The sequence below is a fragment of the Onychomys torridus genome, chromosome 1 (assembly GCF_903995425.1).
Source record: "Onychomys torridus chromosome 1, mOncTor1.1, whole genome shotgun sequence".
In the NCBI taxonomy this organism is placed as follows: Eukaryota; Metazoa; Chordata; class Mammalia; order Rodentia; family Cricetidae; genus Onychomys; species Onychomys torridus.
Window position 1 is genome coordinate 77,651,892 of NC_050443.1, and position 144,179 is coordinate 77,796,070.

The following is a 144,179-nucleotide window of genomic DNA, read 5'->3' on the forward strand; positions in this document are numbered from 1 at the left end:
GGCCTCAGGACTATGAGAGGACATTGTTGTTTATGAGCTCTTCCAGTTCTGACATGGTGTTACAGCATGGCCACACATCTGCCATGTCAGAGCTAGCAGAAGCCAGAGGCTCGGAGAGGAGAGAGCCTTGCTCAAGGTAGCTCAGCTCCTAGATACTGGCTGGGCTGAGCCTGGGTAAATCGTACACTCACAGTGAGGCACTGCTGCCAAGCCAGGGAAGATCTGCTAGTTCCATTTGGTCACTGGTGGAGTCCATGTGCTCCTCCTCATCCCAGACCCAAGAGGCTTAGCAGGGGAGAAGGGAGGGGCTGTGCTGTGTCAATCTAAGACCCATGCCCAGGGGTGATGAGACCTTAGGAGAGAAGCAGCCCCTGCCCAGGTCATTTACCTCTGCTGGCTTAGGGGGAGCTCCCTCCCTGTTTGCCCCTGAGAGTTTCTTGGCACCCCCTCCTGAGTGAACTGCCTGCACCCATGCCCTTGGCTCGGGGTCTTCTTTGAGAGAGCGGGCTCAAGCCAAGAGCTATGGATTTCCTTCTTTCTTTCTGTTTTTTGAGATAGAGTCTCACTATGTAGCTGAGGTTGGCCTTGAACTCATGGCAATCTCCTTTACCTCAGCCTCTTGAATGCTGGGAATTTTAGGCATAAAAGCCACCATGCCTGCCTGGACATACACACACACACACACACACACACACACACACACACACACACACACACATTTTAAGGCTCAAGACTTCACTGATCTATTAGACCCGTTTCTTCCTGGAGCCCTCTTAGTGTTGGCAGTAGAGAGAACACAGGCTCTGGGGATGGAAATCAACCCCTGTTGGAGGCTCTGGCCTCCAACCAGTCACTTCTCCCAAAGGCACCTCAATGTCCCCATCTGAAAAGGGCCATCAAGCTACAAGAAGGCCATGCACAGCCCGAGGCCTGAAAGAGAGCTGCAAGTCAACCTGGCCTGTGCACCCCGAATCTGCTTCTCCTCCAAGACTGACTGACAACAGCCAGAGCCAACAAGGTCTTCCAACCACTGTCTTCTGCAGAGACTGTGCAGAGGGCCACACCTCCACAACATCACTTTATCCCCCTGGACTCTGACATAAGCCAGATGAGGATGATGCCAGATTTACAGGGGAGAGAATCGTGATGCCACCGGGTGGGGCTTCCCTGGCCTCATGGTAGTGTGAGGTTGAGTCTCCATCTACAGTGCTGAGCCTAGATCCTACCCTGCATTTCTGATGCTCATGTCTATGGCCTGCCTGTCACCCGGACCCTCCTGAGAGAGGATTCCTTACAACTGACTCAGACCCTGGGGCCAGGAAGCCACATCCCTTGGGGTGGTTGGGGAGGGAGAAAGTGAGACCAGGGACATTCCCACACAGCTCTGAGATCCCCACCAGCTGGGAGCTGGTTTTATCCTCATCTTGGGGGAGGGCAACTCCCCAACTCTGGCCTGAATCTGAGGCTCTGAGAGAGTGAGAGTGGGGGATAGGGAGGGAAGGAAGCCACAGGGAGCAGATGCCCAGGCTGCTGCAAGCCCCAAAGGCACTTTTCCTGGGACAGGAGGCAAGGTACCCTAAAGATGACCTCTCCAAGTTCAAGTACTGTTCAGCCGAAGTTCACACTCACGTCTTGTTTTTCAGTAGCCACAGTCTGAAAATAAGAAAAAGATGAACTTAATTAATTTAAATCTATTTTATTTAGCTCAATACATAAAGACATCATTCCAGTGCGTGGTCAGTATTAAAAGTGACGCATGACAAATTCCATTCTTCTTCTGCATTGTGTAGTCATCCCGTGTGCATCTTATAATTTCAGGGCTTCCCCTTCAGACTGGCTATTTTTCAAATACACACCAGCCACTCACGGCCCCTGCACTGGATGACAGGATTATGACAACCCAGGTCGATCTGAGGATTCTGGCTTCCCAGGAAGATAGATACGGGATCTATGGAACTCTGTGCCAGAAGTTTCCTGGGCTGGACACCCGAAGGCAGCAGGCCTCCCAACAAGCCTGTGAGGCAACCATTATCTTATTTGGGAAGAAGGCAAGTGAGTCAGCTCTGAGAAGACAAACTCTCACAAAGTCACACAACAAGATGGGACTTTGTTACACGGCTCCCAGCTTGGAGATGGAGCCCGTTCCACCTGGTGTGGCTGAATTGACTGACCTCATGGATGCCCAGGCTTGCCAAGCCAGGCAGGGCCCACACAGGGAGAGGCCTTCGTCCACTTATCCTTCACAGAGAAATGGGAGACTGAGAAGTGGTGGGCTCAGAGGGCTCGGAGGCAATTCTGCCCTTCACCTTCCCCCATCAAAGGCTGCTATAGGTGTTGTCTGCCAGGTGCCACCCGCCCCGCCCCCACCCCAGGGTCAGGTGCCACCAGCCTCAGCCTGGCAGCTGCTGGGATGAGGCTTTTCTTACCTCTGCTAGACAAGAGGGTAGTAACAGTGAGACTAAAGAGCGTTCCGTTTAGATTCTCCTCATCCCCACCAAGACTCCAGTGTCCCAAAGCCACCACACTGACTCTGGCAGACCCACCCCTCTGCAGCTCAGCTAGTAGAATGGAAGGGCTGCACGGCCTGTGTGACTTCCTGAGAGGCCTCCGAGGTGTCGGCCAGAACCTGCCCCCAAGGCACACGTAAGTCTACATGTTGTGTTTATCTTCCCAGGGCCAAAGGCACTCTCCTGTGGTGCCCACTTCATTCATTGGGCCACCACCCCCACCAGCCCAACCCTTCACCTGTGGTCCCATTCCACCTATCCATGGAGTCAGCCAAGAAAACTGAGGCTAGCCTGCAGGCCTTTATGTCCATGTTTCGGATGGGGCACTAGGGTCCAGGAGGGAATGGGACTTGGTACTCAGGTCGCTGTCTGGGTGTTGGTCCTGGAAATGTGTAGCTTTTTCTTCGCTCTCAGAGACAAGTCAGGGCAAGGCACCTGGAGGGCCACAGCACTTGTGGGGCACAGAAGAGGTGGATCCACAAAGCTCATGGCCCAGCCATGTCCCTGGAGCTGGGGCAGTGACAGCAGGGTCCACACCATTGTTTAGAAATGTTCCTGGGTTCACAGTCACCAGGTGCCTGGGCATCTTCCAGACCTGAGAGAGAACGAGCTGGTGCAGGGAAGATGGAGTGGAAGCGTGGGTGGGGGAGGGGAGGACTAGTGAACGTTTGGCTTTTTCTGGGGTTTGAGTGACTGTGGGGCAGGATGGGGGTGCCATTTGCTGAGCAGGACTGGTAGAGTACCAGGAAAGGCAATGTGGCCAGGCAGGGTGAACCCAAGTTGAGAAGTGTGTAAGGTGGGTGCCACCACTACCTGGCTAAGGTTTATTACTTTTTCATTTGTGTGAATGTGTATAACCCTTTGTGAGTTTTATATGTACCATGCTCATGCAGGAGCCCCAGGAGGCCAGAAAAGGGAGTCAGATCCCCCAGAACTGGAGTTCATGGTGGTTGTGAGCTGCAGTGTGGGTGCTGGGAACTGAACCCCAGCTGTCTACAAGAACAGTAAGTTCTCTTCACTGCTGAGCTGTCTCTGCAGCCCCAGCCCTGTGGTCCTAAGGCACATGTGGAAGAATAAGGTGTCAGATGGAAGGAGGACAGGACAGGTAGGTAGAGGAGAGCAGGGTTATGAGTCAAGGAAGTGTGATGGCAGCCCCTGTCACCTGCTCCGGGAGCCGACTCCCAACCAGCCACCTATTAGCCATGTGATCTTAGGCAAGTGACCTCACTTTCCACATTTGTGAAATGGGAATTGTATTCTAACACCAGGGTCATCCTTGTGCCTGTGCATATCTATGTATGTGGGGTGTAGTGGGGTGACCAGTGAGAAGCAGCATCAGGGCTGGACAGCATGGCATCATCCTTCAGCTTCCATCCATCATCCACGAGATGAGTCCACCTGCTCCCTGTCTCCTTCAGCTCTGCTGGGGCTATACACAATACACTCCTGCCCCAGACTAGCCTGCTCAGAGCCTTGCACCTGCCTTCTGTCCCCTAGATAGAGGACCTGAGGGAGGGACCTGGCCTCCAGGGTTTGCACAGACTCCAGCTGTAGGCCCTTTCCGAGAAGCACCGCCAGGCAAAGATAAGCATCTCAGGGGTTCTCAAGAAGTCCCTCACACAGCCGAGCTGCTGAGGCACGCTTAGTTCCAACAGGTGCTAGGAAGTGCGTGGCTGAGGGACAGACAGGCTCCCAGTGCAGCACGTCCACAGTGGTCCACTCACCAACATCATGAGGTGTTCACCGTCAACCCACCGTTTCCTTAAGGACTAAGCTCAGCTCTTCCCCATAGGCCGCACTGCACCTCACAGGCCAGCTCCTCTCCATCACTCATCTCACAGAAGGAGAGAAAGCTTGTTGCATGCCTTCACCACAGCCACCCCCAACACACACACACACACACACGCGCACACGCACACGCACACATACTTTCTCCAGGGCTGAGGACAATGGGACATCATCTCATCCTTGTTTTCATGCCTGTGTCTGGCTTTGATCTCCCACAGACTGGGAAACCATGGCAGGTAGGCACCAAGTCCCATGCATCTCTGTGACCTTCTACCCAGCCCAGCACAAAGCCTGGCACAGACAATGGTTAATTAAGCGTACGAGTGAGTGGGTGAACACATGACTGAAAGAATACCTGAGTGTGTGAAGGCAAACCAGAATCCCAGCCCTCAAGAGACATATGCTGGCAGATAAGTACACAATAGCACTTAAGGGGCAGCAGGCCCCGGGGGGCGGGGGACCAGGATCCCTCATCCATCCACACCCAGCCTCTCTGCCCAGGTGAGTTCAGGAGGCCAGTCAGTGACAGAGACTGCCTTAGAGCTCTGGGAAGAAGTCCCCTTTGGATACTTTCTATACACCAGAAAGAAGTGGCCCGGGAGAAACAGAGAAGGGGCTGGCCAAAGCCACACAGTACTTAGTGACGTGACATGGTGGCCTGGTGCTCAAGTCTCTTGCTCTCTGGCCACTAGGGACCTGCCTTCACAGCAAGCTTGTTCTGGCTTCTGAGGAAAGGAAGCAGAGGGTTCTGGGAACAGTAACCAGGGAGGATGGTTGGGGAGCTGGGATACAGAGTGTTGATCTGGAGAAAACACCAGAGGGTCTATGTATGTCCTCCTTCCTTAATTCATCTATTGGGTAAACTCTAAGAAGTCTTCCCAGGTTACACCTGGGGCAGGGCACCAGGGGTGCAGTGCTGAACCTGACCTGCCTGCACCTGCCTTGGAGAAGGACCCAGAAATAGAGGGCAGAACTGTTGCCAGGCCATTCTGCTGTGAGTGGAACCTGAGGTAGAGCTGGGTGGGCAGAGCAAAGAGTCTGGGCAGTTGCGGAGACATGCCTTATTATGACAGATCTTCTGGGCACCTAGAACCCACACAGAGAGCTGTCGGCTCTAGGAGCATAGACAAGGCAATACCAGGGTTCCTTTGGAGGCCTGGGGATAGAGCTCAGTTCACAGAGTACCTGCCTAGCGTGCATGAAGCATGGGCTCCAGCTTCAGCACCCCAAGAACCATGTGTGGTGTTAAACAACTGCAGTGCTTGCCCTCAGAAGGCAGAGGAAGTTCAGAGTCATCCTTGGCTACACAGCCAGTCTGAGGTGGGCCTAGGCTACACAAGGCCCTGTTTCTAATGAATCAATCAATCAATCCAACATAATATAATTTAATGAAAAGAAAGTCCATCTAGGACCAAAGGGGCCTGAAGTTCTGGTCAGAAATTCAGGAGACTCCAGGTCAGGGACAGAGCCTGGAAGGTGTCTGGGTAGAGAGTGGTAATGTCTCAGTGCCACTGTGACTGCTGGGAAGTGGTAGATAGGACAGATAGGACAGTAAGGGCTGACAACTCTGATGGAGAGGAAGTTCCTCCCCAGGGGAGCCCAGGCCACTTCCGCCCTCCACTTGTAGCTGGGCAGTGGATAACAGCTGGCCTCGGGCCTTGAAGCCATGGGGTCTTCCTGCTCAGTCACACAGCACACGAAGGAAATAACTTTATTGGTTAGTGGGTGAAAAACAGGAAATGTACACTGTGACTCGGGCACCAGCCCGGTTTCACTCACATCTAGTTTCTAGGAAACAGACATGTGCCTCAGACAAGGTTGGTTTTTCTCAGCCAGATCTTTCTGGAAACATCAGGCTTTTCTCGGGGGAAAAAACATGTCTTGTAGGTCCACCAGACAGTGGGGGGATAATGTAGATCCTCCAGACAGTGGGGTGATAATGTAGGTCCTCCAGACAGTGGGGTGGTAATGTAGGTCCTCCAGACAGTGGGGTAGTAATGTAGGTCCTCCAGACAGTGGGGTGACAATGACACACATTCTGCACCCCAACAGGACTTAGACTCCCTCACAGCGCACCCTGGCAGAACTCTGTGGGGCACAGGGTTAACAGTGGCTCTTTGCCTGAGCCCCTTCTATGTGCTGTATGGTAGAAACAAATTGGGATCCATCACTCACCACAATAATGGAGTAAGACTGTCAAAGTAGCCCCCCCAACCCCAACCCTGCAAAAAAAAAAAATCAACTTGAAGAACCTAGGACAGTTCAAAGAATAAAACAAAGTGCTCTAGATAGATACTAACTGGAAGATTATTATTAGGTAAACAGGTGGAAACATGGCTACAATGTCTATATAAAGTGACCCCATTAAGTTAAAAGCATGAACAGCAAGCACATGCTTTGAACAGCTGAGCAGTATCACCAGCCCCTAGGTAGCCCAATTTATATAAAACACACACAGGCCCCCTCAGCACACCGATAATGAACTAAGCTGTACAGCAAACCTAAGAGACCCCAAAGACCCAGTGTCAAGTGAATCATGAGAATATTTAAAATTCTGAGAGTTGTTTGTATTTGTTTCTTTGATTTGTTTATTGTATATAGCTCAAGCAGGCCTTGAACATGAGATCCTCCTGCTTTATAAAGTCCTCTGGGTGACGGGATTGCAAATGTGAATCACAGTGTCTGGTTAGTAGTATTGCTATCAAAAACAGGAATAAGTTCTGTCAAGATACCACAGGGGCCAGAGGTGCTTGAATCCCAGGACCCACAAGGTAGAGGAGAGAACCAGTTCTTGATGTAGTTCTCTGATGGCCACATACACATGGATGGATGATGGATGGATGGATGGATGGATGGATGGATGATGGATGAATAGATGTAATTAAATTTAGTAATGAGAGAAGTTAGTATGACTGGTATTACCATTTCTATTCAACATCATATATCAGAAGCTCCAGGGAATTATTAAGGAGAGAGAAGAAAATGGTAAAGATTGAAAACCAACAGAAAGCTAGCAGTCATTTTCCAGATTATATGTTTTTCTACATAGAAAAGCAAAATGATTTTAAGTCAGACTTAATAAGAGTTTAACAATCTGCCTGGTGTAAAGTCAACATACAAAAGTCAATTTGCTCCTTTACAATACAGTTTTTACTAAAGAGGATATTTTAAGAAGGACATATGATTCCCACTGTCAATATAAGTATATATCTTGGAATAAATCCAATAAAAAGTCTAAGACCCTGATCAAAACTTCACTGGAGACTCTGAAGTTATCCTAAATAAACTGTGACATATACCATGTTTAAAAATAGTTTGCCTTTTGCTACGAAGACATCCTTTCTCCCTGTAGAGACACACAGAGTCTATGCGATTCCTCATGAGATTCCCAGAGAATCTTGTATTGGGAGAAAAACTGACCGTGGGTTTATTCCTTCAGGATCTGTATAGGTGAGCAAGGGTCCAAAGCAGGTTTCCCTGGCCAAGGAGCAGGCAATCTGAACATCACAGGAATGATGGTAAACAGACTGGCCTGAAGGCAGTGTGTCATGGTGCTGAAGAGAAGCCCTTACCGGTCACCTTTGGAGAAGGCCAGAAACTACCCCATGACTACCAAAACTGATGAGTCAAGAGAAAGACGCAGTCATCCTGACTTGCTATTTAAAGTAAACCTCAAGGAAATGAACTCGTAGTTGTGGAAAGGAAGTTGTTGTTTTCTTTAATAAAGGAACTGTAGCTAATAAATACAGAACAATATAATCAGAAATCACCGTCTTTGCATTTCCTTAGAGAATGCCTGATTACAGGATGGGGACAGGAAAAGGGCAAAACTAGCTTGGAACAACTTGTGATGTCCAGAGTTAGGACATAATCAGAGAGTGATGAGGATTTCTTCCAGGGATGCAGAAGCCAGTTTGAAGCCCCCACCCCCACACCAGGCCAAAGTGGGGAGGCCCAGTGCATCCCAACAAATAACAGGGAGAGATGACAACCCCTGAGTAAGGCAGGAAGAGTCCATCCTCGAAAAACCAAGGGACGCTCCACAAACCTGAGGAGAAAAAGCTGTTGCTGCCCGGCTGAAGTTTTCGGCCTTCTGCCATCTCTCCAATCTTATTAACCGTATTTAAAAGGCGGACATTTGATATATTAGATGTGCAATTCTATTAGATAACCACTATTTCTCTATCTGGGGGTGTTGAAGAGCCTGGATCTTTTGGAAAGACTTGGTGAAGTAGTTACGTGTGAAATGAGACAAGATGGTTAATATCATTTGTCTCCAAATATTTCAGGCCTGGGGGGTCTAGCCCTGAGCATGACAGTCAATGTAATTGCTGACAGTATACCCTGGTTTGTTATCCCATTCATCCCAGTGTGTCGCTAAAGCACCCAGAGACCTCCTTGGCGGACTCATAATGAACTAAGCTGTAAAGCAAATCTGAACAAACTCCAGTGATGCAGTGTCATATCAACCATGCTCTCTGATAAAAGGATTCGACAGCAGGAAAGTCTGAAAATGAATTGTTTTCACTAGCAGACTAAGGGGCTAGCACAGTAGAGCTAACACAGTAAGGATGTGGGAAACATGCTTGCTTCACTCTTTGCTGGACCTTTAACTGCACATGTTCAGCTGCTTCGTTCAGGGCATCATGGTCTGCGCCTGTGTCTGCGTGGTCAGTGCAACACAATGCCAGTGGGCAGACATTGGTGGGGGGGCATCGGAAACAAAATTTATTTTTAAAATGGGCCATTAGAAATTCTACCAAAGCATCTCATCAGGAACTAGTTGAGTGTGAACGAGGATCTATCTAAGGTGTGGATCTTTGCAAATATCATTTTAAAAACTAAGCTGTTCTCTTTTTTCACCATGCAAACAGATATTGTTCTGTTTGCGATGTAGCCCAGGCTGGCTTTGAACTTGCTATGATCTTGAACTCCAGATCCTCTTGCCTCTACCTCCTGAGTGCTGGGTTCACAGGCACGCACAACTTAAGATGGATTCATAAGTGAAAAAGTTAAAATAGTATGTGAAGCAAGACATCATAATTAATTCTAAATACATTGTGTATACATTGCTGTCTACAGTGAATGAGAACTTCTCACAGAATACACGCCAAACTGGAATCTTCTCTTTGTTATGGTTTACAAATTTCAAAGTCAATCATTCAAGTTAATGGTGATATTAATGTTTTTTTTAGAGACCTTTTATGTAAGGAAACTGTTGAGAAATTGTAAGAAACTGGGATGTAGCTCAGTGAGTGGTAGAGCTCTTGCCTGGTGTGTGGGAGGCCCTGAGTGTGATCCTCAGAATGAAGGAAAGAAGTGGGGGGGGGGGGAATGACTGACTCTGTGTGTGTGTGTGTGTGTGTGTGTGTGTGTGTGTGTGTGTGTGTGTGTCCATATATGTGACATCCCAGAATAGCAGGATGAAGACAGGAGGGTTACGTTCTGCCAGCTTTCAAGATGTAACCTGGTAAAGTGACTGACGCTCCAGCAACACAGACTGCAAGGAAGCCATGTGCTTGTGCTCATCTGTGATCCCAGCTCTTGGGGTAAGGCAGGAGTACGGAAAATCCCAGGCCAGCCTGGGCCTTCCGAGACACCTTACTGCAGCAAACAAATAGAACCAAAACTACACAAAAATCAATTCCAGACGAATAAAAGATACTTGCAAAAACAGTATTAGATTTTTTTTTTAACAAAAAAGATAGGTGCCTTTTAGTGCTGGAATTGAAAAAAGATTTTTTTTTTAAACCAGAAGTTCGAAGCATGCATACATCCCAGGAAGTGCCCTGCACTCACTCAGGGGCAGAGCAGACAGACTGAGCTGAGAGTCTCCCAGCTTGGCCAGATTCCAGAGAGGCTGGGGGTAGCAGGAGGCACCCCACCCTGTGGGGTCCCTAGTGCTGTAGTAACAAAGTTCCACACAGTGGGATGCTCAAAGCAACAAAATGTGTGGTCTCTCTTCTTTATCTCTGTGATTTTGAGGTAGGATCTCACTGTAACAGCCCAGGCTGACCTGGGACTTACAGAGAGATCCATCCACCACAGCCTCCTTGAGTGAGTCCTGGGATCTCAGCCACATACTCATGCACCAGGCTTCCCTCTCATACAAGAGCATCAGTCACTGGGCCCGAGGTGAGTGGAGTGGGGTTGGGTGAGGGATAGGGATGATTCAGTTGGCCAAGTGTTTATCTTGACTTCAAGGATCTGAGTTGGTAAAGCTCTTGCCTTAAAACATAAGGATCCGAATTCAATTCCAGAACCAACATGGAAGTGCCAAGGCCACAGTGGACTGTGCTCATAATCCCCGAGCAGAGGAGGCAGAGACAGGCAGATGCCTGGAAGTCATTTACCAACTAGTCTAGGCTCCTTAATGAGCTCCAGGCCAGTGAGAGCCACTGTCTCCAAAAAACAAGATAGATGGGGCCAGAGGAGGAGCAACTGATGCTGGCCTCCACTCACACATACACGTGTGTACAAAAATAACACTAGTCATCTTGGGCTAGGGCCCTCTCTCATGACCTTAACTTGCTTACCTCTGCAAAGACTTTGTTTCCAGGTAAGATCACATTCATGAGTACCAGAGTGCATAAGACTCAGATATGTCTTTTGGGGAGACCCAGTTCAACCTATACCTCTAGTTTCGTCTTTATCTTATCAATACTGAGTTGCTGTACACAAGTAGCCCTGGGCTCATTTAATTTACCTATCAGTCTCCAAGTGGGCATTGGGAAGCCACCATGGCCTTTGAGCTAAGAATGGAAAATTGATCCTGATGGCAAACCCCTGAACAGATCATGTCCAGATACCTCAACAGCTTAGTTTGAGGGCCAAGGGGATGACAATCTGTGAAAGTGGCTGGTGTGTGCCCAGCTTTCTGTTAAGGGGACACCCCTCACTTCCCAGGGTTCCAGGAGTTTCTTGGGGATAGAGGAAGCCCAGTAGGTCTCCCTGTGCCTCCAAGGCAGAACTATGTTGTATTTTTCCTAACTTCCCCCATGCATGGTCCCTTCCATTGTCCCATCAGCGTCAAGATGTCTGAAGAACATGACCCTGAGGGAAAGGGCAGCCTGACCCCAAGAACAAGTCAATGGCCTCTGGGAAACCAGCGTGAGTTTCCATACTCACATCAGGAAGCAAAGTCTTGACCCCTAGAAAGGAACTAAGGATAAAACCTGGGCCTCTCAGTAGGCGGTCAGCCGTGCCCAGTACCTCTTCCCCCTCTCTAGAGTCTGGCCCCATTGAGATGTAGGGATGTTTATTTGTGTGTGTGCGTGCATGCAGGGAAAACAGAACGAGATGAAATATATCCTTGCATCTGGAAAGCTATTTTGAGCCAGGCTGGCTGGGCGGTGCTCCTGATAATGAACCCCGGCTGACCCAGGCTGGGCCCTGGCCTTATGGCTTTTCTCCCCACCAGGACCCAGAGTTCTAACAACTACACAGTTTATAGGATTGTGGGTTCCAGACCAAACCAGTGGCTCATTCAGGAGTGGTCTTGGGAAGCCTCTGATGCTCCCTAGACCTGATCTTCCAAAGGGGAGACTGAGGCTTCTGCTGCCCCCTCCTGGGGATCTTGACAGGGGATGTTGGCAGTATGAATGTTGTCAATATGTGAGACAAACAAGCCACATAGCCTAAGACCCAGAGGTGGAAGGAGGCTCTCTGGGACCCTCTGACTCCCACCAGTGTGCTCTCCCCTTTTCACTCAAGGAACACACTGCATTTCTGGACACAGCTAACCTGATTTGATTCCAAGCTCACCTGACCCTTTGCCTGCCTCCCACTGCTCTCAGAAATAACTCAAGCTCCACCTCCACTCCCCCAGTCGGTTGGCTGGCCCTTCTTAACTGGACCCCCACCCCAGCCTCCTTCTCTGTGTTCTGAAGCCAGGCCGGCCTCTATCCACTCCTCATACTGCTGATGAGTCAGTCACCCAGGAGTTGAACACACCCCATCTGCTTCATCCCCACCACATGGGGTGCTTCAAGGGCACCTCACAGAGCCCAGGCCTGGCTGAAAGTGATGTTTTCCAATGTGCATGTCACACAATGGACCCTTAATGCTAGTTTCTTCCTTCCTTATGCAAACACACCCTCTTTTCTTTACAAAACTCCAATGTCACACGCATAAATCTCACTCCAGCAGCTGCTGGGGACAGGCATGGTGGGAGGAGCAGGAAGCAAGAGAGAGCCAGGCTCTGAGATAGAGACACCAAAGTGAGCGGTACCACTCTCTCACGAGCCTATCTGCACATGAGGCAGGAAGCTGTATGCTGAGCTCCCATAAACTCAGTGGAGATGGGGACATGTCTCCTACCAGAAGCAGTTCGGGAAGGGGGTTGTTGGGGAATGGGGATGATTACTCAGTCAGTAAAGTGCAAACATAAAGACTTGAATTCAACCCCCAGAAGCCACATTTAAAAGCCAGGCATGGAGGAGAATGCTTATTATAATCCCAATGTCAGTGAGGAGGGGACAGGTGGATCCTTGGGACATGGTGGCCAGCCAGGCTAGTACTCCAGCCAATGAGAGACTGTCTCAAAAACCAAGGTTGATGGCTTCTGAGGAACAAGACCCAAAGGTTATCTCTGGCCTCCACATATGCAGGCTTACACACAGGTGCACCCACATGTGTATTCTCTCTCTCTCTCTCTCTCTCTCTCTCTCTCTCTCTCTCTCTCTCTCTCTCTCTCTCAGCAACAACAACAACAGCAAAAATAATTGAAGCAGAAGGTTGGCCCCTTTGAAGCAAGAAGTTCCCACAGACTTCTGGATCCTGAAAGTGAGACAGGAAGGGAGAGATTCCTGGAGAATAGAGGCCATGCTCCCAGTGAGTTTTGTGAACTTCAGAACAAAAATGGGGTCTGGGATGAGGAAGTGGGGAATTTACAGAGCCCCAAAGCCACCAAATGTTTGATCTGGTGGCTGGTTCAGGACCTGCACATCAGCAGTCTTGGAGCTTGTTGGAGACACAGGCTCAAGCCCCGCCCTAGCCTGCCCGGGAGAAGCTGCGCATTGACAGGATCTGTGAGTTCACAGTGCATTATCACAGTCAGAAGAGCTCCACTCTCAATGACTGCTCCGTCTTGGGAGAAAGGCTGAGAAAGGAGACTCCTCTGTCCTGTTTGCCACTGTGTTAGTGACAGCCCTGAGCCTGGATGCCTCATCCAGGGGTTCTTGAACTAGCATAGCCATATCCTGGCCTCCCCCATGCAGGAAGCCATCCTCCTACCCAGGGCGGTGCGTGCGTGCGTGTGTGTGTGTGTGTGTGTGTGTGTGTGTGTGTGTGTGTGTGTGTGTGTGTGTGTGTGTGTGTGTGTGTGTGTGTGTGTGTGTGTGTATGTGTGTGTGTGTATGTGTGTATGTGTGTATGTGTGTGTGTGTGTTCACTACAGAAAAGGGGCTGGAGCCTGGTAGTGGTGCTCTTGCCAACTTGAGGATACAGTGTGTTCCTGGAGCCTCAGATCCCCCTGAGACGGGGTGGGGTAGGCAATACAGTCCAGAAGTGCAATAATGGTTTTCTCATAGATGCCTGGTGATAATCTAAAGGGTGCAGGTGCTACGATTTGCCCCTCAACCCAGCCCTCCTTTTTAATGGTGTGTCAGCTTCTGTCAGCTATCAGGGGGCCCAGCTCAGCTGGCTGCTGGTGCTGGGAAGCCCACATTCCTGGGTTGTGATGGAGTGTACACTGGAGGCCCAGGCTGGGAGTACCCAGAGGGGTGTGCTTGGCTTTGAGCCCTGAGGCCTGGCTGCCTGAGGAACATCAGAAAGCTAAGAGCTTTCTCTCTTGGTTGATGGGGCCAGGAGGTATGACTAGAGGCTAATGTGGCAGAGTTCAGCAGGACAGAGATCCAGCCAGACCTGGAGACAGGGCCTATCGCTGGTATTGGGGAAGAGAGGGTCGGGGTGAACCGAGGTTCAGTGGCTGACCAGGGGACAGTTGTTGAGCAGAAATACTAAAAATTCTTGAGCTAAAGTCAGACTTGGCTGGGTTTTAATACAAGCTTTGTCACTTTTTAGGTATGTGGTGTGGGGACAAGTCACTGCTGTGTCTGGCCTCTGTGCTCCACAGGAAACTGGTGGTGTAACCCTCCTGAGGCCATGATGACACGCATAGACCTCATAACAGCAATGGACTTAAAAGTACACCCAAATGAAGCCATTAAAACAGGACATTCTTTCGAAAAGGAAAAAATGCACGCAAGCACACAGCCCATGAAACACTCCAAGAACCCCTTCTCCCACCCACTCCTGCTCTTTGCCTGGTTTGGTTTCTCTCTCAACCCCCTGGAAAATTCCACCCCTAAACTATCCAAACCCTTGCCACCCTCCTCTCCATAGTTCCCCTCTCCCATGGTGCTTTATGCTGTGACTTTCCTCTAGCAAAAAGGAAAGCAGAGAGAAAGCTGCAGAAAATCCTGTATGAGAAGCCACGTCGTATCCCAGCTGCTACTATTATTTAAAAGGCACAGTATTAAGATTTTATGTTTTGTGTGTGTGTGTGTGTGTGTGTGTGTGTGTGAGAGAGAGAGAGAGAGAGAGAGAGAGAGAGAGAGAGAGAGAGGAGAGAGGAGAGAAAGAGGAGAGAGACTGTGTACGTGTGTGTGTGTGTGTGTGTGTGTGTGTGTGTGTGTGTGTGTGTGTGCATGAGAGTGAGGGAGAGAGAGAGAAGAAAAGAGGAGAAGAGAGGGGGAAAGAGGGAGAGAAAGAGAGGAGAAAGAGGAGAGAGACTGTGTACATAGGTGGGTGGGTGGGGGTGTGTGTGCATGAGAGATAGAGGAGAGGAGAGGAGAGAGGAGAGGAGAGGAGAGGAGAGAGGGAAAGAGAGTGAGAGAGAATGAACATGGGTATCAAGAAGCCAAGAGGAAAGAGGGGAAGAGGGCACCAGGTCCCCTGGAGCTAGAGTAACTAGTGAGCCATCCAGCGTGGGTGCTGGGAGCCAAACCTGGGCCCTCTGGAAGAACAGTATTGCTCTTCACCACTGAGTCATCTCTCCACCCACTAAAGGACAAAATCTGACCCAACACAATTATCAAAATAGGAGGTGTCCTGGCCTCACACAACTCTTTCTTCTCCATTCCATCCTTTCCCTATGGCGGGCATTGCAATGGCAAGGGCATCTTTCCCTTTGAGGATGGAGAACTGAATTGGAGAGCGGGCAGAGAGGAGCCTACCAGAGGGAGGCAGAAGGGGAAGGACCTGGCAAAAGAGGGTAGATGGGTTTCTAAGAACACAGGAAGGGGTTAGCAACTGCTCAGGATGTCAATGCAGAAAGCTGCCCTTCTAACAAGAAGAGCCAGTACTACACCATGAAACTTAAATGTCTCCTCAGAACTCATGTGATCAGGAGTTGCCCCCTGGCTGATGGGCCACTCACTGGGAGGCAATGGACTAAAGGACATGGAGCCAAGTTGAAGGAGGTAGGCCACTGGAGGTACACCCTTCAGAGGTAAGTTCTCCCCTCCCTCCTCCACCCTCCCTTTTCCCTCCATCCTTCCTAGCCTCTAGGAGGTGAGCAGCTTTGTTCCACCTCACCATAGACCCAAGATGACAAGACCAGGTGACCATGGACTGAAACCTCTGAACCCATAAGTTAAAATAAGCCCTCCCAAGTTGATGTCAGTTATTGATTGATTGGGTTTTCTTTGTTTGTTTTTCAAGACAGGGTTTCTCTGTGTAGCCCTGTTCTGAACTTGCTCTGTAAACTAGGCAGACATTGAACTTGGAGATCCACCTGTCTCTGCTTCCAAGGGCTGGGAATAAAGGCGTGAGTCACCACCATGCAGCTGATGTCTGTTATTTTGTCACAGTCAGATAAACTCAAATTGTAGCCTGCCTTTTCTCTTTTTTTTTTTTTTTTTTTTTTTGTGTGTGTGTGTGTGTGTGTGTGTGTTTGTGTTCGTGTGTGCACATGCATGAGTGCATGCGTGTGTGTTGGGGATTAAACCCAGGGCCTTGTGCATGCTAAATACATACTCCACAGCTGAGCTACATACACCTTCAGCCCCTTGCAGAGGGTAGTGATGGCAGAAGCCTGACCAGGGATTACTGAGAACCCATTCCCAACATCATCATCCAGTTTGAATCTTAATAACAGATAGATAAAAATCTAACCCTCAAGAAATGGCAAGTCTGTGCTGCATTGAAGATGACCACAGTAACAGCAAAGCCAGCCCAACTCAACTCCTCACTGAACTGATTCCTCCACACCAAGGATCTGCCTGAACAGGAGACACATTTGCATCCCTATTTCAGGCTCTACTGTTCTATAGACAGTGTTTGACAACCAATCAAAAATAAAAGACAGTTGCCAGGGCTGGAGAGATGGCTCCACGGTTAAGAGTGCTTGCTGCTCTTCCAGAGGACCTGGGTTTGGTTCACAACTACAATTAGTAACCCCAATTCCAGGGGATCCCACACTCCCTCTGACCTCCACAGGCATATGGTACACACATGTACATGCAGGCAAAACACTCATATACATAAAATAAACATTTTTCAAAAAGACAATTGCCAATAGCTCCTCAGACAGAAGGGGCTTCAAGAGCCCTTCCCATTCTGGCTGGGATTTTGGTTGGCTTGGCCTTGTGGAGGTCTTGGGCACGCAATCACAGCCACTGTGAGTGTGTGTGTGCAACAACCCTGTCACTTCTGGTGAAACATTGTTTTGCTTCAGTCAGCCACTGTCATTGGCTCTCTTAACCCTTCTGCCCCCTCTTCCTTCATGATCCCTGAGCCTGGTGAGGAAGGGGTGTGATAGGTAGAACTGAGCACTCGGAATCTCTTATGACCAGTTGGGGGTCTCAGTATCAGTGACCATCTACACAAATAGAAGCTTCTCTGATGAGGTAAAGAATTGTAGTCATTTATAGGGATAAAGACAAGAACTTAAGGGGCAGTTCAATACTATGTCCGTTTAGCAGAGTAATAGTATTAGGTTCTCTCCTAGGATGGGCTCAGTGGCTAAAGTGAATTAGAAAAGACAAATGGGGGAAAAAAAATCTAACAAAATGGGTAGACTTAAATCCAACCACATCAATAACTACACTAAATAGGGTAGTTTAAATACATAATCAAAACAGATTGCCATATTGGATGAAAAAGCAAGATTCAACCCTGTGTTGTGTGCAAGAAACTCACTTAGACATAAAGATATAGACAGGGTTGAACACAAGAAACTCATTTAGACATAAAGATATAGATAGGTTAAAAGCAAAAGAATAGAAGGCAGGGGTTGTAGCTCAGTTGGTAGAATGTTTGCCTAGCATGCACGAAGCCCTGGGTTCCATTCCCAGCACCCCATAAACTAGGTGTGGTGGTGGTACATGCCTGTAATTCTGGCAATCAGGAGGTGCAGGGAAAAGGATAAGGAATTCAAAGTCATCCTTGGCTATATATCAAGTTCAAGGTCAACCTGAGCAACAGGAGACTGCCTCAAACTAACAAACAAAAAGTCAAAGAATAGAAACAATGTCATAAAATATTATCCAAAAGAAAATTCAAATGCTTTTAAGATTTTCTCTCTTTATCATTTGTCTTGAGCTGACCGACTATTAAGTATCTTGGTATAATTTACCAAATCCTTTATTTACTTAATATACCAATAACACACATTCCAGATTGTTTGATATTGTCTCCCAGTTAACTGATGCTCTATTCATTTAAAAGTATATTCTTCAGGCTAGAGAGATGGCTTGGTAGTTAAGAGGACTGACTGCTCTTCTAGAAGACCCAGGTTCAGTTCCCAGCACCCATGTGGCAGCTCACAACTGTCTAACTCCAGATCCGGGGAATCTGACACCCATGGCAAGACACCAATACTCATAAAATAAAAAATAAATATTCTTACACGGCCTCATTTCGGGTACTTCTTGTTATGCTGTCTGGACTAGAGCAGCAAAACTCTGGGCACTCTAGCCCTTGGCCCTGCGAAACAGGAAGCTTTCTAGGTGACTGGCAAGAACAGGCACCATCCTGATCAGCTGAGATTTCCTCTAATCCATCATGCTTCTTCTTTCCTGAGCCTTGGGACCTCCTTGTATGGATGCACAGGTCCCTGCTGACCTTTTAAGGAGTCCGCAGACCTCAGGAGCACAGGTCCTTGCATTTTCTTGCTCCCTTGAGTCTCTCTGCACTGTTTCCTGTTTCACTGATGGAGCCCACTAGGCTCTGCCTAGTTCTGCTCCCTGTGTTGTGCAGTGAAGCTTTCTCCTATGCTGATGCAATTATGGGTGTCAAGAATTCTGGCCTTTGGTGCTTGATGTTCAATGTCTTGAAAACCATTGTGCCACTCATTGTTGGCCCAGAAGAGAAAATCCATAACCTATTGTTCTGCACTGATCAGAATTAAATGGCAAAGGCCCAGGGGATTATATTATATTGTTTATAAGTCAGGATGATCAGGAAAGGAGATGGAGAAGAGTGGGACAGAGAGAGGGAAGAGGAGGAGAAAAAAAGAGGAAAGGGAGATCATACTGGATCTTTTGGTGCTGGAGAGATGGCTCAGTGGTTACAAGCATTTAGGGCTCTTGCAGAAGGCCTAGGCTCAGTTTCCAGCATCCAAATGGCAACTCATAAGTATCCTTAGTCCCTGGTGATTTGACAGCTTCTTCTGGCCTGTGTGGGTACTATCTGCACATGGTGCAGGGCACATATGCAGGCACACCACTCGTATACATGAACATAATATATCTGTGTTACAGAAAAGGAATGATTTCGGGAGGAAATCCTTGAGCAGGCTGGAGAGATGCGGTGGTAGAGTGTGACCTTAGAATGGACACTCTTCCACTGTGATGAACGTTAGGCACGAGAGTTCAGCTGTTCATAGGTCAGAGAAATGGCCCAATGGTTGGAAGTGGCTTTACTTGGTTTCCCCAGCAAAACTCCAGACAAGCTCAGGAAGCGCCCCCAGGAAACCCTGTTGTGAAAGTAGGCAGAGAGAAGGCAGTAAACAAGGACACATTTCCAGGAGTTACTGGCGGGCCTGAAGTACAGAAGAAGAACTCAGCATGAGCCCCAAGGGGACTTCCAACCAGCTTCAATAGCTCTTGGTTGAAGGAGGGCATGCCTGTCCCAGTGCATGGAATCCCAGCACTAGGGAGATGAAGACTGGTAGATCCCAGGGCTCTCAGACCAGCCAGTTAAGTCTAGTGGGTAAGCCCCAATTCCCACTAGGAAACCCTGACTCAAAACACAGAGGGAGGTAGATCGGTCAGTAGAGTGTCTGCCTCTCAAGTATAAGGACCGTGTTCATCCTCAGAACCCACAGAGCAATGCTGCCTGTGGTGGAGCACCCTGAAATCCAGCCCTGGGGAAAGACAGGACCTCTGGGGTTCGCTGGGCAGAGGAGTGCAGCCTAACTAGAGAGTTCCCGAGCCAATGAAGACCGGCCGAAGGAAGTGCATGGGGTAACACTCCAGGTTGCCCCGGGAGTCCACACACACATGTGTACCTCCCATATGAGCATGCAAGTGTGATCCACAGAAATACACACTCCTGTCCTCACACACCTGTTCTCACACTCCTCACACCTGTCCTCACACACCTGTCCTCACACTCCTGTCCTCACACACCTGTTCTCACACTCCTCACACCTGTCCTCACACACCTGTCCTCACACACCTGTCCTCACACTCCTGTCCTCACACTCCTGTCCTCACACACCTGTTCTCACACTCCTGTCCTCACACACCTGTTCTCACACACCTGTCCTCACACCCTGTCCTCACACTCCTGTCCTCACACTCCTGTCCTCACACACCTGTCTCCACACTCCTGTCCTCACACTCCTGTCCTCACACTCTTGACCTCACACTGAGCCCTAAGAAACCCTTCTTACTAGGTTCCTTTTGTCGGATGTTGTCACCGTGTGACTCCATGGTGGCCCATGCCTGTAATCCCAGCACCTGGGAGGCTGATGAAGCAGGAGGAATGTCTCCAGTTTGCGGCAAGCCTGGGCTAACTAGTGAGTCTGAAGCCAGCCTGAGTTACTGTATGATACCCTGTCTCAAAACACTGCAGCAGCAGCGCACTGAAGCAAGGGTTAGGCTCAACCTCCCCCTCATTCCTGCAATCTCTAGGGCAGGCCCGCTGTCTGCTTTAGGTTTGCGTTCTAGTCCGGATCTTCTCTGGACTCGGGGCCCTCTGAGTGACAGCGCTGAACCCCACTGCTTTATCCCTCCTCCCACAAGGCTGCCTTCTCAATGCCGAGCTGCGAGGTTGTTAGAACTATGCTCAGCAAACGGTCTCACCGCAGGAGATCACGAGAGTGCATTTCTGCAAGTTATGTGCCATGGTTCAAATGAACAATAACAACATCAACAGCGTCCTGTGACTTCAGTTATTTGTGCTGTAGTCACCGGAAAAGTCGTCAACCCCCAAATGACTCATTCCCTGAGGTTCTGAATATGATCCTAAAATCACCACCCATGGTCTTCCTGTCCTTTGAAGTGACAGAACAAATGACAGCAGAGATGGGCACTGTCCCCCGAGTCCAGAATGGATGCTACATAAACATCATCTCAACAATAACATCTCACAACAATAACATCCTCATCTAAAAACAACCCAAAGTAAGGATGTTGTTTCTGCCGTTTGCTTGTGCCCTTCAGTTAGGAAGCACTGCACCTGTGTGCAGAGACCAAAGACCAAGATGGTTTGTGGGGTTTGTAGTCAATGAACTTGCTGGTGCTTCCTTTATGCAGGCCCTGCTCTAAGGGCAGGAAAGTGAGTCGGAGTCTCAGAGTGAAAGTTGTGGTCCCAGACAGAAGAAGATGTGGATGAGAAGGCTAAGGGGTAGAACAGGAAGTGTCCTGGGAGGTGACTTGACATAGATTAAAGAGGGCTTCAAAAACAATTAGGAGTCAAGGGCTGGGACACGGCTCAGTGTGCCAAGTGCTGCCATGTAGGCATGCGAGCCTGTTGCATCTCCAGCACCCACGTGGAAAAACCCAAGCGTGGTGGCATGCATTTGTAATCCCAGCACTGGGGTGCAGAGAAAGGAGGATCCTTGGAGTTCACTGGCTGGCTAGCCTAGCCTCGTAAAAGAGCCCAGTCAGCTCCCAGTGAGAGATCCTGCCTGTAGAAACAAGGTGGGTGCACTGGATGAGGAAGAAGAAAGAGGGGAAAGGGCTTGTCAGATTCTTCCAGCAAGACAACGCCAGCACTGGGAAATTAACACCTGAAACAAGCAGCCCTTTCAACCACTTGCTAAGTCCAGAGATTCGGACAGTACTTTGCGGGAAGGTGGAGTGGGACAGCTTCTATCTAGGTGGCTTCTTGACTATTCTGAGGCCATTGCTTGCTGGTACCCCACATCTAAGCTCAGTTTCACATTCTACCTTTGGATGCTCTGGCTGTAGCACATCCCACACCTCTACCCACATAGGGAATATCAACCTCATCTGCTACCTCAGCCCCAGAGGGCCGCCTTCTTGTAGTCTCTCCTGACTCAAAATACTGCCCCTTCTTCCCAGCACAGACAAGATGCTATGGTCGGGGGTAGCAAGCAGGAGTCAGAAGGAATGGCAGGTGTTGATCTTGGTTGGGGCAGCTTAAGGCTGAAGTACTTTTAGGAAATCAACTGTGAATACCTGAGGCAGTGGGTTTGCTCACAGAGGAGCATACAGGTACACACTTGAGTCACTAGAAAACTGAAGCCAATGCATCGACTCAGCAATGTGCTAACCTGTACAGCTTCCTCTTTGGGAGCCCAATACCAGGCAGGCCCTTCTCCTGTCATCCAAGGCCAGTGCACTGGCAGTACTCCCCCATATTAGAAATCCTCCTTAGAGGGATCTCACCAGGAACAATTCCTTACACCGAAACAAAGCCAAGCAAAATTACAGAACCAGGTACAGTGCACAGCTGTAGTTCCAGCTGTCTGGGAAGGCTGAGGGAGGAGAATCAATTGAGCCCAAGAGTTCACAACTAGGCTGGGCAAGAGTGGGATCTCTCACCTCAAAATAAACAAGCAACACCCCGAAAGCAGCTATGTATGATGTGACATATGCCTTCAATCCCAGTCCTTGAGAGGCTGTGATGGGAGGACTATGGGTTTGAGACTAGCTTGGGCCAAATAGTTAAACTCCCAATACATTTGTTTTCTAAAATCTCTTGACTCCACTTACCCTTACAACAACTACCTACTTTGTTTATAGTGACGCAGGGGATTGTCTGTGTTCTCCAATTCTCTCCATTCTCCTATAGCCTTTTCCCCCAATTTCATCAATTTCCCAAGGTCACCAGTAACTTCCTTGGCGCCAACCTCAAGGACATTGTATTTGATGTAATTGCAAAAATTCTTTTTGGGGCTGGTGAGATGGCTTAGCCACTGTAAAAGGTCACCAAGCTTGATGGCCTGTTTGACACCAGAACCAACATGGTAGAGGAAGAGAACTGACTTCTGGAAGTTGTTCTCTCTCCGGCTCCCTCTAAATGTAAAAATAACCTGAAAATGAATTGCTTCTTTGTGTCTAGGACAGCAGTGTCCAGTTTCATGTCCCAGCCTTCTGGCCATCCCTTCCATCTTCTTTCTGACCCCATGTGCTGTACTGTCCTAGGGCTCAGCCATTCAACCTGTCCTCTGATCACTCGCCTTTCCACTTGATATCTAGTAAGCACCTTCAACTTACTGGGTGCCTAACTCAGTCCTGCTCTCACTCCCGATAGGAGAAGTCGCCAGGCTTTCCCATTTCAACGGCCATTCTACTCTTCCCAGGTGCCTGGTTCAAAAACATCATTAAAATGTTCTATGCTCCCTTCCCCCGACAGAAGCATCGGAAACCAAGCAGAAACTGTGAGAAGCAGCCTTGTCAGAGTTCTGGAAAACAGTTACAGCAATAGCCAAATACTCAGTAAAGAAAAAAGGTAACTTCAAAACGTCAGGGTACTTACCAGGAACTGGTGAAGGCAGGGAAGGGAAGCCACTGAGTAAAGGAGACCATTTCAGTTGGGCTGATGGAAAAATTCTAGTGACGGACAGTGATGATGGCTGAACATTGTGAATGCACTAAATGCCAACGAGTTATATTCTTAAAACAGTTAAAATGGTAATTTCAGGGAGAGGGGGGACAACTGATGGCACTTTGTGACAACACCCAGCTCATGTCCGCACTGTAGGAGCCTGGGTCCCCAGCTCTAGAAGCAGCAGAACAGAGGTGCCAGGCACACTCTCCTGTTTTGACCTACCTTTAGTTGACAGTGTCCTAAAGACTGTGGACAGCCCACAGATGCCAAGGGTAAGACTTGCTTGGGTCTAACACAGGTAGCTTACCCTGAGCCCTGGAGGAAAATGTGGGGGAGAGTTTGCTGGGGAAGGCAGACATTCAAAAGCACCTCTTGGGAGAGGGAACTTGAAAACACTCATTCCAGAAGACCTGAAACTGTCACCTCCACTGGGTCCCTAGGATCTGTGGAAGTCTGAGTAAAGCTGAAGCGCCAGATGAGAGAAGCAATTTACAAAGATGTTTGTCTGTTTGTTTAGCTCCTGGGATCCAAGAAAATCTGTCAACTATTAGTTGAACAACAGCCAGAAACAGACTTCAGTAACCATACGTGAGGAAGAAATCGATCCATGACAAGACAGGAAAAGCCACTAAACAAATGGATTGCTACAGCCTTCAACAGCTAGTCAGCATACAACAAAAACCTGGGCTGGGTGTGCATGCCTTTCATCCCAGCAGAGGCAGGCAGATCTCTTGTGAGTTTGAGGCCAACCTGGTCTACACAGTGAGTCCCAGGCCAGCAGAACTACATACAGAGACCCTGTCTCCAAAACGAACAAACACAACCACCCAGAGAAACCTGAGAAGATTTAAGAGATTGATTTACATGACTTAAAAGACAAATGTGTAAAAATAATTATAAGTCTGTTATTGGGCATATAAAAATATGCTTTGTGATAACATGAAGAGAGAGAAGCTATACAAGAACATGAGTTTTGAAGTTAAGTTGGTATTGATTCAAACTGGATTGCTACATATTTAGAACATTCAATATAATTCCCACAGTAGCCACAATGGAAACATTTAAATCTCCTAGAAAAATGTGGGTAAAGGTACTTCTCCCCAGGCCTTATGTGAGTTCAATCCATGGTTCTCATATGGTGAAAGGGGAGGAGTCTTTTTAAGTTGTCCTCTGAGCTCTACAGATGCACCATGGCACAGACACCCCCCCTCCTCCTTCCAAATAAGTGTCATTTTAAACGTTTAAAAAAATTCTTAACATGTACACCAAAAAATGAGTGAGGAATGGAGATAGTTCTCAGGAAACAAGTAAACAAAGGAGTCAGTACAAGAGGAAACCAGGGAGCAAAAGAGGACACAAGACAACTGGGAACCAAACCAAATGGTAGAAGCCATTCCTTATTTGTAATCCATTAGGCATAGTTAAAAACCTCCAGTTCTTAAGAAGAGCTGGGGTTGCAATGTAGCTTAGTGGTAGAGTGCTTGTTCAGCATGCCCAAGGGCCCTGGGTTGATCCTTATGGGGGAGGGGAGACAGGAACACCAGAACAGCTTTTAAAACCACGATCCAGTATGCAGTCAACAAAAGGTTCACTTGTGACCCAGCAGACTATAAGGGAAAAGATAGAAACAAACAGTACATATAAACTTTAACCAAAAGAGAATCAGGATAGCTACAATATAATATGAAACAAAATAGGCTAAGTCAAAAACTATTTCAGGGGACAAAGAACAATGTATACTGGTAAGTAGATTAATTCAGCAAGATATAACAATTATTAGTGGATATACACCATGTAACATTGTATGGTATTATTCACCAAAATGAGTCAATATTTATAGAATCAAAAGGAGAAAATATTCCACAATAATGGAGACTTGTGGAGATGTCAATAAACACTTTCAATAAGAAACAAGGAGCTGAGCACGGTAGCACATGTCTTTAATCCCAGCACTTGGGAGGCAGAGGCAGGCAGATTTCTATGAGTTTGAGACCAGCCTGGTCTCTACAGTGAGTTCCAGGACAGTCAGAGCTATTCAGAGAGATCCTGCCTTGAACCACGGCCCCCACATATACATACAAAAGGGACAAGACGTTTGAACAGAAGATCAATGAGGCAAGAGGACTTGTGCTCTACAAACCAATTAGCTCTAAAAACATGTGACAGGAAACACGATTTTCCTCAAATGCACATGGAAAATTATCCAGGTAAACTAGAAAACCGGCCTCAAAACAAGTATTAAAATAAGTTTGGAAAGGCTAAAATTACACAGATTTTTCTCCTCTAATTACAAAGTAATCAAGTTAGGTATTACTACCAGGAAAACTAGAAAATCCACAAACTTGAAACTGAAGCAGTACACTCAAATAAGCAACAGGCCAAAGAAATCACAAAGGATGCTAGAAAATACCTACAATGAAATCACAAAATACCACACTTTACGTGATAGAGCAAAACCATGCTTAAAGTAAAAACTAAAAGTGGAGACTACTGTAATTCTACACAAGTGGAAAGGTCAAAACAATGCTAGGAACAATTGCACATCAACAAACCTTCTACAGACGAAATGGGAAAATTCTAGAACACAACAAGCCACCTAAACTGATGGAGGCTTGAAGGGAACTATAAAATGACTTGAACTCACTAATCTAACCCCTTCAAAGATAAACTGAGGACTACAAGTCATCATTGGTGAGTTCTATGAAATACTATTTTTTTTTTTTTTTTTGGTTTTGGTTTTTCGAGACAGGGTTTCTCTGTGTAGCTTTGGTGCCTGTCCTGGAACTCATTCTGCAGACCAGGCTGGCCTTGAACTCACAGAAATCTGCCTGGCTCTGCCTCCCGAGTACTGGGATTAAAGGCATGTGCCACCACTGCCTGGTTTGAAATACTTCAAGAATCAACACTAATCCTTCTCAAAGCGTTCTAAAATCTAATTTCCTAACTCATTTGATGAAGCTCAGTTACCTATCAAAGACAGATAAAGACATCAAACAAAAAGTTACAGCCAGCCTTTAGGAATATAGATGCAAAATTCTTCAACAAAATGTTAGTAAATTCAGTGAATCAACACTATAACCAAGTGGGATTTAACCCAGGAATCCAAGCATAATATATTGTTAGAACCAAGGAAAGGAAATCACACAATCATTTCCATTTATAAAAAAAAGCAAACAATACCTTTTCAAGATGCAAACACTCAGAAACCAGGACCCAGTTCTCTTCTATGCTTCCCTTTCTCTTCATTCATCCTTTTCTCCTTACTAGTTTTGAATCCTTGGAGCACACACCTCAGGACTCTCAAACTCCTCCACCTGGGATACTCCATACAAACATCTGTCTGGCAACCCCTCACTCACTGTATCCATGTTTTTCAAGTCACTTTCTCAGTCTAAACTTTCTTTCACACACCCTAGGATTCCTTCCTCCCTATATTGCTGTTATTATCACCCAAATGCTATGTAATGTTAAATCTGTATTTATTCCTTGCCTGTTGAGAATGTAGTTTGTTTGTTTGTACACTGTATCCCTCCCTAATGCTTAAAACCTGAGACAGACACAGGGCTGGGCACAGTAGGGAGGTGAAGCTGCAGCTACAGTATAGAACTGTGCATGAGAAGGGCTGTGAGCAGAGCACAGATCCTAGTGAGCATCACCATGCAGAGAAGCCTGTGCTCCTCAGAAGATGGAGTGGTTAAGTGTTAAGAGTTGGTAATCAGTCGGGCGGTGGTGGCGCACGCCTTTAGTCCCAGCACTTGGGAGGCAGAGGCAGGCAGATCTTTGTTGAGTTAGAGGCCAGCCTGGTCTACAGAGCGAGAACCAGGAAAAGCGTAAAGCTACACAGAGAAACCCTGTCTCAAAAAACCAAGAGTTGGTAAGTCTGATGAAGATTATTAAGGATCTTTCTAATACCAATAATAGAGCATAGACACAAGACAAAAAAAATGGAGGAGGGGGAATTCAGCTGAATTCTGAGGCATGTGTGAGACTTCAAGGGCAGAGCACAGAAGTAGCAAAATGGGGGATGAATCTAGACATAGGTTGAGGATTTGGCTAAGAGCCTCTAGGCCAGATTTAAATGACTATTTTCGGGAACCACTGAAGAGGTTTTTAAAATGATGCAAGGAACTGAGAGTGACATCAAGAAATGCAGTTTTGTTCTTATGCACCCAACACAACTAAATATTGTGACCAAATGAGTTCACTATGCCTGCCAGCTCTGGTAGCTTAGGAGTCTTGACTTCCCATTCTCTCTCTCTCCCTCTCCCCTCCCCCCCCCCCCCCCCAACACCCCCCCCCCCCCCCCCCCCCCGGCCCCCCCCCCCCACACACACTGGTAGCTTAGGAGTCTTGACTTCCCATTCTCTCTCTCTCTCTCTCTCTCTCTCTCTCTCTCTCTCTCTCTCTCTCACACACACACACACACACACACACACTTTGCTGTAACACAATTCCACCTCCACTTTCTGTTCCCACCACACTGACTTTGAGTTTGGTTGTCCCTGGACAGCTAGCTTGCCTCCTCCTCTTTGCTTAAACCCTCGTTTTTCCTTTAGACTATAGCTCACAATTCTGAGAGACACTTTTTGTAGCAGCCCCATTTACAGCCTTCCTAAACACTCAGTATTTCCACCACCGTTCTTACTATTTACTGCTAAGTTGTAGTTCTTGGATTCAAACGTATCCTTACCAGCTTAAAACTCCCCCAGTATGGGACACCTCCACCCTCAACTGCTGTTTCCAAGTTCAACCTCTGCATATGTACTTCAAAGATGCATGGAAGAGAAGAAAACGAGGACCCTACAAAGAACCATGGTGGTTGGTTGTGGATTTGCATAGAGAGCAAAAGTCTTGAAACAATCAGGTAATGCAGGGCAAGAACGCCAACGTCTGTTATCTTCAGCCTTTTGGAACTTAAGTTCAAGAGGCATATTGGGGCTCAAGCCCAGACCCACCTGCCTTACAGAAAACCTTTGACTTGTAAGCATGGAAGACAGAGCGAGCCTTCTCACAAGTCCAAATCTGTGCCCGTTTCTTTTCTTGGTCTAGTATACAGGTTAACTCAGAAGCTCGCAAACCCACAATGCAGAGGCAGCCAACTTCTCACCAGCCTTTCTGGAAAAGGCCTTCCATATACTTCCTCTTACAGATTTGTGAAACACTAAAACAGAAACAAACAAACAACCTAAATCAAGGAGCTCTGTGAGACACTACCTAAGCTAAGGATCATGGATATTACACAGCCAAGGTCCTCTGCCCTTCCAGAGGCCAGTCCTCTTGCATGGCATAAACATGCCCTTCTAGAGAAAGCAGTAAGGCATGCCTCAGCAATTCATTTGCACTCTGTGAACTCTCTTTCCTTTAACTTCTCAAGCCCTTGCTATCTGTGTATAAAATGGAATGGCGTGACTACTCAAAACACACCCAATACCTAACTCCTTGCCTGGCATTTATTTACATTGCCGTTTGCCCAGCCTTTAGAGTCCCAAGGTTAGACTTTGTGTTATGGGAAGTGCAGAGAGAATGCAACTGACTCAAGTTCACATAAACAATAACCAAAGGAGCCAGGGACTCAAATCCAGGCCACTATTCCGTTGTACTCTGTCTCTTGCCACCCTCTGCGCAAGCAGCCTATTGTGGGAGCCTTAGAAAGCAATGCATTCACAGAATAAGCTTTCAATTCTAAGACAAAGTTTTAAAATGTTAAGTAATGCTACATCAGAGAGGAAGAACTAGAGCTGACTGAAAAGATTTTAATGGTGAAGAATTACCTTCCTCCTAATAGTAGTAATGCTTCTTATACATCACAAATTCTGGATTGTAGTAATACCACTGAAAAGAAGCAAAGGGACCAAAGAGATACTTCTCCAGAGATAAACCAATGGCTAAGACACACATGAAAAGTGTTCATCATTAGCTGTAAGGGAAAGTCACAACCACAAGGAGGTAGCACTATAGATACTAGGCTGGCTACATTAAAAGAGCCAATAGCAAGTGTTGACAAGAAGCCCTCTTGCATAGGTAGAGTGAATGCAAAAACACCTGGTCCCTGTGGAAGACAGTCTTGCCCGTTCCTTAACAGATCAAAGGCAGTTACTCAAGAGAATTGAAACCTAAAGACAATCTGTGCACAGGCGTTTGTAGCAACATTGCTCATAGTGGTCAGATGGTAAAACAACACACGTGCCCATCAGCTGATCACTTTTACAGTGTGACACATCCATGTACCGGAACAGCCATGAGCAAAAAAGCACTGATACATGCTTGTTGCAACATGGAAGTCTTGAGCTATGATACCACATGAAAGCCATCACAAAAGACCATTTATTGTATTCTATTCATATGAGGTATCCAAAGCATGAAGTCCATAGGGACAGAAAGATGAGCAGCCACCTAGGGCTAGAGAGCTGACTGGTGATGCTGTTTGGGGTACTTTCTTTTATTGATAGATGAAATTTTCTAAATTGACTTTGGTAATGGGTGTTCTATCTGAAAAATCTTAGAAACCATTGAGCCACAGACATTACACGTTTAAGTATATGGCATGAATACTCAATAAAACTGGATCTCTTTGAGTTCAAAGCCAGCATGGTCTACATATTGACTTCCAGGTCAGCCAGAGCTACATAGTGAGACTCATCTCAAAAATAATAAATAAAAATGAAAAATATAAAGTTTTCTAAATTCACCATAAGTTACTCCTGTAACAGTAGGTACTTTTTAAAGTTTACTTTAAACCAAATCTTTTGAAATTAATACGTTTGCCCTCAAACATATTGTGTGGCAGAGAATAACTGTGATTTCTCATTTTCCTGCCTCTACCTCCCAAGGACCGGTATTATAGGCATCCACTACTATGCCTAGTTTTTCTGCAGTGCTAAGGATTCACTCAGGGTTCTGTGCATTCTAGGCAAGCACTCTACCAACTGAGCTACATCTCTAACTCAAAACCAAATTAGATTTCTAATGGTTTTGTAGAAGTGCATCATTATCTCCAAATGTCCTTCAGAGACAGCTTACAATTACTTTTAATTTATGGACTTAAACATGAAACAAATAATGCTATCAATTTCAGCAACAGCATGTCTGGTGATGGATCCATACATGTTATCATCATTCCACTTAAGAAACGTAGAGAAAGTGGCTGAAGTGATGGCTCAGTGGTTAAGAACCATCTAGACCACGGTTGTTATTCTAAGAGAGCCTGGGTTTACTTCCTAGCACACATGTGGTGCATACAACTGTCTGTAACTCTAGTCCCAGGGGATCCACGGGCACTGCATGTACATGGTGCACGACACATACAGGTAAAACACATATATCAAATAAAGGGGGGTGGAGACCTGGGGAATATGGTCAAAGAACATTATTGCTTACATGCTGGGGCTGAGGAGATAGGTCAGTAAAGTGCTTGCCACACAAACATGAAACTGGCGCTCACATGGCCAGGCCATGACTTGTGCTTATAACCCCAGCACTGGGGAAGCGGAGACAGGCAGCCAGTCTAGACTAGTCAGCAAGCTCCAGATCCGTGTTTCAAAGAATAAGGTGGGGGCCAGATGTCTCAGTGGGCAAAGTCATCTGCTGCTGGGCCTGGCTACCTAAATCAGATTCCCAGGACCAAGATGGTAGGAGAGCCAACTCCCACAAGCTGTGTCCTCCAGCCTCCACATGTAATATACACAGACATAATAAATACACATACACACATAAATAAAATGTAATTAAAAAAAAAAAAGAACCAGGAACCAGGAAGATGGCTTCTGAGCAACAACCTCAAGGTTGATCTCTGCCCTCCACATACACAAGACAAAACCACAATTACATGCACTGAATATGTGCCAACTAAAGAAAGACAAAGAACCTCAGAATCATTCGAGGTTCCCTCTCCCTTCACAAGCAGGAATCCAGTCTTTGGGTTCCAGATGGGTAGGATTTGCCATTTGCTCACTGTAATATCCTTGGTGGACCTGGCACATAAAAAAAGGAATGAATAATAGCTGCTCATAAATTCATGCTCTAATTGGAATTAGAACTGTTAAAAGGAAAAACATTCAATCTTACTTGGTAATTCATGTGTGTATATGTGTGGGTGTGTATAACTTTTGAAATGTGAATTGAATGAGGCTCATTTGGCATTTTAGCTGCTGGACCACAGTAAGGCTGAATTCTGAGAGGGATGGCGGTATGCTATCCTGATAGAAGATATGAAACATAACTTACTCAAGTTTGTTCTTGTTTCCTGATCCATGTGTACTCAAAAGATATTTTATTTTATAAAAACTTACACCTGCAAGTAATGGATTGACCATACGGGGCTTACCCTGGAATACACGGATGCTCTTGGGAGCCCACAAGCCCCTAATATTGTATGCAAAATCTAACATGTGTACTGGCATGTGTATATTTTTGGTGATTGAGTTCATAGTTTAGTCAGATTCTTGAAGACATCTATGACCCAAGAGAGGTTAAATTATTTCTTAGCTAGGAACAGTCACAAAGTGGTTGAAACAAATCTGTACAATAAAATGCTATCCAACAGCTCCATCTACGGGTGAGTAATTATCACCTAGTAGAAATGGGGACAACCACCAGGAGCAAGCTTGTCTCAGGGATGCTCCTGCTGAGATGTTCCGTGTCACTCTAGTGTGAGTTTATTAACTACAGCATCACAGCTTCTTCCCAGGTGTAGATGCAAAAATTAGGAGGCGGGTGATAAATTCTACTTACAGTACTTCAGCACCAGAAAATTGGGCAGTAATGCTGATGAATGTATATACAGTTCAACATTTGTCAGTCTTAAAATGCTTATTTATAGTGAAATCCATATAAAACCGTTAAAAATTTTTCTATTTACACTTTTTAAAAATGAAAAGTATAGTTTCTTCTGCCACAGCTTGTCAAAATTCGTACCCTCCCATCCCTTACCCTTCACTCAACTTGTGATAGACAGCAATCACAAGACCAAAACAGCACGTAAACAAACTGCTCCTTAAAAAAGTAAAAACGTAAAAACATTACATTTAGAACTGTAAGTGAACTTTTTCATACATTTCTAAGGGGCTTAAAGAAAAGCAGTAAAAGTTGTTCTCAAAGTCTTATCAGTCCCACATAGGTGTGCAACTTCGGTATCAAGAGAGCATCAGTGAACAGAGTTCATTTTCCTTAACACAACTCAACATTTCCTTTGGGCTAGAAAGGTCTTTTCTTCTGCTTCCCACCAAACCTTCTCTAATCCATCTTCTTAAAGGGGGGGGGGGGGGGGGGGGGGAAGGCCAGGCAATCCAGCTTCCTAGGACATGTAGGAAAAGGGATTCAGCCTGCCTGGAAACATTTACATTAAATAAATAGGCAAGTGTGGAACACCACAATAAATTAGTATACAACCACAGAGCATATACAAGCCACCCCAAACATTTCCTGGTTAGTGATCTAATGTTTACCCTCCAGCAAGGACTCTCTAATGCCAGAACTTTCCTAGGTATTCATAAACTAACCATGAATTGAGCAAATGTAAAATGTTAACCAAATCAACACTTCCAGGGATATACAAAAACAAACACGATTAAAAAAAAATGTTCAGATACATCATTTCAAAAATACAAACTCTTCACATTCTCCTTTCTTTTCCTTTTAATATTCTCTGATGGCATTTGTGCAGTGAAAAGCAGCTGAGAACCACTCACAGGAAAGTCTCTTTCCACTGCCAGACAAACTTCGCACTGCCCAGCTCCAGCAAAGTGCCAGGTCTCCACCGGTGTGCATCTTTTCCTCGGCTTTCTTTCTTTTTCCTCTCCATTTTTTTTTTTTTTAAAGTATATTCCCCTGTGAGTTTTATCTTGTTAAAATGCTGCTCCTGCAGCAACATCTCATTGAAACATCGTGTTTCTAGCTAGGTCCACAGCCTAACTATGAGCAAAGTGCTTTTTTTTTTTGACAACAAATCATAGGTTTCCCTGGACACTTGGTAACCAAGCAGGCTTTAAAGTGCACTCTGGTGTCTGAACACTAGGACCGTTCAGCAGAGCTCTGAGAGGGGCTGGGCTCAGTTCCATCCTCCGTGCTACTGTCTACGTCCTGTTCCATTGCTGTCTCATCGTCATCCAGCTGCTGACTGGTGAAGTTGTTCAGTTCAAGAAGCCCACTGGGCTCCACCACCACATTGGAGCTGGAGTGACAAGGAATAGCGTACTGGGGAATGGCCTGGAAGAGAAGATGCAGCAGAGTATGTTTATAGTGAAAAAGGACACGGGAGAATACCCCCCCCCCCCACTAAGCATGGGAAACACAAAGTTGGCATGGACCAGACAACCTCCACAACAAGCGCTGAGCTAGCTCTCCCACGTGGCAGTCTACTGCATCCCGTGACAATGTTGTATGGAAACTATCACTCTCTTGTGACAAGTGAGCAAACGTGAGTTGAGAGACATCCGCAAGACTCAACTTCAACTTCTGTACAACTCAAAGTGGTCTTTATACTCCTGTATGGAGCCTCTTCCAACAAAGAAGGCTAATGGCCCCTGTAAATTTCGAAGGCAGGCTTAAAAGAATGCTTTCATCCTATTTGAATTTTACCAGTTTTGTATTCTTTTTTGAGACAAGATCTTACTATGAAGTCCTGGCTGGCTTAAAACCACTATATACCTAAGGCTGGCCTCAAATTCACAAAGATCCACCTGTCTCTTCCTGGGAATAAAAGCATGCTCCATCACACACAGCCTGAATTATACAATATTTTTGTTCTTCATCTTCAAGATGAATGACTGGTTGCTGACACACAATAAATTTTAAGCCTCTTTGGTGGTTCAAAGAGGAAACCAATTTGTTTAGTCATAGCACAAACACCTTTATTGCAGTTAAGTAGTGAAGGTATTCAAATACAAGAGAATGCCAAAAATCTGCCATTTAAACAGCTAAAAAAAGTTACTAGGTAAACACTGGCTGGGTCCCTTGCTAAGTACTTATTGGTGACTTATGGTCCTACCAGATTCTTTTTTCTTACTTTTTTTTTTGGGGGGGGGGTTCAGGGAGGGTCCTCATGTATCCCAAACTGGCCTTGAACAGATTATATAGCTGAGATGACCTTAAACTTCTGATTCTCCTGCCTCTACCTCCCAAGTGTGGAGATTGCAAGCATGCATTACCATGCCTGGCTATAGATACCTTTTAACAAGGAATATCAGTTATATCATACCTCTGCTCCTAATCCTGGACATAAATGAACTGCATTTTCATTCCTACTAATACAACACAGAAAAATAACTTGCAACTAAACCACCCAAATGAGTACAGCAATCTAAGCCCCCAACTGTCCCAATCCATTTTAGTAAAAGCAGGAGCAGTTACCATCTGTTGGACAAACACTGAGGCAGTCACTGTGCTAGATGCTTAGTTTTATTAACCCTTACACAGAGTCTATAAATTAGGCATTACTTATTCCCACTACTGATGGGAAACCGAGACACAAGTCACCTTAGCAGTCCAGCCCAGACTAGTAAATGGCAAAACCAGAAGCCCATCCCTTCCCAAACAGACTATCTTTTCAGGTAAAAAAAGAGCGACCCAACAAAACTTTTTGTTAAGAAATATGTAATTCACTAAGTTCATTGTTACAGCTGAAAAAATATTTGAATGATTTAATGGCTACTTTAACTCATCTTAATTTTCAAGTATTTAATTATGTCTCATTTGGTTTAACAATAGTCAATTTGTATTCTCTCATAGCTTAACATCATTGCAAATGGAAAGCCTACTGTATGAACTTTGAAGCACACGACAGTGGCTCTATGCCAATTCTACATTATCCAGTCTGTAAATATTCTCAATGAACTAAAATAGGCTGATCTGATACTTGGTAAACTATGTACCAATTTGGAGGAAATAAAAACTGCCAATATCAAGGGAAAACCCTAATATCTTGCACTGAGAGACAGAAGTCAAACACAGTCCTGAGGGCTCTAGTCTGGCCTGCTTTCATTATCAGTCTTAACCTGTACACAGAATGGCTGATGGCTTCGAGAACAAAGAGGATGAACGGAGACGGCAGCCCGCCAGTGAACTGTCCACTGTCGTGACAACACCTTAACAAGATGATCAAATAACAACTGACACAAGAAGCCAAGTTTACAGTTCATGCCAAGTTAGATGTAAAAGTAATCAGAAACACACACGGGGGATGTGTTTCTGCAGACATTCCAGTTGGCTCAAGTTGACTATTCTAGGAACCACAAATTCAGACGAAGAACAAGAAATGTTTACAAAGTGTCCCTGAAATTCAGCTGAACAGAAGTGTAAACAGTTATATTCCAGTTTGTCAGACCAAGCAGCCCAAAATGTGAGCCTAGGAAATCATTGAGCTTTTGAGTGAACTAAGTCAACACACTGCAAGCATGATGTGGACATACAATCAAGCTAACACACAGGCACGGTCCTTATGGCCACGCAGTCTGCTCTCTGACCACATCTACCAAGTTTCTATGATTATTTTCAAAATAACAACAACAACAACACCTAAATATAAATTTGTATTCTGTAATAGTTTCTAAACCAACTCAAAAATAATCTCTGCATTTTGTTACCACCTTGGAGTGACTAGTCCTGTGACACCCCAAAATGTATCAAACCCCAACCTCCCATCTACCCAAGACGTCTCATTTTCCTTCTGGGTCTTACCTGGATGATAATTTCTGTTGGGCTTTCTTCAGCTTTCTTTTGGCCTACATTCTGAATACGCATGAACTGGCCTGTCGCAGGCACTCCTGCTGCTTCGATCTTTCTGGTCGTTAGGGGAGGGCCAACAGCAGATGGACTTGAACAGGACTCTCTACATTTCGCCATCCCTGCCACCACCACGTGGGTGGAGGGTAAAGCTCCTGCCTCACCGGTGAGCACACTGGTGGCTAGAGCCTTCTTTGGGGGATCCACTACCATATGTTCTACATTTGTATCAATCTGAGCTTCCATCAAAGACATCTGCAAAATGTCTGACACTGCTGTCTTCTCAGAGGCCTGAATGGGAGATATGCTTGTAACTGGTGATGTCAGCTTAGGAACAGAACTGCCACCAGTTATCTTTGTAACTGTGGGAGGCTGGCGCCCCTCAAATGTTATCTTTGTAACAGAGGATCCTTGGGTTATAATTGGCTGCTCCACCTGAAAACAAATTGGGGTTGTGTGTATTATAGCTACATCTCTTTGAGGAAAAACTAATCAAACACTCCAGAAAATATGGTAAAAGAAACATTCGTGCGGTATACTAGGAAGACATTTTGAAGCTCGATGTTTTAGTAAGAGGGCTGGATGGGAAGGATCTGTTTTCTTTTAAGGAACCTAGGGAAAGAGGAGGGGTTGAAAGACCTTTGTTCAGCCAGCCAAGCTTTGAGGCAGTAAAGGAAAAAAAAAAGAAAAAAAGAAAAATCACAGCAGCCTAGTTTTCCTGAGATTTACATCCCGAGATACCTTCAATACGATCAAATGATTTCATATAATCTGCTTTTAAAATTAAAAGTGAGTTGGGTTTTTTTCAATCTTTTCCTTTGAAGTACAATTGTACAAACATATCCTGTATATGTATTTGCTATACACACACACACACACACACACACACACACACACACACACGTATCAGTCCCATTAATTACTGCTAATGAAAAATTTTTTTTGATTATCCATATATTTCCTCTGTTATCTAGATGATAAATCTAAAGGGTAAATTCAACATCTAGATGGTAATGATGTAAACTACAAAGGAAGACAGATGGTCAATTTCGTTCCTTAAAAGACTGCAGTTCACTTAGCATTACTGCCACAAAAGTAAGCGTTTATAAGCATGGAGGTACGGAGCTATCATTTCCATGCACTACTGATTACTACTGAAGTGATTTCTTTAGAAACTGCCTAGGAAAGCACACTCTGAGAGTTGTGTTTTCCTCTCTATCAGTAGGTGTGATTTTCTCCTAATACCAATACCAGCATAATGAGAATTTTGGGTTCCCCTTGTTTGGAGAAAGCACTGCTGGCTGTGATGACAACCTTAAAAAAACCTCACCTACCCCCAATTCCCGTGAACAGAGAAGTAACTTTACAAGCTATCAAAATTCTGTTACCTGGCTTGCCGGCTGTTTCTCTGATGAAGTGGGGAGAGCCATTTGGCTCTGGGGAGTTTGGGGTTGCACGTAGATTTTTGGTTGGTTTGGAGCTTGCTGCAGTTTAGGAAGCTGCTGCGTGGTTTTCACAGCAAGCACCTGTACTACAGTTTGCGGGGGCTGTGCCATTAAGGTAGGAAGCTGCCTGTCTTTGGCCACCACGGGATGCTGTGTGTGCTGTGCATCTGGCTTGGGCTGTGCTTGTTCCTGCTGGAGAGGAGTCAGTTTCTGATGCCTGATGGAGAGCTGGGGCATCTGCGTGAGTTGGTGCTGGAGTTGGTCTGCCTGCAGGTGGATGGTCTGCTTCTGTTTGGTCTGAAAGCACTGCAGAGTTTTCACTTGCAGCTGAGTCTGTTCCAGCTGGGGCTGGCTAAGTTTCTGCTGCTTAGTCGACTGTGACTGAGTCAGGGCAGACCGGTAAAACAGACCTGTCTGAGGATCCAATGTGTCCATCTCTTCAACCTCACCTTCCTCAGTTCCAAGTTCCTCACTATGTTTGGTAAAAGCAGTGTGACTGCTTAATGCCTAAGTAAAGAGACACAAAGTAAGAATGAAATAAGAAAAAAACTCATACAGAGTCACATTTTTCCTGAACTGGAAAATATTAGAGATTCATTCCAATACTTTTAGGAGCCTAAAAAGACCATAAAGCTTCAGACTTTTAATCAAAACTCGTAATTTGAACTCTCAGGCAGTAAGTACTTCAAAATCCAGTCTGCTCATAATTGTGGGGAAAGTCTTGGAGAATCCCAAACCTATAGATTAGAGGAATAAGGTGACCTTACACTCAGCTCATAGAGAACTGAAAGGCTCCCCAGCTCAGGAGCCATGTTGCAGCCTGTGCGTGAGGGACGCTCACCTGTCTAAAGACAGAAGGCAGCAACTGAGGAGTGAGGTATTCAGAGAAAAACCAAGGCTCGGGAAAGCCCACTTTGGTCACATGCATGCTTAGTACCAAAGGCCAGCTGTACTATCTAGAAGATGTGTCCACCCCGATCCCTACAGCAGGCCTCTCTGAGAAGAGGATGTACCACCAAGGTCTGTGAGTCTCCAGAGTCCAGACTCACTAGGCCACAGCTTCCTAGAGACCTGTTTCCTGGAAGGGAGTGAACCAGGGAACAAGTCATTCCTCTTCATGGGAAAAGAGACTGCCTACGGTCAGCTAGGATAGCACTGGGGGAGAAATCATTCTGAGTGACATGGTTAGAGCCAACCTATCTGACCTCTGTGTGTCCTAAGAAAGATCAATGTCAGGACCTACAAGTGAAGAACAGACTAAGATCTGCTACCCACTGAAATCTGAGACAAGTTGCTTTCCTTCGGGACACAACAAAATCCACCTTATCCCTAACTCTCCTGCTGCCTATACCACTATGCCACTAACAACTTCAAAACTGGAACTTGCCTTTGGATCAAGGCTGGATACACACACAGTTTTGATTCAACACTTCTTTACTGTCTTTCAGGTAGGCTGCAGACAGTCAGGTTGAACTGCTGGCAGCCAAGTGACAAAGATTTAAGGGCATACTATAGAGAGACATGGTTGAGCCTGATATCCACAATGAAGCTATGTGCATAAATGTCACTATGGGTTTAAATCATGGTTCTGCCACCTGGAGCAAGTTGAATGACTTTGGTTAGTAAGAGGCACGATATGATACACCCATCTTTCGGAATTGCAGTGAGGCGTATTTACAGTTCAAAGCATGGTGCCACATAAAAATCAACTGAACAACATAGCTTTCTTTTTCCTCACTAGCCTTAATACCAGGGGTTTTTATCTTCAATGAGTTCATTCCCTTCCTGTTGAGTCTTCTTTTATTGGTCACATATAATTAAAGGAGTAAAATATTTCTTTCCCTTCTTGTTCATAATGGTCTTGTAAGGATCCATTATAAAGCATAAAATAAAAGCAAAAACAAACTTAGCATCAAACAGCTAAATAAGCCAAATGCTATTTCGTTTTGAAAAATCTTACTAATACCATTAGTAAATCCATCTGTAATAGTAAGAGACACAGAAACAGTGATCGGTTCTGATGTTAGGAGATTTACCTAGACATCCCAACCCTCCAGAAATGCTGAGTCTCTAGAATGTTAAAAAAAAATGCTGCTTTCTAATCATTTCCTGGTGCTCAGACCCTCAATTTAGACTATTCATTGCTCACAGATGGATGAGTTACACATATATCATACATTCTACAATTCAGGTGTGTCTCCTTTTTCAAATAGAAAATAAAAATGAACCTGATTTCAGGAATACAGTGGTTACAGAAGGTAAGAAGAAAAAGAAGAGATACAACCTGCTGCATAATGTGGGTGATTGCTCCAGGGGAAGACGCTGGGATGGACTTTACCACCACTGAAGTCTGTGTTGCAGTCTGTGACTGAGCCACATGTTGGAGCAGGGTCCGCTGGGGCTGGGAAGGTTGTTGGGGCTGGGAGCGATGGCTGACTGAAAACAGAGGAGGTGGTGATGTTTCTCCAGAAATCACCACAGCAACTACAAGCAGTGATCATTTTAAACATGAGTATGAGCTTGTATCCCACAGAGTGGTACTGCAAACTAAGAGGCAGAAGATCAGAATCTGCCCATCTAGGAACTGGGTGACCCTAAGAGCCTCTTAGGAAACTGTTTCCTCACCTGCAAAATGGCAACAACAGAGCTACTGTATGACAGGGGAATGTGTAGAGGCACTGTGAAAACGTGCCGTTCAAGTGGCGCCCTCTTGTGAACTGTTGGGTTTTCTCCAATGACTCTTAGCCCACTGAGGTCACAGGGAAACAATGCACTTCCACAACCCCAGACACATCATTAAGGAAAGTGGGAAAAGAATGCAATCCAAACACTAGCATTGCTCCTTTATATGAAAAGAGACTGCGTCACAGCCTTATCGTTCCTGACCATGTCAGAGGACAAAAGGATGCTGCACAAGGAACTCTGTCCTACTCTGTCCAATCACTCCTGTGAACTTGAAGCTACTTGTTTTCTATTAAAGCACCCAAACTCAGAGCCTGACTCTGCCTGTGTTTGAATGGAATAATAAAATCTTGCTGTTTTTTTTTTTTTTTTCTTACAAGAGGCAAATGAAAAAATGGGTTGAAAACAGTTCTTAAATAAATAAAGGGTCAACAGGAAAAACAGGTTCTTCTGCCACCCCAGTTTTAGCTCAAATAGACCAGCAAGAGTGAAGTTGTAGGAACCACCCCATTTCCTCCTCTCTCGTCACAGGGCTCATTCAAACTACCCATCCACATAGGTACCAATCTGTATCTTCATTTACCAGCCTCAATTTCTTTTATTTATTTACTTTTATTTTATATGCATTAGTGTTTTGCCATGGGTGTTGAGTCTCCTGGATCTGGAGTTTCAGATGGTTGTGAGCTGCTATGTGGGTGCTGGAAATGGAATCCAGGTCCTCGGGAAGAGCTCTTAACCACTGAGCCATCTCTAGCCCCTACCAGCCTCAACTTCAAGTTTTAACAGTATAGACCACTTGCCACATCCAAACCCATACAACACTCAAATGCCTTTAGCTAATAGGAAGGAAACCCTTGAACCAAGAATAGTTAAAAAACAAATCTGTAAATGAGCTAAGGGTTTGAGAGGATGAAAACCCCTCCAATAAGCCATAACTAGAAGGTTATGTAGCTTATCCCTGTTCCACGCTTAGAAATGGCTGAATGCCCAAGAGTGAGCTCCACCTCCAGACCAAGGTATCTGTGTGGTGGTCTAAGGACTAAGCTCCAGCTACAACTATGATTACAAGGCTCTTTTCTGCATACATTCACAAATGCAGCGCTTCTCTCTAACTATAAATATAGCTATATGTACCATGAGATTACAGACAGGGTCACCTGGACTCCTTTTATACTGTACTACTTCATTGCATTTCACAGTATGCTTTATGTGTATTTTAAATTATATGACTTAATATAAAGACCCAGGATTTACATTTAAACAACTACTGAAATCATTTACAACAGGAATAAATAGGAGAAAAATAAATTATGACATTAAACTCAAAGTAAATCAATGAAAATTTTAAATGAAAGCATTATCAAAAATGAATGACATCTGAAAGATAATAATAAATTTCTGATGAAATTGTCAGATTATATAGACAATTTTGATACCCATACTAGTTTTCATAATTATTACGGTAAGTTTTTCTTAGATTTATTTATTCATTTAATTAATTTATTTGGGTATATGTGTGTATGTGCACATCACATATATCTAGGTGCCTATAGGGGTTAAAGGAAGGTATTTGATAACCTGCAGCTTGAGTGACAGGTGACTGTGAACCACCCAGTGTGGGTACAGGGCACCAAACTCAGGTCCTCTGGAAAAGCAGCATCCACTCTTAACTGCTGAGCCGTTTCTCCAGCCCCAACAGTGAGACTTTTTAAATCAAAGAAACAAATTGGACTTAACAAAAGATCCAATAACACTATGTAAAAATAATTCTCCTTCAAGAGCCTATAAATTTTTTCATACCAAATGTCACAAGTGTAGGTTACTAAAGTTCAGCGATACCCAAGAAAACTACCATCCACCACAGAATAAAACAGGGCCTAAAGCAGCTGGCTTTCAAGTCAAAGCAAACGCTGGACATTGCTGTGTGTAAGGTGGCAAGTGCAGAAGGGGGCACAGAAAGAGCACTGGTGAGACAGGTGAGTCAACCTTCGCTGGCCCACAGGAGCCCCATTAACAGTCACTTATTTCTTTAAACAATTCTTTGATTTCCCACCAAAGTGTTCATTTTCCCATTACTTTGCAGATAACATTTCCTTCCCTTAATGGAGCTTACCTTCCCTCTACCAGAGCAGAGCAGAGCGCATCCATTTAAGTAGTTCCCCAAATTAATCATCATCTACCTTCCATTATACTACAAATGGATGCACACCACTTACCTAGAAGGGGAAAAGCAACCTCTGTCCCCTCATCAGTGCGTTCTGAAAAGGATAAGTAAGGGAAGAAATCACAGGTCTTTCATCTATTTACTACTTGCTAGTCTAGGCTACTGGAGAGGCTAACATTCAGTTCCCCAGCATACCAGCCTCTGCACCAACTGGCTTTCTGCTAAGTGTCTGTGAAGTTGACAGTTTTATGTTATTTTCACTGGATTTTCTTTCTGGGCAGTTTTAACCCATCAGTCCTAGCATCTCCTCAACAATGCTAAAGAACTCCCTTTTCTCTATGGTATCTAGAACCTTCAAATACCCGAAACTTTACATTCTCCTTTAATCACTGCTTATACAAACACATGCCAAGGAGCTTGCCTCATAGATCTACCCCTAGATTATTCACATCATGAACTCCATCAGATCTCAAGCTAATGAAATATCCAAAACAGAAAGCAGTATTCCAGGTGTGGCCTCACCTGAATGTAAGACAAAGAATTTCACTTCTCCATAGGTACCATCCCCAAAATCTCATTAGTATTCTGTTGCTGGATGATAGTTAAATATCTAATCTGCTTTCTGCATGTGTGTGTGTGTGCCTCTGTATGTGTGTGTGTGTGTGTGTGTGTGTGTGTGTGTGTGTGTGTGTGAGAGAGAGAGAGAGAGAGAGAGAGAGAGAGAGAGAGAGAGAGAGAGAGCGAGCAAAAGAGGAGGGAGGGAGGGTGGCTGGGGTGGGAAAGAGAAAGAGAGAGAGATTGAGATTAAGATTAAGGTTAGGAAAACCCCAAAGATGATGTCAGTCTGCTCTGAAAACACACAGGCAAAGAGCTAAAATATAAAGATATGTTCTCCCCCAAAATGAGCATCCCATGAAATCCACCAAGGCAGGACTACCTTAATACTAAGTTTTAAGAGGACACCTACCAGTAGTGATGTATTCAGCAACTAGTTCTGACTCTACCACAGCAATGGATGGACTCTCAGGAGAATGTCTCTTTTCCTGGGTCATCTGAATAGGTACTGCCATTTGACTCAAGTCAATAGTGGGTTGTCTTGGTTTAGATTCCAATTTTTCCTTTACTGCATAAAAAAGTCGGGGAAAAGTTAACTTTTATTATAAACAAATACTAAAACCAGAGTTGTCTATGGGAATAATGAACTAGACCTCTGGGATACCACACTGGCAGTGACTAAAAAGACAATGAGCTGAAAACTGCAGACTGTTAGTATGGTGTACAGCCTACAACCTGCATAACCATACCCAGAAGCCTGTAATAATCCATATTCAGTCACACTAAGTTCCCCTATTACTACAGGTAGCCAGTTGTTTTTCTTTATATTCTCCTCCTAGGATGTTATTTTCTTTGTACTCAAAGCGCTGGCATCCTTAGTTCACAATAGCATGATCCGCTCTAGGGCATATCCCAAAATAGCACTTCCCATTGATTAGTTAATTTGACCTACTAAAAATCCAAGGGTCTGGGAATGTTACCCAGAGGTTGATGCTTGTCCAGCATACATATGGTTGTGAGTTTGACCCCCAGCACAAGGGGAAATTTCATATAGCCTTTACTGAGGAAGGAGGATTACTGAGTTCAATGCTGACCTGGGCCATATCCAGGCCAGTCTGAACTATAGAGCAAAGACCCCTTTCCATTTACCCCTTTCCGCGTGTGTGTGTGTGTGTGTGTGTGTGTGTGTGTGTGTGTGTGTGTGTGTAATTTAAGATATGGCCACAAAAAATTGTTACAAGTCTTTAAACACTTAAAAAATAAAACTTAAAGGTTTTCACTGTTAGGGAAAAAAAAGGTGCTCTGTTCTATATCTAAAATGTCTGATAAAACAACCTGTAATTAATAGTAGTATATGTACAGATGCATTTTTTTAACTTCTTACCACTTTTTCAACAAAATCTCTTCACTCAACATTCCAATCTATATAAATGATTGATGGAAATGGTTGAATTTGTCACAGACAAGCAGCTGAAAAAAGTGCCCAAGGCTAAAAATAATATAAATAGAAGAAACAATCTATAATTTACATCAAATACAAGTACAGCATGGAATTTACAATAAATAGTATTCAGTAACTACATCCACTAAAAGGCTGTTCCCACCAAGTACAGAATGTGACAATGCAGAACAATTATTTTAAACAACGAAGCCAAACCCCGTTGTGATCCCACAAGCAAAGATGGCCCTGGCCACCATCCTGTCACTGACCAAGTAGGTAACCTTTCTCAATCTCAGCTAGCTTCTCTAAAACAGGAAAGGGTTAGATGAGATCATCACTACAACCCCTAAAATAGTCCCTAACTGTTGATCTATTATAGCAGAAAACTCAGTATAACTTATATAAGGTTGTCCTAGAAGCTATGAAAGGTCTTTAATAACTAGAAACACTGATAGAATTTTATACACAGATGCTCTAGTGGATAACCTACACAAAAATAAATAAATAAATATGAAAATAAGGTGAGAACAAATGAGAATTTTTTTTTTTTTTTTTTTTTTTTAATTTTTTTGGGAGACAGCGTTTCTCTGTATAGCTTTGGAGCCTGTCCTGGAACTAACTCTGTAGCCCAGGCTGTCCTCAAACCCACAAAGATCCACCTGCCTCTGCCTCCCAAGTGCTGGGATTAAAGGCGTGTGCCACCACCGCCTGGCCTACAAACGAGAATGTTTACAAGCAAATCTTATTCCATTTTATTGTGCAAAATTACTCTGATAGTACCAATGAGGACAGCAGGGACCCTTCCATCTGTGTCCTGCTTGTACTTATAAGTGACAAGGCCACTCCCTTCTGCTGGCAAGAGGACTATCCATTTTAAATAGAAGTCAGCCCCGTCTACTCTATCTGTCTTCTAATGACAACTCTCCATCTAGGCTTCATACTCCTATATACATCTTAAAGAACAATGAACTGTACCAATGATTATAGACAAGTCCAGAGGGGGAGAAATGCACAAAAACTATGCAACAGTGGTGTAGTTTAACACAACCCGTCTCTAGAGAAAACATGCTTCATTCAGTTGAGCATGTGAATTCATACCTGTTGTCTGTTGGAGTTCTAACAGAGCTTTGATTGTTGATGTAGCTGATTGTGATTCACTGGATACATCCTGATATATTATGGTGGGGCTAGTCTCCATTGCAATCTCATGTTCTGACCAATCCTGACGCCGGGAAGCAATTACATGAACTACAGGCTGGGAATCTGTTTTATATTAGTTAAAAAAAAACAAACCCTATAAACAAAGTTTCTCTTAAAATAAAGCAAATTTTTGTTTATCTTTGTATTTAATGTAAACGTCAAACTTGACTTTTCTAAGAAGACTGTAAGCTACCAGAAGGCATACTGTCTTTCACTTCTGAATTCATTTATTCACTCATCACTTATTTTACACTAGACACCTGTGTATCAGGATCCACATTTAACGGACTTCAAGAAACTCACAGAATAATCCAAGAATGCTCAAAAAGCACACAGATCGTTTGAAGAGACAAACAAGTAAAAAGACAAAGTACATTTCAATATGCTAACTGCTGTCTACACAGGTGTGCACCTATATAGGTGAATGCTTGTTTGTGTTTACTAAAAACAAAATGGTCTAGGAGACTGATTTTCCCCTAATGCACATGAAAAGGTTTCTATAAACAGAGTACTTGGGAATATTTGGCTGAATTATTGACAGTAAGAAAAGAGAGACAATTTAGAAATATCATGATGTAACACAAGTGTAACAGAGGTCAAAGCCAGGTGAAAGCTTCAACCTTGTCAGTTACTAGCAAGTTGATTCTTCAGGTATTAGCTCTACTGTTTAATAAGAACAAGATCTGTGGGTATAACGCACTGATAGTCTGTGCTGCTTAATGACAGGAATACATTCTGAGAAATACCTTAGGCAATGCTGTCATTGTGACAGCATACTTACATACTTAGAAGAATTAGCTTGTTATATCTATATACATGCATGCCCTATAACTGTCATCACATATTTACAGTATACTGCAGAGCAAAACAAATATTATAAGGTGCATGATGATATATAAATAATCTTTATAAACTATAAAGGTCAGTAGAAATGTGGTGTTGCAGAGAGGGTAAATGAAAACTCAATTCTAAGACTTTAAGTTGGTTTGAAAATAAATTCCAGCACTAATAAAAAGATTTTTTGTTTTTTGTTTTCTTTAATGATCAAGCTGTAAGGCACATATATAAATACAAAGATTAAGCAATACATACTTAAGAGTTCTCTATAAAACAAACAGGTTGGAGCACTTTGTCTAAGACACTGCATAAGAAAATGGAAAGGATACAAAGATATGTTCCCTAATGCTCAGATCTAGATATTGTAATGGGGGCAATAAAAATTAATAGATAGCTTCACATCTTCAAGTAAACATCAAATGATTAAAACAAGGAAAGAGACTGCTTTTCACTGTGCTGTTTAGTTAAAGCATCAGAAAAGTTTTCTGGTGGCTCAAAAATACAAGAAAAAAAGCATGGAGATTCACCCTCTAAAAACATTACATTTTTGAAAGTCAGGAGGCTGTCTAAAAATACTGGAGCAAGGGAACAATTCTGCTAATGAAACAATTTTCCTGAAGAAAATAGTATGCAAGAGGTTTAGAATGTTTAATCATCCTTAAATAGGTCAGGTGTGGTGGCACAGGCCTGTAAGCCCAGAATACGGGAGGTGAAATAAGAGGAACAGTAATTTGAGATCAGACTGGACTATATGAGACCCTGTCTTTAAAAACAAAACAAAACAGACTACCCCCAGAGCAAAAATAAACAAACAAAAACTCCTAAGTTGAAAACAACATACCAAAGACATACAGCTTCTATTAAGCTTCCAACCACACGTGAAAGACCGGCTGTTAGCCTATAATGCCAAAGGCCATATGAAGAACACTGCAATTTTTCTTCACATATTCTAAGAAAATATGCAAGAAATTTTGTTTGTTTAGAGACAGGGTCTCATGCAACCAAAATGACCTTGACCTTGTTAACCACCTGCTTCTACCCCCCAAGTGCTGTGATTTGCAGACATATACCACCTTGCTGTTTATATAGTGCTAAGGATCAAACCCAGGCCTTTGATCCTTAGCACTTTTTTTAACTGAGATATATCCCTAGTGTCCCAATATGAAAAATTTTAACTTGGGAACTGGTTATACTAGGGAAACACTATTTTATATAATTTAAGCTCTTAAAAACAAGAATGATGAGCACAAGCCTATGTTGTGGAACAATCTTTCTGTATACTGTGAAGATGTGTTGCTCTCATTGGTTTAATAAAGAGCTAAATGGCTAATAGCTAGGAAGAAGTGATGTGGGAACTATGGGTACAGAGAGAACTCTGGGAAGAAGGCCAGAGTTGCCAGCGAGACAAAGAAGGAACAAGACATACAATAGAACAGGTAAATGCCATGAGTTATGTGGCAACATGTAGATTGATAAATAAGGTTAATTTAAGTTGTAAAAGCTAGTTAATAATAGGCCTAAGCTATTGGCCAAGCTTTAATAATTAATAAGAAGTCTCCATGTGGTTATTTAGGAGCTGGCAAGTGGAACAGAAAATTCAGCCTACAAATAGCACCCAACATGGGTCCACACACAGCCTGAGAAAGTTTTTTTAAAAAATGTTTGAGGGGCTGGAGAGATGGCTCAGTGGTTAAGAGTACCAACTGTTTTTCCAGAGGTCCTGAGTTCAATTCCCAGCAACCACATGGTGGCTCACAACCACTTGTAGTGAGATCTGGTGCCCTCTTCTGGCCTGCAGGGACACATGCAGACAGACTACTGTATACATAATAAATAAGTAAATAAATAAATAAATCTTTTAAAAAATGTTTGAAACACAATATATAACGCTGCTTCCTGGCAATCGAGCTCTCTTGGGTAGGCTCAATGCTAGTGATAAACAGAGGCATGACTCTTTTTAGAAGCCCTGCTACTGAGCACTTGTATGGGGTTTATGAGAAGCAGGAAGTATGCATCCTGTATGGTATTGTACTGACTTTAAATTTTTTGATTACTGATGAATGAGTGATAGCTGCTAAGAGACACTGGATTATTGAGGCTGCTGGATTAAACCAACCCATCCATTTTAAAAGAGTCTTGACTTCAAAATGCTTTGGGGAAGAGTTATACTTTTATTTCCACAGAAAACAAAAGGCTGCGGATCCATTCAAGGTTGAAGAAGATCAGGTTTGATTGAGGAAGATTCTCTGAAAATCCTGGCTACAGACATAAAAAAAATAAATAAATAAACCTAAAAAAACTACAGAACAGGTGATGTATATTTTACCTACTCAAATATAAAACAAATAAAAATCTTTGGCTGACTTGTGTACAATGCACAGTCTATACTTATATTAATGTAGATATGTATGTTACCTTTAAAAGTTTATGTATTTTCAGAGTAACGGGACCAGACACCAATAAAAATGAATGGTCTAGGTGATCCAACATCTCAGAGTGCCTGCTGCAGTTTCCTCAGAGGTCTGCAACCAGAAGAGCTTCAAGGCTGCTGGAAATGGTCCAGCCTCACAAACTACTACAGCCAGGACTTGATTTCTCAGGGTCCCCAAGATGCAAGCACCTCTAGACACAGGAAGCAGTCTAGAGAAAGTTAACATCTACATTCCCAAGAGATGGGATATGGATGTCTGTCATCATTTAGGGGAGGTTGGTTACAAGTTGTTATTGGTCATGGTCAGAAAAAAAAGCTAAACAAGAGTTACAATTCAAGGATCTCTTTCTGAAGGAAAAAAGGGAGATATAATATAGAAATGAGATAGAAGTCTTTATTATTGAATATTCTTTAATCAAACAAATAACTATTAACCTCAAAATATTTTACATTGGTATGAATTTTGTTTTATTGATACAAATGTAAAGTTATTTTTGTTATACTATATGTATGTTCCTGCTCTTATTTGGGGTACTGTGCTTATGCAGCTCATTTAAAAATGTATTATATATTTAAGAGATACAGGTTAGTAGTTAGTCATCTGTAATAATCAAACTTGTAGTTATATTAGGTATGTTTTCAATGTTAAACAGATATATGTAGATAGATAGATGGTCTTCAAACACTTCAAATACCTACAGAATATGGCATTTAAGATGTTTAGTAACCTGACAGTGAGATATGTCTGTCTGCTCCTCACAGCATCAATCTACTTCAGAGAAGATTATGAGTATTGAAGACCCTCCATATGGAGTTTGGCAAACTTTCTTTGTGGCAAAAGTTAGCCATATGGGCAAGAAACTGCCCTTGCTTCAACTGGTGAGAGTATGCTGTCCAAATTGGACAAATAGAATACAAAAGAAAGTGACTGCTGAACTTTATCAAGACAAGGTAGGATGGTCCTTCAAAATTTCCTGCTTCTCAGAAAAGTCTGTCAAATATTCTAGGCCTGTAAGTTGAAGATGGATGCCCCAATATTGCAGAGGAAATTTGGGTGACTGTCCAGGCAGCCAGATGTCCCTGATATTAGGTAAAATTACTTCCTTCTGAGGTCTTTGATGGAGTCAAAGACTAAATAGTTAAACTTATAGTTTCCTTAGTTATGATAAAAAGTAATTAGGTATAAAACTTTAAACTCACAAAGATACGTGATATAATATAGTATTTTCTCTAAATCTGACAAATACAAATGGACTGGATATTGTAATTGTAACTGTAATTCTTACTTGAAAACTGGTTTTGTTGTATATAGTTTTACTATGTTAAAGTTAAAACCTTCCTTTTCATAATCGGACAAAAAGAGGTAAATGTTGTGGAACAATCTTTTTGTACACTGTCAAAATGTGCTGTTCTCATTGGTTTAATATAGAGCTAAATGACCAATAGCTAGGCAGGAAGAGGTACAGGCAGGACAGCCAGACAGAGAGAACTCTGGGAAGAAGGGTGTAGTCACCAGCGAGACAGAGAGGGAGCAAGACATACAAGAGGACAGATAAATACCACAAGTTATGTGGCAACATTAGACTGATAAATATGGGTTAATTTTAATTGTAAGAGCTTGTTAGTAACAAGCCTAAGATATTGGCTGAGCTTTTATAATTAATAAGAAGTCTCCATGTGGTTATTTGGTAGCTGGCAGGTGGGACAGAATAGTATGCCTACAAGCCTATAATTTGAGCACCCAGGAGGAGCATAAATTGGATGCCATATAATCTGGGCCACATAGTTTTAGACTATCTGGGCCTCTGTCTCAAAAACAAATTCTCATGGATGATATAGGCAAAGAGAGTCTCTGCAACCCAACTCTGAGATACACTGAATATTCAGAGTAGGGACTATGTAAAGATAAGATAGAAAAAGATTGGAAAAGGATAACAAATTTCTCTTCAGAAGAGCTAACCAAATAACATCTCTTCAAATAAAACCATTCCATAGAGACTGGGAGACTGTGCCATCTTTTTCTGTCCATACAGAGAACTGACGATCACCAAATTATCTGACAGCAACCCCAACAGTTATGATAGAAAATGCAAGTGTGAACCTAGGTGAAAACTCTTCATGGTCTTCCCCTCTTCTACTCTTCTGGCTGAGGCTCAGACTTAGGGATTATTTGATCACATGACACTAGGAGTCTGATTTGACTATTACTACCTGTTTCTGCAATGTGCATTCAGAGATGTCCAGCCTTCTGACATCTGAACATGACAATGTGGTCTACAGTGTATTGGCATGTCTAGAACTAGACTTTCATACTTTTCAAGGATAGTGGCCTGCTGCAGATTTTCCTTATAGGTTACTTAACAATTATTTATTGGATGTCTACTACATGTTAGGTATCAGAAATACATACTTTAGTATTAAATTCAAAGGCAAACCCAGGAATCTCTATGGAAGAATACTTGCTGCTTTTATCATAAATTGTCTCTATCATACTTTCATAGTCTCAAGACCTCTCAGTTAGAAGGGAACTTAAAGGTCAATTTTATCATCCAACCTACATGACTCCCACATACAAATATCATCAGAGAACCCATTGTTTTCTAACAGTTCCTTTTCATTTCTGCTTGTACAGCTATGATACACAGTTTTCTTACATAAAGTAGAAATAGATCTTCCTGCAATTTCTACAACAGTACTATTGTCTGATCACATATCCACAAAGACCAATTCACTTTCTTCATCTATATCACAGACCTCAACATGTCCAACAGTTCCCAGACCACTCCAAGCCAACCCATCCATCCCCATCAATCTTTCCTCACAGAAAATAATTCCCAGATGTCTTACCTCCCTATGCCATTTCTTCTACGCTAAGCGTTATCTATAATCCTTCTATGTTACAATGTAGACCTTCCCTCTGAAGCACTGCCCAACGTTCTAGAGAACATCAATTACACACATTTTTCTGCAAAAAGAGTTCTGTAGGTAAAAACACTGAGGAACATTTTATATTATGTATATTATATATCCTAGTTTTCATCTTTGTTTGTTTTTTGAGACAGGATTTCTCTGTGTAGTTTTGGTTCCTGTCCTGGATCTCACTCTGTAGACCAGGCTGGCCTCGAACTCACAGAGGTCCACCTGGTTCTGCCTCCCGAGTGCTGGGATTAAAGGTGTGTGCCATCACTGCTCTGCTCCTTCCTAGTTTTCATCTTAAACAATAAAAATTACCAAATAAATCAGCTAATGAAATTCTTCAAAAAGAGTATTTTGCATACCCTGTGTATTTTTTTTTAATCATCTTCACTCTGACCTCCTAAGATCATGAATCCTCAGGAAAAATGCTGCTAAAAACTGAGTTCTGAATTGAAACAATGACTTTATGTCATTGATTTTCACATTTGCCTCATGCTCAGTTTCTTTAATCTCTACTTTGACTTCATCTCCTAGTTCTCTGTTGGTTTGCTTAATATAATCTTTATTCCATCTTAAAAACTTTTAGCTAGGAAGTGATGGCACATACCTTTGATCCCAGCACTCAGGAGGCATAGGCAGGCAGATCTCTCAGGCCAGCCTCGTTTACAGAATGAGTTCCCAGAACAGCCAGGGCTATACAAAGAAACCCTGTCTTTAAACCTCCCCTCAAAAAACAAAACGAAACCCCACCCCACCCCCCAAAAAGAAAAAAACCTTTTAGAGATAAAGCTGAATATAAATGGAAAAAAATACTTTTTTTAAAATCTGAAAATCAGTAAGGCTACCCTTTACAAGTAAGAAAGGAAAAACAGAAGAACCATGTAGGAAGGGGAGAAAAGGCACAGCAGCTTCAGAAAACATATGGTGTGATTTTTATGAGTGACCTACGCAAAATGTCTTTGATCTAACAGTCTTGGTTAACTCACTGTCTATCAGGATCTAAGCAACAGTCTAGAGCTCCTCCATGGTTAGGAGAAATTATAAAGGGGGAACAATGGTTTGGAATGAGGCAATTAAAATAAATTTATAAGCATGAAGCTTAATCATCCCCTGATTATTATTATCCTTGAGACACTATCAAAAGAAAATAATAATAAAAAGTATAAAACAAAGTGATTAACATTAAAAGAGCAATATCAGAAGCATAATACAGTGTGATGGACCCTGCTAGGGTGACCATGTCTCATATCAGGAAGATGCCCAAGACTTTCTACTCTACTTGCGAAGAGACAGTTCAGGAATTAGATATGGGGCCTAGATGTCTCTTTCTAGGGGTGGGTATATCAAGAAGGAACCTTAGAAACTACAAATGGAATCAAGTATTCTCCTGAAATAAAGCACCCTTATTCCAGAGCACATATAGGAAAAAACCTTGAAAATGACTTTTGAAGCAAAAAACCAACCAACCAAACACACACACACAGCAAAAACAAAAAACAAACGACTGATTCTTTCTTAGAATAGTAGACTTTAGAAAATCATCCACAGATGCTAAAATGTGAGTAAGTGATTAAATGAGAAATGCTATATTTATGGTCTCAGAGTACCTCCTCCCAAAGCACTATTAATCTCAAAGAGGAATAGGTTAACTTCACAGTAGAGAAAACTAGAAGCAATCATCCTAACTGATGTGGCAAATGGACATTATGCATTTCCTGATGAAGTCAAGAAACATTATCTACCTGTGCAATTCCTACTGAATCAAATCAAACAAAACCTAGTTGAAGAAGAGTCTACAAAGAAACTCTTCAAAATGTCACAGTCAAAGGGGAAAGTGGGGATTAAGAAGCTATTTAGGCCAAAAGAGAATAAAAAATGATGACGGTATCAGAAGTGATGGTTCACACATTAAATTTCAGCACTTGGGAGGCTGAGGCAAAAAGATCTCCATGAGTTTCAGGCTAGCCTCAGCTACAAAATAAGATCCTATCTCAAAAAAAACTAAAAAGGAAGGCAAGGCCTTTAATCCAAGCACTCAGGAGGAAGAGGCAGGCAGGTATTTTTAGTTTATGGCCAGCCTGGTCTACATAACAAGTTCCAGGCTAGTCAGGGTTACACAGTGACAAGAGGAGGAGGAAAAAGAAAAGGAAGATGATGGTAATATTGTGATAGTTGCATATAATATAGTTAAGTATAATGTATGACCCTGAGTTGAAATATGACTAGGAGACAAAGCAATAAAGAACATCACTTATCAATTGGTAGTATGTCTACACGAATTATAAATTAGATAACAATACTATTAATGACATTAAATTTCTTGACTTTGATAATGGTAATTTAGCTGTAAAAGGGATAACCCATAACAAATAGAGACCTAAAAATGTAATTTAGAGTTAAAAGAACTTGGTACCTATAACTACTCTCAACTGACTAAAAACCTTTAAAATTGTACACACATACAATGGATACAACAGAAAGGAAACCAGAGACAAAAGCAGTAATGCCAGGCTGTGAGTATTGTTCAGTGGCAGAGTGTATGTTTAGCCATGTATAAGGCTATAGGTTTCATCCTCAGAACCAAAAAATACAATACAAAAATAAAACCAGAGCTGGAGAGAAAGCTCAATGGTTAAGAACACTGGCTGCTCTTTCAAAGGATCTGGGTTTGATTCCCAGCAGCCACATGGAAGCTCACAACTGTTTGTAATACTAGTCCCTGAAGATCTGATGCCCTCTTCTGGCCTCTTCCAGAACCAGGCAGGCACCCTGGTGCACAAACATACATATAGGCAAAACACTCATACACATAAAGAATCAAATTTTAAAAAATGAAAACACCAATTAAGCAAATAGAACAAAATATAAGCAAACAGGAATGACTGGTAATAAGAGTCACGTAGTGTAAATAGTTTACATACTGATTTACAATCAGCAGAAAGATAAAACAAATATAAGTAAAAAAACTTGTAAAATATTACTATCCCTGATAGCAGACTGAGGAAAACTATCCATTTTCTGAAATAAGTACTATATTGTTTACTGAAATCAACAGCTTATTTTTTTAATTAACACGCTTTCAAAGACCACTACTTGCTTTGTGAATGAATGTTACTCATTTTCTTGGAATATGGACTTTTAGCCTCTGGCAGAATTTTGTTCATTATTAATGAAAATGCTCATGCTGCAATTGAGTATGAATTATTTTTAAAATCTCCTAGTCTGAATTTTAAGCTCCTACAGCACAACAATTAGCCAGGTGTGGTGGTGCACAACTGTAATCCCAGCACTTGGAAGATAAGGTAGGAGGAGCAGAAGTTCAAGACCATTCTTGGCTAGAGTTGGAAGCCAGATTGGGCTTTACGAAACCCTATTTTTAAAGGGGTCAAAAAAAGGGCAAGAACTTTATTTTACTCAACCTTTACAGGGCCTAACACAATTCTTACTACATAGTTCAAAACCGACAAATAATTGTCAACAAATAACATGCAGCAATGTAAACTATGTAAAATGAATGTGAAAATATCTTTGAAGATTAAAAATAATGTGTATAATATGAAAAGAAAATGTGCTTCCTAACAGTGCTTAAAAAAAAAAAAAAAAGCAGCAGGCGTACCAGTAAGGCTAACGTAGAAGCAAGGAGAAGGAAGGGAAGAACAAGGAATAGGGGAAAGAAGAACATTTATTTGTGCTTAGATGCATCGGAGTGCATAAGCACAGACATAAACATAGGCTAAAGACTCTAATCCAAAATGCTCCATGATCTGAAACTTTCTAAGCAAAGTGACACTATTAGCAGAAAATCCTACACCTGACCTCACATGATAGTCACAGTCAGAACACAGGTGAAGGGGGGAAAAAAACTTACCTCAGACTAAGTGTATAAGGTTTATATGAAACATATATGAATGTCATGTTTAGACTTGGATCCCATCTGTAAAGTCTCTCTCTCCCTCTCTCCACCTCTCTCTCTCCCTCTCTCTCCCTCTCTCCACCTCTCTCTCTCTCTCTCTCTCTCTCTCTCTCTCTCTCTCTCTCTCTCTCACACTCACACACACACACACACACACACACACACACAAAATCTGAACTCATCCCAAGTATTTCAGACAGGATCCTCAGCTTGTAGCACCCCATAAGGACAGCCAGGATAACTGAGTACCATGGATAGAAGACAATGTCTCACAGCTTCAGAGTAGACCCTGAGTGTATACTGTAAGAGACTTCCTAGTAGAATGTCATAATGACAACAACATTGAAAATTATCTCCTGCTGTAGCGTTCACCTTCTAATAAATGGGATAACTATGGATTATCATTTGGAATACTTTTCAGAGTTAAAGGCAATGTTCTTCATAATTAGGTAGGAGAGCAAACATAAACTAAGACTCCATACACACCAGGTGGTACAGCCACCCACTTACAGCTCACCTCTGGCCACCTTGACTCTTTCTCAAGGTTCAGCAATAATCAATTTTAAAAACACATTCCTTTTCTTGTATACTTCTTCTACTTCCCCCAAACCAAAGAGGAAAAACACAAAAGTTACCATCTAGAAACTACAGTTGTGCCCAGCTCAACACTACTTACCTGATTAAAAACCATCATCTAAAATATATCAATGATTTGAGGAACATATGACACGAGGTAAGAATGGTAATCTATATCAAAAATAAAATCTCAGCTCAATTATTAAACAGGGAAAAAAAATCAAATCAAATCAAAAGAACTACCAGCATACAAGTTTGGTTTGGAATCCCTAGAAGTAACAGCTGCTTCAGAACAGAGGCACGATGTCGTCAGTGTTTTGTGTGATCAGAAGTACAGTAATTCTTACCTTGGGAACTCTGGGAGGACTCTGTGGAAGAGGAACTACTATCTGTATAACCCTGTGGTTCTTCTTTTCCTTCCTGAGCTGATGATGAATTACCGGCCTCTGCTACCCTAGATGCTTGCTGTAATGTTTCTGTTACCAGTTGCCTTGTTTGTTCACTAACAACTGTAGCTTGAAATGTCACTGGTTTGGGTTTAATGAGAACCTAGAAGAAAATCAGAAACATGCCCAGATGAAATTTCAGAGCGCCATTTAAATGCTAAACTAGCCAGGCATGGTGGTTTATGCCTATAACCCCAGCACTTGGGAGAGGCTGGAAGATTATCTCGACTTCAAAGCCACCTTTGGCTAGAATGAAATCCTGTCCCCAAAAGAAACAAACAACAACAAAAGCTAAACTTAGAGGTCATTTTCCAGGCAGAGAAATCACCATCATGTCTGTTTATTATTAGGCTTTGGCCCAGTACTGCTTAGCAAAGACTAATTTAATACACAGATGAACTAGAGCTAAGCTATGTACAATAATTTAAATGGAAATGCCAAACTGCTACAGTTAGGATTCTGCCTTCTTGTTTTTTAATGTGTCTGTGTATGTATATAGTGCCCTCAGAGGCTAGAAGAGGGTTTTAATCCTCTGGAACTGGAGTTAAAAATGGTTGTGACCTTCTCAATGTGGGTACCTGGAATGAAACTCTGGTCTTCTGGAGGAAAGAAAAGGGAAGAAAACTTCTACCTGAGAATTTTAAATATTCAAAAGCCAAGAAAAGTTACCATATCTTACAGCATACCTGTGTTTTCCCTTGTTGTCCATAGACAATTTTTGTTGGGATGATTTTAGCTGCTGGCTGGACTGCAGAACCTATTCCTTTGGGCTGTGTTACAATCATTTTGGTGATGGGTCTTGTAGCAGTAATGATTGCTGGCTTTGCTCCAGTTGGCACTGTCTGAAGAGTCTTTTCTCCCTAAATTGAAGTCAATCATTATTTAAGATATTTATATGCACTTAAATGATTAAGAAACAAACAATGGTCCATTTACTGAAAAAGCACAGAAAGATTTGCCAGGATGGGAAAAGGCCTGTAAATCATGCAACCAAGTCCACGATTTCTTCAGCGATCAAGAAATCCTGGACTTCAGCGGAAATAATACTACAAGTCATCTGACCAACTTTCTAGCCAAAAAACAAAATTATTTCTGTTGGTTAAGTTTTTTAAAATTACCACATCTAAGAATACCTAAGAACTTATACTATCTCATTCATAGAATACCTATATTAAACATATATTAAAATGTTAATAATTATTATGTCTGAAAGTTAAAATTGTAGGTCATCTCCCATACTCATTTTCACTTTTTAATATACCTGAAGTCAATTTTTTTTTTTTTTTTTTTGAGACAGGGTTTCTCTGTGTAGCTTTGCACCTGTCCTGGATCTCACATACACATACAAAATAAGTCGAGCATATGAAATTATAAAAGTGTACAGCAGGATGTCTATATAAAGAAGTATGGGGAAGGTGAAAAGAGCAAAAAATTAACATTCTTTCTAAGGTTATAGGAAGAAAGGGGAAAAACATAAAGCATTTTTCATGATTTACTAGTATGTTACTAATATCACTTTAGTTTATTACAGATTCAAGCCCATTAACCTTTTACCAGTTCCTGAATTTTCACCTGCTTTATTCTGTCTGTCTGTCTCTCTACCCCTCTGTGTTTGTGTTTGTGTGTTAGCAATGATCAATTTTAAAAACACATTCCTTTTCTTGTATACTTCTTCTACTTCCCCCAAACCAAAGAGGAAAAACACAAAAGTCACCATCTAGAAACTACAGTTGTGCCCAGCTCAACACTACTTACCTGATTAAAAACCATCATCTAAAATATATCAATGATTTGAGGAACATATGACACGAGGTAAGAATGGTAATCTATATCAAAAATAAAATCTCAGCTCAATTATTAAACAGGGAAAAAAAAATCAAATCAAATCAAAAGAACTACCAGCATACAAGTTTGGTTTGGAATCCCTAGAAGTAACAGCTGCTTCAGAACAGAGGCACGATGTCGTCAGTGTTTTGTGTGATCAGAATCCAGGGCTTCATACATGCTAGGTAAATGCTCTACCACTAATCCATATCCTCAGCTCTTTGTTTTTTTCTGAAGTACCATTTTCTGATCATAGTTTTAATCTCAGCATAGTTCTATTTGAATTTAACTGAATTAAATCCAAATATAATAATTTTATCAATAATTTTAAATTAAAATTCATAAAATTAAGAGTTAGCAGTTTTTACATTAGCGATTTTCTTAATTTTTAGCTATCATCATCATAGATGTGTAGCTTTCAAACTGAGCAGTTTGTAAAGCAACCATTGAGAATTCATATCTAAATCTGAGCCTAAAAATTATAAACCTAACTATCAACTACAATTATCTAAAGGAAACAAAGTGTTTCCAATTAGGTGGTTATTTCAACTCTCACATACTGTTTGCAGCAGTTTTCCCAGAAAGAGCTCAGATTTGTCTTCCAACAGCCACCAGTTTGCAAGTCTACGGCATGCTGATCTGTAAATGGCTTGACAGACTGTCCAAGCACTGTGACCCAAACAAAACCAGGATGTCATCTGAGAAAGTTCCTGTCATGTGTAGTAGGCCTGCATGGATGCAGGTGGGGAGTATAAATACGTGTTCTGTGTGCTGATGACAATGGTCCCATAGATTTTCTATTCGGTTTACTACCATTGCCTGCTGAACTACTGTCCAAGTACCTACTAGACAAAATTCGCACATGACTCTCAGATCTCCGGTAGCAGGTAACATACCCTTGGAGGGAGGTGGGATTCCAAGACAGGGTTTCTCTGGGTAACAACTCTGGCTGTCCTGGAACTTGCTTTGTAGACCAGGTTGGCCTGGAACTCACAGAGATCCACCTGCCTCTGCCTCTCGAGTGCTGGGATTACAGGTGTGAGCTACCATCGCACGGCTATAAATCCAAGTACTATAGAATCCTGGCTTTCCTATTGAATTGCTATGTAAATTCAAGAGGCCTAATGTGGACCACTTTCAGCATTATAAAAGACTGTGATACATAAGCTTTTATGATCTTCTTATATGAAAGATCTCTGTCTTCTAGTGAAGTCAGAAAAGTAGCCCGAGTGCTTAAATACCAAGAACAGTAAGAAACCAATGACAGAACTTCCCATGTGTTGTTAGACACTGTTCTAAGCACTCTCAAAACACCCATCATCACCCCAATGTAGACATGAAGAAATATAAGATTACAGTGGTTAAATAAGCCACCCAAGGTCAAATACAATAGCAAGACACAAAGCCTAAATGTGTCTATCTCCAACCTCTTAACAATTGCCTTTAGAGCCTAAAATGGGGGAAATGGGAGGGCAAAAATAAGCAACAAACCTTAAGTAACAAACCCCAATGTATCAATTTTATCTTAAATATTTCTTTGTCTAGCCTAAACAAATGCTTATCTAAAGCAGGAATAAAATTGTTCCAAGTCTTCCTGCAACTAAGCCAGTGAAATTCTCCATCTGAACGAAACTAAGCACTTAAACCATGGTCACAAGCCACCTTGCTATGAGCAGCTATGAGCAATATGCTTTTAGATTACTGTGAAAAATGTCATCAGTTGATGATGGATAAAGGATATTCTATCACAGCACTAGAGAATCAAGCCGTTCCATCCACTATGGAGTTCTGATGTTCTTTAAAAAATGTGTGTATAGATGACCTTTAAAATGCTTAGTGGAGAGCTAGAGGGATGGCTCAGAGGTTAAGAGCACTGGCTGCTCTTCCAGAAGACCCAGGTTCAATTCCCAGCAACCACATGGCAGTTCACAACTGTCTGTAACTCTGGTTCCAAGGGATCCAGCACCCTCACACAGACATACATGTAGGCAAAACACCAATGCACATAAAATAAAAATAAATAATTTTTAAAAAATGCTTAGTGAATTACTTAGTGCATTCAAGGTCTTACTTACTCCAGCATTTAGCAATGTTGTGACAACGTTTTTGCCAGGGAGGCCTTGAATGGTCGTTCCTTTTCCTGTAGTCTTTTGTACGACAATCACATTGGGCTTGGAAGTCATTGGGATTGTAGTGATTTTGGTAGTCGTTCCTTAGAGAAGTGGGAAGAAAAGAAGGCCTGAGTTAAGGACTAGTGATACTTGGATGTTCCTGTTTATGATGTATACAAGTAATACATGTTTAAACAATGTCATCTTTAGGTTATGTGAATGTAGTCCTAAGGACAAAAAAGAAGGCTTGGAATAGTAAATTCTGAATCACCCCAGAATGATAAATATTAAGAATTTACTTTTTTTTTTTTTTTAAATTAAGGTTTTTGAGACAGGGTTTCACTATGTAGCCCCAGCTGGCCTGGAATTCACTATGTAGACCAGGCTGGCCTAGAACTCAGAGAGATCTGCCTGCCTCTAACTCTGTGTGCCAAGTGCTGGGATTAAAGGCATGTACCACCATGCCCAGCAAGAAGTGAGTCTTAAAGTAATTCTCTTTTGAAAATACACACCAAATTCCAAATCTAAAAATATCACTGTCCATTTCCCCATCAACACTCTTTCCCGAAAACTAAACAAAAATCTTATGACATGTATTTCCCTCAAATCTAATATTAAATTCATGTGGCCAGCATGATGCAAAAGCTCTCCAAAATAGGAACATTAGAGGCAAACATCAAAATTCACTGAATAGTAGAAAAAATTTACAAAAAGATGTACAAAAAGAGAGTTGCGCATGGTAGTGAATGTATGAAATCCCAGTATTTGAGAGGTGCAGGCAAGAGGACTGTGAGTTCAAAACCAGCTTGTGCTGTAGAGTGAGACCCAAAATGAATTTAAACAAAAAAAGTGAACACAGATGTGTAGACCAAGTGACAGTCACTGTGCTTCTGAGTGTGCACAACTCTAGAGACTGCAAGGAGGAAGTCAACTGACAGGGTAAAATTGTTTTCAGTCATTAAGATCTACTTTCCTAGAATGTAAGTGAGGTAATTCAGCCTGAGAGAAACAAGCATCTCATGCTCTCCCTCATATTCGGATCCTGGATGCATGACAATGAGGGGCTGTAAGGGTGAACAGGAGTTAAGAAAGGAGAGAGGGAAGAACAAAAGGTCACATGGGACATCAAAGTGCAAAGGGGGTTATTACTGGGAGGAGAGAAAGAGAGGGACAGGGATGGGGTACGAGAGAGTAAAGAAACAACAAAATAATTTTTGTTTGAAATGGTGTAATGAAACCTAATTTTCTCTAAGATAGATAAAAGATCTACTTTCTAAGTGTATAAATCTACTGACAAGAACATATAGTGGCCTTTCCTCTACAGTCTGCTTCTCTCCCATCTATCAAATCTATCTACTACCAAATTTATGCTCTATATTCTAATTGTCCAAGTTAGGAGAGCTGGTACAAACCTTGGATTCCTGCCTCATCTTGACTCCCTGTACCTGACAACAAAATACGACCTTTCCTTATCACTGATGGCTCGATGCTTAGCACAGAGGGTGGCAATTATTTTGAAGTTGTTTATTACATATATGAATGATTTCAGTATATCAGTAACATATCTTCTTTTAAAAAATGAATATAATTCATGCCACTGAATTGTGAACTTAAAAATGGTTACAACTGCAAATATTATGTTCATTTAAAAAAATATGGTGGAATATAATCACCACACATTATATGTGTGTATGAAATTGAAGACAGCAATGTTTTAAAATAGAAAGTGGTGATGGTGTCATGGGCCTATGAGGATGCTAGACTAAAGTCTACGAAATTATGCAAAATTATGTAAATTGTATACTATGTGAATTATTTGTCAATAAAGATTTTATAAAACATAAAAAATAAAAACAAACAAATGACGGTGTCCATGCAAGCGCAGTCTGCACTGCTCTCCTCTGCTTCCCTGGTTCTCCATCTCAAGCTTCTCTGTCACACAGTTTTGCTATTCCATACCAAACCCAGTATCCTAAATGAAATCTTTTACATCAAGAATCTGAAACAGCTCAAATTGGTTTTAAAGGGTATTCCTAATTCCCACTACATCTAGTTTCAACTTTCACTTTTTTTTTTTTTTTTTTTTTTTTTTTTTTGGTTTTCAAGACAGGGTTTCTCTGTGTAGCTTTGCACCTTTCCTGGAACTCACTTGGTAGCCCAGGCTGGCCTCGAACTCACAGAGATCCACCTGCCTCTGCCTTCCGAGTGCTGGGATTAAAGGTGTGCGCCACCACTGCCCCCGGCTCAACTTTGACTCTTGAATGTCACAATCTACAAGTGGGCTGACAAGATGGCACAGCAGGCCAACTTACTTGCCCGCCATGCTTTGATGACTGAATTCAATCCTTAGGCCACACAGGGTAGAAGGAGAGAACAAACGCCTGCAAGTTGTCCTCTGACCCCAGCACCCCCATCCCTCAATACAAATACTAAAAACAATAAACAAAAACAGCAGCTTACACTGGTTCAGGCCCTTAATCTACCAATTTAACCATATTAGTTCCTCCTGTTCATAGGCAACATAAAACTGATGGCAAACTATGAGGCTTCCCACTACTTATCCAACAAATCCCAAAATCCTGTGTGGAACTTTCAAAGTTCTGACAGATTTTAAGATTAGTCAATATACACCCTTCCTTCAGTGTGCTGATTTCATACTGAGCAAATTAGTCCCAATTCTACTTTAGCTCCTAAAATTTTCTGGGCCTAAGAAAACAGGCAGATCATACTTCTACAGATCAGTGCAATAAATAAGTAAATACAATGGGCACTCAATAAAAACACAACTAATATATTCTCAAAAATATTACTAATTGTTTTCCACTGGAAAAATAGTAACATTCCTTACTAGAATTTCAAATTAACATACTATATGAAACAATCTTACACCAAGAATAACAAGGTTCTAGTTCTAAGATTTATTCAGAAGTGATGGGGGAGATGGTTCAGAGATCAAGGGCTTGTTGTTCTTGCCGAGGACTTGAGGTCAGTTCCCAGCACCCATACAGTGCCAATTCCAAGGGATCCAACATCCTCTTATGACCTCCATGGGCACCAGGCATGTACGTGTGTGTGTGTGTGTGTGTGTGTGTGTGTGTGTGTGTGTGTGTGTGTTTATATATGGCAAAACACTCATACATATAAATCTGAAAAAACATTTAAAGGATGATTAAGAAATTTGTTAAATCAGAGCAATCCTGTTAGAAATCATCACAATACACTTGCTATTACCCAATGCCTCATCAATCCAGGGTGCCACTCAGCAGGTACATAGGAAAGCACTTGCATCTACCAACTAGCTTTACAATTGTTTTTTTTACCTTCAACTATACGATAAGTGAGCCATTATAAACCACAAGAACCAAGATGCTCATTATTCACTTAAACCAACTTTAACTCTTGATTAATTCTAATCCCTCATATATGGTTGTGTGGGCCTTTTTGGACAATGGAAAATTATCAAATATTTGATAATGAAAAAGTGTTTTTACAAAAAACTACCTCAAAGAAACATAAACTATGCTTTTAAATTAACACCAAAATATAAGGGTCATTTTGTTTAAGATAAAACTTGCTTAACAACTGGATTTATTTATATGTACTAAAATATCTACCCCTTCCATTATAAGGCTTATCAATTTAGGAGACAGTCATAAATAAAGTCTACCAGTTTAATGAATGGGGGTTAGGGGAGTCAATAATTCAAAATGGGAGAAAAAGGACTAACAGGAAATAACAAGTATAACATTGTATTAATAAACTGGAACATCATTCTTTTCTAGAATGACTAGTACTAAATGCATAAAATTCCAGCGTGCATGTTTCACCTAAGGGGAAATCTCTGCAAAGCTAGGCTTTCATAGTAGTGGATCTACAGTTTTTGTAATATTACAGAACCCGCAGAAGCTAGTTAGCATCCTTGTTTTTCTTTAGTTGGGCTTTTAAAATTTGTTTTCTTTTGTAGTTCCAGGAATCAAGCCCAGGGCCTTGTTCATACTAGGCAACTGTTCTACCTCTGAGCTTCATCTATAGTCCATTTAGCATTCTCTCCTCATCTCCTCACCCCCCCCCCCCACCCCATCCCCTGGTTTTTGAAGACAGGGTTTCTCTGTGTAGCATTGGCTGTCCTGAAACTCACTCTGTAGACCAGGCTAACCTTGAACTCAGATCTGCCTACCTTTGCCTCCCAAGTGCTGGAATTAAAGGGTGTGTGCCACCACACCTGCCTTCTGGGGATATTTTAAGTGAAGCACATAAATCTTTGTTATGTGCATTGGCATTTTACCTGCATGTATGTCTGTGTGAGGGTGTTGGGTCACCTGGAGATAGTTACAGACAGTGTGAGTTGCTATTGTGGTTGCTGGGAATTGAACTTGGGTCCTCTGAAGAACAGCCAGTGCTCTTAACCAATGAGCCATCTTTCCAGCCCCAAATCTTTTTGTTGTTATTTTGCTTTTTAAGACAGGGTTTCTCTGTGTTACAGTGAGGCTAACCTGGAACTCTGTAGACCAGGCTGGCCTCAAATTCACAGAGGTTCGCCTGCCTCTGCCTCCTGAGTGCTGGGATTAAAGGCATGCACCACAACCTCCTGATCCATTTAGCATTTTTTAGGGCACATACTGAATCCTGTGTACATGTTTATGTATCACAGTACCACATATAGATTCTGGCATTTCAGAGAACCTACCAACAGACACTATACTTAAAAAGAGTTTAAAAAAAAAAAAAATGAACCAAGTAACAATCACATTTGGATCACAATGGGCTCTCTGATGATGAAATCCAAAAATTCTTTTTTTTTTTTTTTTAAAAGGCAGGGCAGAGGGAGATGTCTGTAAACCAGAGAAAAAAGAACTGCAAATTCAAAGACAGCTTAGGCTATATAGCTGGTGTGAGGCCAGCCTGGAATATATGATGAGATCCTGTCTCCAACAGTAACAACAAATTGTGAAAAAATCAAAACGATTATAGTCAGGTTTTGTGGTATAAGCCTGTACCACTCCAGAGACTAAAGCAAAAGGATCACAAGTTCTAGGTCAGCCTGAGCAACTCAGCAAGAGCCTGGTTCAAAATATAACACTGAATGGGGTGGGGAGAGGAGTACTGAGGTGTGCTTCTCACTGGCGAGGTGTTTGCTGGGCATCCCATGGGGGTGGGGTATGTGTGTGAATACTATGGTACACTGACTTAACAAATTTATTGGCTTAGATCCAACTATCCATACATTCTTAAATCACTCTATCTTGGTTTCTGTGAAATGTTTATGCTGCTTTGCCCAAAGAATAATTCAATAAATAAACAAAAAAGTATACAAACAGCAGGTCCTTGCTAGACACTGAAAGATTATGAGTCACATGCAAGTCTTGCCCCAGGTCCTCAAAATGCCCTTAAAGTTAATACAATTAATTATCTATGAAGGAACCAAACTTCTGCATAAAATGAGTATATTTCTACAATCAAAATTCAACAATATTCACTATATATGTGTGTGTATGTGTGTGTGTATATATATGAAATTTATCATATATATATACATACACATACATATAAATAACATAGTTTCCATTTGTTCCATCTAATAAAAATACAAATACAACTTTTCTAGAAAGAACTATGGGAAAATTAATATGCCTCCTAAGGTGTTATACAAAGGAAGCAAGAGCTTCACCAAATATATATATATATATATATTTACCACAGGATTATTTATAATAACCAGTAAGAAAAAAATCTAAAAGTCAAAAACCCCACACCTGTAAACAATTAAATCACTCAACAGTAAGAACATGATTAAATTATGGTACACAGGGGAATATTACATAACCACTGGATGATCAAAATACATTTACCGATATGGGAAAATATCTAAACTGTTAATAAAAAATAAAATTTTAAATTATAATATAAACATTTACACAAAACATTATGGACTCTTAATTTTGCTTGTACCTTTCTAAACTCCCAAACAATGAGAGGAAAACTTGTTTGTTTTTGTTTTAAAGTCTTCTATTCTTACAGCTGAATGTCTGAGAATATTTTAGCAAAACTAGTTCTTTTGTGTGGGGAAGAGAGAAATCAGAATCCACCACCTGCTCATAGATGAAGGTGGAAAATTATCTAAATTTGTTCAACCAGGCTACCAGCTGGTGATAAGTAGATTTTTAAAATTACTATACTATGATCTCAATGTCATATTTATCTTTAATACAAAGGTGAGTGTGTGTGTGTGTGTGTGTGTGTGAGTGTGTGTGTGAGAGAGAGAGAGAGAGAGAGAGAGAAAATACATAGATATTTGATCAAACCTCTGCTCCTAGGATTGTGTACTGACATGACTCTAATCTAGTACAGAACAGCTACACCATGAATAAGGTCCCAAAAGAGACCTCATGAAATCTAGACACACTTGCCAGCTATACAGTACTATGAACTCAGATACATGTGAAATCTGTTCAAGGTCATAAAAAGCTACCTTCCAATGAAGTCAACTTTCTGAAAAGTGTTTGAGCAAGAGCTTTAGACTAAAGATACTATGAAATGATAAATTAGAGTATTAACTGTGCTCCTTATATCCACTTAAAAGCTACAGCACAATGATCCTTCCCTTCTCGTCTCACCCTCCTCAGGCTGGCAAACACTGAACTGGTTTTCTCACTTACACTTAAGAGTGGAGCCAAAATTAACAGCTTTGAATACAGAGCTTTATGCCAACACCATGCTCTGTTCTGCTTTTTTCCATTCTCTGAGTTATCAGCAACATCAAATACTGCCAGAAACTTTATTCCTTTCATTTTAAAAATGTTAGAACAACTCACCCAGGGCAGACAAAACATGACTAGTCTACAAAAATAGTAGACAGCTAAAATCCACAAGGCTTGCTTAGTCAGATCATTTACATAATTTTAATTAAAAATAATGAAAACAAATGCCACATTAACATTCTACTTCAGAATCTGCAACCCAAATACTGTAAAGATTAATGAGCCAATAAAATAAAAACCAGGTACTGTTCCAACATACCAATAAATAGGCAGAGTTGGTTTTACTATCTCAGTAAAATATTTTTAAAAAGTAAATATCACAAATAGTGAAAAACAAAGATATTCAAATATTTTATGTTTAAAAAGCTAAAGTGACATTAGTAACTGAAAATCCAAACTATGTTCCTGAAACATATTCAGATGCAAATACAGGTTCTTCCATTATCCTTTTTGCAAACACTGGATAGCTTCATGTAACCTCTAAATCCTCATGTGTCCATTTGTAAAGTTGGCACAATACCTCAAGTTATATAGAGTCTAAGAGGACGGACAAATGTGAGGCTGTATTTTAAATGAAAAATCCCTATGCAAACATAAACCATAATTTTGCACTGTGACTTAAAACTAAATGCTCTTTCAACTTTAGACTTACCAAAAGCTGTGTTTAATCATTACATATAAGGACTAAAAACAAAGTGTCAAATTTTGAAGCAAAACCTGGTGTTTAATAGAGTCCTGCTGTAGAGAAACTTGGCCTTTCTTCTAACCGAAAATCACCATGCTTTTAACATATTCTAGACATACCTACCAGAAACAATATTACTGCTAATTATCTTGCCTCCCAAGGTAGCTAATGATTTGGGTACTACAGTAATGATGCTACCACTGGTAGTTTTCACATAGGTTGCAGCTCCAGGGGTTGTGGCTACTCGACCTAAGGATGGGCTCACTGTTGGCCGGGTGTAGGTTGCCTGAGTACCTATAAGAAGAAAGTAGGGAAAAGAAAATTTATCAAAATTTTTAACTTATAAAAAGAATGATAATTGTACACTTTTACTATAGTTCAATGTCATATATATCACTTTAATTGAAAATGGAATTGTAAGGTGTCAAGACATTCATTTACAACTTTACAACCAGTTTTCAATGTGTATAGCAAAAACCAATGCCAAGTTGATTCATATTAATTTTACACGTAAAACTTTGTGATGTGTTGCATCAAATTACCAGCCCATGAAAAGGTAGACCCTCCTACCCCTTCTGCTATCTTTATGCCAGAGCACTGTAGATGTCTCTGTTACAGCTACTTAAGGTCCCTGTGTCTGGTCGATAGTGGCCCAGAGCAAAAGTCAATGTCACCATTCAGCAAATAAGGCAATATTTATTTAAAATATCAGTGTATAAAAGCACTTGTTAAAATGCAAATGTAAGGACCTGAGTTCAAATCCCTAGAACCTACATAAAAGCAATACTGGATCATGTTTCTGTGTTTATAGTGCAACAGTGTTTCTTTCTTCCTTTTTTTATTTTTTAAGTAGAAGTTTTTGTTTTTGTTGTTATAATTCAAAGCATTCAAACTTTATACCCCTGTACTATGTTTACTTTGCGCTAGACTTTTTTTTCTGGTTCAGATATATTCTGTGATCAGACTAATTTTTCTTAACGTTCCTCTTATGCTTGTAGTGGTCATAAGTTTTTAAAGTAAGTGACTCCTAACCTAAAGGTGTTTTCCTAGGTGGGAATCTTGAAAATGTCTGTTACAGTGTTCTCTGAATCTCACTTCAGCTTAAGCAAACGTCATCTTAGTCTTTTCTCCTCTTCCTCTTCATTTCCCTGAGGCTGATCCTTCTTGTAGGACTCGTCTTTCTGAGTTACTGGGTTTATAAGAAACTGCAATAGACTCCTCTGATTAGTTTTTAATCCTTTGTGAAAGAGAAAAGTCATAGAAATAGTAGAAAAGGGTATAAAACCTTTTGAAAGAGATGGAAAGGTAGATTTCCTAATAAGTCAGTTAAAGTTGAATTAAGTAAATAAAGATAATTTTAGTCTAAAAACTGTTCCTGGCAATTCTTGGAAGTTTCAACTGTATCTCCTTAGCTCCTGACTGGATATCATTTAACACTTATAAAGTTCACAAAGGGTGGTAATTGAAAATGCTCTTCTTTGTTACTATCTCAAGCACAAATTGATTGCTTGTCTACCTGGGAACAACGGCATGCTTCCATCACTCTAGGCAACCCTTACTACACTGTAATGTAACATAAACTTTTATGAGTAACACCCTTGTGAGATGGGCATGTTTTCAGTTACTCAGCAAATCCTGACTGAGCACCTACATAGAGTGAATAAACGGATTTGTTCCCTTAATCCCATAAAGCTTATTGTCTAATACAGATAAAACAATTCAAACAACTAGGTAAGTAGAAATTGAGGTAACTGCAATAAAGAAAAATAACAGAGGACTATGAAAAAAATATATATCAGAGAGAGCTAACTTCAGGGGTCAGGACAGGAGCTGAGGGAGTCAAGAAAAACCTTTTGAAAACTATGCACCTGATAAACCTGTGTGGTGGTGCACACCTGTGATCCTTGTACTCAGGAGGTGGGGACAAGAGGATCAAGCATGAGTTCAAGGTCATCCTCAGCTACATACAGAGTTCTAGGCCACAGACCCTGTCTCAAAACAAAATAAAAAAGACTTCTTTGTAGAAGTGCAATGTCAACACACTGCTGGTAGGGAGGTTATCTGATGATCATGAAGGAATGGACTGATGCTTGTGAAACTTACCGGTAGGAGTAGTTACCAGTTTAGTTGTCATAATTGCACCATTACTGCTAACCACCATAATAGGGGAATTGCTACTGGTGGGTAGAGTTGCAGTCACTGGTTTGGGTAAGATTTTACTTGGTTGAACCTGCTGTGTGATGATTTTAACACCTTTGAAAGAAAAAAGATAAATCTCAGTACAAATAATTTTAAAAGAATGTCACTTAGCCCAATAGGGCAATAGTCACACACATTTATTGAGTCTTACTCTAGAGATCCTTTTTTAACACTGATGAAACTCTACACCTTCACTGCTCAAATTCCTCTTTCCTAAATTCTCCCAATTCAAGAATGCAGCTATAATTTTATATTAACAGATTTCTTAAAGAAAATTTAAATCTGGACTTTTATCTATGGCGGTGAGCATACAAGCTTTCAAACTAGTTAGCAAAAGCAAATCTGTTCCATACAAATACTTAAGAAGGGACTAGCATAAGGCATCACAAGCAGTCCACAGAGCCCTTCCAGATTCTCAGCAACAAAGACTTTCCATGACTCAGAACTAACATAATAAGCTGATAAAAAGTTAATAGGCTATGAACAGTTTTTTGTTTGATTTTCTTTAATTCTTTCATTTGGTTTGTATTGAGATAGGGTCTTATTATGTAACCAATGCTGGCCTGGAACTCAAGTGAGTAGTCCAGCCTGGCCTGGAACTCCAGAGTCTACTGCCTTTGCCTCCTGAGTGCTAGGATTACAGATGTGTACCACCATGTCCAGCTTAAAGTTCCTTTCTTGTTTTGTTTGTTTGTTGTTAATACTGTTGAACCCAGGGAGTCAGCCATACTAGGTAAGTGTTCTACCACTAAGCTATATCCTAAAGTCCTAAATAGCTTTCTAAAAAAGTATTTTAATAACTTGTTTTACCAAATAAAGAATGCCAAAAAAGGCCACATCCGTATTGTAACTATATAAAACATGCATGTGAATAAGAACTCAAAGGTAATATGCAATAAGTACAATAAAAATGTTATGGATGTTGGGAATTTTTAAATTTAAAAATTTTTATATTTACAATGCTATGATGTTTACATTGGCATTCCAAACATAAAGTATTCATTAAAAAGTATGAGATCTAGTTACAGTTCTAAATCAGTGGTAACTAAAGAAGAAAAATTTAGTGGCATTTCTCCACCACTAATCTTTTGAAGACATACATAAAACATTCTCATAGAGAAAATTAAGAATTGTACTATTTTTGTTGTAGTGTGATAGTTTATCTTGACTGTCAATTTGACAGAATTTAGAATCACCATGGAAGTAAACTTCTGGGAACGCCTGGAGGAATTTTCCAGTCTAGATTAAGGAGGGAAGATCTGCACTGTTCCATGGACTCTGATCCTGACTAAAAAGAAAACAGGAACTAGGCGGGAGCACTGCCCACTCTCTGCTGCCTCACTTCAGGCTCACTGTGCCCAGCTGCCTCAAGCTCCTGCCACTGTTACTTCCCACTGTGATCTTCGAACTTCAAGTCAAAGTAAACTCTTCCTTTTCTAAATGGCACCTTTCACAGCAACAAGGAAGTATCTGATACAGGTGGGGATTTAAGCTGAGACATTAAGGAAAGAAATAGTTCTACATATTTAGTAGCTTTAAGTAATTATAAACTATTAGCTAAGAAAGAAATTAAAATTATGGTATTTGGGCATAATTAGTCAAGTAACTTAAACTTTTGTGATTCTATTTCTTATCTACAAAATAAAAATCATTCAGTATATGCTTTATAAGGCTATTGTAAGAATTAAATAAATTTGTAAAGTATCTAATACAGGCCAAGAATTCAATAAGTATTGTGGAAATAGTTCTGAATATAATGAACCATAAGCAGTGAGGTTATATAAGGAAAAATTATTTCTAGTATTTCTTACTAATGAACCATAATCCTATATAATGCTCATGCAGAAAGAAGCTCCAAGAAATAGCCACACAAAAATAATCCACAAAATCAAAAGACAACTCTACTCAGTCCTATGCAAATTAACTGATAATCTGTATCAAATAATAACATTTCAAGAAAATCTTATTTCTCAAAACTGACCATGAAAGAGAGCAAATCAAATAAACAAGTTTCCAAAGAAGTTCTTAAGAACTCCAACCCTCTGAGAAGGTGGCAGGCCTGGAAAGCTGCCCTCAAAAGGACAGTCATTACAATGCACTAAACCATTCTGCAAGCCAGGCCTGGTGCAATGGCATGAGGAGCTCTTCAATCCACACAATGGATCAAACAATGGAACTAATGGAAGTTATAAAGCAACCATCATTAAAAAGCTCTGGGACCCCAGGATGGTAAAAGAACTGACATCAAGCCTGACCACCTGAGCTCCATTCTGAAGACCCACATGGTGGAAAGAGAACCCATTCCTCTGGGGTATTCTGACTTCCACATGCACAACATGGCACACATGCATGCACAAATGGATGCTCTCACACAGGACGTGCACATATACACATGTATACACAAAATATAAATAAAATGCAGTAATGAATGCTCTGTGTGGTGGTCTGAAAGGAAATGGCCCCCAAAGGGAGTGGCACAATTAGGAGGTATGGCTTTGTTGGAGTAGGTATGGCCTTGTTGGAAGAAATGTGTCACTGTGGAGGCAGGCTTTGGGGTCTCATGTATGCTCAAGCTACAACCAGTGAGACAAATCACTTCCTGTAATCTGCACAGCAAGATGTAAAACTCTCATCTTCTCCAGCACCATGTCTGCCTGCATGTCCTACCATAATGACAATTTACTAGACTTCTGAAACTGTAAGTCACCCCATTAAATGTTTTCTTTTATAAGAGTTGCCATGGTCATGGTGTCTCTTCACAGCAATAACCCTAACTAAGACACTCTGGAAAGTGGTCTTATGGCAAATAGCAAACAAAGAAACACCTCCTCACCAAACCTAAAAGTTGAAGTCAAGTTCTGTGACATTTGAGCCAAGACCATTTCTCTTTCCCCTCACTCAGCTCAGTAAGTTGGTGATTCTACTCCAAACTGCTACAGTCACCAAGTGCTAGGTCCCTTCTGCAGAGCTCTTAGCCAGAGGACATTCTTTTCAGGAAAAACAGGATTTCAGCTTATCCTCCTCAGTTGCTTAATGCTAACTGAAATACCACAGAGAATAATTCCAATCCATAGAAAAATCCACTAGAATCGAATACCAAAAGAATCACCAAAAATAAAACAAAAAACCTCTAAACATTTGGAAATAAAATAGCATAATTCTAAATAAATCAAAGAGGAAGTCCCAGGGGAGGTTTCTGAACAAAAATTTTAAGAAAATGACAATATATAAAAATACATAGAATGCTGACAAAATAGTGCTGAAAAGGATTTATCAAAGCATAGTTATATAGATGTAGTAGAGCTAAATGCCAAATGCATAGAAAAAAATCTTTAATCAATAATCCACATTCCAGTCTGAAGAAGCTAGAAAAGCAAAACAAAGCCAAAGAAAACAAAACAAAAAAATGAACCAAAAACTGAAAAATGACAGAAAATGATCAATGAAGCAAAACTTCATGAAAATCTGAAAAAACCTCAATAATAATCAAACTCCCTAGAAAGCCTGATAAAGAAAAATATCACAAGGACAGACCTTGTAGCCATTTAAAGGATAGTAAGAACTGACAGTGATAACTATCCTTTTGAAACTTCAACGTGAATAAATTTAAAAACCATAAACTACCAAAGCTCAACAAAGATGAAAAGGCTAATCCAAATAGTTTTCCTACCATTAAAAAAAAGTAAGTTCATAATTTAAATGCTCCCAAAATAAAAATCTCCAAGCCCTGTGATTCATTGAAGTCCACTAAATAGTTAAGAAATTAATACAGTCTTCCCTAATCTCTTCTAGAAAACTGACCACTTCAAACTCATTCTGAGGCCAGTAGTACTTGATAACCAAACTACACAAAGACACTGCAAAGAAAACTGTAAGACAACTATCTATCAACATCTGCCAAGGTGGGAGAGATGACTCAGCAGATGATCTGAGGAACTGAGTTCAGATCCCAGCATCTACACAAACGCCAAGCAGGTGTGATATCCCGCCTATAATCCCAGTGTTCTAGAGGTGGGAGGTGGAGACAAGGGACCCCAGAGCAAGCTGGGTAACTAAACTAACCAAAGTGGCAAGCACTGAGTTCAAGTGAGAATCCCTGCCTCAACTTATGAGGTGAAGAGTTATCAAGGACACCAGCATCAACCTCTGACCTCCAAATGCACTTGCACACATGTGCACAAAAACCTACACACACATCTACACATATGAACATGCATATACACACTCACCACATACATAGATTTAAAAACAAAACTCTCTCATGGACAGAGATAAAAACTGAAACCACTGATGTATAAGAAAGAATTATATATCATGACCACGCGAGGCTTATTTCATATATGTAACTGGTTCAACAACAACAACAACAAATCAACCCATGTGATCCAACCTATCAGTAGCTAAACACAAAAACAAGTCTTTGGTAGTCACAGCACCTGAACATGGGAGAACATTGACAGAAACCAACATGCAGTAATAATGAAAGGCCCAGGAAAGTGGAAATGTCACATCCTCAACTCAAAAAGCACTTACAAAAATCCTGTGACAGGCCTCCCACTCAATGCTGAAAGACCCAATGCCTGCTACTCAAGATAGAGAAGAAGGTAAGAATGTCTACTCCAGTCACTCCTATTTATACATTCTAGCTAGTGAACTAAGACAGAAAAGAAAGAAGGAAATAGGGGAGGAATACTGAATGGAAAGGAAGAAAAACCCTGTCCTTATTTACAGATGACTTAATGAAATACATCCTGCATACACAGGAATCCAAGAAATCTATGTAATAACAATAAATAATAAAGTTCACCAAGCTAGAAGGATTCAAGTTCAGTAACATGTCTATACACCAACAATAAACAAGTGAAATAGAAATTAAAACCATGATACCATTTAGAGTCAGTCTAAGAAAATCAGGCACTTAGGGCTATAACTTAAAAACATTTATAGGCATTTCCTACTGAAAACCATAAAACACCAAAGATCTAAATAAACAAGAAGGCACACTATACAAATAACCTACAGGACCAGGAGAAATGCAAACTGAGGACACCAGCAGACCTCATGCACATCTTCCAGTTACCTGACTCCTGTTTGATCTGGATGGTAGGTTTGATGCCAGGTGGCAGTGGTGACTGCTGGGGCTGCTGCTGAGACACTGAGGAAGGCTGGGCCACTGGCTGCTGTGTCTGTTGCTGCACTTGATGTAACTGCTGCTTAGGAGACTGCTGATGCTGTTTAGGAAACTGTGCAAGAATCTGGGTAGGGGCACTCACTAAGCTTTTGGGGGAAGGAAGTCTTGTCGATGCCATTTTGATTGCTGATGTGGATACACCTATAGAAAAGTAAAGAAGATTTAGAAAGGAGGGATGGGGGGTGAGTGGGTAAAAACAAGGAAGATTTGGACCATTCTGTCAGCCAACTAATATCTTGGGAACACAAAGGATCAAATGTAAAGTCAACTGTTATAAAAACATCTACTAAGTAGACTAATTACAATGCCTGCTCTTGGCTACAGTCTTGCTTCATTAACAAGCTTCTAATTTTTCTGTAACCATCTTAATTATTCCCATTGTAGTCTAATTCTATTACCATTGTTGGTTGCTAGTCTAATCTTTTTCTTCATTTCTAACAAAACCATGTTTTTCCCCTTGAGAACCCACATTCCTGGGCACTGGCATACACGTGCATGGAGGCTTGTCCCTAAGTCAGCTTTAGAGGGTAATTCTCAATTGATCTAAGCTTGCCACGGTACTCCATTACTTTTTCCAGCAATAAGGTAAAGCTAGTTATAGCCAACATGCTATGAGAGGAATCTTTTCCTGGAGAATATCTAGGTAAGATCTTCTCTCTTTTCTAGGAAGGCTACACAAAAAGGAATTTTCTCTTTTTCCTTTGGATATTTTCATGCCTGGCTATGATATCTACAATGTACTCATCTAACCAATAGTGAAGTTACCCAAGGAACGGAAAAAATTTCTTGTTGATCCAATGAGTCACTGAACTTAACTGAAGGCTTCTGTCTTATGAACTTCTGAAATAATAAAGTTACTTAAAAACCAGTCAGTCAATCAATACCTATTTATGGGCAGTCATTCATTCAATCATTCATCACATTTTGCAAATAAATTTAGATACTAATCCAGTAGGATTCCAGAATAATTAATTTATTGTACATTTGGATGCCCAAAAGAATACAGGGAATACCACTAAATCAAACATATTAGTCCATCTTTGGAAGAATGGCAAATGAAGCTACACTGGTAATTTTGACTAAATATGTGCTACGGTTTGAGTATATACCAGAGCCCATGTGTTGAAATTCAATCCCCAATGTAAAGCCTTAAAAAGCTAGAAACTTCATCTAATTTAATGACTGGAGGTTAGAAGTAGAATCTTTAGAACACCATTAAAATTAAGCAGGGTAGTCAGGGAGGAACTCATGACTGAATATCAATGGCTTTTTAAGAGAAAAAGAACTCAGAGAAGGCACACAAATGCACTCCTGTCTCTTACCATATGACAGCTATGCACTAATCCTGAAGCTCTGAAAGCAAGAAAGTCATTACTAGATGCAAGTTCTTGATCTTGGATTTTCAAACCATAAGCCAAAATAAATAATTTTCCATTATAAAGTTACCCAACCTGAAATACTTCATCATACCAAACTAAAAAAAAAAAAAAGGACTAATTACAATACAAAATAGTTAAAAGCTGTAACAACGTTAGAGAAAGAATGAAACCCAATGCAGGGCGGTGGTGGCACATGCCTTTAATCCCAGCACTTGGGAGACTGGGCCAGGCGGATGGATCTCTGTGAGTTCGAGGCCAGCCTGGTCTACAAAGCGAGATCCAGGACAGGAACCAAAACTACACAGAGAAACCCTGTCTGGGGGTGGGGGGTAGGGGGGAGACACCCAAAAACCCTTTTTATGTAACAAAGTATAAGTTGGGCCAAAGAGATAGCTTAGTGGGTAAAAATTGGCTGTGCAAGCTTAACAATCTGGGTTTAATCTCCAAAACCCACATAAAGGTGGAAAAAGAGAACCAACTCCACAAACCTAGCTTCTGATCACCACACTCTGTAACTAAGTACACATGCACACCTTCTCACATACACACAGACAAATAAAAATAAAGTATGTGAAGAAAGATAACACATAAAAGTAAGAGTATTGCTCGCTTTGTGTGTTTAAGAAAATACCAAATGGAAAAAAGGAAGAATGGAACAACATACTAGTTTAAGCAGTTTCAATTTTTTAAAAAATCTTACAAATGATTCTTGGGCTAGTAAGATAGTGTAGGGGTGGTTGTCTGTACTTCACCCCTTGAAGTACCACACCTAGTAGGCAGCAGATAACTGCTAGGTACTTGCCCCTACCCGGGGCGTGGCCAAGACAGGGGCGGGGGAGACAGGGACCCCTTAAGAACTGAAATGCTCACTCTCTTGGCTACCGAGTGATCCTGGATGCTGGACTGCAGACCAAGTCAGAGTTCTCCAGAGAACTGCATTGGACTGTGCCTCACCTGTCCTGGATCCCATAACCAACCCCTTTGCTTGCTGTAAGTTGACTTAAAATAAACCCCCTTTTGAAACTCTGTCAGGAAAAACAAACTAACAAACAAACAAACAAAAAGAAGTGTACTGCAATATAGCTGCGAGCAACTAGTGGACTTTTTAAATTTTTTCTACTGGTCTCTAAAATTCCTGAATCCACTGGTTTCAGGTTTTAAAAACTTTAAAAACATTGCTTAGATGCTAAATGTGGACCATCTTAAGACTGGTAGGATAGGGAAATTTGACAAGGACAGAATCTCATGGAGTAAGAGAGGAGCACAGAGATGTCTTCAAACTGGTCTAAAGAAAACGAAGGGATAGCAAGTACAACCTAACTGGAAGCAGGCTCAGGGGAGAACTAAGGTCAGCACAAGACTGTCACACTCTTGTGAAAGGAACTCATGAAGTCCAGAGAAAACATGAGAAAAGCATAAAATGAAAAGAAAACATTTCTTACCACATAAGAGATGGTACCAACAGAACACAAAATGCAATCAGCCTAAGTAATTAGCAATGGCCCATTCTTTTGTTTTTGGAGGGCAAAAGAACATACCTGAGAGACAACCAAAAAGCTAGTTACAGCTTCCAATCTTGAGCAAAGATTTGGAAGAACCAAATAAGAAGCGTCCTCTAAAAATAAACTATTTTCAAATACACACAAAACATACCAATTCACACCTCTCTCTATGATACCAGCAGCCAACTTTTAAACACTAAATTATAAATTATCCTTTCCAAACATTAAAGTGCACAACCACATGTATAATATGCTGCTAACTTTTATCTAAGGAAAAGCCTAAATGTGTGTCTTCTTTGCTTCCATGGACGAACAAGGTGTAGCAGCTACAGAGAAGAGAAAATTGCAAACACTTCATTTTCAAGATAAGGGAAGAGGAGCAGGTAAGTCATCACTGACCTAATACACACACACACACACACACACACACACACACACACACACACACACACCACATTCACTCCCCACCCCACCCCTGTTGTCTTCAAAATCCCTCCACACAGGGACAGAATTAAATAGTGGCTCACCACTTACCTTGTGCTACTGTTGACATGACCACGGATGGTGTGGAAGACACCACGGCTGTTACTGCTACTGTACTAGAAATAGGTGATGGTGTAGAACTGCTGTTGCCACTGCTGCTGCTGCTGCTGACCAGAGAGGACTGTGGTGCAGTTATAACAACAGGTGGCTTCTGAGTTGTGGAAGCAATGACTGATGTTGGTACAAGCTTAGTGACAGCTGCATAGTTATGGGATTTGGAGAGAATGTTGGGCACGAAGGTTGAACTTGGTGATGTGGTCACTATAATAACCTAAAGGAGAAAAAATAAGTTATTTTCATGTACCTACTATATACCATCAGTGTATTTAAACTTATATACAATTTAAAACTAAGTTTTGCAATAGAAAAACAATTCAACAGAGAGGAATACACATTTAATTAAAAGTATATGAACATTTTTCTTTATTAGCATTTATCAAAATTACATAAAAACACCGATTTTCAGCAAGTATTTTAAGAGGCAGTGTTCAGTGTTGTGCATGATGTGGTTCTGTAAACATCCAATTCACCATACACCATTTAGAGGATAAACCCACACCATCACATGAGAAGGTAATCTGGAGATGTGTTCACTTGTAAATACTTATTGAGCATCTACTATGTGCCAGGCATGGTTCTAGATATTGAGGATAGAAGAATGAGTAACATTTACTTGCATGGAGTTTACATTCTAGTGTAGAGAGAGAAACAAAAAATACATGACATGTAGAAACAAATGGGAAAGACAATAAACCAGGAAAGAAAAACAGAATGATTAGTGTTGATTTTTTTTTTTTCTAAAGTATTCAGTGAAAATCTCTCTGTAAGGTGACATTTGAGCAGAAATCAGAATGAGGTCAGGGTATGAACCATGTGCTATTAACACTTAGAAGGGCACTCAGTGGCATGAGGAGTAGGAAACTAAGGCCCCAAGACAAAAGCAAGCTTTGGATACTCAAGAAGCTTTAAGGACCTAACCGACAGAGTGGCATTTATGAGGCACAGAACTACTGAGAAGTAATGGAGGACTAGAAAATGTAAAGTCATGATAGTTCTTGTCCTTTCATACGATGCGATGCAAGCAGCATCACTTCTCTGTGATCTTCCTCCATAAAATTCACAACCCTAATCGAATAAGGAGAAAAACATCAAGCAAACTCTAGGAGGGTGGCATCTTACTAAAAAACCTAACCTGTCAAAGTTATCAAAAAAAAAAACAAAAAAAAAACAGGAAAACCTGAGAAACTTTCACAGTGAGAGGTATTTAAGAAAACAAAACAGGTAAATAGAATGTGGCATCCTGGGTGGGAATCCTGGAACAGAAAAGGACAGTAGGTAAACCCCCAAGGAAATTCAAATAAACAATGGACTTAAGTTAATATTAATAATGCATTATTATTATTAATTAAAACAATGCATCATATTAATGAAAATTATTAACAGGGAATGAGATGTAAATTATGCAACTTTTATAAATTTTCTATAAACCTAAAACTGCTAAAAATTGAATCTATTTTTTAAAGTATCTATCTGCTAGATGGAAGCTACAGCAGGGTGGTGACAGCAGAGAGAGACAAATAAAGAAGTTCTTATAAACCAGCAGAAATGGTAGTGACCAACATGTTGGTGGGAGCTGTTAGCTACACCTTATAGGTGAACTAGCAGGATGTGCTCCTAGCCGGGTACAGAGAACAGATATAAAGAAAGAGAAGTCAAGGTTTAGTCAGTAAGGCTGAGAAACCATAGACTTAGCAGCAGTGCATTTCACAGAGAATAGCACTGAATAAAAGAGCCATGGCCAGAATCACCCAATGTATTGAAAAAAGAAAGGAAAGCAGTGCAGAAAGTCTACGGCCAAGACGGTTAAAAGCCGAAGGTGGATCAAATACGAAAGCCAGACTAAAGTACCTGGATTTCATATCAAGAAATGGGAAAGATGTTTGAGCACAGAAACAAGATGTGATGTCTACTTAAGAAGGTCATTCTAGTTGCCATGGTGAGAGGCAAGAGTGAAGTTACTGCAGCAGGCCGGGAAAGAAGTGGCAGCAGTGTCTTGGGCTGGGGTATTAGCACAAAGAAATGGGTGATCCGATCAAATTACTCGGACAAGCAGAGAAACTAAAACCTGTGGACGAATGACAGCAGCAGGGCTCCTAGAGCTGATAGATTCATGATCTTACTTAGCTGTCCCCAATCCCATGACACAGAAACTATTATTATCCCCATTTCACAGTGAAGAACACAAAAATGACTTATACTTTGATAGTATGCATCCCAGTTTTATTCTGGAGTGAGTAAGCAGTGCTACAGTGATACCCAGTTCTTTGACTAAAACTATTTGTGCCTACCTAGGACAGAACAAATTGTTTTTAAAAAAATCCAAAGAAATTACAGAAGAAATTATTTTTCAGTTTTACATTGGTCCTAAAGAAAGTCTGAAGTTAAATCAGTCAAAAATTTTCTGAGTGAGTTTGTACATGGTATCTACATCAAGGAACATAACTATATCTATACATTTTCAGTATAACAAAGAATTTAAGACATTAGTACTAGTCCATTACTTGAAGGAGTTTTAGCAATCAAGACATGTCTTAACCAGCAGACATTTATAGAAAGTTGGTCAGTATAATCACAAGCAGGCTGGATTAGCAAACAATATGCAATATTATTGAAAACAACCAAGAAACTATTATATAAACATGAAGTGGACCAGTACAGCAATAGGGTCATAAGCTTGAGAACCAAGTAAACCTGCACTTAGATCATCTTGCCTGCCACTTTCAAATGATAGGCCCCTAGACATGTTAAAATCTTAAGGCTCCAATTTATTTTTTCTATAAAATAGGGATAATAATTCCAACCCTACAAAATCATTACAAGGATTAGATGATATAATCATGTGAAGCATCTACTAGGCACATAGCAGGTGGTCAATATTTGACAGTTTACAAATGGTACTTCCTAGAAGCTTACTATTCCTATTTAATGTTAGATGGATATGAATAAAGCATTATAGGTCACTTCTATCCAGAAATAATATTGAATATACTGTGTTTGTTTTACTAGAAACATTTTCTTTCCTTCCCTGTCTAATTCTGATATCCCTGAGTATACAAAGAATTCATAGCTCCCAGACCCAAACTAATTAGGGAACTAATGGCAATTGGGTTCCACTTTTGTCAATCCTGAACCACTAGTCACAGCTTTCAAGAGATACAATGCTGATGACTGTGGTACAAAAGAGGATTCATCAGGCTTGGCGGGAAAGAATGCCACAGTGAATTAGCAGTGTTGGGCATGGAAGGGAAAGTATGCACAGTTCAGGTTTGAAATTTCAGAATGAAAGCAGGATTCTAACATTAAGAAAAGAATACATCTAGGGTCTTTAGGAGAACATTTTGGATTACAGATACAAATGATAAAAGATAGTTTGAGATTTCAGTACACAAATGATTTCTGATCTGTAAAGGGGCTTCCCAAACTAGATTCCACCCTGGAGAAATCACTTACACTTTATAGTTCCTGATTACAACAGGGGAGATTAAAAGGTTTTGAAGCCGAGTGAACCACACAGTGTTTATTCAGGCCATAATTCAAATTACTGACCTTCTAGCACTCACAAAAACTCCTTAAGAGTGCTGGGACTTGCACCCTAAGGACAAAATGAAAAATATCAATCAAGCACATGAAAGCATAAAGCTGTATTATGTTGCTCTGTTTGTATCAGTGCTGCATCAATACTGTTTTAAATGAGGCATATTAACATACGTGGAAATGTATCTATGCTGAAAATGCACAACCTATTTAAATGTGAATACCGTTTACAAAATCAGAAACAATTACACTTAATGTAAAGTCACTTTACCTACAGTAATTAATTGCTAAGTTGACTTAAATACAAATTGTGAGAAATCCAAGGTAAATACAAGTATGATAACAGCCTTGGATAAAAATGTATTTTAAATCCAATTACCCAGAAAACAGAAAACAAAACAAAACATGGAAAGTGTATTTATTAGTCCTAACCATACTCTAGTTGTCCAAAAATCTTTAAAAATAGATGGCAGAGAAGGGATGAAGTAAGAGAACAGTTTTACAACTGGAACACAGTAGATGCTCAGTAATTATTTGTGGAATAAATGAGTTTTTTTTATTTAATTTGCCTTAAATGTTTATTTTTTTAAACATAATTCAATCTAAATTTCTGAATCTGAAAATTCATGGTATGACCTATATATAACTTTGGAAATAAATGTGCCTTCTTAAAAGCATGAGTCTGACAACCTCAAATACTCATTCTCACTTCAAAATTCTGAAGATTAAAAACAAGAGTCAGTAAGAAAAAAGAAAAAAGAAAATGAAAACAAAGCATTCAGACTCCATGTATAGGGAACCCCATCTGTTACAAACCTTTTTTATGTAAATCTACCAAAGAAGATTTAGAAAATGATGGTAGGTTACATTTATTAAACACTCATTGTATGGACTATAATTATTTTCAGTGAATAATCTCATCTAATTCTTCTGGTAACTCTTAAGAAGTATTTTTATTACTTTTGTCTTAAAAGGAAACAGGTTCAAGCAGTTAGCAAAGGGCCAGTGACACAGCTCTGTGGGAAAGTACATGCCTAAAATGACCAGAGAGTACTGGAGTCAGATCTACTTATGTGTGTATTGATGTGTTCATTTATTAATTCATTCATTCAACAAATATTAATTAGCATCTAGTATATGCCAAGGCATTGTTCTAAATACTAGGGAATAGAGTCATGAATAAAACAAAGATCTAAGCTACCCTCAGCAGTCTATGGGAGAGATAGAAAATAAACTTGTAATTTACAACATCAATTACTTACAAACAATGAATACAAAAGAAACACACACTAGGAACAAAAGAATACAGAAAGAGATGCAGGTACTCTTTTAGTTATGCCTTTCCTACCCTATTTCTTGAATACTAAAATCATTTTAAGTAGATGAAAAAAGAATATAAAAGAATAGCCATAAGATCCCGCAACAAAGACAATAAAAACATTACAGTAAGATTTAATAACCTGAAGCATAGTCATATAATAGTCAGTTGTGTCAATGCCAGCTCAGAAAGCATAATTAAGAGCTAAGGATGATACAGCTCGGTAGTAGAGTACTTGTCCAGTAGTATATACAAGACCCTGGGTTCCAACACACACACACACACACACACACACACACACACACACACACACACACACAAACCGTAACACCATGTAAAAAATGGTATTCATAAATGCTTACTTGAAATCAAGTAAAAATGCAAACATTATGTTCAATAAACACTGAAATCATCGAAACAGCTAATTTCAACAGATTAGTGGATAAGGTTTGGTGAACCAGTGGATTTATATATTTGGAACAGTACATTATTACCAGCAAATTAGTGAAATGTTGACTTCCAACTCTGCATGTTCTAGGTACATGCTCTGTGTCACATCTTAAATACTCAATCTCACGTAACCCTTATAAAAATCTATTGATTTGGCATTACTCTTGTTTGTCCCTGAGATGAGAAAGGACTCAGAAACACTTATTATCTCAGATACCACAGCATCCTTCCACCATTTACTCCAAAGTACTTGCACCCAAGTTTATAATACTCAAAGCAGGAAACTGGAATCTAGCCTGATGAATCTAACCACCCTAAGGACAAGTGGCAGAGGGACAGGGTAGTTAATGCACCACTTTCATATGTAAGCTGACTGCCAGACACTTAAGGAAATTCTGAAAAGAAAAACATCAAGTAATAAAATGAACTAACAAGTAAGATAAAGAGCATGAAAAAAGAAAACCAAACCAATATATTATTTGAATATAATCAAATAAAAGAATACAATCATCCTACCAAAAAGCAGGATATTATTTTTAAAAAGAAAAACAAGGAACATCTACAGAAGAAGGAAGATTTATTAAGAATTTAAAGTATGATGGTTGTCAAGTGTGTTAATGCATGCCTGTGATCCTTAGCACTCAGGCATTCAAGATCAGCCAAGGCTACATGGTAAGTCACAGGCCAGACTGAACTGAATAGTGAGGTCATTTTACCAACAAAAATAGAGTATGATGGCAAAAGTGAACAATTCCATGCAAGTAATATAGGAAACTGATCAAGGAGTATAGAAAATGACGATACACATTTACCCATATTAGGCTCTCTTTTAACAGCTTTACATATATTATTTATTATACTCAAAGATCTTATAGGAACACTGGGCTTTTTTCCCTCTATTTCACAGAGAAAATCTGGGTACAAAGTTTAGTTTCCCCACAGTCAAAAAGCTAGTGGCAAGCTGGAATTAAAATAAAAAAAGTCCAGTTCCAAAACCCATACCCCAAGCCACTATGCTACAGTTGGAGGATGGGGAGAGCATGGCAAATAGGAATGAATGGTATGAGGAAAATTAAAAGATCCACTCAGAAAGTTCCAAACTCTCAATATGTGATCCACAAAGGAAATGTAGACCATCAAAGAGTGAACCCAGGGACTGATGAGACCTGAAGGCATGAGTGGACAGGATAAAAACTCTAAGGACACAATCGAAGGGTCCTGAAGTCTTTGATGTTTGAGTATTCTAAAGAGTTCCCAAAGACAAAACTAGAAGCAGAAAACCAGAATGGCACCGGGTATCTCAAAACTAATACTAGAAGCTTGGAAGCCAAGTGAAGAATGTCTTCAAAACTCAGGGAAAAAATTTCCTTTGTCCACCCTGGGTCTCAAAAACTTCAGCAACTAATACACTGGGAAGCTACTAAAGGACATGCTTTAGCAAAATCAACTAATAAAAAGGGAAGAACAGAAAGATGCTAAAAAGGAAACCCCAGAAACACAGGTTTAAACACAGGTCATCAGATTCCAGACGAATGTGAAGACTTAGGATTGCAAGAACATGAAACTGACAGAATATCAGTAACTTGAGGTCAGAAATGAATGCATGGCAGCATATAAAGAATAAAAAGGAAAATAACAATTGTTCACTTACCTATACCCCTTCTTTTTCCTAAGAAACACTTAACTGTACTAGCAAAGCAAAAGCTGACTTCCTACACATAAGACCACATAAACAAAGACTTTAAAACTTTTCTCGTTTGTTCCAAAATGGCATAACAATTACCAAATACAAAGTAAGTCCAGAAACACATCTGCTAGCTGTCACCTTGAGCAAACCATTTGGCACCTTAGCCTCATCTTTAAAACGTGAATAATAATACCTATCTCCAATGTTTTATGTGCAGACTTGAACAAGAAGTGTGAGCATTCCCAGCATAATGCCAAGTGCACAGTAAGCACTCAATACATGACCATCAATTCTAAATCACACTACGTGAATGACAGAACAACTGAGACTCCTCCCACCACATACCTTCTGTGTTGTGTTTGTCGTCTGCGTTGATGGTTTGGTGAAAGTTATTTTCACAGGTGACATGTGGGGTGGTAAGGAGTTGGCAATGCTCTGCATGATGTTGCTCATCTTGGGACTGCCACTCACAGGCACAGTGATGGTCTTCGAGACTGGAACAACAGCCTTGGGAACTTCTTTCAGGACCACAGGAGAAGAACTCGAAGAGTTTGTTCGCCTGCGTTTTCTGGGCTTTTCATCTTCATCTGAACAGCTGACACCTGAAAGACAGTAACAGTATTCCTCCTCACACAGAATTAGCATTGTCTCTTATACGTAATTCTGTAAAACGTGTTATCCTTTGCCTCTCCCTTTACTAATTTTTATTTTATGTACATTGGTGTTTTGCCTAGTATGTCTATGTGAGGATGGCAGATCTTGAAGTTACAGACAGTTATGAACTGCCTAATGTGGGTACTGGTAATTGAACCCGGGTCCTCTGGAAGAGCAGTCAGTGAGTATTCTTAAGCACTGAGCCATTTCTCCAGTCCCACCTCTCCCTTTCTTATATGCCCAATCTACCACTAAAGTTCTACAATTCTCCCACAGAAAAGTTGTCTCTCTGAACACCTACCATCTTTCCTTAAACTACCACTCCATTCAGAGCTTGTCTCCTGCTTGGATTTTATCAATACCCTCCTAAAAGACACTCCTGCATCTTCCCACTTCTATTCTATACTCGTCTATGCTACAGCAAGTCAGGAAATTTCATAACTGAGATGCACAGCCTAAAATTCCCTAGTCTATATTTCCCTATCCTCCCAAAATCCCTATCAGACCAAAATTCAAGGGCCCCTATCTTTTCAGACACAAAATACCATTACTAACTCTGTGCCCCTCTAAAATCTTGACCAACTAAGTTTCTCACCCAAAAATGCTTTGGCACCCTCTTATCTGAGTCTATATATTGTATTTTTCTTTGAAGAACACCACCAGCCTCAAAGACCCCCTTCTTCATCCTGCTAACATCACCCAGTCAGCCACCATCTCAGTGAAGCCTCCCCTTCCTCAATGCAGAGCTAATCCACCTCTCCTCTGAGCAGAAGTACATAAAGTACTTTGTACATCCTGTTCTGTACCACTTAGCACATGACAATATAATTGTCTACACATCTCCCATATTAATGAGCTCCCAGACAAGAAGGATAAAGTCTGTTTTGTCTCCCTTGGGTTAGTGACTTGCACAAAGTTGGTGAATGAATAATAAAAACTACTAATGATATAGTTCTTTGTAATTTGAAAGTGCATTAGTTTGTGAAATAGTTTCTTCAAGTTTGAGATTCAGTAAGAGTAGTTTTAAAAGTGGTTTTAAAACTTAGGCCCACAGAATCTTTCCTAAAGACCACATTGGTTAAATCTACAGAAGCCTGAGATGAACTTAACAGCCCGTGGTTCTTGGCATTTTTATAGCCTAAAAAGCTCAATTCTTTTGTAGATTTTATCAAATCCATCTGACAAATATATAAAGCAATGTACATAGGAAATTTCTACAGATCACACAAGAGAATTACATAGCATGACTCACGGAATTGAAAATAAAATATAAGTCTTTACAGCTTCAATTTTTAGACTCTACACTGTTGTTTGAATCTTAGATGGCCTTTTAATAGAAAACCCAGAGCCAGATATCAGGGTGAAACGTTAAAGATCAGAGAAGCAGAGCAGCCAGCCACTAGTCCTTTCCTCTACAAAATCCTCAGCCTAACGAGAGTGAGTCCCTGTTTCCTCACGCTTTATATACCTTTCTCTGTCCTGCCATATCACTTCCTGGGATTAAAGGCCTGTGCGCTTCCCAAGCAAAGGCATGAGATCTCAAGTGCTGGGATTAAAGGTGTGTGCCACCACTGCCTGGCTGTTTTCTCTCCTAGACTGGATCAGTCTCACATAGCCCAGTGTGGCCTTGAACTCATAGAGATCCAAATGGATCTCTGCCTCCTGAATGATAGGATTAAAGGTGTGTGCCACCACTGTTTGACCTCTATGTCTAATCTAGTGGCTGGCTCTGTCGTCTGATCCTCAGGCAAGTTTATTAGGGTACACAATGTATCACCACACTATACAGTACCGGCAATGACCTAGAAGCCTGGAGAAGACAAATGTCCACCTCTAAAATCTATAAGGAAATCAAGTTTATTACTATATTGAGACCAATTAAAATCAAACACTAATGATAAAAAGCAAAGCAAACAAAACACAAAACAATTTTTGAAATAAAATTAGGAGACACTGATGTAAGAAAAAATGGGCATCAAACTGTTTTGTAGAGCCAGGTATGGGAGCACAGCAGTGACCCCTGTACTTGGGAGGCTGAAGCTGAAAGATCAGTGTGAGGCCAGCCTGGGCTACAAAGTGAGATTCTGTCTCAGAAAAGACTATTATTTAGAGCAGAATAGAATCAGGAGTTTAAAAGTGCAAATAAAAAACTTTTTTAAAGACTATATCAAGTAGAAACATAAAAGGTAGCCTCTAGAATGGGTCACTGAATGTAAGAGCTGGATGATACATGGAATAATTCAAGAAAACACTGCAAAGACTGGAATTCTGGGAAAACATTGACTAGTCACATAAGCACATGCCTTCAGTTCCTATTCATGTCTGTGTTCCATAGGAATCAAAAGATGTGAATGTCTAGAGGACAGCACTATGCAAAGGCAGATTTCCCACAGAGCAAAATATGATGGCATTTCTTAAACCCAGAACTGACAAAAGAACAAAGACCTAGTCAGATAGACAGATAAGAAGTCTTCAGGACCTTCAAAACCTAACCCCTGAAAACAGCTTGTGGTCCAATGAGTGATTCCGGAAAAGCAGATCAAATCAAAGCTCAGACTGCAGCATTTTGTCCTGAGGGCCTGGTACCACTGAGACATCACTTACTTTTGACATATACAGTACTTCCACTTGGTAAGACAACTACACTGGAGGCAGGACTGGCAGGTCTTGGAGACTTAACCGTTGCTACGCTGCCACTTGGAACAGGGGTAGAGGTTGGGGTTGACGTGGTACTTGTGTAGGAATAGCAAACCACTACTGAAGGAATGGAAAAAAAAAAAAAGTTTCCTGTTAACTTTCACGGCAACTGTCCAGACATACAACTACTTTTATTGCAGGCCAATTTTATCATTTTCATGTGATCAGAAGCTAGACGCTAGCACAAAGTACTAGACTCAAGGGTTAGAAACTATTTTGAAAATCACTTAAAGGGTCTTCCCAAGTATTTACCAGCTTAGCAACAGGTAACAGTAAATGGAGAAGAATGGAGGTACAAAGCAATCAAGTTTAAAACTATTTTGAGAAAAAGGAAAAACATTTCTCATAAGGTAAGAACTGGACAACAGGCACAAACCTGAAGTACTCTTTAATACCAACAGCAGCACCAATAATATTAACTTTCCCTAACCAGAGCAATTTCCAAAGCACTTACAGGAGAAACAAACTAACTCTTCTGTCACTTGCCAACCAAGCGGGACAACACTAACTAAAACAAGGACGACATCAAATTTCAACATCTTTATCATTCAATGAAAGGACACAACTCAGGAACACTAAGAACAGCCTGGAGTTACCCTGTACTGAGTGCCAGATACTACACTCAATCTTTTCCACCATCACCAACTCTCATACTACATCCCCTTAAAGATGAGGAGTCCATAGTTTACAGACAGTAAGACTTGCTGAAGGTCACAAAGCTAGGAAATGACAAACTTAGATCCAAACACTGATTTTATTATTAGAAACCCAACTCTTTTCCCATTCTACCAGCTAGCAAAAGGAAAAGGTAAAAGTGGGAAAAGAGGAAATATAACTGCCAACAATGAAGGAAACAGGAACCCAGTAGAGGCTGGGTTTACACAGATAATTTCTTCCCTGAGAAAACATAGCTTTCTTTCGAAGAGCCCAGCCAAGAGTGAGAGCTGTTTCGGTCCATGCAAAGCCCACCACTAGACAAGACAAAGCATTTCTCAAAGTAATCGGGTAAACACATTGTCTTTAGAGTTGCTTTTGATCCAAGCATACTCTCAAATTTCCTATCACCTTGGTAAGAGAATTCAAAGACTGTTTAAAGCATGTCAATTACTAGATTAAGTGACAGTAAGAAAGTGCTCATCGACTGGAACAGAGAGATTACATGTACACTGATTTGAAGAGACAAACAGTTTTATTTCCTGAAGCCATCAGTTCAGCATTTTTTATCCAGCAAGTATTTCTGTCATCTTGTGTATTCTGTAATGCCATTCACTAAGTCCTTCCACTCACCTTAACAAGAGACACTCACAAGGCATGGGAGCTCATGTTTGTAACCTCAGCAGTAGGGAGGCTGAGATGAAAGGACTACCTCAACCTGGGTCCAGCCTGGGCTACAATGTTTGGTTTGGTCTTAAAACAAAACCAAAACAAACAAAATAAGATAAATGTCAGAAATTTCATCTGAGAAAACGTTTTCAGTGATTAACATAATTTTCCCTTTGAAGTAAAGAAATCTGATTTGATGGAGACTGAAAACCTGGCAGTTTCTAGTTTCAGAATGAAAAACATACCAATTTCATCTTTTTTTTTTTTTTTTTTTTTTTTTTTTTTGGAGACAGGGTTTCTCCGTGTAGCTTTGTGCCTTTTCCTGGAACTCACTCTGTAGGCCTCGAACTCACAGAGATCCACCTAGCTCTGCCTCCCAAGTGCTGGGATTAATGTCGTGTGCCACCACCGCCAGGCCAATCTCATCATTTTTAAGTACTTACTAAAAATAGATGGAAAGTCCTGAGAAGAATTATCTCTAACAGCAGCATTCCTACTCACCTTCTTTGCTCGCTGTCTCTGCAGGCACGGGAAGGGATGCGTTGTGCTGGACAGCTGCGTTGGCCACAGCATTTGCCGTTACGGTGAAGGCAGTCTGGGGAACCAGCCGGGGCATCAGTGGTACCAATCTACGCCCTTCAATGGACCATTCTGAAGAGCTATTAGGTCCAGACATACTAAACAAAAGAGAAAATGCTGCTACAAGGGTTTGCACTTGCTAAAAAAGAGTCAAACAAATGTAACTTTTTAAATGACAAAAAGTACCCTGAATTCTGGAGAGGCTTCATTTTAAGCAAGCAAGATCAAACTTAGGTACAATTAAATTCAGGAAATGCCACACACTGAGGTTCTTACACACTTTATTCTGTAACCTGAGTAACTATAACTGAAAATATTTTCTATGCTTTGAAAATAAAAATGGGTATTATTTTGTGAAAATTTGTGAAATTGGGTTTCACAAATGAAAACAAATATTTCTACTAATAAAATTAACTTTTAGAACTTAATTGTATAATTATACCAAGAAAGTAAAAGCACTGACAGTGTTAAGAATCAGACTCTCCTTTACAGTTAAAGGTGAAGTCCAATGAATCTTTGCAGAATTTTCTAACTGCCTGCATGGCCAGAGATTCTTAAGGCTTTCAAACACAGAAAACTGAGGCAGTAAACGACAGGAGTTAGCAAGATGGGAAGCAGTGTATACTGTAGCAGGTGCTGCTAGTAACAGTCACTGCATTCTTACAGTATTACCCTTCCTGTTAAAAAAACAGCAGAACCGAGGACGCTAAAAGAAATCCACCGTTCTTGTAGTTTATTTGTATGGTGTGCCCTGGACTCTAGAAGGCACTGGAGGCGACTGGACCTTCTCTCTCTCTAAGACATTTTTAAGTCTCTCTGCTTTAAACTTCTTGAGTAAGTTTTGTTCCAGAAACTGGACCAGAGGTTAAAATATCAAAAGACAGCTGCCATATCTCTCACTTGGCTTCATGAAACACCCTAATGATTAGTGTCAAGGTTTAAAATTAATCTAGAAACAACTAATTTTCTTCACTAAATCAGAAATATTTCTTCAAGTTTTATGAAACCACAGATTCAACAGCCCAGCCTAAACGAGACTCTATATCCAATAATTCTTCAGATTTAAGCAGAGTAACCCAAAGCCTGTGTCAGTGGGCAGTGGAATAATGCCATAATGGTGATGACAGTGATGTTGACAGCGATGGTGTCGCTAAACTCAACTAAGGGCATGTTACATATCAGGCACTGCTCCCTATGTCTTAAAATGTGTGTTAACTCAGTTCTCTCAACAATCCAATGAAGCTGATAGTATTAGCATCTCCACTTTCTAGAATGAGAAACTGAGTCACAGAGAGGCTAAATAACTTGCCTAAGGCTACACAACTAATAAATGTCTCCTTCAACAAGTATATATCATGCTTCCATAATTATTTGTCATATTCTAAACACAAAGAATAAAAGTTTTCTAGTGGGCTTTATGAGCAGCTTTTTCTTTATACCAATTGAGCAATTATTGTCTAATTACTGCCAACTTTTGCTGCAGGGAATAAATTACAACTTAAAAGGTATTTAAAACAGACATGATGACACATGCCTGTAGCCTTTAATCCCAGCACTCCCTTGGTAAAAGCAAGTAAACTGAGTTCAAGGTTAGCCTGGTTTACTTAGTTAAGTCCAGGCCAGCCAAGGCTACATAATGAGACCTTGTCTCAAAACACTGGAAGGAAACAAATCTAAACATTTTCTCAAAAAAGGAAAGAACAAATGAATGAAGGAAGGAATGGAGAAAAGGATTTAAGTTGAAGAATTCATAGAAGCTGGCAAATCCAGTTAGGTTACTGCAAAAACAATACTAAATTCTTTTGTAATTTAAAGCAGTCCTACAAAGATAAGGAATGGTGAACTTCCTGAGGCTCTAACAACCTCACAAATATAGTACATAAGCTTCATGTTAACACTAGTTCAGAAACAAAGAATAATACAAACAAGAAAAAGACAGAAAATCATTATTACTAGTTGTTAAATGTAAACTTTCCAAAAGCTAGCATTTTCTGTAATAGCACTTCTATTCTGATATCATTTTATTAGACTATCACTAATAAACTTGTTTAATATGAGTTTACCACACAAATAAAGTGCCTTCTACACTTACCTTGTGTACTGTTTAAATGGTGGTAGAAATTATGGACGATTAAGACTATGAAGCACATGGACATATGCTATGGAAAGGACAAAGCTTGCAGTACAAAAGACAACAACTGCAACCTCAGGAAGAGCTCTAAGTCTTCCAAATGTCCACTCATGCAAGCATGCTCCAAGAGTAAGTGAATGAGAAATGAAATAACATGTTAGAGTTAGACCAAGAGTTCCTATGTGCTTAGTGATAAGGTTGTAAATACGTGTTAGCTGCACAAGTCATCCAAGAGAATTTAGAAATTAAACACTGTACCTGAGGGTTCACTCAGGTCCCCTCAGTTTGTATACTTGCCTGCCTCTCTACTCATCCAAAGACCACAAGGAAAGTGCAAATCCTGCTCTGAGGAAGCCACCTACTAATGAGCTACAGATGGCAGCAGTTAAGAAAGCTGCATCGTCACACAGAAACAGTATCCTGGGAATGTCTGATAGTTGGCAGAAGCACAGAGATCTGATATTCCAAACTATCATTTAATCTAACTGTAGAGACAAAGAGTGGCCTAAGCAAACTACGTGAAGCATTAATATTATTGTACCTAGGAACTCAGTTATGCTATCAAAGGACAATCACCATCCCAGTCAAGCCATGGAGAAGGCCTTTACTTTAGTACAGTTTCTCTTGCGTCCGGGACCCTTACTCCTTCTGTTCCCCTCCTTTCCTGCTAAATCTTCTCAGCTTCTCATCACCTTTCAAGTACATTCCTTCCGGGCTACACAACAATTTCAAGTGGGGGAGGGAAGGAGCAGGAGAAGGGAATGCAGTCAGCTCAGATGCATTCCTCTAGCTGTATTTACAGACTAAAACCCTCACAGGTCATCTTTGGGTCTCCACTGCTATATCCCAGGGCAAGAAAGTGTTACTAACAATCCTCATTCCCTGATTCTTAGGCTCAACAAGTAAATGCAGTATCTAGTCAAACTAAAACCACAATATGAAAACATTAAAATCTGAGTACAGAAAGACCTAGGAAGGTTTTTTTTTTTTTAATTATATACTAAAGTAAACTTTTCCAAAAAAAAGAAATTCACATATTAAAGAAATCAGAAAGAAAGGGAGGGGCGGAGAAACAAAGGTGGAAAGAAGCCAACTCTCAATTATCCATGCTAATAGAGAGGAAGGAAAGGGAGAGGTCACACAGGTTAAAGAAATCCACATATTATCCAAAAGTCATTTTAGCAAGTACCAGTAAATTCTTGCACCAATTATTTTTCAGGCCAACTAACAAGTAGTAAAATGAGTTATAAAAATTTTCACCTCCTCTCCCTTCCCACCCTCTGACTAGATATTCCCAAGCAGCAAAAATGGCTAAAGGTTGGGCAGTATTAGGAAGGTGAGGAGGGAAAGAAGGAGAAGCAAGGGGCATGGTTAATTCATAAATGGAGTATGTGCCCCTGAATAATTGAGAGCGTCATTTTGGAAATAAATACAAGAAAAAGCCTGAAATAATAATAACCTATTTGCATACCTGTAACTTGGTCTTTCACCCAAATATAAGGATAAATTCATTCTTAAAAGGGGAAAAAAGGAAAAGGAGACTAAATAAATGTTATCCTTTAAGAATGACACTGATGCATCAACTTACAACTCATTGCCCACAATCCCATTTGAATGCATCTAAGGTATTCATTGCTACTTGATTATCCAGCACAGTTTCCTATTACCAGTTCCCAAGTTAGAATTCAGGCCCAGTATAAAGCATTCCAATTCAAAAGTCTGAAGCAAATTCAAAAAGGGACACATTAAATTTGAGTGTTTCAACTATGTTAACCTGACAACTAAACACGAGCTGTCTCTATAGAGAATGTCTACATTTCTACAATGCATACCTACCACGAAAGAAATCTCAGACTTACAGAACAAACAGCAACACATTCAAACTATACTGTTAAAGAGGTGAGTACCCCATTCTATGTGTTAAGTAAAATGAGGGACAGTGAAGTACAAGAAGCCAACAGAGCTGTGTAATAAATTCAAATTCTGCCAAATGCCTTGTATCATCACATTATAGTAACGCACTGAGTTCTTTCTCCTTTAGTTTTATGTCATATTAAAACATAAAAATTAAAACAAATGGATTACACTTTAACATTTTATGAAGTATTTCTATTATCGCTGAAAGGATTACTTCCTGTTCTTCAGTAGGCTCTATCTCTCTGTAACTAATGGTTGATTCTGCTCAGTCCTCTGCCACCCTCTACCCAATCTGTCAGTTTTGATGATCTGAAAACAAACTGATAAGAAACCTTTATAATTTTATTGTTTGCTTTTTAAAATATATAATTAAGTTATATTTATATCTCTTAAAAGAGCATATATTTTATAATTTTTCTGAATCTCAAAATATCTGAAATTAGAGCCATATAAAAATTGTAATGCCTGTTTATAAAGCATCATACATATCAAGTACCATTACAAGAAACCTCCGAGCACCTTTGACTGTCAGGAGGCATGTTACTTGGTATTGAGCTCTGCTTCTGGTGGTCTTTGACTATACAGAGATTACCTTATAATAGGATTTGGCCTAAGTACTTTAAGTTTCCCTAACAAAACACAAAACAAAAACGAAAAGTAATCAATGGAGTAAACAGTAATCACTATGGGCAGGGTTTCTGAGTATAGAGATACTATTATGATAAGAGACTCAGGGACCTGCCACACAAAAGGAAGACTGTCTCAAAACTACTTTATACTACATCATTTAAAAATCAGGGGTGGTAGACTAGTGGCTTACTTATGTGCAATTGTTGTTAACCGTTCATCGTTTACTGCTCTCCGAACTTCAGCACGGTGGCGTTCTGTTGAGATGCTATGAAAAAAAATAGCCATTATAGAACTCTGCCAAGCAGGCAGCTCTTCTCCACACTTGCATTAATGTTTACGCTAATGTCTTTTGGAGGCTGAGGATTACTTTGCCTAATGTGTATCTTCCAATGTTTCAAAGTCACAGGAAAGGGTTCATACTGATTCTGTGTAACTGAGGATTACTTATCTGGAAGTCTCAGGAAGACAAACAGCCTGATACGCAGATTTTCCCATCTGTGAAACAGCAGGCCATGGTAAGACTAGCAGTGCTTCCTGTTAACTAGACATGGTGCTCCTTATCTCATGACTGCTGGCAGGAAGACTGGGCACTTAGAAGAAAGTCTTCTAAGGTCTTTTCTAAGGCTTACGAGTCTAATAATTCTATATTCAATGAATATAATAAAAGCAGTAAGAGTGGCAAAATAATGTGTTTCTTGTGAGTACATGCAATGAATCGTGACTCAACTTCAGCTAGGTGCCTTCTACATTATGTTACCAATGGTAAGAATGTGCATATATTAAACACTGATAAATGAAACCATTTTTAAAGACTACATCCATTATATTCATAAATACCCAATACAGTGAATACCACTCTTCTTGTATTCTTTAGCACTTAACACTAAATTTATAGCATAAACCACAACATTTAAGGACTAAAAGCAGAATTTATGAGGAAACATAAAGAAAAACATGACTGAGAATCTGCTTAATTATATCCCTGTATTAATGTTAATTAAACAGTAAGAGACTCTCCATGTCCTCACTTCTAACAATAGAACAAACTGACTTTAAATGCAGAGAGTAAATGAGTTAAAGCAGAACGTTTTCTGAGAAAGCACAAGCTATGGACAGGAATCAAGACAAAGCACTGAGGAATCCCTTTCACTAGAGCTGTCCAATGCATCAAAGTGGCACTCCAGCTCAGGGAAGGAGTCAACTAGATTTAAGACAGCGACTTTACCACCAGCACCCACTTACATGTCGAGGGTCTGGCTTACACCCCTCTTTCCCCTCTAATAAATGCCACTTTACATCCTGAAATTCAGTTGTACAAGCTCTTCTTTCTTTCACCTCTGTCAAAGGACCTCCCACTCCAGGTGCCCCAAAATACCGGCCTTAAACCTTGATTGGCTTATACGACAGAGATGAAGTGTCCCCATCTTCTATAGCAGAAAGCACACAACTGGAACAGGGCCTCTAAGCACCCAGCAAACTGAACACCTCTGTCCTTTAATTTGAGAATGAAAATAAATAAACCCCCATAAAATGAGATTTTTCTTTTTATTCACATCACCAAAACTTTCATGACAAATTACCTAAGGACTTTTGAGAGTTCTCCAAGAAGATCTTTCTTTTCCTTGGTGAGATCCCCCTGTGCACGAAGTGCACTGATAACTCCAGCATATGCCTCCAATTCTAGAAAAAGAAAATTATTTTATCAAGATTAAGTCTTCAATTTTGAATAATGTGGCTATGCAATATTAAACTTCAGGGCAAGAAATCCAAAAATAAACCAAATGCAAAATTTTAAATTCCTTTCAAAAATGTTATCAAATAAAAAGATTTAAGTGTCACTTTCATCATTTATATGGTTTTGTTATACAATGTCTCACAGAAGTCAAGGGTATAAAATGCTTAGAAAAGAAAATCTAAAGAACAGTTAACCCAGCCAGGTATGGTGGCCACACCTTTAATCTAAGATCTTTACATCTACAAAAACTACCATCCAAGCAATTAAAACATAAAAACCTACCATCAAAATGACTAATTAGTCTGGGTACAGTGTTACATGCCTATAATTCCAGCACTCACAAGGCTGAGGCAGAGAGATGGAGAGTTCAAAGACAGCCTAGGATATTAGCAAGATACTAATTCAAAGAAATACAGGCAAGAGAGATGACTCACGCTTGGGATAGATGTATTGGCACTTGAGTTTAATCCCCAAAATCCATTTAAAAAAGAAAAAAATAGAAAGAAAAAGAGAAAAGAAAAGAAAAAGCAGATACGGTAGTACATAGATGTCATCCCAGTGTTAAGGGAGTCACAGGCAGGATTCCCCAGGCTTGCAGGCCATTAAACCAGCCTAGCCTACTGAACAAGTTCTAGGTGAAAGATCTTACTTAAAGAAAAAAATTTTTAATTAAAAAAAAAAAAGAGTAGGTGGATGATGCCTGAGGAACAATATTTGAGGTTGTTCTGTTTTCCACATGCATGTGCAGGAAAATATAAATATGCACACATGCACATGTACACACAAAGATACAAACATACAAACAAGTCAGACATGATAACACATGCCTGTAGTCTCAGTACTCAGAAGGGGAAGCGGGAAGATCATAAGTTTAAGAGGCTAACTTAGGCTAAACTAGACCCTGTCTCAAACAACAACAACAACAACAACAACAACAACAAAGGGAACAAAAGAACAAAGTATACATATAAATCCATATAAGTCCTCAAGCCCTCTCAGCAAAATATGTAGGCCTCTCGATCACCCAGTGTAATCTTTGTGTGGTCTCTCTCCTCCCACATCAAGTCTAGGTTCTGTGCTACTTTTGGCTAATGGTATATCAGCAAATAGGATGCAGATACTTGCTAAGTACTTGTACTTGTGGCCTACTCTCTAGGAGTCATCACATCAACAAGCTGTGAAGAAACCCAGAAAGAAAGGCCACCAAGAGAGAGAAGCTCAGCCACTTCAGCTACACCTAGTCCCCGCTAAGCTTCTGAACGGAGCTACAGGAGAGGTCAGACAACACCAACAAAGAGGATGGAATGAAGTACTAAAACATTGGGGGTTTTAGCCATTAACACTATGAAACAGAGACACCGGAGCAAACCAGAATGGTGGAAACAACTGTCCAAATTAGGAGTGTCTTCATGCTCACATTGTTATAAATATTTCCTATCTGCGCAACAGAAACTCAGTAAATGTGGGTTAACTAATGATAGATGTAGGCCTGCAGACTCAAAACTAACCAATAAGTAAACAGCAATCTCACTCTGTTCATAGTATTCACAATTCTGTCAAAAGGTGGCCTTAGAGGATAAACAGATGGCTCAACAGTTAAAGAGCACTTGCTGCTTTTCCAGAAGACATGGGTTCAAATACCAACACCAACGTATCTGTAACTCCAGTTCCCTAGAGTCCAACACCCTCTTCTGGCTTCCCCAGTCACCATGCATACACATGGTGCACAAACATGCATGCAGGCAAAACATCCATACATACAAAATAAAAACAAATCTTTTTTTTTTTTTTTTAAGGAAGCCTTATATAAAGGAATGGGCTGAGTAAACGAAGCAGAAATGTCTAGTTCCACTGAAATACCCTGAGTGTGAATATCCTGCATGTTGAGTATGCACTGCATATTATGTAGACACTGCACAGAGCGTCTTTCAAAAGACAAAGCTCCTGCTTCTCCAAAGGCGAAAAGCAAATACTAAGTTCCAAGAAATACATTTCAGCTCTGTTCAGAGCTGAAATCAGAGCTGAAAGAGATTACAAAAAAGGCAATAGGAATAACCAGCTGAAATTTCACTATATTAAATGTTTATGCCCCATTAAAATATTCATGGACTATTCTATTCACAAATCAATGTTGAGTCCTCATACATATACACACTAACCAGTGTCAAGTCCTGCCCTCAAGTCTTCAACTACAAAATACGAACGGGTCAAAAAGTCACCAGGTAATCACGACAGTTTGCACACAATGGTAAAGGCACAGGAAAAACATGTTATCTGGTTGGAAAACACAAGTCCTCTTCAGGAAGAGACCTATCCCTGTAGAGAGTCGGGGGACAAACTTCTACAAAAGGAGTAATGAGCAAAAGCACTGGAAATGCTTCCCATTACTTCAGTAAACTCCAGTAACAATAACTACTTTTAAAAGTTTTACATTAAAGGAAGTAAACTTGTCTGTAGTTGAACAGTCACTAATTCAAACCAAATTACTAAAAGAATATTGTAAGACAGAGTACTGGGGAAAATATTTAAATCTACCCTCAAGATGACTAGATCCAAGTCTAAAAAGGGTATGTGTGTGTCAGGTAGATGACTGGTAAATAAACAGACATTGTCCAGAAGGTTTTACCTCACACATGTCAGAAAACAGAGAAAAAGGGAGAGAGAAGTCATCTGTGGTTAGACTAAACAAATTCTTTAATCCCAACTTAAAGTTATTTGATAGAACTCAGTAACTGATTGTAGCAATGACAGAAGAAAATGAGAAATATTTTAGATTTTGCAAAATATTTAAGGCAATAACAATGCCAAAAAAAGAAACAGATCAGATGGAGAAAAAAGACAAAAACGCCATTTCCATTTCAGATTTTACTGTTTGTTTTTGAGACAGTCTTGTATGCATAGCTCAGACTAGCTTTAAATCCTGATCCTTTTGCCTCCACCTCCTTAGTGCTGGGATTACAGGCATGTGCTGCTGTGCCTTATTTAAAAAGGCACTGTTTCAAAGAAAACATAATTAACTGAAGAAATAGAGCTGGCAAGATGTCCTAGCAGGTAAATGAACTTGCTAATAAACCTGACGACCTGAGACCTGAGTTCAATCCCTGGCCTCCACACATACCCCAGAGCATGTATGCAAGATCTTTCATGTACACACACACACACACACACACACACACACACACACACACACACACAGTAAAATAAAAACAAAATTTATTCAAAATGTAATATATAATTTTTTTTCTTTTTAGATAGGATCTTACCATGTAGCCCTGGCTGACCTGGAAATCACTATGTAGACTTCTTTCGTATTTGTTGACAAGCATGTTTATAGGGATCCTGAGATATCTTAAACTTGGTTTAGTTTCTGGTGCTATTTTATTATAGGGCTAATTCCAATGACAAAAAAAAAATATAATGAAGCTGGGCAATGGTGGTGTATAGCTCTAATCCCAGCACTTGGGAGGCAGAGGAAGGCAGATCTCTGAGTTCAAGGCTAGCCTGGTCTACAAAGTTAGTTCCAGGACAGCCAGAGGTATACAGTGAGACTCTGTCTCGAAAAACCAAAAAAAAGTATAATGAAATAATAAATACATGTGAATGCCTCACAAACAAAAGATGTGCCACACTACTTTTATAAAACTCTAAACCATTTCCATTTAAACCAATATGTCACTCAATTATACTTTAGTCATAAAGCTCCCAAGTCAGTTAAGTTACAACTCAAGAGTTATAAAAATAAGGCGAGAGGCAGTCAAAAAGTAGCAAGCATCTACCTGCTACTGGTGCCATGAATGTATCATAAATGTCTAACCTAACTTTTTTTTAATGTGTATGAGTATTTTGCTTATATGTATATATGTCTGTCTATGGACCATGTGTGTGCCTGATGCCAGAGGAACATGGATTTCCCAGAAATGGAGTTACATGTGGTTAAGAGCTGCCATGGGGATGCTGGGAACCGAATCCTCTATAAGAGTAGCCAGTGCTCCCAACTGCTGAGCCATCTCTTCAGTGCCCCCTGCCCCAATTTCTTGATAATTAAAATGTTTGGCATCCTACATTGAAACAATTTACCACAGTTTCTAAAAGAACAAAGTTTTAATGTAACAACACTTTTTAAAAATTTTTATGTTTGTGGTGTGGGGGGGTGGGTGTGGAGAGAGGGAGGGAGAGAGGGAGAGAGGGAGAGGGAGAAAGAAAGAGAGAAGGGGAGAAGAGAGAGAGAGAGAAAGAGAGAGAAGGGAAAGAGAGAGAATATGCCATGTGAGTGCAGGTGCCCAAAGAGGCCAGAAGAGGGCATGAGATCCTTGGAGCGTTGTAAGTAGTTGTGCACAGCCTGACATCACGGTTGATATGACTGCTTGAGCTCTCTCCAGCCCTTAAACTAAAAAATTCTTAAAGACAGTATCTCCTCTAGACTTAGGACTTGGAATTAGTGTTTGAAAGCCATTCAAGGGTTCATTGTCATGACAGTAACCCGGTGGGAGGAAGAAATCTGTCAAATTGCTGTCAAGGTCCACTTTCCTAAGTGTCACGGGAACCAGCAGTATCACGGGAGCCAGCTGCTTTCTTTAGTACAGAGGCATCACCCCAGCACATCTCCCACACGGTTTGCCTAAAACTACAGACACATTCATTGCTAGTTATTTTTTACTTTTACTTGAATTTTCTTTTAATGCTGAATTGTTTACTGCACCCTAAGTCTATGTCTTCACTTTCTTCTGGGATATCTTTTTTTTTTTCCTGTGCAACCTCCTCTTCTAGCTTAAGAACAACTTGATCTTCTTCAATGATAATCAATCTGATATGGCAAGGGGAGCCCCCAAAATAGGTTAATCTGACCCTAAGCTCTGTGAGTCTACTGGCAAGTACTGGATGATTTGTTCACTGAATATACTCAGTAACTGAAAATCTACATGTAAATTCAGGAGTTAAGCATTACTCTCTGCATTTTAAATGTACAGAAGGGTTGAAGATTTAGCTCAGTGGTAGAGTGCTTGCTAAGCAAGCACAAGGCCCTCCCTGGGTTTGATCCTCAGCTAAAAAAAAAAAAAAAAAAAAAAAAAACGTACAGAAAACACTCTCCTTGAGCTGCTGATGCTGTGACTGGACCCATTATTTGGCCTGGACATACATGTTAGTCCCATCATTGTGACAACTCAATAGTACACATTGCTTTTATAAAGTGGCATCTTCCTGGTACCTGGTAGCTTCCCAGACATGTATAACCTTGATGGCATGGGCAGTTTCATGGCTATTCATTCTTGAATACCAAAACTTTAACCTCTTGATGTGCATTTTATAGGGTTTTATCATCAAGCCATTTTCATACATCACCCCAAGTCATTTATGGGAAAAACTAGGGGTAAACTTAAAAGTTACTAACTTTATATTTAAACCTAAACCCTTGAGTCAAGGCCCTTAAAACCCAGAAACCTTGTCCAATTTATTGTCCTTGTGATCTGTTCATCTAGGATGTTTTTAGTACAGAAAGAAAGGGAGTTCAGCCAGGCAATGGTGGCACACGCCTGTAATCCCAGCACTCAGGAGGCAGAGACAGGTGGATCTCTGTGAGTTCGAGGCCAGCCTGGTCTACAGAGCGAGATCCAAGAAAGGCAGCAAAACTACACAGAGAAACCCTGTCTTGAAAAACCAAAAAAAAAAAAAAAAAAAAAAAAAAAAAAAAAAAAAAGAAAAAGAAATGGAGTTTAATTTTATAACCAATAGCAAATAACATTAGTGCATGTCTATAGCCAAGAACCTTCAAATTAGTGATAAAAGTTTACATGTAAGTTTAAAAGACTGTCCCCCTCCCCCCCAAAAAAAGAAACCTATTCAAACTTCTAAAACAAGGTTAAGTAGTTTGAAACCCTCAGGGGGGGAAGGGGAAAGGAAAAAAAGGGGGGAGGCAGACATTATTAGCACTAGGTCCACAGTAGATATAACTTTATCTGAGCTACATATAGAAATCACAACAAAGATTTCCTCTGATGGAAAACTTCAGTGACCTACAAATATGTCTGAAAGTAGCTGCTTAAACACTACGTTCTCAGATATCAATCATAATGATAGGCTTTTTATTTAATTAATAGTGACTGCTCCTTACTCTGTCACTTATTTCACTTAGTGCACTAGCCTCAGGCTACAGTGGTGGTAAATAAGACAAGGCCCTTAGAGTCTAAAACAGCATTTTTCATGGACTTGCGTTTTAAACCAACGATTCAAATGATTAGAGTAACTCTTCTTTCTCAATATTCCCAAGAATGGCATGTGACTAACACCATTTTTCACACATGAGGGAAAAGTTAGTTCACTATACCAAATATATGCCTCAGCCTTAGGGCTTGCCTCTCTCCCTAAATGCTTGTTGAAAAGAGCTGCTATAAATGGAAAAAGAAAAACATTAAATAATCAAATTCAAGCATAAAGTGTGTTTAGTCAATTATAATCATTAATTGGGAAAATAGGCAGCTTGCATAAACTTAGAATCCAGAAAAGGCATGACTCACACATACACATCTAGTAAAGTTAGTAGTATGCTAATATGACACCAAAAACAAAACAAAAACAAAAAACAAAAAACAAACAAACAAACAAACAAAAATATCGCCTAGAGCCGTGTCTCTCAATTTGTGGGTCTCAGCCCCTTTTGGGGTCAAATAACCCTTTCACAGGGGTTGCCTAAGACCACTGGAAAACACAGAATCATATTCACATTACGATTCATAACAGTAGCAAACATACAGTTATGAAGTAGCAACAAAAATAATTTTATGGTTGGGGGGTCACTATGACATGGGGAACTATATTAAAGGGTCACAGCATTAGGAAGGTTGAGAACCACTGGCCTATAGTCAAATACTGACTACATAACGTACTAAGAGCACTGCCTTAGGTTTTTAAACTTCATGTGTAAAATGGGGACCAAAACAAAATGAAGATCTACTGGGGCTTGAATATTATGTGAGATGCTGACTTTAATAATACACAACGGGGGCTGGAGAGATGGCTCAGTGGTTAAGAGTGCTCTTCCAAAGGACTTGGGTTCAATTCCCAGCACCCACATGGCAGCTAACAGCTGTCTGTAACTCCAAGATCTGACACCCTCACATAGACATTCATGAAGGCAAAACACCAATGCAAATAAAATAAAAATAAATTAATCTTTAAAAAAAGAACACACAATGGCCAGGCTTCCCATTTATCATAGCCCCTTGCATCATGACTCCTGTATCTCATTTACACATCATTCTCGGCCCTGGGAAAATGGTGACAAAGATGAGGACCGACAGCCATGGCCCATACAGAAAAAGCAAAGGGTTACAGAAAAATATAAAACAAAAACAAAACCATTAGGCAGGCATGGCAGAGCACAGCTGTGGTACCAGCACTTGGGAAGCTGAGGGAGGAGAAAGCCATTTTGAAGACAGTCTGCAATACACACTGAGACCCTGCTCAGAACAAAAAACAACAAAATTCATACCCAATTTTCGAAGAATTCGTTTGCATTCATCCCTGCTGAGATCCAGAAGGGTTGGCCACACAACAGGCATTGCTGCTTCTGTTTGGTAGCCCCAAAGAGCTTGTCCTCCCTATCAGAAGAAAAACAAATCAAATCACCAAAGTATATGCAAAAGGCCACTCACTTGGAGCTCCATCCACAGGCTATGAAGTAAAACTGAAAAAGTACCTCATAACCCAGTTTCTGACAAATAATCAAACCACCACTGAGAGCACACTGATCCAGCTCAGGTTAACAGTTGAAAAGCACGGGTTTTAGAGTCAAACACTTGGTTCCAGTTCCAGCTTTACAACATAATCAGTTGTTTCATCCTGGTAAATTGGCCTGTCTGAACCCTATTTGTACACGTTTATGAAAAAAAAAAAAAAAAAAAAGTAATCCCACCCAGTTTGTTGTTAGTATTAGAAAACAGGGCATGTCAAGTTGTCAAGTTCTTCCATAGTGGCTGGCATATAACTTGCCAAATACATTCTACCACCTGTGCAACCTTGGATCAGTGTCCAGTTTCCTTAATAATAAGTTATGAGATAAAATAAGCAAAGGGTAGAGCATGTTATTTGGGTAAATGGAACTTAATAAAGAACTCTTTTCTCAAGTTTTGGCAGTAAAAGAGTCATGAATCCACAAGTTACCCAAAGTTTACATGCCTGGAATTTCGCACTGAGAGTTCCCTAGTCTGGAGGACAAAAGGAAACAGAACCGGTAGTTCACACATTACTGGCTGAGCACACAGCAGACAGACCTTCCTTAAACATCTGTTAAACTGATAAATGGATTGTTAGCAGGAGAGGAGGGTCTTCCCAATGAATGAGCCAGCTTAAGAGTCAAACACTAAACCGATATCACTCTTCCATTGCGTTCCAGGCTCCGGGCTGCTAACTCCAACTCTTAGCCTCAAGTGGAGCCCCCTTCCCCCTATTTCCCGTCGTCCTCTGAGCTCAGAACCAACCCTGAGCGAGCCCAACTGGACGGCGCGCCCCAGCTGGCAGGATGACATAAAGAAAGGGGGTGGAGAGGAGGAAGGGGCAGAGCCAAAGGAATCCGTTCGCTCCCCAAGCCAGTCCCCGCCTCCCGATAGGATCTCGGAGGCGGCCGGCGACCGCCCGGATCAGGCACCACGTCACGGCATCCCAAAGCATCCCCTCTGGCGGAGGCGCACAGCAAAGGGAAGCCGGGCGGCAGCGGCCGGAGCGCGCTCCGGGGACCCGGGTCGCCACGACTCCGTCCCCCGCTCAAGTGTCAGCGGGCAGCCCGCCCCGCCCCCTCTCCAAACACGCACTCCCGCACAGCACCACAACAAGAGCAGCCCGCCCGGCTCCTCGCCTGCGCCGCTCAGCGCCGGTCCCAATGTCAAGTCCGCGCCCCCGTGGCCAGCAGCGGGTCTCGGCAACCCTGGCCAGCGTCCGCGCCTCGCGCTCTCCGCCGTGGAGAGAACAACGGAGGGAAAGCAGGGATGCGGACAGCCGGCCAGACGGTCCGGATTCACCCCGGGGTTCCTAGACCTCGACCCCCGGTGTCCCATCACCAGGCGTGCCGGAGTCCCTCTCAGTCCACTTGGGGAGCCCCACGATCCCGTTAGGAAACAACGGAGGATGGGGCTGACCGCCCCAAGCCGGGATCCCCAATGACTGGCTCAGCGCCCCTGTACCCTGGATAACCTGCCAGCTCTTCCCAGGACCCTGCCTAAGAGACACCCACCTGCCCGGCCTTTCGGGGCTCATCTAAAAGGCTCCTCCGCCAAGACTAGGGGACACCAGGAATTAGGTTTGTTTGCGGTGCCTCAGAAGGGGCAAGATGGCGACAGATGCCAGAGCGCAGGCGCAAGCGCGCGCGGCTCGTCGGGAGGTGTAGTTCGCCTTTCCCGCCTTTTGAGAACCGAGCACTCCAAAGCCTCCATTCGCCCTGTCCTTTTTCCACCGCGTTCTGAAAGGAAAGGACGGGCGTTGCGGGGCCTACTGGGAGTTGTAGTCCGAGCTCAAACTCCGTCCTCTTTCTCTCGCTGCCTGCCCGTCGCGTACGCAAGGAAGTCTGGGAGTGTAGTTCCTTTTGGCTTCTACATTACCCTCCAGTCTCTAGCTTCGCGCGCCTCTCCTCCCGGCCTTTCCCAGCCAATCGGCTGCTGTTCCAGCTAAACGTGTGGCGTCACACGTACCGGCTAAAATGGCGTCGGTAATTGGAGCTGAGCTTCGACCTTCACTCTATCGAGGTTAGGGATGAAAAAGAACGCAGCTTTGTCCCTGATGAACGGTTGAGGATTAAGGTCCGCTTTCTCACTCTTTGGAGCAATCATCAGCGTCCTTCCACCACCCAGACGATAACTCAGGAGAGATTATTTACGCCACGAGAACGGAGAGAGAGGACCTCACAGTGGCCCGTACCCCCTTCTTGGTGTTAAGAGTTGCAAGTCGAGGAAGGGAATCCGAGCGTTCTCGGCTTGGGGTTACGCCATGTGCAAAATAGAAAAGATGGCGATATCTTGTGCTGTAGTCTGCCAAAGGGAAGAAGGGATTTACTTGTGGCACTACGACATGGTAGGTTCACGTTCTGCCTTTGTTATTATTTAACCCTACATACCATGTTGTGGAAGTCTTGTCCCCCTATTTTACAGATGGAAAGAGGCCCAATATATTGTTACAATGACCTGAAAAATCAAAGTTAGTTTCTAGTACTGTAAATTCCATCAAATTGTGTGGTGTCCTCCCTCTAAATGTAGAACTCTGGTAACATCGGATGCAGTACACAAATCTAAAGGAATCGTTAGTATGCATCTTGCTGTTAGCAAATTTCCCTGAAAACTAGGGTGACCACTGGAAGGACATCTAGCTCAGTGGTAGATTGCTTGTAGAGTATGCACAAGACCCGTATCCCTGAATTTGATTCCTGGCACGAAGCGGCCGAGGGGAGTGACGACCAAAACTACTCTGTGGGAATATTCAGATACACAACGTGAATAAAAGTTCTTTTCCTAAATGGGTCGCTATGAATTACATTTGTAATCCCAGCACTGGGAAAGTGGAAGAAGGAAGATCGGGAGTTCAAAGTCAGCCTGGACTGCAAGAGACCCTGTGACCAAAACCATTTTGGGTTTTGTTGTGGTGGTGGTGGTGGTTTTGTGGTTTTGTTTTTAATAAATTGTGGACCACTGCATGAATGTGAGTCTTTTCGTTCTCTTGAATGGAGATATAGGTTAGTCAGGAATAAAAAGGACCATTTAAATTTCCTACACGCCTCTCCTGATCTTCCTGTGCACACTGTGAGGTCAGTTGCTTAAGAATACCTTATAAAGTGGTAAATTAAATATTAATAGGAGACTTTGTAATTGAACAGATATTTCTTTTATTTGACCTTTGCAGCATCTCCACCAGAGGGATGTAATTAAGCTTGCCCATCCTATGAATGGAAAGGCACAGTTGTTCAGGAACTGGTGAGCCAAGGGCTACATAATAGTACCCTGTCTGAAAAGGCAGTAACAAAGGACTGGAGAAATGGCCCCTTTCAGAGTAGTTGGGTTTCATTCCCAGCATCCATGTGGAGGCTCACAACCATATATAATCCAGGAGTTCCTCAGGTGATGCACAGATGTAGTGCACAACACAAATGTGGTGCACAGGCATGCAGGCAAAAACACCCATCTGCAGAAAATAAATTTTTTTTAAGATTTTATTTATTATGTATACAGCATTCTGCCTGCATGTATCCCTGCAGACCAGAAGAGGTCACCAGATCTCATTAAAGATGGTTGTGAGCCACCATGTGGTTGCTGGGAATTGAATTCAGGACCATTTGGAACAGCAGTCAGTACGCTTAACCTCTGAGCCATCTCTCCAGCCCAGAAAATAAATTTTTAAAAAGGCAACAAAAACCTAACTCTTGGCCAGGTGGTGGTGGCACACACCTTTGATCCCAGCACTTGGGAGGCAGAGGCAGATGGTTTTCTGAGTTCGAACTGCTCTATAGAACTAGTTCCAGAACAGCCAAGGCTATTACATAGTGGAGCCTTGTCTCAAACAAACAAACAAACCTGACTTTTATGATAAGTCAAATATGACTAACAACTGTTGGAGTTAATCCTCCATCTTTTACATAAGTTCTTACAATTACTAACTATATCCCTAGTTAAAAATAAGTCCCCGAGGGTTGGGGATTTAGCTCAGTGGTAGAGCACTTGCCTAGCAAGCACAGGGCCCTAGGTTCGATCCTCAGCTTAAAAAAAAAAAAAAAAAAAGTCCCCGATGCAGGTTAAAAAGCATCCCAAAGGGCCCACATAAGTAAATGACAAAGTAAATTTAAGCAGCCTGGGCTGTTGAGAAGGTTCAGCAAGTAAAGACACTTGCGTTGCAAGCCTGGTGACCTGGATGCAATCTTCAGAAGCCCCTCATGCGATAGTGGAGAACTGACTTCACAAAATTTTCCTCTGACCTACAGCATATACACACACAAATGAAAGAAGCTTTTATTTGTTATAAATGTGGGCAGCTTGGATCCAGAGTCTACACCTTCAGCCAATGGTAGTTCGCCGCAAGCTTAACGGTCAGCAAGAACACATGAAAGTCATGACAAAATGCCAAATTTCAGGTTGTACAGTTAGGGCCAGATCTTGTTTCTAAGAAACTCCCAAGTAACGATGCTTGTGCTCATACCATTGTATATCTTCCCCTTTTTCCTTTCATTTTTTTGGTATTTTTTGTTGTTGTTTTGGGGACAAGATCTTACCATGTATTCTAGGCTGGCCTCAAACTTGAGATCTTCCTGCCTCAGCCTCCTGAGTGCTGGGATCACAGGTATGTGCCACTGCACCTAGCTCTTAAACATATTTATTTTGTAGCTAAGGTAGTAATAGCCTCTCTATGCTATCTCTGACTGTTTTGTATTTCCAAATATTCCCAGTGTCCTTTCTCTCAAGGATCATATTTAAACTACCCTTCTCCCTTACATCTTGTGAAACTTACTCTGGCCTTACCAGTCTCTCTAGCATGAGATAGACATTCCCATGTCCTGACACTTATCATGTTACAGAGCTCAAAACATCGACTTATGGTTATTTGAAATTCCTATCTACAACAAGCTCTTTATGGAAAGGGAGCCTAGCACATAATAAAATAATAACTAAAATATATTCACAGCTTTCTCTATTTCAGGTGCTGTTCCATATATGAGCTTACTTAATCCATACAATAACCTGATAGTGACTGTATTAGTCATAGTTCTCTAGAAGAACAGAACTGATAGAATGAATAAATACATGTATGGAATTTACTACAGTGGCTTATAGGCTATAGTCCAACAAATCCAACCAACGGCCGTCTTCCAACAGAAGGTCCAAGGATCTAGGAGTTGTTCAGTCCATGAGATTGGGTGTCTCAGCTGGTCTTCAGTGCACACTGGAATCCTGAGGAAGTAGGCCCTAGGCCAGTGAAGGAATAGACTTGCTAGAATGAGCAAGTAAAGCAAAGACAGCAAGCTTCCTTCTTCCGTGTCCTTCCTACAGGCTGCCAGCAGAAGATGTGGCTCAGATTAAAGATGGATCTACTTGAAGAGTGAATCTTCCCACTTCAAACAATGTAGTTAAGAAAGAAGAAAAAAAAATCCCTAATGGTTACATCCAGCCTCTTGGGTTTTAGTTCATTCCAGATGTAGTCAAGTTGAACCAAGGATAGCCATCACAGTAGCTATGTTTTAGTAGATGGAAAAACAAGGCACAGGTTAAATACTATGCATAAGATAACAGATTAATAAAGTAGCAAAGCTATGATTTCAAATGGATTAACTTCTGAGGGAGAAGACTTCTCCTGCTAGACCTTAAGGATCACAATCACCTGGTCTGGGAGAGTGCTTAGGAGTAGATAGAATACATGCCTTAACTATTCCTTGTTTATCTAAGCAGCTAAGTATTAAAACTGATTTCTTCAAGGTAAGAGGATTGCCATGGGGCTAGAGAGATAACTCATTGGTTTAGAGCACTTGCTGTTCTTGTAGAGGACCAGGGTTCCATCCCCAACACCTAAAAGGTGTCTCACAGTTGTCCATAACTCCAGTTCCAGGGGATCTGACACCCTTTTCTGACCTCCTGGTTCACATACATGCATGTAGGGGAAACACTCATACAAATAAATTAATCTAAAATGGAGGGGTGTTTTTCATTATGGATATGTATCAGTGTGTGGGTTTGAGTGCATGATTACGATGCTGATGGAGGCCAAGAGAGGGCATGGAGTCCCTTGGAGCTGAGGTTACATGTAAGTGTAAACTGCCAGATATGGAGCTTAGGAACTGAACTCTGAGGCTCTGCAAGAGCAGTAAGCACTCCTAACTGCAGAGTCCTCTCTCCAACCCCAACCTGGCTCACTTCTACATTTAAGGAAGAAAAGAGTCCAAAGAAGTAATGGAATGGAAGTCCCATGAGGCCTTTAGAGCAGGACTGGCCCTTTCTGGCTACAGATCTTTCCACTGTACTACACTGCTCTTAGATTTTGCCTTGAGAAGTTTGCACTCTGGTGCAGCCAAGGGATGTACTGATAACTGGACTATCGACGAAAACAAAATAAGTAAACTATGGAATGACAGATCAAGACAGTGGATTTGGGGATGAAAAAGAATGCAAACAAGGCCAGGGGGCGGTGGTGGCGCACGCCTGTAATCCCAGCACTCGAGAGGCAAAGGCAGGTGGATCTCTTCAGTTCGAGGCCAGCCTGGTCTACAGAGCTAGTCCAGGACAGGCTCCAAAGCTACAGAGAGACCCTGTCTTGAGAAACAAAACAAAACAAAAGAATGCAAAGAATGCAAACAAGGTAATTGATAATCATAATTAACATTCCCGGAATCAAATAGCATCAGAATGAGCTTGAACAATGTAGAGTTGCTTCAGAAAGGACAGTACGACATCTGGCCACTACTTCAACTTCAGCCATTCACCCTCAGTACTTCCTGCTTCCTAGATAGCTGGCTTCCTTGGTTGTGGTGACGGTGGTGGTGGTGTTTTGGGTTTTTTGTTTTGTTTTGTTTTTTGTTATTTGTTTGTTTGTTTGTTTGTTTTTCCTTTCCCCAAGACAGGATCTATCTGTGTAGACCTGACTGTCCTCATTCTGTAGTCCATGCTGGCCTCACACTCAGAGATCGGCCTGCCTCTACCTCTCTGGAGAGCGCCTCTGTGGAATAGATGGGGGGGGTTGTTTGTTTGTTTTTTGCAAACCCTCTTCCTCCTCCACATTGTCCCTCTACTCTTGCATTCACCACCATAAAAGCCTTTCACCACCCTTGCTCTGGTCAGCTACTCACTTCTGTGACCGTGTCTTGCACTTCATTCTCAAGCTGTTCTTTTGAAATCACTGACCAAGCTATTAACATTTTAAGCAAAGCTTTTTACTCCGGGTTGCTTATTCCTCCACCCTAACCAAACCTGTTCAACTTGAGTGACATTTGCAGGCTTCCAGTTATCCACTTCAATTCTGCTTCCTTTTCCTGTGTTTGCTTTCTACTCTGAACCCCAGAGTCATTTATTTTAAACTCGGTCTTCTCACCAGTTCCCATTTGTCTCTGTCCTATCCACCCTAAGACAATCCTCAACATTACATAATTTTTGCCTGTGTTTATTAGTCATTAGTGCTTAATGAATTATCCCAAACCCTAGTGACTTGAAACAATAAATTCAATTTGTAGTTTCTAACAAAATCACAAGTAGCTCAGCTGGGTGATTTCTGGGGGAAAGGCAAGGTTGAGAAAGGGTCTCATTCCCGTAATTCAAGCTGGCCTGGATCTCACTACATAGCTAGGCTGGCCTGGATCTCACTACATAGCCAGGGTGGCCTGGATCTTACTACATAGCCAGGCTGGCCTGGATCTCTTGGCAATCATCCTACTTCAGCTTCAAGTGGTCTGATTACAGGCATAATACTGGCAGCTGGATGATTACTGGACATGTTTTAAAATATCAACCTCCATGGTCCATAACTATTTATATCCTGGTTTCTGGCCAAAATAACTGACATCCTTCCCACACTCCCTTGCATCCTTCACTCAAAACTCCCAGTCTGCTGTCCTCATTATAAAAACAGGTTTCTGGTTTTCTTTCTTTCTTTCTTTCTTTCTTTCTTTCTTTCTTTCTTTCTTTCTTTCTTTCTTTTTAATAAATAAACTCTCTCTCTCTCTCTCTCTCTCTCTCTCTCTCTCTCTCTCTCTGTGTGTGTGTGTGTGTGTGTGTGTGTGTGTGTGTGTGTGTGTGTGTGTGTGTAGAGCTGCATGCCAGAGGGCAACTTTTGGGAATAACCTTTTCACTCTGGGTTCTGGGGGTCAAACAAAGGTCATCGGCCATATGTAGAATGTGTTTATACCCATTGAGCCATCTTGCCAGCTCAACCTTCCTCTTGAGGACCACAATTTTGTCATCCTACTCTGGTCTAACTAAATTTCCTGGGGTACATTTACACTCAGTGTAGCAAACGGTTTTCCCTGTGTGTCTAACATTCAATGATAGTAATTGGCATAGCATGGCCACCATAAACTTCTGTTCCAAACAGGGAAAAAAAAAAAAAAAGGACCAGGACCAGTGGCACAGGCCATAAAGACAACACTGGAAAAGTTGAGTTAGGGCTGCCATGCAGCTGAGGCTAGCTGAGCACACCAGCCCTCAAACTGCCCCTCTGGTTGAGGCTCAGGTTTCGACCCAGGCTTGACTCTCCACAGTCCTGACCCCACCTTCAGGACTTTCTGAGTTCTGCTTTCCCAGTCATTCTTTTCCACTTAAAAATGAAATTGGCTGTCCAATTTTCACGTGCTTCCTGCTCATCCAAGTTCAGGGGTGCAAAGGCCCATTTTCACTTTAACCATTCTCTGTTCCTTTTCATCGAAATTTATAATGTATGATGGGGTTTTATGTTTAAAAGTTTCCGAAGAATCTGTATTCTCATCATATAGATACACCCACAAGTGTTATCCAAAGAAACCCTTCTCTATCATAGTCTTCCTTAAGCTTGCTGTGGGAAAATAAGCTTAATAGTGACAGAATCTGTATGTGTGCATTTGAGAGCAGGGTCCCATCTAATTCAGGCTGCCCTTGAACTCCTGCTCCTCCTGCCTCTACCCCAATTCCTGAGATTACAGGTGTGCTCCCCAACCCCAAATTCCTATGACTTTTAAAGATGTTAAAGCATACTGTTAAGATGTTAAATTTAAAGGGACTGTTTTCTGTTGAAACACCATGGTAATCTGAGAGGGTTTTTGTTGTTTTTGGTTTGGTTTGGTTTGGTTTTGGTTTTTCAAGACAGAGTTTCTCTGTAGCTTTGTGCCTTTCCTGAAACTCTCTGTAGACCAGGCTGGCCTTGAACTCGGAGATCTGCCTGCCTTTGCCTCTCAAGTGCTGGGATTAAAGGCATTCACCACCACTGCCCAGCAATCTGAGGTCTTTATAGAAGGTTTTATAGTCATGCCTTTAACTTTGTCTTTAGACCTTGTTATCCTGATAGAGCCCTAGATTAAATCTCTACCTGCAAGCTGTTTCTTAATTTTAACATCATTTGGCATCTGGAAAGCTGGGAAGGAAAAAACCAAAAACAGAAACGAAAAGCCTCTTTATTTTAAAAATTAGCCAGTCCTGGTCTCTTGTTCTTGATGGGTTGTTCTTCCCTTTCTCAAGAAGCCAGGCAGCACTTCTAACACTACTTGGAAAACATCAATTCGATTAGCTAGCTCATTAGGTACCTTCTAAATTTCCCTATCATCCCTGGTAGCAGTACCGTTAACGTCTCCTCTACTACACATTTAAGATTCACATTCCTCCTGCTTCCAGCAAGATTTTCCTCACTGTCCTTTAATCTCTCACAGATGGCTTTCTTTAGAAACCTCAGGCTTCTGATGACAGTCTTTTTGAAACTTGTTATGTCAGCCCCAACACCAGCACCAAAACCACACTTTCAGTTCTGGTATAGCATCCTACTTTGGGTCTCAAAATTTGACCTGCTGAGCAACTACTACATAACATCACCACAAAAATTTCTGGCAAAAAACAATAGGATTTATTTTCCCTCACAAATCTGTAATGTGAGTAGGACTTGGCAGGAATATTAGCCATAGCTGGAAAGTACAAATTGTCAACAATCACACCAGAATTTAAACTCAGCTCCAACTCTTTTTTTTTTTTTAATACTTATTTATGTATATGAATGACCTGTCTTCATGAACACCAGAAGAGGGAATTGGATCTTATTACAGATGGTTGCGAGCCACTATATGGTAGCTGGGAATTGAACTCAGGACCTCTTAACCACTGAGCCACTTCTCCAGCCCTCAGCTCCAACTCTTACCACACATGCCTTTCTTACAGTATCAGTATGATACAGTTGTCTTGGATGGATGGATATTAAATTTAAAAACCAAAATGATCGGTTGCAGAAGTATTAAAAGAGAAGGGGTTAATATGAAAAGAAGCCACATAATAGAGCCGCCACAGGCTCCATTAAAAAAATTCTGTGGAGGCCATACATGGCAGTTTATGCCTTTAATCCCAGCACTCTGGAGGCTGAGGTATGTGGATCTCTGAGTATGAAGCCAGCCTGATCTACATAGTTCTGATTCAACAAGGTTAGCATCAAACTAAATATGAAGCTGAGGATAACTTTGAACTACTGATCCTCCTGCCTCAGCCTCTTCAGTGCTGAGACTACAGGCTTGAGCCCCATCCTGGGCTTGCAGTCCAATGGTTTCATTTTGATTTGAATTTGAGATAGGATCTCATTTAGCCCAGTTTAGCTTTGTGCTTTCTACATGGGTGAGGATGACCTTGAATCACCAATCTTCCTACCTCTACTTCGGAGTGATGAGATTATATTTGTACCACCATGCCCAGCGTTGTGCAATGCTGGGGATCCAACTCAGGACTTTGTGCATGCTGGGCAAGCATTCTACCAACTAAGCTGCAAGCCAGCCACAATATATCCAGGATCTTGAGGCAAAAGACATAAAGATTAGCAACTTTTTTTTTTTTTGGTTTTTCAAGACAGGGTTTCTCTGTAGCTTTGGAGCCTGTCCTGGACTAGCTCTGTAGACCAGGCTGGCCTCGAACTCACAGAGATCCACCTGCCTCTGCCTCCTGAGTGCTGGGATTACAGGCGTGCCCCACACCGCCCGGCTAAGATTAGCAACATTTTTAAAAAGCAAAATGAGGGACGTTAGAGCCTTAGTGGTCCTCAGCTAGGAGTGCCAGTCAGAAAAATGTGGAGAGCACTCTAGAATGTCAGAAAACAGATGTCCAAGCTGGGGGTGTTGGAAGGAGCCATAGATGGTCATTGAGATGGCGTCTTTGCCCTAACAGTTTCTAGTCTGTGGTTTCCACTGTACCTCATGACAGAGTACCAGACTCAGTGAGACAAGTCATTGCATTAAGCCACATTGGACCCCAAGTGGCAAAAGCACTGTCTGTGCTCTAGACCGTGGCTTGACATTGATTAATGGCTTGACTATCCGACAGCCCAGGAGAAATGCAAACGAAAATAGAAGCAAAGACATAGCCTCACACATTTGAGTTTCTCCCCCTATTTCATTGGGGGAGGAGGAGTTTTTGAGGTTCACAGAAGTGATAAAATGCCTCAGGTGAGGGACTGATGATAATCTGCAATTATCCAAAGCGAAGTCCAAGGTGGTTCCTAAAGATGGAAATAATAAGCCTGTCAGAAGTGAAAATCAGCTACTATGGAGGAGGGGAGGCTAATTCCAAACGTAATGTCAGCTTGTCTTCACCTCCGAGAGTTTCCAGCCGCTTGTGATCTTCTGTTGGGCTTTGTCAGAGATGAGATGAAAAAAAAAAAAAAGCCCTTCTTTCCAGCCAGCTGGAGGAAAGGCTTGGAGGCAGATTCTTTTTCAAGAAATGCTGAGAACTCATGCAGTCTGCAGCGAAATGGTGGAAGGTGTCCTTTCTCTTGTCAGTTCCAATTAAGGTCTTTCCCTGGCAAACCCCAGAGTGCACCGAAGTTTCCCAAGTGTAAAGAGCAGGTCAGGCATCTGTGGGGCGAAGGGGCTTTGTTCTGATGCTGCAGGCTTTAAACCCGTCACTTTAAGGTCAGTGGTGCAAATCCATGCCTCACTAAAGGTTAAGGTAATAAAGGAACACGCGCTTATGGAGAGCCCAGGGAGCGTGTACTGAGACTTGGTTGTGGGAAGGGAATGGACCAAAGGATATGAACTCATGTTCACATGAGTATGTGCAAACACACACACACACACACACCACCTGCACTGAAGCATCACAAGGCAATCAGTGTTAATAGCAGTTATTTCACCCGCTCACAATCAGATTGAGAGTGGAGCCTAAGGCTTTGGGAACTCTGGATCCTGCTCAGATTAATGCATCACTGCGCTAATGAACGCCAAGTTGAATCCGAGAAAGCATTTCTAGTCACCGCGTGCTGCCTACGTTTCCTGTAACCAGCCTGGCACCTACCCTCTCGCCTGTGGCTACACCACTGCCATTCTTTCTCCACCAGCAACACCTTCTCCCCCCCCCCCCAGTGTTCATCTTTTTAAGTATAAGAGACATTAAATGTCAGTCTTTGCCTTCGAGCCTGTAAAACTTTTGTAACAAGGCATTCAAATCTTTTTATCTCCCCCACCTTGAAGATTTTCATGAAACGTTTAGTCCCCCACCCAGTAAAACTTTTGTTGACGTGAAATGACCCCCTTGTTTCCTTTGCACTGATTCCTTTCAAATGAACCAATAGAGAAAGACGTCAAGGTCGGATCCCAGCCAGTGCAGGAAGACTGTCTCGCTGCCTTAGAACAAAAGCCAAGGGAACTTGCTGCCCAGCTTTGCCTGCTAGCCCGGAACATGTTCTGGTGTACGCTTCTTGCAGCAAGAATTGCCCTGTTGAACTACTTTTGCTTTGTGTGTTCTGCGACACCGAAACCAGTCCGTGCTTCTAACAATTGGATGTAGAATAAAACAAAACAAAACCCCAAACAAACAAAATTCCATGTTGTCCAACTCAGTCTTTTGAAAATCATTTTCTTTTTATGAAAAATTTATGAGGGAATGAACAGTCAGCAGAACACTGACTGCTATTCCCATGGACCAGAGTTCAGTTCCAGGAACCCCCATGGAGGCTCAGAACGCGCAGCTAACTCCGGTTCCAAAGGTTTTTACCTCCCTCTTCTGGCCTCTGCAGGCACTACACACCACAAGTTGCACAGGCATACACACAAGCAAAACACTCATACCCATAAAATAAAAGTAAAAATCTCAAAAAATTTATTTTAATTTAACGAGTATGAATGTGTGTGCCAGGTGCAAATGGGGGTAAAAAAAATGTTCGTGGAAATCAGAAGAGATCTGAATTTGAATCCAAATTCTTCCACTTTGAAGTTTTTGTTTTCCCAACAAGTTATATCACTTCTTTTGTACCTTAGTTTTCCCCATATAGACTTTTCTGTGCTGGGGACTGAACCTAGGGCCTCACACACCAGGCTAGCACTAGACCACTGAGTTATACGGTGCCTGCCCTTCCAGCGTGTAGCTGTTTCTTCCGAAATGAAAACCTTCCATCTTAGAGGCAACTTCTTAAGACATGGGATGTAAAAGGAAGTGAAACAGGGTGTTTTAGGACACAATGTTTACAAGAAGGTACAACAAGCCGGGCGGTGGTGGTGAACGCCTTTAATCCCAGCACTCGGGAGGCAGAGGCAAGGGGGATCTCTGTGAGTTTGAGGACAGCCAGGGCTACACAGAGACACCCTGTCTCGAAGAGAAATAAAGGAGAGGCTACAACAAAGGGATACAACAGAGGGTAAAACCTCCCACAGAGCAGCTTATTGAGACAGGAAATAGCAACTCAAAAACAGTTTCAGGAAGTCCCTGAAACTGGCCAGATTCACTAGGCCCCTCGGTCCCTAAGAGTATGTTGAAATGCCCTCTCGTCTCAGTAACTTAGCCTAAGAAATGGCCTTGAGAGAAATAATTGGGAGAGTAACCTTGAGTCAAAGCAGGAGATATCAAACACCCGGTCTTGGGAGGAAAAAAACCTTGAGTCAGAACAAGATATCTATAATTGGCTACCTAGCCTTGGAGAACAAACAGCTGCACATTTCTGGACATTAAAGATAGTCCCCAAGTTCACCCTGGCCTTATTTGAATTAACCAATGGGGACCCTGTAACTATGCTTCTCCCTTCTGTAACCGCGCTTCTGCCCCTAGGACTCTATAAAAAGTCCCCCTTCCCCTAGGAAGGCGCGCAAGTCTTCCCGGAGACTGTGTCGCCCCAGGTACCTGCGCATTTGAATAAACCCTCTTGCTGTTTGCATCTGATCCGTGGTCTCCGTGTGTTCCTTGGGTTTGGGGTCTCTCTTGAGGAAAGATCCCCTGTGGTGGGCTTTCTTTCAATGTAAGTAGCAAAAACTGCTGAGAGGGACACCAGATAGACTGTCAGCCAAGCCCAGCCACCCGGAAGAAGCAGAGACCAGCAGAATTGCCTAGAAGAAACGAAGACTAGCCACGCTGTCCAGAAGAGGCTAGCACCAACTGCGCTTCCTGGAAAGGGCACCCTCCTCCTCTTGTGGAGCTGCCTGCAGGCTGTGCAATGCAGGCCATGTTTCCAGTGCTGTGAACTGTCACCCATGCTGGAGGGGACGGTTGGTAATACAGTCTTGAGTCACTTCTGTTTCTGTAGGTAACCCCAATAAAACTCCTTGGGTCTCGAAGCTGGGCTTTGGTGGTATCCTCACTTTGGTGTGTCATCCACTCTTTAGCTGGGGTAGGTAGACATTTGTTCGTGTCTGCTCAGGAATAGTGTCACACAATACCTCCATATGGGATTTTTTTTTTTTTTTAAAGACGTCCTGTGATAAACCATGTAAAGCGCCTCGCTCAGTGATTGGGATATGTCAGAGGGTAATGCTAGCTCTGTCCACTGCTTTATGAAATCCAGCTTAGTGCTTGGTTAGTGTCAGTCCCCCCACCCCATTTCCATTCTTCATACCTGTTATTATCTTCCCTCCATCCCAGAACTCGATCAGCTTTGATGACCTCATCTTGCATTCCATATGTCTCCTCCCCCTCCCCCTGCTTAGAACTGTGTGTGTGCCTCTGCTTGTAGAGGATAGAAATTAACACTATTTGTCTTCCTGTATCGCCCCCACCTTAATTGAGACAGGCTCTGTCACTGAGCCTGGAGCCCACCAATTTGGGTAGACTGACCAGTCCGCAAGTCCCAAAGATCCCCCTGTCTCTAGCTCCCTAGTGCCATCATGACTGGCGTTTTAATGTGCATGCTAGGGACAGAACTGAGTTATCCCCAGACCTTCTAGGACTTCTCATGGGCTGGCTGGTCCTGGTACTCATCCCCTTATGTAAGCTGAACATGTCTCAAGGGATGATCTTGAACAAAAGCATAGGAATTATTTTAGAAACAGCATCTCCTGAATGATTGTCTAATTGAAATAACACTTGATCCTGCTTTCCAGGAGACAAATGAACATGTCTATCTTCTCCCAACAAGTGCTGAATGGTATAAGCAGCAAGGAAGAAATTCCCCTACAAATTAAGTGGTTCACAGTTGATTGCTGTCCATCCAGCCCAAATACTCAGAGCCTCTATTTCCAGATGTCTTTGTTTCTTCCGCTTCCAGCCTAGCCAGACCAGAGAACATTCCCATAATTCCCACAAGAACATTCTTATTCCCGAAAGGGTAACCTGATATATCTTTTTCTGCTGATCTGATTACAGAATAAAATACATTCCTTGGAAGAAATGCACAAGAGTGAAATTTTTTCTCTTTCTTTTTCCCTGCCTCCCCAGTATAGAAGGCTCTTGAAAGTGAGAAAAACTGAAGCCAGAAGAAAAAGAAAATCTGTTGTACTGCAAGCAATGAAGAACACATGTAGGCACCATAACAGATGTCCTGGATTAAAACCTCAGAGCCTCAGCCATAAAGGACTCTATCTATACCCTTGAGTCAATCTTAGGAAAAGAAACGGAACCAAGAAACAGATAAAGGACTGGGGGGATGGCTCAGTGGGTAACTTTGCTGCATGAAGACCTGAGTTGAAATTCCCAGAATCCACATAAAAGCAGGATGAAGTTGCATGCACATATGTAATTCCCACACCCCTATGGCAAAATCAGAGACAAGATAATCCTCCAAAGACCATGGGACAGCTAGCCCACATATGCAGCAGCAAGTAACAGAGAGACCCTGCCTCAAACAAAGTAGAAGGAGAGGATTGACACCAAAAAATTGTCCTCTGACTTACACGTGTGCTGTCTCTCTCTCTCTCTCTCTCTCTCTCTCTCTCTCTCTCTCTCTCTCTCTCTCACACACACACACACACACACACACACACACACACAGAACAATATAAACATAAAGAAAGAGAGAAAGAAAGAATGAAAGAAGGAAAGAAAGGAAGAAAGAAAGTAAATCCCAGAAGCCCCGACACCCTGTGACCTTTGTAACAATGAAGAACTGGAGGTAATCAACAACCTCAATCTAATTCAACCAGCATTTTGTGAGATTCTAAATTCAGGGCACTGGAGTTAAATAGATACCAGTGAAGCCAGACTTTTACTCTTAGTCTATTGTTTTGTGCACCAAATCATTTTCCTCGTTGGGAAAATCATAGTGTTCAACTATGGGAACAGGACAACTATGAGCTAAGATGTATGGGACTTACTTTAAGAAGTCAGACTTTGGAGCTGGAGAGATGGTTTAGCAGATAAAAGTGTGTTGTGCTCTTACAGAGGGCCCAAGTTTGGTCCCCAGCACCCACACTGGATGGATCACACCATCTTAACTCTAGCTCTAGGGGATCGCCAAGGGCACCCGCACTCACATGAACAAACCCATATATAGATACACACATTTATTTTAAAAATAAATAAAATATCATCAGCAACAAAGAATTCAGATGTCTCCAGTTGTAGACTGAGGAGACCCTGCTCCAAAGGTAGAGAGAAAGAGGGATCAGTGGAGTTCCCTGCCGGTCATACCAGCAGAATTAGAGTACCCAGATTCCATAGAAGGGGCTCCAAGAGACAAACTGGTGGAGATGGCTATAGAAATCTGTAGATTGACAGCTAAATGTCCAACAGCTGGCTAGAAGCCACTAATGATCAGGAGAGTCCCCCAAATAGCCCCGCTATTTTTGTTTGTTTAGACTAGGTCTCAATAATGTAGGCCAGGCTAGCCTCAGACTCAGGTTTCTCCTGTCCCAGCCTCCTGAGAGCTGGAATTACAGGGGTGGGGCTAAACTGAGCAAGGCCTAGGTTCTAACCCAGGCTCTGCTCCCAGCTGCATGACCACATGGAAGTTGCCTCTTCTGGGCCTCGGTGAGTCAGGAGGAGCACTCCTTTCACAGGCCTGTGCCTCTCCAGTGTAGCATTTATCATGTCTTTCACAGATCTGAAACTTGTGGTTTCCTTCTTATTCACCAACCTGAGATGATGGCCTGAAAGGAATGACTTTCATAGTATCTGACCTGAAAACTTAGGTAGGGAATATGCCAACAAAGCGAAATCATTTAATTGAAGGGGGAAATGGAAATGCAAACAAGACAGAGCTGGAGCTGGAGTGTTTGTGGCAGCAGGACCCAGAGCAGCTAGTGCATTACCAAGCAAAAGTGAGCCTGGAGCCAGGCTGGTTCAAACCGGCTCAAAGCATGCACTGTGAGTGCCTCATGACGGAAGCTAAGGATGAGCCCAGGGTGTTCTGGCTGAAGCAGATCCAGAGCAATGTGTGAGCAGAGGAGGCACGAAGAGTGTCTCGGGCCTTGCAGAGAGCAGGGCACACAGCGCGAGGAAGTGTATGGGAAGTGTACAGCCTGGGTCCGTGAGATTGCAGAAGGTTCCCAGGCAGAGAAAGGTTCTACTGCAGAGAGAGACCAGCAATGCTGAGGGCAAAGATGGGAGCAGACAGAGTCTAGGGGGCTGCAGGCAGGTTGGTGAAGTGGGAAGGGCTTGACAAGACGGGGAAGTAAGCAAGGGAAAAGACCTGAGGTCAGAATGTAAAAACCTCCAGCTCCAAGCTAAGAGCTCAGATTCACCCAGCAAAACAGAGGCTGGAAATGACCTTCATGGTTTCTCCTTTGCACCGTTTGTCCCCCAATACCGGTTTGAAATGCTTTGTTTTGCTGCTCTTTCAAATCCAGGTCTGGCCAGCCTAGGCTGTCCTTCTGGTTGTCAGGGGGGGTGTGGGGGGTAGGAGGGGTGTTGTTTGTCCTAAGTGCTAGGCGCAAGTGTTTCGTAACTCTGCAAGCTCGCCACACCCTTTTGTCACATGCCTGTGTTCTTGGGTTTTGTTAAGAAGAAAAATATTTCCTAGTATCAGTGTCTCGATAAAACATTGGGACACATAGGTCAAACCACCACAGCAGGCATTTCAGGAAATGGGGAAGAGCAGGCCTCTGGTCCTCAGCCTTTTCCCTCCAAAGTGTCATCTGCAGGGTCTGCCGTGTAGAGTGACGACTTCACAGGCCCACCTCACTTTCATGAATTCCTGTAGTGCTCACAGACCATCAGGAAGGAACATGCAGGGTGGGCTAGTCTTAAAGGTGTAGGAGACATGTCTGGCCAGGGCCTGTGGAAGAGAGGCCAGCACTAACTCTCGGAGCCTCAAGTAATGGATGAATCAAGTACAAAGAAATTGAAAGCACACAGAGAAAGGGCTTGTCCAGGCCCCAAAGGCTGCCAATGGCCGAAGTTCTCTGCAGCCAGTAATACCTCAGGGGAGATGTCAGCACAGATCCATCCACACCCCTATCCAGGGCCAAAAGACTAAGACGCACTTTACACGCCTGGACTTGAGAACTAGCTGGCCTCGCTATTCAGCAAGAAGGTCGCTAGATCCGGCCACTCACCTGCTAGCCGTCTCTCCTCGCATCCTAGCACGGCCCTTCACTTCTAAGTATCTGCACCCTGCAGCTCTTCCAGAGTCTGGGATGTGCTTTTACGCTCTGAACAGCTGGTCGGAGGAGGCTGCCTTAGTCTCCGTGGGGACCTCCTGTCTTCAGCGATGATTCTCTGCAGCTCAGCTCTGGCAGCCTGGCCTCCTCTCCCTGTGTAACTGATCCCAGTCCTCTGGTTCTGTCAGCACCTCTTCTGTGTACACTATGACAAGTGTGAGCCCCCAGCTGGGCGTCAACCCTCAATGAAGTGTGAGTTTCCGCCCAGCTCACACAGGCTGCCTTTCTGCAGTAAGCCAGACGCCTGGGACCCACTAGTCTTAGAAACAGTGCTTTCACTGGAGGATCAGGGAAAAGAGATCCCCTAAGCCTTCAGATTGACATCCCTGCTCTCCATCTTCCTCTACAACCATTCTGCTTATGCCTGCAGAATCAACATACATTACAGCACAATGCTATGTATCATCTTTCAAAATCCTTCAGTGGCTTCCCCTTTTCTACCACATTCAAAGCAAGTTATCTGTGTTGGCATGTGGTACCTTCCCCAAAAAGACCTCAAAATACTTTTTATTGCTTTCTCTCTTTCTCACTATCAACAACAAATGCTCCAGCTAGAATAGTTCATGCTACGGTTTTCAGGCAAAGATCTCAGTCGCCCCACCTCTTTTCCCGCTTCTCCCTTGCCAGGTATAGTCCATGTGAGCCTGTAATCCCAGGGCTAGAGAGGCAGAGACAAGAGACAGGTGGATTTCTGGGGCTAGCTGGCAAGCCAGTCTAGATGAATCCATGAGCTCCAGGTTAGGGTCAGTGAGAGATTCTGCCACAATAAATAATGTGGAGATTGATAGAAATAACTATACACATATATGAACATGAATACACACACACACACACACAGCACACACACACATACACACCTGGGTATCATCTACATATTTGTTTGTTTGTTTGGTTTGTTGGTTGGTTTTTTGAGACAGGGTTTCTCTGTATAGCCCTGGCTGTCCTAGAACTCTCTCTTTAGAGCAGGCTGGATTTGAACTCAGAGATCTGGCTGCCTTTGCCTCCCAAGTGCTGGGATTACAGGTGTGCACCACCATTGCCCGACTTTATCTATTTAATTATTTGGCCATGTGCTTTAGAGCCTAGACCACAGAGGTCAGATATTACTTGTCTAGAACACCAGGGCCTGGTAAATGCAAGGTATTCAGAAATGTTTCTGTGAATGGATTGTGCCCTCCATCCTGCTGTGGTTGACTTAGAAAGGGCTTCCTGGTATTTCTCATGCCATCTCAAGTCTTCTCAATGTAGGGATGGCTTTTAAGCATCGTTTTGTCCATTCTTGTGTTTGAGGACAAGAATCTCTTTAGAACATCCCTACTGAGGACATGATGCCGAGGCATTTCCCTCTACACGGATAGAAAAGTGGCTAGGTCCATGCAGATGGAACCAAATGCCTGTCAAGAGAGGGATTTCCTGTACCCAGCCTCCACAGTTACTCTTTATGGAGTAGATTTTTCCTTTTTGCCCAGGTGTTCTGAAGCCCAAATGGCAAAGGCCCAGCTTGCTGGTAATGAGGGACCAAAGCCAAGGCAGCCGGTGGTGTCACTTGTTGCCATGGCTACACTGTATTCTGTGACTGTACCTTTTCATTCTCAAAGGGGAGGAATGTCATAGTTTAAGTGCCGCACATCAAAGATGCAGGAATCTTTGAAGGTTTACCTCAGAAATTGAGAAACAACGAAATGTAAACAAAAGATCATGGTCTTTGAAGCCAGCCAAATGGGCTGGGCTCAGTTTTCACTGTACAGCTGATATGGTGTGGCTAAGGAATGGTTCGGAATAGTAGTCTATGATTTCCTGTCTTTGTTACTTTAGATAAATCATCCAACTTCTCTGAGACTTCATTTTATAGTATGTAAAAGAGGGAATACCACTGGGCAGTGGCGGTGCATGCCTTTAATCCCAGCACTCTCAAGGCAGATGCAGGTGGACCTCTGTGAGTTCGAGGCCAGCCTCGTCTACAGAGCGAGTTCCAGGACAGCGAAGACTACACAGAGAAACCTTGCCTTGGGGAAGAAAAAAAAAAAGGGAATACCACTGTTCCCACTGGTTTATGACAAGCAAGAAAATGTGTGTGCATCAGATAAGATGTCTTCAGATTCTAGGCATAAACAAGGACCCAAAATGGCTACTGACCATGGAGGAAATTTTATAATCTCACATAACAAGAAGTCCAAAAGTAGGGGAGTTTCAGGACTAGTGAATTCACCAAGGACCCAGGTTATGTCCAGGTTATGCTCTGCTAACCTCAGCATGAAGCTTGCTTAGGACAGTCAAGACTACATAGAGAAATCCTGTCTCAAAAAAAAAAAAAATCATTTTTAAAAAGGTGAGAAAATCTTTCCTAGATGCCCCTCCCTGACTCTTGCCCCCATATCTTTAGCTAGGGCTGACTAACATCTCATGCTTTAACCAACCACTGACAAGGGAAATCAGGACTGCCACGATAGCTTGACTACTCATACTGGAGACTAAGTCCGTCCCCCAAGAGAGGGATGTCTGAACAACTGGGATTCAGTTAGCAAGGAAGGGATAGAACAGATGTTAGAATAGCCCCCAACCGTGTCTGTTACACGTGTAGCTTTGTGATAAATACATTACTATTTGTTAGCTATGTACTATGAACTCTTACTATTCGAACTTATTGATGATAAATCTTCCAAGACCCCGATTTCTTCACCTGAAAGATGGGGATAAGATTATCTGGTTTGGCGTTAGTGCTGCACACCTGTAATCCCAGCACTTGAAAAGGTCATCCCCAGCTGCAGACTGAGTTCAAGGCCAGTCTGGACTACATGAGATCCTATCTCAAAATACAAAAGTAAAAACAAAAACAAGGACCAAAGAGATGGCTCAGCAGTTAAAAGTGTGTACTCCTCTTGCAGGGGACTGTAGTTTGGCTCCCAGCGCCCATGCTGAGTGGCTCACAACTGCCTATAAATCCTATGGATTGGAGGCCAGAGGAAGCAGTCCACTGTCATGATGCCCTTGCCACTAGAGGGCATAAGGGGCAATCCTGCTTTCCCTATGGAAGCCTGTGATAGCCCAAGGCTAGTAACTCCAACCATCTTAGCAGGAGTTCTCATTTCTTGGTGGACAGGAAGCATCTTTTGTTTCCTCTGCTCCTCCGCAGCAGCCACACTATGTCTGGGTCAAGATCCTGTGGCTGTCCCATCTCCACCATTATGAGCAGTGTGACACCAGGCAAAGCACTATGCTTGTCTTTGAGTAGCTTTTACCACAGCTGTAAGCCTTATCTTTGCTCATTTCCCCATCACACTCCAGCTTTCGGTGACCTGGAATGACCTGAGGAGTTCTCCCCTTCTGCAGGATCAGTGACAACCCCACTGCCATCCTCTCCTGGATGACCCTCTAGCCCTTCAGGAGTTACCCCCCCCCAAAAGGACCCTAAAATACCATTCACCTGGTTCTAACTTTTCAATGAATTCCGAGGACTGTAACTCCCTTTAATGCTTCTGCCTTCACCACTAGATAGAGAGACCTCGAAGAACAAGGTCACCCTCCAACACATGGTCACTGCTTCGCTCTCAGAGGACTCAGGAGTCACAAAGTACTGTCACAGCACTGAGTTCTTACCAGTGAAGGGAAGCTCAGCAGTGGCTAGTGAGGTTGCTGTGTGTCTTGTGTGAGGCCCCCAGAGTCACCCCTGGAATCCCAACCATAGCAAAATAACGTGATGGCTTACTTCCTGGAGAGACTATCCCAGCCAGTGGAGCATTTCAATAAACAAATAATAAAAGCATGGAACGAATGGGGAGGGGGGAATGTGGGGTCCCAGAAGGAGCACTGGAATCAGACTTGGCAAGAAGCTGAGAAGACATTCAAAGCCAGAGATTTATGACTGGGAATTTTGTGTTTCCACATGGACCCGGCTGCTCCAGAATAGTTAGCAGACAGGACAGGACACAGTGCCAGAATGATTTGGAGGAGGTAGGACACCTAGATGTATTTCACTTGGAAGGAATTCTGAGTTTGTACATTCCAATAGTCTTTCAGGATTGCAGTTACTAGAATGTACACATGTGCCCTGCCTCCCACTTATGTGTGCCTGCTGCCCCCCACCCCAATATACAGAGATTCATCTTTCAATGATCAGTGGAAAGAGGACTTGTTTGCAAGTGTGAGACTTGAGTTACATTCTTAGAACCCATGGATAAAGCCCAGCATAGTGTTGTGTGCTGTAATCCTAGCAATGGTGAGATGGCAGCTGGAGACAGGAGGAGGCCGTGACTCTGGCTTACATGGTGAAGTTCCCGGTCAGAGAGACTGCTTCAAACAAAATCTTTCAGTGGGTACCCGAGGACCAACACCTGAGATTGTCCTCTGATTGCACACATTCTCTACACACATGCATACCCTTATGAATGCCTACATCATACTTTCATGCTCCCCCCTAGGTACTTATGCTCATTTTTTTTCAGGATTTAGGCTTTCCGGATTCTTGTGTTTGGCTGAGTTGTACTAAATGCCTTCATTTCATAATTTTGGGTCCCATTCTTTCTCATTCCCTGTCCTTTCACATGAGACACCTGAGGCATCTAACTTTAATAATTCTGTGCTAACAGGACCAAAGTTAGGGTCTGAGTTTCAATTGTATTATTCCTAAAGATGTCATATGTTTTTAAAAATACATTAGTTGGGGCTAGGTTTGTGGCTCAATGATAGAGAGCTCATCTACTATGTGCAAGGCCCTGGACTCAACCACAGCACCACAAAAAAAGCAAAGAAAGGAGTTCTCAGAACTACTAACAAAGCTCCAGCTCTCTGAATATGCCTAGAAATAGGATTTTAGAACTTTAAGCTTGTAATTTTATTTTGGTGAGACTTTCAACAGTCAAAATCAGTCCACCTTAAAATCATTTAAAATCCACCTTAAAACCCTATCTTTGAAGTCCCTTCCAGGTGGGAGGTGGTGACCTTTAACCTCAGCACCTTGGAGGCAGAGGCAGGAGGATCTCTTTGAGTTCAAGGCCAGCCTGGTCTACAGAGTGAGTTCCAAGACAGCTGAGGCTACACAAAGAAATCCTGTTGTCTCAAGAAACCAAAAATAAAAAATAAAGTCACTTACAGCCATCACTCAGTCTCCCAAAGTCTTGTCTTCAACAGTCATCTTTTCCCAGGTATTCATAAGTGGTAGTTTAAGCAAGTCTTTCCCCTTTATTGCCAAAGACCGTTAGCTGTTGAGAGATGCCATCCAACAGACTCCAAGTTTGCTGTATATCCTTAGCAGGTATGCCAAATGGGTAAGACTTAATTATACTCTACGTTGAGTCATTTCTATAATTAGTCACAAAGGAATTAGGTAGGAGAAAGGGACTATAGCATGACATCTATGCCAACAGTTCACTCCCCTAGAGGAAGGAAATAGGCTGATTGATGGCTTGCCATAAAAGCGTCTAAGCTCTTGGCCTGGGGTCCCTCTTCCCAGCACTTCCACACTACATGAAAAACTGCCATCGAAGCCATTGCATTGGCCCCTAGGACCTGTAGGCATTGAGACTGCTCTACCAGGCAGTGGTGCTGCTGATCACTGTGATGCAGAGAAAATATTCTCTATTTCCTGAGTTGCGTCCAGCTTCTGTTGTGCAGGGGTTCCCTGATGTCTTCATGAGGTAGAGGCTCCTCCCCAACACAACATCCCATCTTACATTGGCAGTGAAGTCATCACTGAAGGCAAACCCAGTCAGGTACTCTCCCAGAGTTCTATCTTTGTGGATCAGATTATCAGATCATCACAACTGTTTAACCTACCCAGTGTTTGTCTCAACAAATCATTGTAGGACTGTGTTGTCTCAGCCATTGTGGCTGTTCACATTTAAATTACTAAAAGAAATGGAAATGTCAATTCCTTGCACTAACCACATAATCTAAGAGCTCACTGTCTACATCTGGCTGGGATGCACTGTACTGGTCAGCAGTTAGGCCGTTTCTATCACCACAGAGCATCCTATGGATGGTGCTGCTGTAGATCAATTAATTCAGGAGCCTGTTTTCAAAGATGCTGGGTGTGTAGGAGGAGCCCAAAAAAGACTTAGCAGGGCTAAAAAAGAGTGAGGTGGGGTGGGTGATGTCACTGTACATCCACCCACTCATCCACCTACCTATCCAGCCAGCTGGCCTCCAGTTACACTGGTCCATTGGGCCCCAGTGCTAAGAACACATGACTTTAGGAGGAACTGGGGCTCTACTGGTGCTGCTATTTCCAGAGGTACCACCAAAAAGCAAGACAAAACAAGAACCTCTTCTGTCCACGTGGTTCCTAGTCTCCTGTCAACACTGCCATCTAGCAAGGGAATATGGGGGAAATTCTAATTTGCAAGTTCTCTACATTGCCTGTAATACAGAGGAGAACAAAGAAAACAGGAATGAGATTTTATCTTTTAAGTCTGCTTACTTATTCTTTGATAGCTTCATGCATGCATATAATGTATTTTGATCATATTCTCTCCATTACTCTTTCCTATTCCTTTCCCACTTCCAGTGAACCCTCTCTTCCCAACCTCTCTCCCTCTCTCTCGGGCCCCTGAGTTTACTTAGGGTTACTTGCATGAACATAAACAACTTACCAGTTATTATACCACTAAAGAAAATGACCCCCACCCCCAGAAGTCATTAAACTGCCAACAGCTTTTCTGGGAGGCGTGGGGCCTCATGAGCTGTCGGGGATGGATCTTACAATAAATAGACAAGTAGCCTACAGAGAAGGGGTTTTATCAGTGATGTTGTTAGGACAGGCAACCTAGAGCTTGCGTCCATTTCCTCAGTGCTAGAAACTGCTCCGGGCCAATAAGGTTCTTACCTTCACACTGTGTCCTACCACCTGAGGATCTTGCATTCTCTGTCTCTCTCTCTTCATGTGACTAGCTGATTTTATGTTTTAGATACCACGTTCAGCATTTCCTCCTCAGAAAGACATTCCATGACATGACCTTGCCAACATGCTTCCCGCTCAGCCATTCCCCATCACGCCACTGCTAATCTTATGGTTTTGTTTCTGTTGAAACCCACCTCCTGCGTTTTTTTTTCCCTCTCCCTTTACTGGAACGTGAGCTCCAGGAAGGCAGGCCACTTGCTGTCTTGGGTCAAGTGCTGTGTTCTCAGTGGTAGAGTGGTGCTCCATAACTGTATTGCCCGACTAAATTGTTCCCATCTCCTCTTCAATTACGCACTCTTCCTGTCTCCTCGCGTGAGGTGTTTCTGCTATGTGTCCCCAGAGGACCCACACATTCTCTCATTATAACACTTAATTACAATTACAGTTGGCCCTTTGACAGAGCAACATGATGAGCGAAGCTGTGGGGCGATTTATCATTTCCAGTCATACGCAAGGCTGGCACTGGGAATTCGGCTATGAACCAGCAGACATGGTGTCTGTTTTCACTCACGTTGTAGGTTTATAAGTTCCACCCCTACAAGTTCAGCCAATCAGGGACTGAAAACAGACAGAGAACAAAGCTATATCCGCAGTGAAAATGCACAGACATGGTTTTCCTGTCATTAGTCCCCAAGCAACACAGTCTGTTTACACAGTCCTTCCATTGTGGTAGGCATTGTAAGCACTCTAGATAGGATTTGAAGTATGTGGGAGGATGTGTGTGAATTATATGTAAATATTATTCCATATTAAGTAGATGATCTTAGCATCTGTGGGTCTGAGTGTCTGATGAGGTCTGGGGTCGGGGTTCTAGTACCAATCCCTCATGGCTACCAAGGGATGCTATGCTTTATACTTTACTCCCTCGCTATGCCATAAACTCAGTGAAAGTAGGGACCATGTATGTCTTGCTCCCAGGAGAATCCCCAGAACCAGCACAGCGTAGTACTTGCAATATAACTGAACATAATGAATTACCTGACAGATTCAGTTAGCACACTGTTCTGTCAAAGGGTCTAGGGAGAGATTAAGTGATGGGCACATAGAAACTCACAAAAGAAAACAAGGTATTATTACCTCCAGGAATAACTAAAATCTGAATGAGAATGGAACTGAAATCACAGAGCCCTACTTAGCTCAACTAAGAAGTGCATTTATATAGACACGAACAATGCTCACAGGACGGCTAGTCACATCAGACTGTGTTAGTTAAACTGTTGAAATAGCTCTCTAGTCAGTAAGTGGTGGCTCCCAAAGCTCTCTCAGTATCCCTGATGCTATCTTAGAATTTCCAGGAGTCAGAACTAATGAACCTGACACACATTTTTTAAAAAGACTTATTTATTTATTATGTACACAGTGTTCTGCCTGCATGCCAGAAGAGGGCACCAGATCTCATTACAGATGGTTGTGAGCCACCATATGGTTGCTGGGAATTGAACTCATGACCTTTGGAAGAGCTGCCAGTGCTCTTAACCTCTGAGCCATCTCTCCAGCCCATGACACACATTTTTAATCCCAGCACTCAGGATGCGCAGGCAGATGGATCTCTGAGAGTTTGAGGCCAGCCTGGTCTATATAGCAAGTTCCCTGCCAGCCAGGGCTACACCTACCCCATGCTTCTGTGCCTCTGTCCTTTGTATAGTACGAATCCCCTTCTGTTATGCACCCCCCCCACCTTGGAGCTCAGCTCTGTGGCACTGAGAACATTTGTACTTTCTCCAAGACTTGGTTCAACCACGCTCCCTCATGAACTCTTTCCATTTCTCCCAAGGAGGGTTAGTCATCCATACAGTGTGTGGTGCCTGGAGGGACTCTTGGTATCCAAATGCTCACTAAGGGGTAATCATCCCCGAACCCCAGCTATGTGCTCCAGTCTGTGTGGTTCTCTTTCTCTGCGTCCTCCATCACATCTTTGTACCAGCAATCACCTGGTTATATCAATTAACCTCCGTGATGGTTCTTGATGGGATTTAGAATCGCCATGGAAATAGGTCTCCGAGCATGCCTGGGAGGGATTATTTCGATTAGGTTAATTGACGAAAGAACATCCGCCTTCAGTGGGGGTAAGTACAAGTTCATGCACTGAATTCTGGTCCTAAAAAGAAGAAGAAGAAAACGAGCGGAGTGCAGGTGTTCGCTGCTTCCCACTTGCTGACGGCGGGTGAGATGTGACTAGCTGCCTCCTGTCCCTACCGTCAAGCTCCCTCAGCGCTCCACCCCATTCTGTGGAACCACACGCTGACATAAATCAAGCCACTTTTTTCCCCATTTTGTCAGGGTTTTAGTCACCACCATGAGGAAAGTAACTAAGACAATCTCTGAAATATTTCTAAGTCTGAAATCTTGGGCTCATTAGCATTACCGTTGGCCATCACTGCTCACCAGGGTTCCTGCACCAGTCTCTGAAAACAAAATAATAATAGTGAAAGATAGTAATATGCATGTGTTCCAAAGGTCAACATTTTAAGACTTTCCGGGCGGTGGTGGCGCACGCCTTTAGTCCCGACACTGGGGAGGCAGAGGCAGGCGGAGCTCTGTGAGTTCAAGGCCAGCTGGGTATAGAGAGCGAGGTCCAGGACAGGCTCCAAAGCTACACAGAAAACCCCTGTTTTGAAAAACAAACAAAGAAATAAATAAATAAGTCTAAGACTTTTAAAAGAACAACAATAATAAATAATAATAAATAAATAAGAACAACAATACTAACAAAAATAAATAAGAACAACACTAACAAAAATAATAAATAAATAAAAACAATAATAAAAATAATAAAAAGAACAAATAAGTTCCTTCCCCATTCCTGCCCATGCTAAGTTTTGCTCCTCAGAGACAATGAACTACTTCTAACTTTTTTAGCTCTGCCTTTTGGAATGAACTTTTATTTTTCAAATGAGATATATACACTATTTCTTGAATTTAAGTTCAAACATTATCTACTGACTTTGAACAATGAAAGATTTCTCTGATACCACTTTCTCCTCCATCTTCCAATATAATTAGATAGATAGTATATCATGTTTCGGGTTAAATCATTATATAGTATTTATATACTCTAATAAGGATAACCACTGAAATTATTGCCCTCTGAGACACCAGGATCCTTTCTAGAGCTATCTCCTGATGAGGTCTTGCACTTGAGCCTGCTGTGGGCAGGAGGAACAGTCGAGGAGAGCTTGTTATACGAAAAGGGAGATGGGCTGGCTATTGGCTAGTGGGCCTAGAAGAGCCCTGGCTGGTTTCCACACAGGGTTTCCAACAGGTGGGGGCAGCAAGCAAAGGTAACATAAAGCCTTCTGCACGAGCCAAAGGCAAGAGTCCCAAAAGAGACTAGAGGCTGAGGATCCCAGAGGCTGACATGTAAACAGATGCTGGCCTCATGGGCAGAGTTCTGGAGCCCCTGGGAATGACCAGGCTTAAGATACTCCTTTTCAAAAGGAATGTTTAAAATATTTAAACACTTTGAATTCTGTGTATAGTGTTGGCGGGTGGCACGTCCACGTGAGTGCCTGTGGAGTCTGAAGAGAACATCAGATCTAGAACTAGTTACAGGAAGTTGTGAGCTGCCCAGGGGTTCTGGGAACAAAAACAAACAAACAACAACAACAAAGATGTCCTGTGCAAGAACAGTAAACACCCCCTTTTTGGGTGGAGGGGAGTTTGAGACAGGGTTTCGCTGTGTAGCTTTGTGCCTTTCCTGGAACTCACTCTGTAGCCCAGGGTGGCCTCAGACTCACAGAGATCCGCCTGGCTCTGCATCCCAAGTGCTGGGATTAAAGGTGTGCACCACCACCGACTGGCCCAGTAAACACTCTTAACTGCTGGGCCGGGCTACCAGCCACACAAGGGCATTTATTCCTTGCATCATTATGTCATTATTAGAAACACTAAAAAACTAAGAAACAACAAAATCTCCATCAAAGAACACTCCAGTGACAGACCTATGGCTGGTAAGCCAGGCGGAATTTAGGCAGACTCATCAGACCTGCTGAGCCTAGTGGTAAGAAGAAAGTCAAAGCCAGGCAAGAGGAAACAACATGGGAGGATTCTCACTCAGTCCCACCAAGGGGAGGACTCTCACTCAGTTGCACTAAGGGGGAGGACTCTCATTCAGTTCCACCAAGGAAAGTTCCCATTTACTGAGCATTTCCATTTCAAGTTTTTGTTTTTGTTTTTGTTTTTGTTTTTTTCAGTTCAAACTCATTTTCCTTTTATTAAAGTCCAAGTTACTATTACATGGTTGATTCTCAAAGGCAACTTTGTTGAAATAAAACATTTCCAAGTGATTGCTTCCATCTGGTAGCAACAGCAGTAAATGCTTAGGAAGCCCACCAAGGGGAGTTTCACCATGTGGAGTTCCAGTTCCACACAGTGGTAGATTTCCTTGTGAGTTCCTATTTGTCCATAACAAACTCCAGGATGCGAACAGCACTATCAAAATCATTATATTGTCAGAATGCCCGCAAAGTATCATCAATAATCGTTATTTTGGACTTAGGAATCAGATCATAGCCAACAAGCACATTTAGTCCTTATTCAATCCCCAGGCGTCTGTCTGGCTTATCTAGGTGTCACCCAGCTAGCATCAAATTCATCTGTTTTATGTGACCCATGAGAATAGCAGCAAGCAGAGCTTGAGGCAGAGGTGGTATGCAGGAAACTCAGAAGCCTGCGGCTGTGATGCAGTAAGGGAGGCCAGCAGCCAGCATGACCACAATGGACTTCAGGCGGGGCACTGGCTGAGACTGGAGAGGAGACGGTGAGTTTGCCAGTTGCTCAAGGAGCGCCTGGGCAGGGAAGGGACTTATTTTTTTATTATGTGTATGTGTGAACGTGAGTGCAGTACCGATGGAGGCCAAGAGAGGGCGTGGGGTTCTCTAAAGACGGACTTAGAGACCACAGTGAGCTGCCAGATGTGGGAACTAGGTTGAGGGAGCTGGACTGGGGTCCTCTCCAAGACTAGCAATTGCTCTGAACCACTGAGCCACCGCTCCTGCCCCAGCACTTCCTGCTAATGTCACAACTGTCACAGCAATGCCACAATGGTGGTACTAATGCTCATGTTACAAAAAGAGGTCAGAGGCTCAAAGAGATGGCATGATCTGCCTAGAAACAGCTGGCTTCAGAGAGGAGCTGAGACGTCCCCTGAAGCTAGTGTGGAGGCAGAGCAGTGTTTTGCCTCTGTGACATGATGCTGTTATCACTGTGTCAGTGAGCTTTCCAAGGCTGTTGCCAAAATACCTCAGAGGACAATGTCAAGACAGAAATCAGCTGTTTTCAGTCTGTGGTCAACTGGCCCCCTTAGGAGCTGAGGTGAGTTAAACATCATGACCGTGGGAACATACGAGGGAGGAAACTGTTCCCTTCCCGATGGGCAGGAAGCAGAGATAAGAGGCCATGGTCAAGATCCCCCAAGGACCCTTGCATATTGACCTTTTTCTTTTATCTAGGTCACCTTCCTAAAGTTTCCAGCACCTGTCAAAACAGGACTACCAGCTAGACCAATCGTTCAATTAATTAGCTTTTTAGGGGAATGTATGACCACATCACATACAAACCACAACATGCATCGATGGTAAGTCTCTTTAAAAGTTTAATTTTGTTCACTCTTGGAGAATTTCATACATGTAATATATTTTTATAACTACCCCAGATGCTTCCAGACCACTGCTACATAGCCCTCTTCTAGTTTCATATCCTCTTGTTTGAGTCTATGTTTTGAGGCAGTGCCCCACTATGTAGCCCAGGCTGGCCTCAACCTAGCCACCCTCCTGCTTCAGTCTCTCAAATGGTAGGATTATAAAAATGTACCACCATGCCCGGTCCTGACATTTTAGTTCAGTCTCAGGAGAATGAGCCTGTGTGGATAGCATTGGGTAGGGAAGCAGGAAAAGCCACGTTTATGCGGCGCTGAGCAGTTAGAATAGGATGTGTGGTTGTATCAGTGCCACAGCCGAAAAGCAAAGGCTGTTCCCACCAGTGGAGGGGAGGAAATGAGGACGTGACTGTTCTTTCTTCTTTCTCTTAGTGTTTGAGTTTCCTTTCTTATCACTGTGCTATTTGTACACTTAGAACAATAACGAGGAAGGGTAGAAAGACAGGGAAGACAGAAGTCCCTGGGGTGCTTCATGGGATGTCTGAAGTGCAGCTCCAGCCCTGGGTCTTCCAGAGCCACCCTGGCTGCAGCACTTCTAAAGAAGCTAGCTCTTTCTAGAGAGGAGGCAGAGTGACCACGTGGCCCAGGCTGAGGTCTTGGTTGTCCGCTGCCGTGTTCTAATGTTGGAGTGGCTGCCACAGACAGTGTGAAGTTCTTACCCGGGCCAGGAGGTATGGCAGTGGCCTGGCACCTCCGCCTCCTCGCCCTAGGAGGTTTTGATTCTGATGGTGACTGCTGTTCCCTGGTCATTTGTTAGCGCTTCCTGGCTGGAGTACCAGTCTGGCCCTGCTAGAGGAAGGGCCTGTGTAAGCTTCAGACTGAAGGATAGAGGCCAAGGTGACCTCAGCCAGGAGACATTGAAAGGCACCAACCACTGAAGTTAAGCCAGTGTCGTGAGTGTCTTGATTTTTATTCTGTCCTTTCAGTTATGAACGCTTTCCAGAATCTGCCCATCTGCATACCTTTCTCTCTGCCTGGGGTGTTCTTTCTTGTGGTTCCTGACGCAGCTAACCTCTGCCTGTACTGTAATGCCACATCTTTTGACTTCTTTTATTTATTTTTTATTTTTTACAAAGGCTACAGGTGTACACCACCATAACCGGTTTATTCGGGACTTTGGATCCAAACCAGGGTTCCATGAGTGCTAGGTGAGCACCACCAGCAGGGCTCCACCCCTTACCCCTGTGCCACAGAGTCCACACTCCTTTCTCCAGCCTCCTTTTGGGGGAATGAATCACCCTCTCTTCTTTCTCTGAAAGCCCTTGATTTGTATTTTTCCTATGGCCATTGTATTTTTTCTGCCATACATTATAATGATTTATGTCCATGTCTGGTTCCTCCACTAAATGGTGAGCTTCTCAAGATGGCCAGGGAACATGTCTTGTCTAACTCTAATCCTCCACACCGCTTGGCCAATGTCTGGCATATGGTATGTGCTCAGTCACTGTGTGGAATGACATTAAACAACAATGAGTGTGTTCCTCCTCTTTATGTGTCATGGGCTTTCTGGGAAAGCTGCTGAGATTATAGGTGACCAGGCATTCCTGTGCATTCTAGAAGAAGGAGGCAGGGGAAGAGAGTTAAAGGTATCTGTGGATCCATACTCCAGAGTTCAGCCAGAGCTCCTGAGAAAGGGCAATAACGGGAGTGGGAACTCACACACCCAGACTCTTACTCCTTCACACTCTAACTCTGCCAAGTCTCACAAGGCTCAAGGAAGTAGCCGAGTGGGCAGTATTTGGCTGTTCCAGTTGAGGAAACCAGAGCTTGGGAAAATGAAAATTTGCTGAAGATTAGACTGTCTGAGACCCAGCTCTGTTGGCTTCACACCCCTTCTCTGGGGTGACAGGGGCTCTGTCTACCTTACCCTTTGACAATATTTTGCTGAGGAAAGAAGGCAGGCCAGAGTTGAACCCTTCATAAGGTGTGTTTACCCTGGGCCCCAGTCGTTAACATCCTATATATTTACCTCTGTCCACTCCTTTACTTCTCTCTCCAAAGCTCAGGCCCCTGCAAGTCCCTCACTTTTACTGAATCTTGGTTTTCATTTCCATAAAAAGAGGCTGAGCTAGTTTAACTGGGTCACATTTACTTCAGGGCCTAGCACAGAACCTAGCACAAATTTCTCTCACCCCCTGGTAGACAACTCCCAGCTCCAACACTAGAGGCCTCCCAGACTCCAGTTGACATGATGGAGAGTATAGCCGAACAGTGCAGCCTCTTCCCAGGTCGACTGCGGAACCCGAGCCTGCTAGACAGCAGGGCCGCTCTGCACAGATCAAATCCGGAACCTCATTAGCCATGTCAGATGACATAGTTAACTTTTGGGACAAGCAGAGCCAGTTCGTCAAAAGCCCCTGCGTGCTGACTCCACCACTGTAGCTGGGGAACTACTGTGTATGAAGCGGGGCAGCACATTAGAGGAGCAGCATCAGAGTGCTTCCACATCGGTTTTTGATTAATCACATAGACATGTCTTTAATCGGTGCCAGGGTAGCAGCCAGGGAATTTATGGGAAAGCAGGATGTTATGCTTTCGTTCCCCTCAGTCCCATAAAGCCATGAAAGATGAGGGACAGACTCACTGTTCATTGAACATTTATCGACCATGCAGACCCAGAAAACACAAATAATTATCTGAATCCAAACCTAACCTTATTTTCCCAGCTCACTGGAAACCATGCGTGTCCCCCTCGGCCTGACCTGCCTGCATGCCTGTCTACTGAGATGTAGGGCTAAGCAAAAGGTATGAGTTCTAAAAGTGCTGTAGCATTGAGAGTAGCCTCAGTTTCCCCCAACCTTCCTGAGGAAGATGCCTGGAAATAACTGGGAAGGTACCTACCCTCAAAAACTTCCTGCCTCCAGCCTAACACCATCTTATGAACTGATGTCAGAAGTGTTCATTCTTCCAGGCAGTGGTGATCAAAGGCTGGGATTAAAGGTTTGGTGGTGCACCCCTTTAATCCCAGCACTCAGGAGGCAGATCTCTGTGAGTTGGAGGCCAGTATGATCTACAGAAGAAGAAGTATTCATTTTTTTCTAGTCCTTGGAGATGTAATTAAGACATGTGGAGTGAGCTGAGCATGGTAGTACATGCCTTTAATCCCGGTACCCAGAGAGACACTGTCCACTGTCTTAAAATATATGCGTGTGTGTGTGTGTGTGTGTGTGTGTGTGTGTGTGTGTGTGTGTGTTTTGCTGTTGTTACTTTTTTTTTCTTTTGCCTTTTCAATACAGGGTTTCTCTGTGTAACAGTTCTGGCTGTCCTGGACCTCACTTTGTAGACAAGGCTGGGCTTGAACTCACAGAGATCCACCTACCTCTGCCTCCCAAGTGCTAGGATTGAAGGCATGTGCCACCATTGCCCGGTGTTGTTATTTTTTTTTTTTTTTTAAGATGGGATCTCACAATGTATCACTAGCTGTCCTGGAACTCACTATGTAAACCAGGCTGGCCTCTAACTCACAGAAGCCTGCCTGCCTCCTAGTATTGTGGTGTATGACTTTAATCCCAGCACTCCAGAAGCAGAAGCAGGCAGAGACCTCAGTGAATTTAAGTGAATTTAAGGCCAGCCTGGTTTACAAAGTTAGTTCCAGATCAGCCAGGGTTGTCTCAAAAAAAGACACATACTTTGTGTACTACATGAAAAGCACTGTTCTGTTACCATAGGAACTAGGGAATGGAATCAAGCAGAGAGCTTCCCCCAGGAAATGGTGATCTAGGAGGAAAGAGGGTGGGTCCACAACATGAACTGATATGTGACTGGTAACATCACATCATTGAGAAGTTGAAGTATCAGGGTATGGTATCAGGAGGATTTGGGTTCATTTCTCAGCTTCCAGAGGCTGGGGAGATGGCTCGGCAGTTAAGAGTACTTACTGGGCATGGTGGCACTTAATGCCATCACTTGTGAGAAAGAGGCAGGCAGATCTCTGTGAGTTCGAGGCCAGCCTGGTCTACAAAGCAAGTTCCAAGAGAAAGCACTTGCTACTTGCTGCTCTTGCAGAGGACCCGAGAACCCACACTGGGAATCTCGCAACCACCATAGTTCCAGTTCTAGGGGATCTGCTGCCCTCTTCTGGCCTCCTTGGGTGCCTGCACATAGTGTGCATATAGACAGATATGCATACACATAATTAAAATGAAAATACATCTTAATATTGTTTACTTGTTTAAAAAAACTCAGGAGGCTGGAGGGATGGCATCACAGTTAAGAGCACAGCTGCTCCTCTACAAGACTTGGGTTTGATTCCCAGCACCCACATGGCAGTTCATAACCATCTGTAACTCCTCCAATTCTAGGGGGTCCGATTCTCTGCAGGTACAACACATGTGTGGTGTAGATATACATGCAGGCACATACTCACAATTCATTCACATAAAATAAAAATAAATAAGACAAAAGAGAAAAATTTCTTAGCTCTCATTTGTATTTCTGGCCTTCGTTGGCCTGAGTTTTAATTGTAGTATATTACATGGCCCTGCACATGGCCATTTCAAAGCCCATGTGAGTTAGCAGGCTGGAAAGTACACAGCACAAGGCTGAGCACTGAGCAATAGATATGCCAGGTCTAAATAAGCACCCTCAGGGAGCTAGAGAGATGGCTCAGTAGTCAAGAACATTTGCTGCTCTTGTAAAGAACCTGGGTTCAGTTCCCAGCATCCACAGGATGGCTCACAAACACCTGTAACTCCAGTTCCAGTAGATCTGGTGCTCTCTTTTGACCTCTGCGGGTACCAAGCACACATGTGGTACACCTATATGCATGAGGCAAAACACTCATGCACATAAAATCAATAAATCTAAAATCTACCCACAGTAAAGTTCTGTTAAGAGTGCTGTGAGAGGGATCTTACGTTCCTGAAACAAATGAGTACTGATCACAGGCCCTGTGCTAGCTCTGCTCTGGCTGGATGTGGCAACCCAGTAGGAGGAAAAGAGTCCCAAGTGCAGGCAAAAGAATCAGAGACACCCCCACTCCCACTGTTGGGAGTTCCACAAGACCACCAAGCTAATCACCATAACATAAATGCCAAGGACCTAGCTCAGATACATGCTCTGCTCTTTCTTTTCTTTTTTTTCTTTCCATTTCTTTTTTTTTTCTCTCTCTCTCTTTTTTTTTTTAATTTTTTGTTTGTTTGTTTTTTGAGACAGGGTTTGTAGCCCTGATTGTCCTGGAACTTGCTCTATAGGCCAGGCACAGAGATCTGTCTGCCTCTGTCTTCCAAGTGATGGGATTAAAGGTGTGTGCCACCATCTCCTGTCTCAAGCCGATATTTTCTTATTTTTTAATTTAATTCTATGTTCCCCATAACAAAAATAATTGATCCAGCTAGGCTTAGTGGTGCATGTCAGTAATCCCAGAACTCGGGAGGCAGAGGCAGGAGGATCAAGAGATCAGTACTTCGGGGGCTGAAGAGAAGGCTCAGCAGTTAAGAACAAGTGCTGCTCTTGCAGAGGATCTGGGTCGGTTCCATGAACCTACATGGCAGCTCACAACCTTCTGAAACTCTAGTTCTAGGGGATCTGATGCCTTCTTCTGGCTTCCACAGAACCGGGCAAGCACATGGTGCACATATGTACATGCGGGCAAATATAAACATAAATTTTTAATGGGAAAAAAATAAATATCAGCCTCAGCTATCAGCAAATTTGAGGCCATCCTGGGCGACATGAGACTCTAATTCAAACAAACAAACAAACAAACAAACAAACAAACAAATAAAGCTGGGCATTGTGGTGCACACCTGCTGTGGAATGATCCTTCTGTACACTGTGAAAGTGTGTTGCTTTCATTGTGAATAAAAATCTGATTGGCTAATAACTAGCAGAATTTTCTGGACAGAGAGAATGCTGGGAAGAAAAAGGGCAGAGTCAGAGGAGCTGCCAGCCAGATGGAAAGGAAGCAGGACCTGCAGGAGAGGTAAAAGCCACGAGCCTTAGGGCAACACATGGATTAATAGAAATGGGTTGATTTAAGTTGTAAGAGCTAGATAGTAATAAGCCTGAGCGATCAGCTGAGCATTTATAATTAATAAGTTTCTGTGTGGTTATTTGGGGAGTGGCTGGTGGGATAGAAAAGTCTGCCTACAAATGGCACCCAAACATCTAGCACCTACAAATACATAAAACCTGAGAAAGCTTTTAAAAGGTTCTAAACACACAAAAATGGAGCCAAAGTTGGCTTCCTAGGCTTGTGTCTCTCATGCTGGCCTCAGTACCTGTTTCAACCTCTCACTTGGGTTCCACAGTTCCCTTGCCCATTTCTGTCATGGAGTGGATGGGAGCCCCTCCATTCCACCGAAGAGAAACCTGGGATTGCCTAGGTAGTTGGAAAGCTGTCTCATTTCTGCTTATTTATCCTTCTCAGATCTGATGGCATTGGATGACCAAGTACTAATAGATTTGCCAGTTTAATAGCTCCCCCCTAACCCTGACCCCAAGGCTACAAGCACCTTGGTAGTTCATTAGTTAAGTTTCCTGTTAAAGACACAGACAGGTATGCCTCATTAACAGGCTTCATGGGAGTGCTGACTACGGACAGTTTACAGGAGTCCTTAAATGGATTTTACTGGTCCCAGCTTTTAGAGAAAGGTTAGCATTAGAGGGTATAGAAGCCTCCTCAGCCTCCTCCACTCACTCAACCGCTTCCATTCAATAAATTTCCTCTGGTTATAGACTTAAGGGTTTGTTTCATCAGGGTGAAAACAGGCCCTAGGAAAATGTTCATACCTTTTAATCCAAAGCCATAGCCCATTGCTGTGGGACCCAGTGTACGTCTATTCAGTTGTTTTACACACACCTGCAGGCTCTTGCAGAGCGACTCCTCTCCTTTTGCCAAGGCCAATCCACACTTGCCAGCTCCAAGGACACCAACCAGGCTAGTGCTGACAGGTTGATTTCACCCACATGCAAGCTCCTGGAATATCACTGCTGGTACCACCTCTCCAGACTCAAGGGCATATCTGCTCTTTTGTCTGGCTCATTCACCCTTGCCTCTTCTGCATAACCAGGGCACATTCCCGTTTCATTCTTTTTCCCACAGCTAGCCCCGTTCATAGGGCTGGTGTTAATCTGGTGTGTTTTTTTTTTTTCTCCTAGCAACCTGCCTTCTCCACCTCCTCAAGAAACAGATACCTCAGATCTCCAGAATGGCAGTTATGTCCAATGGATAAGTAATCTTCAAATACTTCATAGACCTAGAGAATATGGCATTCAAATGTGTTAATAACTTAGAAGTCTGTTGATGTGAGACACGGTTGCTCCTGGCAGCACCAATCTACTCCCGAGAGAATGATGGGCAATGAAGACACTCCATTTCGTATGGAGTTTGTCTTCTTGGAAAAAGTGGCCTACTGGGCAAAGAACTGCCCTTGCCTCAGCTGCTGACAGTAAGCATGCTGTTCAGTCCAGATGAGCTAGACAAGGAAAAGCGACTGCTGAACCTTGCCAAGACAGGGTAGGACAGTCTTTCAAATTTTCCTTCTTTTAAAATGGTCTGTCAGATAGATATTCTAGGCCTGTACACAAAAGTGGTTGCCCCAATGTTACAGAGAAACATTGGGTGACTGTCCAGGCAGCTAGCTGTCTCTGTCATTTCTTCCATTTTTAAGAAGTTGCTTGCTTGCACTTTCTGTTCACTCAGATAATACTATTTTCCTTCTTGGGTTAAAGAC

The 144,179-nt window shown here is 42.1% G+C and overlaps 1 protein-coding gene across 12 annotated transcripts; it reads right to left on the reverse strand.

The window, feature by feature from the left end:
- Window positions 1–33,049: 33,049 nt before the first annotated feature.
- Emsy (EMSY transcriptional repressor, BRCA2 interacting) lies at window positions 33,050–106,824 on the reverse strand. 12 transcript variants are annotated; one of them, XM_036186784.1, is made up of 21 exons: window positions 106,718–106,824; window positions 104,981–105,089; window positions 97,340–97,439; window positions 95,950–96,024; window positions 94,684–94,725; window positions 91,004–91,179; window positions 86,174–86,430; window positions 78,771–79,050; window positions 75,245–75,496; window positions 70,069–70,218; window positions 68,089–68,259; window positions 60,487–60,623; window positions 57,274–57,447; window positions 56,489–56,690; window positions 45,367–45,531; window positions 43,240–43,395; window positions 42,325–42,366; window positions 39,711–39,862; window positions 37,370–37,933; window positions 35,937–36,416; window positions 33,050–33,467 (listed from the first exon to the last, which is right to left on the reverse strand). In XM_036186784.1, the coding sequence occupies exons 2-21, from the start codon at window positions 105,048–105,050 to the stop codon at window positions 33,273–33,275; spliced, it is 3,840 nt and encodes a 1,279-aa protein (XP_036042677.1). In that variant the 5' UTR covers window positions 105,051–105,089; window positions 106,718–106,824; the 3' UTR covers window positions 33,050–33,272. The 12 variants fall into 12 exon arrangements, with proteins under 12 accessions (XP_036042677.1, XP_036042684.1, XP_036042713.1 ...); XM_036186791.1 differs by lacking the exon at window positions 94,684–94,725; XM_036186820.1 differs by lacking the exon at window positions 70,069–70,218.
- Between the last annotated feature and the right edge of the window lie 37,355 nt (window positions 106,825–144,179).

Bases quoted from the DNA above. Each gene is read 5' to 3' on its own strand.
- Emsy (XM_036186784.1), bottom strand. From the start codon at position 105,050: ATGCCTGTTGTGTGGCCAACCCTTCTGGATCTCAGCAGGGATGAATGC. The intron at 56,691-57,273 runs GTATGCTGTAAG...ATTTTCTTCTAG, and splicing joins GACAACAAGGGAAAACACAG to GTTCTCATTAAACCCAAACC. The intron at 37,934-39,710 runs GTTGTATCTCTT...CTCTTTACTTAG, and splicing joins TCACCCACATTATGCAGCAG to GCATTAAGCAGTCACACTGC.